At 49.7% G+C, this 142,196-nt stretch overlaps 4 protein-coding genes and 1 long non-coding RNA gene across 7 annotated transcripts in view; 1 reads left to right on the top strand and 4 right to left on the bottom strand.

Annotated features, from left to right (window-relative positions):
* Positions 1–3,588: 3,588 nt before the first annotated feature.
* EPHX3 (epoxide hydrolase 3) lies at positions 3,589–6,941 on the bottom strand. Its single transcript, XM_032412290.1, has 7 exons — positions 6,699–6,941; positions 6,386–6,471; positions 5,863–6,020; positions 5,628–5,756; positions 4,654–4,757; positions 4,424–4,560; positions 3,589–4,332 (listed from the first exon to the last, which is right to left on the bottom strand). The coding sequence occupies exons 1-7, from the start codon at positions 6,939–6,941 to the stop codon at positions 4,107–4,109; spliced, it is 1,083 nt and encodes a 360-aa protein (XP_032268181.1). The 3' UTR covers positions 3,589–4,106.
* A 2,253-nt stretch (positions 6,942–9,194) lies between these two features.
* Positions 9,195–100,429, bottom strand: BRD4 (bromodomain containing 4). The gene is given in 21 exon segments (XM_032412291.1): positions 9,195–11,919; positions 12,245–12,482; positions 12,577–12,782; positions 12,918–13,048; positions 13,168–13,330; positions 13,430–13,542; positions 16,520–16,716; positions 16,718–17,021; positions 17,624–18,005; positions 18,118–18,170; positions 27,737–27,847; positions 28,921–29,216; positions 29,573–29,772; positions 30,676–30,885; positions 36,036–36,164; positions 37,261–37,623; positions 38,311–38,600; positions 40,041–40,176; positions 41,491–41,628; positions 45,586–45,904; positions 100,338–100,429. Coding segments are annotated over 20 exon segments (4,014 nt in total). The 5' UTR covers positions 45,871–45,904; positions 100,338–100,429; the 3' UTR covers positions 9,195–11,850.
* A 745-nt stretch (positions 100,430–101,174) lies between these two features.
* Positions 101,175–109,553, top strand: LOC116637093. Its single transcript, XR_004300414.1, has 3 exons — positions 101,175–101,412; positions 103,652–103,709; positions 108,851–109,553. It is a non-coding gene; the product is annotated as an uncharacterized LOC116637093 (long non-coding RNA).
* Positions 109,554–116,162: 6,609 nt separating this feature from the next.
* Positions 116,163–133,301, bottom strand: AKAP8 (A-kinase anchoring protein 8). 2 transcript variants are annotated; one of them, XM_032412293.1, is made up of 14 exons: positions 133,186–133,301; positions 130,724–130,762; positions 129,254–129,286; positions 128,495–128,771; positions 127,568–128,057; positions 126,939–127,068; positions 126,710–126,756; positions 125,591–125,624; positions 123,571–123,658; positions 121,473–121,614; positions 121,096–121,189; positions 120,509–120,639; positions 119,292–119,387; positions 116,163–117,354 (listed from the first exon to the last, which is right to left on the bottom strand). In XM_032412293.1, exons 1-14 carry the CDS (start codon positions 133,202–133,204, stop codon positions 116,893–116,895), a joined length of 2,082 nt encoding a protein of 693 aa, XP_032268184.1. In that variant the 5' UTR covers positions 133,205–133,301; the 3' UTR covers positions 116,163–116,892. The 2 variants fall into 2 exon arrangements, with proteins under 2 accessions (XP_032268184.1, XP_032268183.1); XM_032412292.1 differs by lacking the exon at positions 133,186–133,301 and adding an exon at positions 132,582–132,968.
* A 266-nt stretch (positions 133,302–133,567) lies between these two features.
* The window catches only part of AKAP8L (A-kinase anchoring protein 8 like), a 27,224-nt gene continuing 18,595 nt past the window's right edge, over positions 133,568–142,196 (bottom strand). Inside the window, exons 14-15 of one of the 2 annotated variants that reach the window (XM_032412295.1) lie at positions 134,046–134,141; positions 133,568–133,969 (exon numbers count right to left, since the gene is read on the bottom strand). In XM_032412295.1, the coding sequence (XP_032268186.1) occupies positions 133,655–133,969; positions 134,046–134,141 (411 nt within the window). In that variant the 3' untranslated portion in view covers positions 133,568–133,654. The remainder of the gene's footprint in view (positions 133,970–134,045; positions 134,142–142,196) is intronic. The other variant, XM_032412294.1, reaches the window with a different exon arrangement.

Below are 142,196 nucleotides of genomic sequence, written 5' to 3' on the forward strand. Positions count from 1 at the left end.
AAGGGGAGGCCACCCCCCCATGCCTTCTGGAGATGGTGGTTTCCCTGTCTTAGGACCCTCCATTGGGTGGGACATCCACTGGCTGTCTTGGCCTCACAGACCCTGGGCTCAGACCACTCTGATCTTCCATGTCCCTGACCTTACCCCAGACCCCATCTCCTGCTCAGGTCTGAACCATGATGCTCTGATGTCCCCGGCCTGTCCTTAGCCCCCTAGCCCTTGAAGCTTGTCCTCTTTCCTGTAGGTGTGGCACCTGTCCTCCTCCTCCCTAGTCCCCAGGGCTTTTCATTACCTCTTCCCTTGCCCTTAAGTTGAGGTCTCTTCCATGATAAAGTGAAGTTCACAGGAATCCACAGCAAATACTCATCTCACATCCCCCCAACCCCCGCCCCCTCTCTCCCCTGCTTCTCTGCACATGCCTGCTTCATTCTTCCCCTTCTCCACTCCACTCCGTGCCCCCAGAGGCTGACCTCTACAGACTGCATCAATGGACGGCCTTGTCCTCTGGCTTCCAGGTGGGTTTGGCCAATAGGAGGCCCTGGCAGAAGATGAAGCCAAAGGAGAGAATGGGACATTAATCCTCCTGCATCCCTTCCCATAGGGTCACCTCAGCTGGGTGTGTCCCTTGACCAAAGGCCCTGTGCACATAAATCTACCCCTGGGTTCTAACGTTCTTCTTTCCCCTTGTCTGGTCAGGGGGACCAGGAGATGGTAATGGCTCTCCACGGGTGCTCGCCCCTTTGGTTTCCCCAAACCCTGCCCACTGTATACGGTTCCTGTAGCAAACCTGCCTCAAATTACTCCACTTGAATGTGCCACTTATTTCCCCTAGGCCCCCAGCTGGGGTCCCCATGCTTCCCTCCTCACTCCTGCTTCCGGGTGCTCAGAACATCCAGGTCCTGTGTCCTCAGGCTCCGCTCTCAGATTCCCTCCCTCAGGATGTGTGTGGCTCAGTCCTCTCAATCTGTCAGCAGCTTGTGACACCATGGGCTGTGCCCCTCCTCCTTGACACCCCCCCACCACCACCACCACCGCTGCTGGGCACCACGCTTGCCTGCTTCCCCTCCTAACTCTGGGGTTTCTCTGCTCGGCCTGTCCCTTAGATGTTGGGGCCCCAAGGGCTAGTCTCCAGTCTTGTTGTCTGCTCTGTTCTGGGGCGACTTCATCCTCTCCCAGCTTCGGCATCACTCTGCTGACATCCCACACAGACACGGTCGCTTGGCCATCTTTGTCTTTAATCCACAGATGTGTCTAGGTCCTTGCCCCAGGGATTCAGGCCCCTTGGACTGAACATGACTCAAACTGGCTTCTGGCCTTCCCTTCGTATCTGCTCCTCACCCAGAGCCTGGATTTGGGCCTCATCCTTTATTGCCCGAAACATGCCCATCCTCCTTCCAGGCCTCCCGACCCTCAGTCTTCCGCCTCTGGTCCTTCCCCCTCACCAGCCCCCAAGTAAGATTCCAAACACACAGATCTGTCCGGAACCCTCCCCTGCTGGCCCGCATCCTCTGGGAATCAAGCTCCCCGCCTGATGTTTGAAGTCCTTTGCAATCCCACGTCTTCCCATCCCAAAAGTTCCCCCCAGTCTCGCGGAACACAATCAGCCGTGCATGGAGGCTTGTGTGGGTTGGAGCACGTCCTTGTAGGGTTTAGCTCCAAGGCTGCCTCCTCCAGGGAGCCTTCCCTCCCACTCCTCAAGTAAGCGCCCTCTTCCTTATTCCCCTTGAGCCCGGCTCCGTCTCCCCCGCCCCTCTGGTGCGCGGCCAAAGGCTTAGAGCTGGTAGTAGGGACAGATGAACGAGTGAATGACCGACTGACTGACTGGAATGAATGAGTGAATGAATGGAATGAATGAATGAATGAATGGTGAAAGGTGATTCGGAGGCAGGAGCTCAGAGCAGGGAGAGGGAGCTGCCGGGCCTGGGAGGGGCCTCAGCCGAAGCCGCCCCCACTCCGAGCCCTCCAGGTCCCATCTCCCGCTCAAAGGGATGCGCGCGCCGAGCCCCTCGGCCCGGAGAAAGGCGCGCCCGGATTGGCTCAGGCTGGGAGAGGCGGGCTTCGGCCGAGCCACGAGTCTCTATTGGCTCACTAGCCAGGACTCTGTCCAATCACCGCGATTAATTACCCCCCCACCCCCCAGACTCTGACTCCCTCCAGCCTGCGGCAGAGGAGGCGGAAGACGGCGCCTTCTAGTTGCCTGGCAACCGTCAGCGGACCCGTCGCCCCGGCAACTGTCCGAGGCCTCCCGTCAGCCTTCCCTGGGCCCCTTCAATCACCCAGACAACCGCTACCCGTTCCGGTCAACCATCAGCCCTTTCCCCGTCACCCTGGCAACCGTCGCCAGACCCACCGCCCCCTGGACACACCGCCCTCGTCCTGCCCGCAGGCCTCCTCGCCCCAGGCTCCGAGATGGCGGGGTCCCCTTCCCCTCCGGCCCATCTCATCGACCCTAGGGGGACACTGCTCCTACCCTGGCAGGGGTGGTGGGGGGCTTCCCGGGGTGGGTCGGGCGCTGGGGGTCCCGGCTCCCGTCGGGCCTAACAGGCCGCCCTGTGCTGAGGCTGTGCATAGCCCCCCGCCTGTCTCCCCGCTCGCTCTCTCGCGTGGGACTGTCCAGCCACAACAGGGAGCTTTTCAAAATGCAAGCCATGTCCCTCCCCTGCTGAAAACCGTCCCCAGGCTCCCCTTGGGAATCGAATCCAAACTCCGCACAGCCCCTGGCGGTCCGACTGTGTGGCCTCTTCTTCTCCTCCCTCACTCTGCCCGAGCAGCCGCTAGTCCCCACATTGTTACCCCAGGAGCCTAAGCTTATTTCTGCCTCTGACCGAAGTGCGTCCCCCAGCTAGGGAAGCCTTTCCCGAGCCATCATACACTCATACAGCCCTCCATGCCTGTTCTCTGCTAACTCCACAAGGGCCTAGATCAGTGCCTGACACACATGATGAGTTGAAGGATGTTCTGTTGGGGACAAGAGAGGACAGAGGGGGATGACTAGCAGGCTGGCCCACCCCAGGAATAAGAGAATGTATTTCTGAGGTTGCAGGGCCCCAGAGAGATTCATCATGCAGCAGGTCATGACACTGTCCCCCAAGGCCAGGCAAAGGCTGGGGAGATAGAAGTGCTGTCACCAGCCAGGGGCTGGATGGTTCACCCTCTACTTGTACCACCCTCATCTGGAGGCTGGAGCCAGAGGACCCCAGAAAGAATCAGCAGAAACTGTGGTTCATTTGGAGAAATTCCAGGAGCTGGAGAGGCAGGCCTCAGACCTCAGATGATCATTCAGGGAGCTGGTCCCCTCCTGGGCCAGTCCAGAATCTCACACATCCATCCTACCGGAGCCTAGAGCTGTTTTTCCATGGATCGGAGATAGGGGTCCCAGGGATCTTTCCCAGGCTGCAGCAAGAGAACTTGAGCTTAAAAGGCCTGGAGTCAAGACTGGAGGGAAGATTGTCGGAGCTGCTCAGGGCCCGAACAGACGGGAGTCTAGACACCCAGCTGCTTGCACATGAGGGTCCTCCCTTGGGGAGCTGGTCGGGAGCCCGGTGTGGATACCCCTATTCTAGGAGTACCCTTCTCAGCACTGTCCAATTGAATGCTTTATACTGCTGTGGCAATTGAGCCCTTGAAGTATGGCCAGAGTGACTGAGGAACTGAATTTTTAATTGATTTTCTTCTCATTACTTTGCATGTAAATTGAAGCAGCCCGATGTGGCTGCCGGTACCCTATTGGACACAGCAGCATTTAGCTGAAGACTCGGATTGCAGAGGAAAGCCAGGGACAGGAAGGTCAGAGTCTGTGGTTGGTGCTGCTCTGGGGTCTGACATTGGCAAGAAGAGTAAGGCCCCAGGGGAGGGGAGAGGTAAGACGCTCTGAATCTAGCTCCACAGAGAGCTGTACCTGGCTCTCGAGGATTGAAGTGCTTGTTCACCCACACCCACACACACGCACACCTGTGTGTGAGCCTATGGGCTGGTGCGCCTGAGGGCACCCACAGACTCCCTTCTGTGCAGCCTAGAGTTCCGCGCCTGTGTAAGATCCGGGAGTCCACCCTTGTACGTACGCCGTGCGGCCTCCCAGGTGCACACAGGCCAGCGAGCGAGGGCCGCTAGTCCAGCAGGTCCTGCAAGAAGGCCCACATGTACTCGTGCATCTCCCTGGGGTTGCTCTGTGGGATCCAGTGCCCCACGCCCGGCAGGATGTGGGCCTCCAGCCGGCCCGGCACAAAGCGATTGCTGATGGCTCCCACCAGCCCCTGCTCGAAGTAGGTGTCCTTCGCTCCCCACAGCAGGAGTGTGGGTGTGGCCAGCTCCTGGGGCTCCAGGGGGAAGTTCCTATGGCCAAGACAGAGACAGACAGAAGAATCACTGCCCCAAATCCCTGCCCCCACAAGTCTCCTGCGCTTTCAGGCGGGTCTGGTCTCACCTGAAGAGGTTTCGGTAATAGTTGAGGGGCCCAGTGAGACCACCAGGCTGTGAGAAGTCATAAAGGAAGGCCTCGAGCTCGTTGGGGGTTAAGTGTGGGATGCCTCTCTTGCGGTGTGTGAGGGTGGTCTTCAGGATCTGGGTACACAACAGGACTGTGGCTTCAGTGCCCAGGCTGCCCAGGCCCAACCCACTACCCTCCACCTACCACCAGCCTTTGCCTCACTGCACCTGGAAGTCAGACATGGACAGTAATTTCTCAGGCAGCCAGGGAAGCTGGAACAGGAAAATGTAGTTGGAGCGGAAGAACTGGCCGATGTGACGTATAGAGTAGTCTGGCGGCAGGGGAAAGGCAGATGTGAGGCCTGGGCCTGGGGTGGCCCCACACCCCGGTACCCCTATAGGCACCCGGATGCTCCAACACTCAGGAACGTCATCGCTGTCTGCCTGAGCCCGTGAGGACACTCGTCACTCCTCCTGGCCCGGGTACCATCTTCCCTCCCTGCCGAGTCGTCACTGTACCCAACAGAATGGGGGCATCTCTCTCCGCAGCTCCCAGGAGCCCCCAAGAGCCACTGGTGTGATTCCCCTGCCCAGGCCTGGATGCATTTCAATATTTACTGAGCACCTACTGGATGCCAGGACCTGTTTAAAACCCTGGAGACACAGCAGTAAATGGAACAGCCAAAACTCCCTTGCCCCTGGGGAGCTGACAGTCTAGACACAGAGAGAGACGAGAAAAAACAGCAAAGAGGGAGGGAGAGAGGGAGAGAGAGAAAAAAGATAAGAGAGGCCATGTCACTGTGTCACTTCGACTATGATACTGGGAATTAGAATCAGGTGAGGTGACAGGCATCTCATGCTATTGTAGTTGCTTAGTTATCTATACCTTTCTTGCCAGAAGAAAGGCATTTAACCTCTCTTGCCTCAGTTTCCCCCAACTGGACCACGAAGATAATAACACTTTCATATGCTCGGGAGGCTTGTGTAGGTTACTGTATGCAAGCTCCTTGTCAGAGCAATGGTTACCTGTAGGTGCTCAAAACATGTGAGTCACTCCTAAGTGTACTGTCATTGACTGTAGACTGGGTGTGTCATGTGTGTCCCCAGCCCCTCGAGTGTTGACTGGTGGACAGGGAAGCGTAGACACAGACACATGCTCCTTCACACAGGCCTATCCCAGCACCCTGGACTCCCCAACACACCTTGGTACACAGACATGGGGGCAGCGCTGACAATTACCATCCGCTCGACCAGGGATGGGTAGTAGATGGAGAAATTCCAGGCGAGGAGCGCACCCCAGTCATGGGCTACCAGGATGCACTTGGAATAACCTGGGCGGGGGCGGGGGGGAGGGGCAGAGGAACAGGTGTAAGTGAGATGCCAGGGAGAGGTGAGGCAGGGTGAGGGAGGCCAGGCCTGGGATGGGGGTATCCCCACCCAGGCCCAGGATGACATCCTGGATGTCCGTCATCAGCAGGTCCATGGTGTAACAGTCTACATCCTGAGGGGCGTTTGAGGAGCCATATCCCCGTAGGTCCACAGCCACCACGTGGAAGCGGCTCTGGAACTCCCAAAGCTGGTAGCGCCAGGAGAACCTGTCAGGCGGGTGGGGAGGGAGGCTGTCAGGGTCCCCAGGCTGCACCTCCACCCTATGCCCAGCAGGGGCCTTCCCCGGCCCCACCTTCCTGCTGCCCTGGGCTTCCCAGAAAGGAAGATGGGGGAACCCCAGGCTGAGGGCAAGGTCAGCTGTGCTCTGGATCCAAGACCTCTTTGTCCCATATCCCTTCAGGCCCTCCTCCTGTAGACAGCACCCCTGTCCTCTAGCACCCCATCTGGATGCTTTGTGCCCCCAGTCTACCCAGCCCGCGTGCCTGCCTCCTGGATGCCCTGGTGGTCCGAGCTCCACCTCCAGCTTCACCTCCAGCCTTGTGTGCCCCAGGACCCTGGGCTTCAGACCTACCAGTTCTCTGGGAAGCCGTGCAGAAACAGCATGAGGGGCCCATTGCCACGTCCGGCGGAGACATAGTGCAGGCGCAGGCCCGAGCTCTGGGGGAGGGCACAGTCCGAGACCTGGGGAACCCTTCCTCGCTAGGCTTGAACACCCCAGCCACGTGCAGACCCAGATTTGGATTCAACCATTTGCTGTCTGCACACCCCGCCCGCCCCAGCCCTACAGGGCCCGACCTCCGGGGCTGCTCGACGCCCCCCCACCCCCACCAAGCCCCGACGGCCACACACCCCTCCTCCCTGCCCCGGGGCGCGCGCGCGCTCACCTTCAGGGTCAGGAAGCAGTGTTCGCCCAGGGTGGGGTCGCTCAAACAGGCGGGTGGGGTGCTCCGGGGGCGCCCGCAGCAGCCGCGCCGGGGCCGGCACAGCACGTGTGTGAACGCGATGCAGCCATAGACGGCGGCGGCCACCAGCGCGGCGGAGAACACGAGGCTCCACATGAAGGCGCGCAGCAGCTTCAGAGTGAGGCGCGACGGCGCCAGTAGCGCTGTCACCACCAGCTCGGGCATGTCGCCGCGACCCGGGACGACTTCGACGCTGCCTTTGGGGGTGTGGGCGGGGGGCGCAGGCAGCCGCACCGAGGCGGGACCCGGGCTGGGGAGCCCACCGCCTTTGGTCCGGGGCCCCTCCGTGCCTTCGAGGCTTGAGGAACGCTCCGAGAGAAGAGGCGGGAGGCTTAGACCGAAACCGCCACCGCAGACGACTCACCTAAGTACCAGGTAAACACCTGGGCGCGACGGCGACAGCGAACAGGATGGGGTGAGGGGATGGAGCCTGTGAGGACCGGGCTTCGGTGCCTGGGGAGGAGCCTTGGGGAGAAGGGATGCGAATTGCGGGCGGGGCCTAGGCAGGCTTGGGCGGGGCTTAATAAGGGGCGGGGTCTAGTAGGACTCCCGCCCGCGGTGGGTAGGGATCTGAAGTGTAGGGGGAGATTGATATGTGTACCAACGTCGGGGCCGGAGGGGTACCTGGGCGAAATGGGCGGAGCCTGAAGCGAAGGGGCGGAGCAATGCAGGTTAGGTGCGGCCTATGAGCCAGAAACTTAGACCCAACTTGGCCTAGAGGCGTTAGAGGACTGGGGCGTGGCTTAAAGGGTGGGCGGGGAGAGGGTGGAGCCCAGGTGGGGCGGGGCCTGAAGTTGGGCGGGAGAAGGTCCTAAGGCTGGCCGGGAGGGTTTGGGTGCGAGGGCTGGGCCAATAAGCTGGGGATCGGCCTGGGTCCGGGCCAATGAGACGGGGCGGCGGGGCCGGAACCTAATATGGCGGGGAAGGCGGGCCCGGAAGCGGAAGGAGGGGGACAGGTAGTGCTTTGGCTGGGATTAGGAGGGAGTCGCGGGCGGTCGCCGCAAGCCGAGGAGGCCTCGGCGGGGGGGGGGCCCTGCCGCCGCCCTCCGAGAGCTCCCCTTCCTGGAGCGCGCGACCCTGTCCTTGGCCTGGCTGGGAGAGACCTAGCAGCACCCTCACCCAGGCCTGGTTCTAACGGCGCGTCCAATGGCCTCGACCCCGCGCGGGCCTCGTTAGTCCAGCGGGCCCGTCGTCGGCCCGCCCCTACACGGCTGTGATTGGAGGGCGGTGGTTATTTACGTGCTGGCGACAGGTCTCGCCCGGCAGCCAATCGGCGAGTGTTGAGGCCCGGGCTCCGCCGGTGCCGACCAATGAAGACCGGGAGACTCTTGGACTTCTAGAAGGCAGGCCCGGCCCGGGAGCCGGAGGACCGGGCCGGTTGAGCCACTGGAGCTCTGTCTGAAAGAGGAAGTGGGGCAAGGTCGGGCGAGAGGCCCGACCCGGCCAGCTTCCTCCTCCTGTTTTGCAACCTTCCCCGAAGATCCTGAACGTTTCAGGGTCACTCATCGTTTAACCCGTATAACACCCCCATTAAGTGTAGGTACTATTATCACATCCCTGTATTACAGACCACGAACCCGAAATTCGGGGATTAAGTCATTTGCCTAAAGCTACACAGCTTGCTGAACAGGACTTACAGAAAAAAGCAACAATCTCGGGCTCCACCTCTCCTTCCGCCCGGAGGCGGCCATCGGAATGCTTTTAGCTTTCTTCTGGTCGTTATCCAGGTATCTCGCAACGCGCTCGTGTGGCTATTTCCTGATGACCAATTTGGGGCATTAAGTATTGCATCGACTGTCATCACCATTGGACAGGCCCTACCCGTTTTTAGTGTTCCTATTGGTTTCCTTTAACTTTAAGCACTCCATTGTTTTCGTCACCTCCCATTGCTAATCTTACCTTTGTATTGTTCCGGCTGCTAAACATTACACTGTCCTGGGACCATAATTAAGTCTGTGGGTTCCTAGTAAAGGGGAATGGTGGTTTATGTGGTTCCGCCTCAGTAAACAATGTATATCTCAGCGTCGGGTAGACGCTATGATTACACGACCAGCATTGTACTAAGGTTTGTTCTCCCTGTACTTAGTACCTTTCTTTTCTTGCACGATTAGCCTGTAACATAGCTTTGGTTTCGTTTACACTTTCCATCAAATCAGTTTTCCAACCACTGGATGATCGCGGTATCCCTCCCAAGTCCTCTAATCTGGCTGCGTGGCTAGGGAGTGTCTGGGGATCTCCCTTCTTCCTCTGCTACGCAAAACTGACTCTCACCATCCCCCTACCCCCAGCTCTACCCTCAAAACAAAAAGCGGCAGTCACAGGATGGTAATTTTATATTCAGTACAAATGTTTATTTTTGCAATGAGAACTGCACAAAAAAAAAAAAAAAAACTTTAGTATATAAGTGAAAAGTCTACGAATTCCCTTCTACAAATGTCTAAAGTGTTTAATACAAGTCTCAGATTCACTGACATAATTATTGGCCAAGCGATCCGTGCATACAGTACACTGGGGGCTTGTACACACCTCTTACTCTTGTATAGGACTAAGATTTCTAGTTCTGTGGGAGGGAGTGGGAAATGGCCAGAGAATTAAATAGATCCAAGGTCTAATTACAACCCAGTTAGAGAAACACCCATCAGGAAGGTGTGGAGAGGGCCATGGCAGAGTTAAATCTTTAGAAGGTGCAGACAAAAACCATTTCTCCAGCTAAACAGTCGGACCTGGCCTGGGGAAGTTACCAAACAAAACACGGAACAGAAATGAGGGGGCGGGACAAGATGGAAGAAACCCCAAAGAACCAAAATGTAAGTCCCACTTGAACCAGCACAGTGGCACATGAGGAAGTGCCTGCTGGGGCGTGGGGGCAGGGGGAGGGAGGCATCTGGGGGCCTCTGGCTGGATGCCTGAACTACACCCTTGCCAGGTTTCCCAGATCCCAAACACAAGATGATACAAGGGCTTTTCTGGCTGAAAAACAAAGGGGAATAAGGGTTAATAAACAGTGCTAGAAATGTTTCAGTTTGTGTCTGTGCGCACATAAATGATACACTTTCATCTTACATCCTAGGGACCACTCGAGTGCCGCCCTTACCTTGTGGCACGCTGGTGGGCACACGGGCAGCCACATGGTGGGCTCTCTTGGAAGGGAATGTGTGGGTGCGTGTCTACATGCGTGGGAGGTGAGGATCCTGGTTGGGGGGGGTGTACACTTATCTAAGAACATCTGGTTAACCCTGAGCTTAAATGAAAGGAGTAGTTAAGGTAGAGGCAGGTGAGGTGGGAGAAGCGGCCCAAGTCCTCTGGTGAGTGGGGGACCAGGATGGAGAAGGGCGAGGGGGAAGAATACTGTCTGGAGTTTGGCCAGGTTCTGCTGGAGCACATCACCCACCTAGAAGGCCAGGGTCCACAGGAAGAATGGGTACCTGGGCTCCCTGTCACAGCTTCAGCTTGGTCATGGAAGATGGGCAAGGTGGCCCCTGATGGTAGTTCTTGTACAAAGGTGGTTGGGGATCCCAGGGGGTCCCCTGGGCCTAGCCTAGGCAACAGGTGGTTCACAAAGAAATGTCAGGAAGACGCCAGCATTAAAAAAGAGAGATGTGTTTATTCCATGATCAGTACAGACCAAATGCATATTCACCGTATGAAAGTCAAACCAGTCAGTGACTCCAGAGTTTGGCCAACACTGAGGCACCAGCGTCGTGGTGTAGAGTGGGATCTCATGGCACACGTAACCTCACCAAGGGCTCCAATTATAAAATTAAAAAAAAAAGGGGTGGGGGTGGGGGAAGGGGCAGCCGGCTGGTCAGGCTGGGTGGGGAGCCTCTACCTCAGGGGTCTGTGGCCCCCCAGCCCCCGGTGCCTGCCTCGTCCCCTGGCCCTTCCTTTCCTGGTTAAAAAAAAAAAAAAACAAACACAACTCAAACAGATTTGACATTAAAAACAAACAGGGGTGGGGAGGGAAAAGAAAACATGGCTTTATAATTAAAAACTGACTAATAAAGTTTGAAACTGAGTAAAATATAGGCAGTTTTTTTTGTGTTTTGTGTGTTTTGTTTTTTGTGGGTTTTTTTTTTTTGAGTTTTTTTACACCAGTTTGGTGGAGTCACCAACAAACTTCAAACAAAGATATGCCAACTATGTTCACTACACAGTACAGCCACGGTCACACACTACCCACAGCGCGGTGGCAGCCGCCGCTCAATGAGGAGACGATCACACCATTTCGGAGATAAGCAGTGCCATTGTGTCTGGAGGAGAAGAGAGAATTAAAAATAAAATAGAATCCAACAAAAAATATATATATAGAAAAAAAAAAAAAAAACCCAGAAACACAGGTGGGAAGGAACTGACTTTGGTTGGTGGCCTCACTCACTGGGCGAGGCCGGCCCACACACGCGCGTGTGACAGTCACCTTGCTCCAAATTGCCATGGACACACACACACCTCCACGGCACTATTCCCTTTTGCACAAGCGAACACTTACAGAGAGCGGCTCTCGATTAAAGGCTTGTGGGGGGAGGGGAGGGGTGGGGTCTGTTCAAGGCAAAGTCAGTGCCAGCAAGGGGGTGGGCCGGCGCCCTCGCCCGCCTCCAGCTCGCTCGGGCCTGCCCTGGCCTCCTGGGAGCGGGCGGTGGTGGCTGGGGTGTGGGGGAAGGACTCCTGGTGGGCAGGACGTCACGAACGTCACGTTCTCGGGGACAGAAAACCAGTCACGGTGGCGGCAGCAACAATGTCCTGTGTATACTGTGTAGACATTTGGCGGAGAGCAGGACCTCTGCCCCGCACGCGGGGACGCGCGGCTTGGATCTGGCCGGCACTTGCTCGTGGAGAGGCGTGCTCTGAGCCGACGTCCTGTGAGGGGGTGGTGGGTGGCGGGACATCCGGCTGGCTGTAAGGCAGACAGGCTCTGCGATCCTCAGCTGCCCGTCAGGCCTGCCCCGGGCACAGCATGCAGGAGGGCCAGGCCCGGAGCCACCCCCTTGCCGCTGCTACCGCCTCCACTGCCGCCCCTAACACTATGGAGAGTCAACGTTTCGCCAGAAAATCAAAGTCAGAAGTCACCTAGGTGCTCTCAGAAAAGATTTTCTTCAAATATTGACAATAGATCACTCTGGAAATTCATGTCAATGGTAGCTGCCATCTGGAGGGGAGAGGAGGGAGGGAGGGAGGGAGGGAGTGAGACTAGGTGCCCTACCCTTACTGCAGCTTCCAAGCTCCCCCCCCCAACCCCAGCACTGGCCAGGCCCTCGGGGCCCACACCCAGGAACCTCCCAACACTGATTGTGTGAGCCTGAGCCACCTGTGAGAGCCCGAGGCCAGCACAGTGCAGGCCAGCGGGAGCCCCCCGCCCGGGAGCCCCCCGCTCACCCCGCCTCTCAGAGAGTGACTGCCTTCACCCTGAGGTTCCCGGTCCCCTTTCCAAGCCCCTCCAACGCTGGACCCCCACCCAGAGGTCCCCGACTCACCGCCTCCCGGCGCCTCCGCTCCTGCTCCCGCTTTCGGGCCAACTCCCTCTGCTGGTCCAGCATGGACTGGGGCTGGGAGCTCTGGGCCTGGGGGGCGGCGGCAGCGGCCACGGCGGCGGCCTGCTGCTGCTGCTGCTGCTGCTGCTCCTGCCGCTGCTGCTGCTGCTGCTCCTGGCGGCGCCGCGCCTCCTCGTGGGCCCGCCGGGCCTGCTCCAGCGCATCCTCATCCTCTCGGCTCCTGGGCGCGGCAGAGCAGGGCAGAGCTGCCGGTCAGCACAGGGGGCGGGGGGGGCGGCCCCAGGGGCCCCAGGCTGCCCGCGACCCCAGCCCACCTCATGCGCTCCTGCCGAAGCCGCTCCTTCTCCTTCTCGGCGTGCTCGGCCTGCGCCTTCAGGGCCTTCTCGCGCTCCTCCTTCTCCCTGGCTGCTCGGCGGAACTGCTCGAAGCTGTCGCTCGAGGACTTGGCTGTGGAGGACGGGGTGGTGGGATGCTTCTGCACCAAGCTAGCCCAAGAGCCCATGTTCTTGATTTTCAAGTCCTGCCAGGCAGAGAAACCACAGGGTGGGTGGGGAGTCGGGCTGCACCGAGAAGCCCACAGCCTGAGGGCACCCCCACCCCGCCCCCCCAAGGTGCCTCCCTGGCATGGGGACACTTGTGGACTCACTGTTCCTACCTTTTTGGGTGCAACTGGCGTCTTCGGCTCTTGTTTCTGTTTGTCCTTGTCGGGGGCCCCTGGTGGGGGTGCGTTCTGCTCAGGGGGCCGGATCACAGGCCTCCCGACGTCCACAGGCTTCATCTCAGGCCCTGGAACACAAACTGCTGTGGGCCTGGGCCGGGGCCCATTCCCCCCTGCCCCCAAGCCCAGCAGGGCGGAGTCAACCAGCCCACAGAAAGCTCCCGTCCAGTGCACTGAGGGCACTCACGTTGGGGCAGGTGAACGGGTGCCTTGATGCTCTCTGGGTGTTTAGGGGGTTCTGGCCGCAGTGAGGGGCTGAAAGGCTCGCTGCGAATGATGGGTGAGTGGATCTTCTCCTCCTTCACCACCACCAGGGGCTGGGGCTGGACCACAGAGGCCGCACGCAGCTCCTGGGACGGCACAGGCACAGTGGCCGGTGAGGCAGGTGGGTGCCTCTGGCACCGGCCCGCACCTGGCCCTGAGGGCTGTGGCCCAGCCCTGCCCTTTACCTGCTTCTTAGGCTGAACGTTTTGCTGGGGTGGCGACTGGTGGGTTAGGCTCTGGAACGGTGGCATCTGGGGGGAATGTATCATAAGCGGGGAGGGGGCTTCGCGGAGGTGACCTAGGAGAGGGGACAAGGAGCATGTGAGCAGAACTCGTGTGGACACCACTGGCCTGGGCCCAGCCAGGTGACCCCCTAAGCTGGGGGGAGACCCACACTGGCTGAGCCCCAAGCACATCAGGCCCCTAGCTCAGTGTACAGAAGGGCTTCATGGAGCCATGAGCTCAGTCCTAGCATCTGATGCCCCTGTGTGTCAGAATCATTGGGAATCTTTGAGAAGAGCAGATCCTGACATAGTTGATCACAGGTAAGGTCTGGGCCTGAGTACTTTTTAAAAGTTCTCCAAATGGCTCCATGGCATAGCCTAGGTTAAATATAAGGGACATCAACAGGACGCCTGGGTGGCTCAGTGGGTTAAGCATCTACCTTCGACTCAGGTCATGAGCTCAGGGTCCTGATACCCTTTTTTTTTTTTTTTTTTTAAAGATTTTATTTATTTATTTGACAGACAGAGAGAGCACAAAGCAGGGGGAGTGGCAGGCAGAGGGAGAAGCAGGCTCCCTGATGAGCAAGGAGCCCGATGCAGGACTCGATCCCAGGACCCAGATCATGACCTGACCCAAAGGCAGAAGCCCAACCCACTGAGCCACCCAGGTGTCCCATAAAAAAATAAACTTAAAAAAAAAAAAAAGGGACATCAATAACCTTACAACCTTACAGAACAGACAGCCTGAGCTCCCAGCTGTCCGTATATATGGCTTAACCTGCCTGCATGGATGAACACTTTGGGACTAGGACCGGATCCCCAGGAGACCCTCCCCACACAACTCAGCCTGCAAGCCCCACACAAGGGGGATGCTGGAACTAGCCTGCACCACGGCAGAGTCGGTAGAACATGTTCTCGGCTTGTGGTTCTTACAGGAATTGGGCCAGCCCACCCACCTTCCTCAAACCAAAGGCGGGTGGGTGGGAGAGTGGAGATTCAGGGAACCACAAGGTCCAAGTACCTGGCACAAGGCAGGAGCCTGTAAAGCGCCATCAAAGCACTTAAGTCTGACACCTCAGCTTCACCGGTGAGAAAACAGCTTTAGGTCACAGTCACCAAGTTCTGCCTTTGACTCCTCTACCTACTCTAGCATGGAAACACCCTCCTGCTTGAATCCCTGACATGTCTTGGCCAGCTCCAGCATGGGACAAGCCACACTTGTCCACAAAACAAAGCCACCTCTCTGCAGTACACTTGCTCCTGGTCCTGCCTTGTGCCTCACAATGAATAACCTAACCCAAGCTCTGCATACAGGCCCTTCCACTGACCTCCCCCAGGCCAGATTCCAGCTGCCATGTGCCCGCAGAGATACCCACACCTCTGGCCCTCCACCAGCCCCCTGGGCCCAGCACAGACCACAATGCCTCATGTATGGTTGGACCCTCCCTGCCCATCTCTCTGAAGCCAGAACTTGCTCCTAACCCCAGAGAGGCAAAACAGCTGCTCAGAGACAACATGGTGGTGAAGGCCAGCCCACACCTCCACCTTGGTCCCCAGCCCCATGTGGCTGGTTTCGCCAGCCTTGGTGTTGGGGGCCCCAGTCCAGGCCTAGGGATCTGCAGGCACACGACTGTGACAGTCTCTCATCTGGGATGGCTCCCTCAGCAGCACCTGCCGAGGCTTGACCTGGGTGGTGGCAGGCAGATGCTTGGATCTATGACTTGTAGGTATCACCTGCCTGCCATGGCTTCATCCACCAGCAGCTGGAGGGGAGGCCCAGGGGCTCAGGGGTGCAAGCTGGCCAGGTGCCCTGCCCAGGGATGCACCTCCTTGGGACTCCAACTTGGCCTCTGGCCCGAAGTCCCCAGCTGCGCTCCAACCCACGTTGCTCCCTGTGACCCACCCCAGGCCACAGGAGCTCAGGGGAGGTGGGCCTGGGGACTCAGAGCATAGGATGTCAGAGAGAACTTGCCCACTGCAAGAACTAGCTCTACTGAAGGCATCTCATCTCCTGCTCATCACTGCCCCCCACAGGGAAGCCTGGCCTTCCTTAAGGGTGAAAACAGGCACAGCCGCACAGCTGCGGGGACCAGGACCAGCACCAGCCTTTCGCAGGGACGACAGCCGGCTGTTCTCGGCTCAGGGAGTCCAACCATCACCTGGCACCTGGCAGCTTCTGTAGGTGTCGGAGCAGTCGCAGCCTAAGCTCAACAGCCTTGCTGTTCAATCTGCAGGCGGCACCTGCACTCCCTAGCCAGGCTACGTGGTCTGCGCTGCCAAGTCCAGGGGCCTTAATCCCGACCCTCATGTGCCACCACGCCATGAGGCACTGCCTGGAACAATTCCCTTGCCGAGGCTGGCCAGCACATTTTGGTCACAGACACTTAGAAAACAAGTGCCAGGAAAAGCGAGAGGGCGTGGCCTGATCAACACTGTCGACAGAAAAAGGACAGCCTGGATCAGTGTGCAGATAGGAAGCAGGAACAGGAAACGGCTGCCGGGTACAGCGTTAGCCCAATTCTCTCTCACGAGGTCCTGACTCCCACCAGGTGAGCCTCGCTGAGAGCAGAGCACCTATTCCTACAGGTTCCCGAGCAGCCCCCAGCTGCCCAGGCCTGCCCCTAGCTCTGCCTGGACCTCACTCCGCACTGTTAAATTAGCTCTGGCTCACCCTCTGATCTCCTCCTTCAGGAAGCCTGCCCTGACTTCCAGAAATGGATCAGGTGCCTCCCCGGGCTCCTGGCTTCCCCACCTAGCAGGATCACGATGCACTGTAATGCTCTTGACTGTGAGTTCCAAGAGAAGGGCCAGTGGGGACCTTGTTCCCAGTCATCGGGTTGCAAGCCAAGACAGACCCCAGGTAAAAACGCTACATGAAGCACCAACGCCCCCTTTCAGCCACCTCTGCAAACCAACCCAGAACCTTTAAAGTGGGGCTCTGAGCCCACCTCAGCCTGAAGCATGAGCTGACCGACCAGTCTGGCTTCCCAAAGACCAACTTCTGGGCCCAGCACCAGCCTACCCAGAGCCCAGGGGCAAAAGCCAACTTACCAGTTGAATAGGGGTCCGACTTGTGGTGCCGGGGTGAAGGGTGATGCTGGATGACCTGCTGAGGCTTGGCGGGCTGTGGTGGCGGCGGCTGCTGACCGGGGGGCGGGTGTGGGGGCTGCTGGCCCGGGGGTGGCGGGGGCTGCTGGATGTGGGGAGGGAACTGCATGGGCTGCATGTGCACGGGGGGGGGGGGGGGGGGGGGGGGGAAGGGGGGGTGGGGGCTGGGACTGCACCTTCACGGAAGGGAGTAGTGGTGTGGGGGGCTGCACCTTCTGCAGCTGCTGCAGGTAGAGCTGCATCTGCATGGAGGTGAGGGGCGGGGCGGGCGGCTCTTCGTCCTCCTGCAACAGCACTTGGGGGGGCTGAGCCATGGGGGGCTGTGGGAGAAGGGGTGGCTGGGCCAGGGCCGGCGACACGGCCGGGGGCCGGGCAGGCTTGGGGGGCAGGGCGGCGGCTCGGTTGCTGGGCCGCGATGGCTGCTGGGGCAGCGCGTTGTGCAAAGCTGGAAGGACACGAGCGCATGGCAGTGAGGCTCACAGCTTCTGCACCCCGTGGCCCCAGCCCAGCTTCTCTGCTCCACTGGTTTCCCTCCAACTAGTCACCTCTCTCCACCCTCCTGGGCTTCCCACAAACTCCAGGATAAGAACAGTTTCTAGAGCGGTCTACAGGACTGGGCTCACCACCACCATTCTGCCCTGCGCTCTGCACCCGACCTTCCTCCCTTCCTTTCAGCTGCTCCCTATTTTCACACTTGCCCTTCAGGTCTCAGAGGAGGCCTTCCCTGAATCCCCCAGGTGTGTGTGTGTGTGTGTGTGTCCCAGCACCTCTGTCCTCAACTGGGAGCTGGGGCGGTGGCGGGCCGCACACGTATCTTCTTTCCACCTCACACAATGCTTGGCCCAGCAGAAGAAACGAGTCCGTATCTTCCATGGGGAGGCACTAACTATGCAGAGCCTGTGACTCGGTGGCTCGCGATTTCCTTAACAGCTCACTCGGGAGAGCCACCAACCTCCCCTTGGAGGCAAGACAACTACAGCTGAGGCGGGGGTCCCACAGGTCGCCCAGGGAGCCTCCCAACCCTCGGTGGCTGTGGCTGCAGCTCACCTGGAGGAGAGACCACCGAGTGCTGGTTGAGATGAGGTGGAGTGCTGTGCTCGGGCGGCTGGGGCAGGTGGGGGGGCAGCTCAGGCTGCGGCAGGTGCAGGATGGGCTGGGTGAAGTGGCCGATGGGGTCGAAGACGCTGCCTGGGAGCTGGGGCTCCAGGACGGGCACCTGGGCAGCGATGAAGGGCGGAGGCGAGGACTTCATCGTGGGGGCCGCCTGTGGCGGCATGGAGGGCGGGGGCGGCGGGGGTGGGGGCTGCTGCTGCTGCGGAGGAGGAGGAGGAGGAGGTGGAGGCGGCGGGGGCTGCTGGGGAGGCGGCGGGGGCTGCTGGGGCCCGGGGGCCGGGGCCTGCTGCATCTGCTGGTGGTGGTGGTGATGGTGCTGCAGACAGACAGGCTGACGTCAGGCAGGCGGCACACGCCTGGGTACCCTCAGGGCCCACGAGGGCAGGCGGCCGCTGCTCGCCTGCTGGAGGACACCCGAGACCACGTACCTTCTTCTGCTCCCTCCCGGGGTGCCCCTTCTTTTTTGACTTCGGAGCCATCTCTGCAGAGGGAAAGAGAAGGTGGTGAGGCTCTGGGGGAGAGGACTGTGAGCTGGCCTCCGAGGCAGAGCAAGGAGAAAACAGAGGGTCAGTTCAGGAGGAGGGCCAGTGACGGTGAGGGAGGGTAGGTGGGTTCTGTCTGGGATGGGAGTCGGTCACGGGAAAGGGAAAGACGTGTGGGGTGTTACCTACCCATTTGCCTGCCGCTTTTCCTAGTGGGGACCATATCTGAAAAGCCTCCCTGACAATTTCCAGACCGTCAGCTGGCTCCATTAAAGGATGACACCCAGGTACACCGGGAGCTGAGCTACGGACACCTCCCTGCCCGTGTCTCCCCCTACTTGCTGGTCAGACGCCACTATGGTGACCCAAGTGTCTGGACCCCAACCTGCTTTGCTTTGGAACAATTGTGACATTAGAAACCATCACATCCATTTGATGGATTAGCCAAGTGAGACTCAGAGAGACTAAGGGACTGGCCCCGTGTCACACAGCTACAGTAACAACATGGTGGCCTCCAACTGCATTGCCCTCCATGCTGGCTCCTCCCCAGCGTCCCAGGGGAAGCAGAGATGCACAACTGGGGGAGAGCGTGCACGGAGGTGTCGGCCCATGCCTGGCCGCGGAGTGAGCACTTTAGGGGAGGGTAGGAGGGAAGCAAACAGGCTGGCCTCCCGGGAATGACCAGGAGGAAACAGGGAAGGTGTTCACTACCACTGGCCAGCAAAGAGAGGCCACCAACCAGCACTCCCTTCCTCATGGGAGACCGGCCTCAGAGACGTCCCCGTGCTGGGACACGGCCAATGTGCTGCAGGGCCTCTCCCTGCTGTGTGTCCCCGGATACCTCAGGGGCCGACGGCTGGTTGCTGCTGTTGTGTGGACTCGTCCAGGGTGGGCCTGCCCCTGCGAGGAACGTGCGGGAGCCAGTGCACACACCCACCTCTGCACCCACTCCACAGATTTATGCTAAGGATCCTTCGACAGCCGTTTGCCCCTCACCAATAATCGCTGGTGTGCAAACCCCAGAGAGGGAGAGGAGAACCAGTCAGTAGTACTCATGGGCTAGGAAATGATGAAGTCACCAACCAGGTGGGAGGTGGGACCCATGGTGCCTTTCGAATTCCTGTCACCAAGAGACACCTCATGGCTTTGCCTGGCATCCCCTAAGCTCCTTGCCAGGGTGCTGGCTCTTGCTGGTGTTGGAGGACAACATGCTTTGCTACCTCCACTCGCAGCTGCTTCATGGAGGGCCGTGCTAAGCTTCTGGGAGGTGCACGGCCACAGGGTACAGCGCGCTACCAAATGGGATGAGAAGGGACCTCGTGCCCTGCGAGAGCTCACCACTCCATGCAAGAGACAAGACAGTGTGACACAGACCTCAGCAGCTAGACACAGGTCCTTACACAAACGGCAGCAACCAGGGACATCTGGAACACGGGAACCATATGCCCAGCCTCAAACCTGGACACTGGAGATGCCAGGATAGAGTTCAGGGCTCTTTGGGTCACAGCAGGAAACCAGGTGAGAGGAACACTCTTGTGGATGGGACATACAAAAGGGGACAGTTTGAGTGACTTGCAGGATTAGGGCCACGAGGCTGGCAGCTGCGGGGTAAAGGAGGCACACTGAACTAGAGAGGTGGGAGGCCCAGGACCAAAGGAACCCTACACGCGCTAGGGGAAAGCATGGTATACAGAGGCCACTGAGCCGAAGGGAGCAGGAGGAAGGGGCTGAGGGTCCCTCCAGGATGAGCACCTCTCCCAGCAGATTCCAGTAACATGCACTGAAGCTCGAGGGAGGCTGGAACAGCTGCTCACACTGGGCAGGCCTTTGGGAGGCTGGGGGATCAGAAACTGGGGTAAGAAAGGGGCCAATGGGTAAAGTCTGACCAAGAGAAGACAGCGTATTGTGGGGAGAGGCTGGGGTGGCCTGTCATCCCATGGCCCCAGGGGAAGCACTGTTTTTTCCACCATAAAGGAGGGATGGTGGCTCTGAGCCTTCACTATCTCCCCCCCGCGGGTGAGTAGAGAGGCCCACAGGAGCACTCATGAGGACAAAATGCAGTGGGGTCCCAGGAGTTCCAAACAGCGGGTCTTGGCTGCCTTGGGAAGTGTCCCAGGTCCAGGTCTCCGTGAGGAAGTGCTGGTGGGGAGGGGCAGGCCTAGAGTGGGAGAACCAGTGGGAGGTGTACAGAGGACCTCCAGGACCAGAGGACACTAAAGGGGCCGGCGGCAGGGACCAAGGGCTGCTGGAGCCTGCTTGGGACAGCTGCATCTGGCTCACATGGCCTGAGCCTCCTGTCCGAGTTACTGGTAGGAAGACAAGACAGGAAGTGCACAGCTTCACAACACACCAGCCCCAAGACACCCCACACAAAACTCTCTAAAAAGGGTTACATGAAGATGGCCTCGAGTACTGTGTGATCTTTATTCCATGAAAATCTTGAACTCAACACAAATTTCATCTTTACATAGGATGGTAATTGTACAAAGAATTAAAACGTTTTTTTTTTTTTTTGTAAAATCTGATTAAAACACTGATTCCTCCCGCCCCCCACCCCCACTCAAGGGAAGGAGACAGGATTGAGGGTAAGGGCAGGGCAGAGGCACAGAGCCCAACTCAATTCAACTGACTGGGGAGCCTCGGCACTAGCAGAGGCCCAGGCCACCCACCCCTTCTACAGCAACTCCTTAGGCCCCGCGCAGGCCGGCTGGTGTGTCAAGGCCCAGTTGGCATTTCCCCTGCCCGCACACAGGAGGCTGCCAGTAAGGAGTGGGTACTGCTCTCTATGCTCTATTCCTGGGGCACTGGGCACAGGTGACAGCTTGAGTCTCAAGATCAAGTTCTCTGACAGATGGAAGCCCCATGGGCAAGGAGGCCAGGATCCACAGACAGAAAGGGTGCGAAGACCCTGCAGGAGAGCTGGCCTGTGGCTAGAACTGGTATGCACCAGTGTGGGAAGGGGCGGGGCGGGGCAGCACACAGGCCGACAATGTGGGAATCCAGGCTGCCATTTGTTCCAAGACGGCAGAATCTTCCCAGAAAGACAATGCCAACAGCTTCCCAACTGTCCTGTGGGAATCTCCGGGCATGAAGCCCCCTGGCTCCAGCCAGGCCGAGCTGCACTGGGAACACATCAGGCACAGGCCAAAGGGCAGCTCAAAATAGTCTGTTTGGCAAATGGAGCTTGACTGGAAATCGACTGGCCAGAGGATCAGGGAGCAGCCTAGGAACTTGCAAGCATCACTGCAGGGCCCTGGAGGCTCTGGAGGGGCTGGATCTAGAACACAAAGCCCAGAGGAAGGATCCCAGGGTTTCCGCACAGGAGGTGGCCAGTGCCCAAGGGCCTGCTGATGGTGAACTACACCTCCTCAAACTTGCTTCCAGCTCCAGAAGGCAGGCGCCAAGATGCCAGGAAACTGCTATAGGCCTTGAAGAAGTACACACAAACTACATTTTAAAAAGGAAGGAAAAAAAAAAGCACTCCCTGAAACACAGATGCTGTTCCTTAGGGGACTTTTCATCAGGCAGTTTTCTGCTGAAATGCTGGATTCATGACCAAAAAAGGGCCGATATTTATTTTTAGAGCAAAAAATCCTATTCAGTGCCTCTCAGAGGCCTTGGATGATGCGGTCACCCTGGACTGCCCCACCCCCGGAGGCTGTCATTATTCTAGGGCACTGAAGAATGGGAGGGTGTTGGCAACACCCCTCAGAGATGTGCACGGAGCAGGCCCCGAGGGCTCGGATGGCCTCACGATGGACTGGTCCAGTGCTCTGGATCTGAGAGCCCTTTCTCGTCCACTAGCCCAGTGCCTCACCCCACTGGGGACAGGAATCCTGGACTCCAGGGGCTAGGTCAGCTGCCTGCATGGCTGTTTCTCCTCGAGTGCCCCTCAGCAGCGACCTTCCTAATCACTGCAGCCTGCTTCTAATTACTTAGTGGGGGGGCGGAGGGGGGGACGACAGGGAGGCAGCCCAAGAGGTACTTTCCCCTCTTGTGACTTTAGGCAAAGAGGCCAAAAAAGTTGGGAAAATGCCCAACAGGCAACAATGGGGACAATGAAAACAGAAGGAAGACTCCTGGGGCCTGGGAGTCAGCTGTAGCTGGTGGCAGCCTCCAGCTGACGGGGCCTCACAAGCCACCAGAGAGAGGGCATGCGGAGGGACAGCTCCGCGAGCCTGCAGGCCCAACTAGGCTTGCCCCTAAGGCCCCTGTCCCTCACGGGGGAAAACTCTAGATATTAAGAGTGTTCTTCCTTAGACTGAATGAGACCTTCCCTGGGCTAACGTCATTTTAAGGTCCAGGAGGAAAGCAGTTAGGATCCAGACAAAGAGGGAGGGATGAAGAGAGAAAACATACTTGTGATGGGGCCTTGCACACGGAGCAGCACCACGTTATGTGTGTGCAGGGGGGATTGTCATCACCCACTGGGAGGTGCCACCTGCCCAGAAGACCCCAGATGACCAGGGAGGCTGGGCAGGACAGCCAGGCAGTCTTTACACAGGAGGCCTGGGGGGCCAGCCAAGCAGGCAGCCTTCCCGGAGGCGGGACTAGGCGTGTACTGCTGGACATGACTAATCCACCCCAGGGGACACGCCCAGGGCTCTGAGGAATTCCATAACTTGATGGAGTCCTGTCCCTTTCACAGAAGAAAATGGACTTAAGCTATAGCTTGCTGGGAAGGAATCTGGAACTGAAGACCGTTTTATTAAGAGTCCGTGTCCAATGATTAGGCAGGACCTACATAGAGGGAGAGAGAAACCAGTGTGAGAGAAATGGTGTGGAATGTACCGTTCAAGTCACAAGAACAGAAGAACCACAGACCGAGCCAGCCTCCTGTGCCCTGCCCGCTTGACAGGGCACGAGAGAACGGCGCCGGAGTCTAGGAGCCCTGCCCCCTGCCTGGCCAGCCACGGGCAGCGACGGACCCACCTTCCCTTTACAAGGGGCAACAGTCCCTGCACACATGGACGTCTCCAAAACCACCCAGAGCCCTGTTTATGCTTCTACACAGAACAGCTGCTTCCAGTAACAAGTTCCATGTGCACCGTGAGCGCAGGCCGGCATTCCCTTTATTGAAGGTCTTTGAATGTGAGAGGCGCCCTTGCCTGCCCTACTTGCCATCATTCCTGAAGACCAGCCAGGTGTGCCACACCCATCAGGCACCCCCGACTCTAAGCTTGTCCCCTCTGGATCTGCTTTTCTGCACACTGTCTACCTCACGGAGGTGATGCCAGCCCTTCCTCAGGGCCTGGGCAGAGATAAGAAAATCCTCCAGAAAGGGGCTCTAGAGTGCAGGACCTCTAGCAAACAGCCTCGTTTCTGCATTCCTACAAACCCCAAGAAACAACCACCACCACCACCAAATAACCACACACACACACAAAAAACAAAAACAAAAAACAGAAAACAAATATAAAACACCCAAATTATAAAAAGAGGAAGCAATTACACACACTGTCAAGGAGGTGGGGGGGGGGATAAAATGAAAACAGGCTGAGGAGTAAAGCTGTCCTTCTTTTCCCAGGGCATCGAGTGTGTTTCCCCTTGACCGGAGAGGGGCGTGGGGCACGTTCCCACTCACACAGCAGAGCGGATGCCTCTGTTGGAGTCACGGATGCAACTGACACCACACTCCCATGGTCTTCAAGTGTGCGCGTGGGAAAAACCCACCCACCGGCCAGCCTATCGTTCAGGGCACATTCCACAAGGCTCACCCTCGCCCATGAAGCCTCAGAATCCCTCCAGCTGCGACCCTTGCGTGGGTGTAGGAGGGGTCACCTGACAGTACATGCAGACCAGCTACAGTCCCATCCTCCAGGTCTTTTCCTATCCCCACCCCACCCCCACCCTTACCAGGGGCCTCTCCCTTTTCCCAAGAGCAAACGTCATACCCTTGGAGCGGGCAGCAGCAGGCCCCAAGATGGGACTGGAACCCAGTCCCTCAAAGACCCCAGGGGTCGGAAGCTGAGGCTGGTTGTCTGGGAAGAACGCCCCATGGCCTCTGTCTGCACTTTCCGGCTCAAATCTTTCCAAAACATCAAGCATTCCTTTTTCCCCTGGAGCTATTAAGAAACACCCACATGCTCCAATCCTGGGAAAAGGAAACAAGGAGACTAAAATAGCTGGAGTGTGCTCCCACTGCAACTAGAAGACCAGGCCCAAATCCAAGAGCATTGCCCCACACCTCCCCGAACCCGTCCCAGCCCAGGTAGCTGGGGTAGGAGGATGTGCTCCTAAGAGGGACATGAGCTGTGTGTCCACCCTGCCCAGAAAGACTTGTGGATGGCATGTGGAAAGAGTCCATCATCAGCAATGTGACTGGGTGGAAGACTGGAAAAAAAGAGTCCTAGGACATCCCTCCTGGCCCCATGAGCCAGGCAGACATGATCCCAGCACGGGTGACAGGGAGGCCACAGCTCTGCCCATAGCCCACCTGGGATGGCCATGGAAAAGGAGCATTTGTATCCCCTATCCTGTCCCAGTACTGAACCCTGAAGCAGATTCAGTCATGAGCCAGAACTGCAGCTCAACAAAAGACCACAACCCAAGTAATAGCTGGGTTTGGAGGATGTGGGGGGACTGGCCAACAGCGTGCTTCTGGGCAGGCAGGCGGGCAGGCGGTGGGGAGGGGGGGGGGCGCAGGAGGCAGACAGGACACAGGGTGGCCTGGGAACGGAGCTAGGAAAGTCCAACCCACCTCCCCATCCCCCGATTCCCATCTGTGGGGGCACCCCCTCCCTGAACTAAAGCTTGGCCCCACAGATCTGCCCCGTGCCTTGAGCAGCCCACAGCATCCTTATCTATGGAGAGTGGCCAACAGGGGTCTATGCAACCCCCCCACCCCATCAAGCCCCAATTTCGTGCCTCTGTTTGGTTTCTTTTGGTGATTCATGTCTCGGGCCCTGTCAGCAGAAATGACCCTTAGTACAAGTGACAAAAATAGGCCCTTTCAGGAATTTCGGCTCTGGTCCAAATGGAAACACAAGAACAAGGAGGGCAAAACAATTAAGCCCCAAAGGACCAAAGGAAATACCTTCAGCGCCCCCCACCCTGCCCTAGCCCCACTAACTGGTCACAGAAATTGGGGCTGCCTAGCTCCAGGGACCCAGCCTGAGCAGCTGCTGGAGGAGCTGCCCTGGAAGTGCGTGCGGTTTCCTGTGTGGGATGGGGTGGGGGATGGCTGCATTGAGTGGTGCAGGGGTGCAAGCTCCCACTTTGGAGCTGACAGTGTCTGAGCCCCAGGGCACAAACCCACAGGGTGGAAGCGCCCAGTCGACCCACAACAGAGCTCTCCAGTGCACACAGATGAAAAAGGAAAAGCCAGAACTTAGAAGACAAATGGGAGCCTCCCAAGACGAGGTAGGGAGGATGCCTGGAAAGAGGGATGAGCCGGAAGCAGCCCAGCAAGCCACGGGGGCCGAACTGCTGGAGCCTGGGAGCCTGAAGGCCGGCGGCTCGGAGACTGTAAATCTCACCCTCCTTCCCGCCCAGACAGCTGTTCCCAGGACTCTCAGATTACTTGTTGCACAATCTTTCCATTTCTTTCAAAGGGGGAACAAAAAGGGAAAAAAATAACCTCAGCAGTCAAGAGCTGCCGGAGACGCCGTCACAGCTACCCCACAGCACACGGCAGGAGGTGGGTGCAGGGCACTCAGGAGCCCAGGAGAACTTCCTCCAGCAAACACGCCCCAAAGAAGAGCTCGGGGATCAGGGACAAAGGCCACAGTTATAGACTCGCAATCAGGACCTGACGGTCGGGTGCCACGTCGGGGCAGTCTGCCCTTGGCCAAACACTGTTTTAAGAATCAGGTCTCCTGCCAATTCCAACCTCTGGAGTTTTCTTTTGGTCACTCAGATCCTTAGGAGAAAAGGCTGTGAAACCCCTAGTAGGAGCAGCCTGCTAGGAACCGCAGAAGTGCAAAAGCCCAGAGCAAAAGGCAAACCCGAGAGGTGGCTGGCACCGAAAGTGAGAAGTCAGTGGCCACCAGGAATGCTAATTGGGCCCAAGAATATGGCCATTCATCCTACTGAGTGCAGTGGGCCCTGGCTTGGGGCCAGCCCTTCCTGGCAGGCATGGGGTGTGGCGCCCCCTGCTGGTTGATAGATTAAAAAGCCACGGGGGGGGGGGGGGGCTTGCTGCTTAGGAAGAAAAGGACAAGATGGAGACAGGAGGGCAGCAAACTGCCAGCAATCTCTGCATACACTGGAGCTCAATAAATACAGAATATAGCTTAATCAGTCTCATTTGAGCCCACTGGAAATGAGGTAGTCCACAGAACGGAGTCCTGTAGAAGCCCTTAGCCCATCCCAAGGCAAGCCTCCAACCCACTAGGAAAGTCTGGTACCCTTTACCATAAAAGCGGAGAGGAAGAGTGAGAAGGCCCAGAAGCCCTCCCACCTCCACTGCCCCAAACAGAGGCAGGCTGAGCCCACACAAGGACCTGTGTGAGCACACGCCTTGGAGTGGGATCACCGAGCGGCTGTGAGCAATCCTCACACTTCCTTGGCATGATCAGATCACATTATGTTCATGAACTGATTAAGTGGGGCTTACTGTTTATCTCCAGTAAGAATAAAATGCCAGAGAGGGAACATATCTATAAAAGAAAACACCAGGGGTCTTTGTTGCCCAAACACGTTTCCCACTGTGCATACGCGTACCACAGGCTGCCTCTGGAGGGGCATGCCGAAGGCCCCAGAGCTGGCTCTCTGGTGGTCTGCAGATTGTCTGCTCAGCTGATGGAGCTAGACCTGCCCAGGGGCAACCACGCGCACCCAGACACACATGGCCAGCTCCACCTCACAGTACAGGCTGGTTGCCAGGCTTCTTCTTCTCTAGCCTCTCCTCCTGGCCAGTGGGAGCACCTGCCTGCTCCCTGAGAGCAACCAGGAAAGCACACATCTGGAGGAAAAGCTCCTCTCCCTACCACCATGCAGCTCTCAGCATCTCCGCCTGCCCTCACTTGCTCCCATCCTCCCCCCCACACTGAAGCTGCTGCTCAGGTGGGTGGTGGGCTCTGCCAGGGCACCAGGGGGCACACGCGCAGGCCCATGAAACATGGAGAGAGAACTGTTAGAGGCTGTAGGACACACTGGTCCAAATGCGTGCACAGTTAGGAGTAGCCAATGCAGCTGTGAGCACTCTGGGGAGAACAGCAATGCCCTGAGCCTGGGTGACAGCAGAGCTGAGAGCAGACTGCTCCACACCTGCAAAAGCACATCACCTGAAACAGCCATGCTGCATGCGACTGTGACATCGGGAAGACCATAAGACTGGGCAGGGTCACCCTAAGGTCAGTGCCACCACCTGGGCCCCAACACCCAAAGTCCTCACCAGCCCCCCCCCCCACCAAACACCCCACAGTGTCAATACCCTCAGCAACTTCTCCTCAGGGTACAGGGTCACCCACTGCCCCAGGGAGAGGGTTACCATGGCAGCCCTCTAAGATGGGAGAGCCCAGAAAGTTCTTAGGACCACCATCTCTGGTCTCTAGCAGCCTGGACACATGACTAAGCCCGACACAGGCAGGAATGCGACGAGATAGGAAGGAAGATGCCTAACCTGTCTCAGAGTCTTCGCTGTCAGAGGAGCTGGACTCGCTGGTGCTCTCCGACTCCGAAGATGAGAAGCCCTTCATCTTGGAGGAGCCAGCAATCACATCAACTTTCTCAGCTGTAAGAAAGCAACAGAGACTGAGTCACGCAGGGCCCCGACCTAGGAGGCTGCCACTGGCCAAGGGCACACCCCAACAGCCTGCAAGAATGGCCAGCAGGGAGTCGGTGCCTTGTGAGCCAGAGGGCTGCTGCTAAGAGGCCCTGCCAGTCCCACATTTCCCAGTGGTAAGCTGCCAGCCTACTGCACGTCAGCCAAAACTTGGCTTAATACCAGAATTTCAAAGCCCCTCCGACCCCACAGAATACCCTGTGCTGGGTTCCTCAAAGAGTACAAGACAAGGCAGGAGGGGATTCCCTAACACGAGGAACTGCCGGGCTGGGGCTCCCGCAGCTACTTCTCGGGCAGTGGGTGAAGGGGACCTAAAGGGGACATGACAGGAGAGACAAAGCAAGACATGAAAGAGCCCCAAGAGTCTCCCAGCACCACGGCATGTAGACCGAGGGCAGAATGTCACTGTGTAGTGCCCCAGGGAGGGGCCTGAGAACCCCAGGAGGCAGTCCAGGCTGGGCGAGAGGCTACGCATCACACGCTGACGTGGATCCTAAGTCCTACTGGTCTCAAGACTAAAGCTGTGAGCTAAGACAAGGCATTTCTAACAGGAAAGAGCTGCTTGGCAGACTGCGTGGGGGGGGGGGGCGATGTGGAACTAGAGAAGAACAGCAGGCAGCAACAATGCTGACCCACCACCTCTCCTCCTGGCCCCTGCTCCCCACCCCCACGCCTGTTACAAAGAGGCGGTGGCAGGGTGGGAGTGGCTGGCTTTGGGGGAGGCTCAGTGGCAAGAGTGAGAGCAGCGATGCTCGGAGCAGGGCTGAGGCCGCTGAGGTGCAGGCAGGCCCCAGATGGGTACCAGCCAGGAGACCGAGAATGGCACACCCAAAGCCCAGGGTTGACTGCGATGTCACCACCGCCCAGAGGCTTCTTTGCCTAGGACACAGCTTTTATAATTGGAAAAACAGCCTGCACAGGGAGAGGGCCACGTCTGGAAGGCAAAGTGAACCGCGGATGGGATGGCCAGGACTGAGAACCACCCTGCCCGGGGGGGGGGGGGGGGCGCGTGCCAAGGGCACCTTGAGGTTTCCTTTTCTTCCGCAAACAAGAGGTTACATAGCGCTCCAGTTCTCGCAGGGTGGACGGCTTCAGAGTCTCAAAGTCGATCTCGATCTCATCAGGGTTGGAGTTCTTGAGGGAGGGCTCCCGAGACTGGATGATGTGCACCACACGGCCCAGCTTCTCGCCAGGGAGCTTGTTGATGTCCAGGCTGAGTTGCCGCTTCTCCTCATACGACATGGGCTTGCACTTGTCCTCCTCCTCTGACTCGTACGCAGGAGGGGGCTTGCTCTTCATGGGCGCTGGCTCCTTCTTGCTATGAAGGGGCGATGCAGACACTGTGAGGAACGAGTGTCCTGGGAAAGCCAGGCACCCATTCCTCCATTTGGGGCTTGGTGGATGGCTTCCACACCCCCACCCAGATGGCCTTCAAGGGAAATGGGGGAGGCTGGCAAGCCCTTATTGGGAGCACCCACTGCAGACAGACTGCAAACCATGCTCTGTCCTCGCCTTCCACTCCATGCTCCCTATCCCCCCTCCCTTCCCAAACACAGTGGGCACCAAAGATCCATCCCAGAGGAAAGGGCACAGATGCAGCCTCCCTACCCATCATGGCGGGCAGGGGTCGTCCCCCCTACCCCCCCACCCCGGGCAGACTGGGGAGGCACCGACCTCACATTGCTGTTGCCGCTGTTATTTTTCTTGGTCTTTTTGGGAGGAAGTTCCTTGGCTTTGCTCTTCTTATTCTCCTCCACTTCCTCTTTCTTTTTGTGCTTTTCCTTTTTCTTTTCTTTTTTGTCTTTCTCCTTTTTCTTTGGTTTGTTCTGCTGGGGCTGGGAGAGGGCTGCAAGCTGCTCGTGCACGGCTTTGAGCTGTGGAGCAGACAAGCAAGACACACACACCCATCATCCTAGTCTGTGTGTGGACCCCCAGGCGTCAGGGGGCAGGGGAGGAGGGAAGCACAGGGAGGGGGCTTGGCCCTCAGCCTTGTGACCTGTTGCCTCACCAGATTTTCGAAGTGCCCATGCCCACCCGGGCCACAGACTCGGATCCGAGGGTGGCCAGTGTCCTTCCTTGCTAGAGGAGCTGCCCAAGCTGGCAGACACTGAGCTCCACGGCCATCCAGGAGCAGGGTCCCTAGGAGGCTGGGTACTAAGGCCCTGATGGCTGGCTTGTAGGGCCCCAGGAGAGATAGATATGCTGGCTCAGGCTCCTCCTTCCAGATACTGGAAGATCTAGAAGCCTCACCTCTGCCCACAGAACAGCCACATTTCCCCAACAAAACATCCACGTATGTACAATTGACTCTTTAGGTTTTAACTGTGTAGGTCAACTTACACGTAGTTTTTTTTTTTTCCCCACTCAATACAGTACTATAAGTGTGTCTTCTATTGCTTACAATTTTTTTTTCACTTTATTAACAACTTACTTCATTGTTAAGAATATAGTACATAATGTGTGTAACCTATAAAACATACATTAATTGACTATGTTATAGGTAAGGCTTCTGGTCAAGAGTAGATTATCGGTTAAATTTTCTGGGGGAGTAGATTTTCAGCTGCACAGGAGGCCAGCACCCCGAAACCCCACACTGCTCAAGGGTCAGCTCTGTGTTTACAACACATGTGCACCTGGCACAGGTGGACCAGCGGGAATTCTGCTCCTGCGGAACTCGGAACTGGAACTCCGCATGCCATGGTGACCCCTGGAGAGACTGCCCGGTCCGTGGATGCTGGGATGCTGGGGACCGGGCACGGGGCTGCGGGCACCCTCACCTGCTCCTGGAGCTCTGCCAGCCGCTGGGCTCGCTCCTCTTCAGAGTCATCGGTGGAGCTGTCACTGTCGGAGGAGCTGTCACTGCTGCTGTCGCTGGACGAGGGTGGGGCCACCACTTTGGTGGGGGGTGGCACCGCCGGGGAGGACACGGCCACCACAGGCTCCTCTGGCTCATCTGGCATCTTGGCAAAGCGCATCTCGAACACATCCTGGTGGGGGAGAAGCCGTGCCCGTGAGGGCTCCCAGGTGCCCGGGCATGTGTGGCAGGGGGCTGCCTGGGCTGTGGCTCAGCATCACCACAGCCTCCCTGGCTGCCGGGATTGACTCAAGAGAAAGCAAGCAGGAGGGTCAAAGAGGGCTGGGCTGATGGTGACCCCCCCAACCCTGCCCACTAAGGCAAGGGGTGGGCCAAGGCCCCATGCCAGCTCTTCCAACACTCCTCACAAATTCACTTTGAAAAGAAATATGTTCCTGCCACGGCCTGGCACCCACTCCCCAGGAGATACAGCCCTGGTATGTACATGTGACCCAGGTCACAGGAGGCCACTGGCCCACTGAGGATGTCTGCTTAGGGACTGAAGATAGATGGCAGGTCAAGGGAAGGACCCACAAAGAGTGCCCTAAGGCTCTCGTCAGGTCAGTGCTTACTCAGCACTTCCTGAGGGAGCCTTCTGGATGCCAGGGCCGGGCACCAAGAAACAGCAGTGAACAGAACAGGAGCCTCTGCCCACCTCAGGTTCACACTCCTACAGGAGGTGGGTGCATTCTGCAGTTTTAGAGAGCATTCCAGGCAAAGGAAACAGCACGTGCAAAGGCCCAGCCCTGCAGTAAATGTGCCTGGCACAGAGCCCATGGCCAGTGAGGCAACTGAGCCTCTGCTACAGTGGGCACATGTCTGCATCTGCCTCCCCACTCCTCAGATCACCTCTGGGGCATGTAACTGAGCAAAGCCATGCCACTGGCTGAGGTATCTCCAGGGCATGCCCGGCAAGGTGCGAGAGGCATAGGCTCCTGCACGGAGGCAGAGGGCAGGTTAGAGGAGTGCGCCTGATGTGTCTGGATCCCACCAAGGGAGGGGGGTGGCAGGCACAGCCAAGTACTCAGTGTTGCTGAGAGATGAGCCTTTACCAGGTGGGAGCTGCCTCGTGCCCCCTATCTGCGCACCCAGCCTCTCCTGCCAGCTGCCAGACAGCACTACCCTTGCCACAAGGACATCCCTACTCCTCCCCAACAGGCTGTGGCTATTGTGGAAATGGAGGCGGGGGGGGGGGGGGGGCGCAGGACTCACCCTGAGGCCTCTTTCCACTCCCAGGGTACTCTAGGGCCCTGCCATCCCAAGACCATAAACAGCGAAGAGCGCAAGATAGAAGGCCAGGTGGGCTGGCTGGGAAAGCACCACAGGGCCTGCAAGCTGGGGCTTCTGGCTTCCTGGCCATGCCCAGCTGCAAGACCTGTCCTCCTCCCATCTGCTCTGGCCCCAGTGGGGGACATCCTGGGAAATGTACTTGGGCCTGAGTGTCAGTGAGCCAGAGGCTACTGCAGAAGAACCTTCCCAAGTGGCTGAGATAGGCTGGCACCTGCTGGGGCCTGTTGTATGGTAATAGTTGTAAAGTGCTGTAAGTGTTAAGGTGGAAACAGAAAGGGGGTGGTAGAGAGCCTGTGGGAAACCTGAAAGCTAAGGATGAGCAGGAGACATGACGCCAAGAGCTACAGAGATCCAGCAAGGATGGCTCTAAGAAGAGAAAGGTGTGACTCATGAATCCAGGTGCTCATTCTGGTGGCCAGGTGGAGAATGGGTGGAAAGGGTGTGGGGCCAGGCAAGAGGATGCCCAAACCAAATGAGATGCACCTAGGTTGAAGGTCTTGTGAGGGAGGACAGTGATGGCGAGGAACAGTGAATACCAACAACCAGCATTCTCTAGGGGGACAGGGGCTCAGCCTCCCACACTAGGACTGGCAGTGCCTCCAGGTGGACCCAGCTCTTCCACCTATGCCATCACCTCCACCCACACTGCAACTCTAAGCATCAATCAGCAAAGCACACTGTTTCAGAGCATGCGTCTCCTCTTGCTAGAATGTTCACTGGTCACCTACTTTGGGCTACATCAGATTCATGGGGAAGCACACCCCCCACCCCCTCTAGTTAAAGCAGCTGCTGGAGCGCCGAGAAGTCAAGCATGGCCGAGTATGGATATGGCTGTGGGGCGTGGCCATACCTGGGCATACCAGGGCCCAGAGGATGGGGGTGGTGGTGGGGAACAGAATGCAGGCAGTGGCAGGCCACTAGGTGCCAGGTGCTGGAGATGCAGCCATGAGTGGACACACAGACACACACATTTACACACACCTCAAAAGCTTCCTGCCTCTGGGATCTAATGCAGGATATCCCAATGCAATTTTCATTTTTCCTTGCTGTAAAAATAATTGCATACCACCTTGAATTTGCACTTTTTCTTGAAAAAGAACTCTGGTAATCTACATGGGTACCAAATTTCCTAAATGACTCCTCACTTCATGACAGAGTACAGGACAGTACCACCAGCAGCTCTGGGCCTACCAGGTAGGCTGGCAGGCCTTAGCCCAAGCCACCCTTGGGCTGAGGAAACCCTGAACCCAGACACTCCTGGCTGTCTTTGTGACCATGGCTGCCAGGTGGTGGGATGTGAGTTTTCTAAATGCCTGGACTTCAGAGACCAGAAGAGGAAAACACAGTGGATCCTTTTCCATATAACTTTTCGGGTAAATCCCAGTCCTTGGGCATAGTCAACTTAAGAGGAGACAGGTCTAATACCTTCTAAAAAGGCAAACAAGGACTGGAACTTTGTTGCTCCTCCCTCATTCTGGACAATCTAGCCATCTAAACCATGCTCATCCAGGAAAGCTTAGAGAGGAAGAGGAAAGAGCTTGAAATGCCACAAGCACAGCAACTACCTTCCAGACAAGAAGCCCTCCACATCGACTCTGCACCTGAAGCAGATACCTCCACCTGCCTCGTGGCAATGGAGAAGTGACACTGTTTTCAGTAACACTGCAACCCACCCTGAGGTGGGCAAAGCAGGCTAGGGGCAGAGGCAGCCCTGTACCAAATGGCTCACCCAGGCACTGCCCCTGCCTGAAATGGACCCTCTTTCAGGGCAAGGACCTCACCTAGTCCAGCCTGGTATCTGGAACAAAAATGTTTAGGAAGAGGCTACTGTGTGGAAAATAGCTCAGCGCTCTTGCTATGGGTAAACCCCATGTTTGGGCTATGTTCATGCCACTCACAGGAGAGAAATGAAGAAAAACCAAAACCAAAACACTTAAAACAGGCAGAGAAATTAGAGAATGTTAGACTCTATTAGAGGATTCTTTCTCTTTTCTGTTCTTTTTACAGTAAAGTAGCTCAGAATAGCAATCTTCGTGCTGACAGAGAACTTGTTCTGGTTTAGCTGTTTGCAGGAGGGCAAGTAAAGGGTATGTGTATTAATTTGGGTAAAAGTACCCCCCTTTCCCAGTCCTCACGAGAGGGGGTTGGAAACACAGATCAGAGAGCACCACTGCCACCTGGTGGCCATGTATGAGAATTGCCATAAAATTATAAAGTCTGAGCTCCTTTAAGAATGAGAAATGCAGAAGAACCACAGTGAAAGGGCAGCTTTGTGAAGAAATCAGAGAGCCCCAAATTAAAAGCCACCCCCCCCAAAAAAAAACCTCAGCAAAAATAAGACCAAAAAACAAACAGTAGAAACTGTAAGAACGTTGGAGGCTGAGTGTGCCATTTAAATAACAACAGCCAGGTTCACATTAGCAGTAAGTTTTTTTAAATCTACCCTAAGAGCTTCAGGACACGTCCTTTGAACCAAAGGCGGCCCAAAACCCAGACCAGGGGCCAAGTGAAGAACAGGAGAGTCCACGCTTTGGCTCCAGCGTGAGGAGGTAGGAGATACTCTGATAGTGGGTCTGGGACAATGTGTGGCGCTACCAGAACTAGGAGGCAGATGAGCAACAGGACTCAGGCGGCCTCTGAGCAGAACAGACCCACAGACTGCCAAAGGCAAGTCCTCACTTCGGCTCTGGAAGCACTCCACAGATGGCTAGGAAAGCCAGGTGTGAGGAACCACCCCCCCCAACCCACCCCCCACCCAGCCACCAGGTGGGAGTGGGACAGGAGATGTGCAAATTGGCACTGGGCTCCAACCAGACTGCCTGTCCCTTGTGATGACAGGTGACCCAGCCCAGGGCCTGCTCTGAGAGCAGAAGCAACCCAGGGTCTTGGGGAGAAGAGAAAAGGCCAGAAATGTTTATATGTGTAATTCTAAAAAAAAAAAAACCAAAAACATTATAAAAGTACTATAGACTTTGTTCTCCATATTTTTAAGTTTTTTGTGGTTTTTTTGTTTGTTTTAAATCTCTACACCCAATGAAGGGCTTAAACTCATGACCCTAAGATCAAGAGTGGCAGGCTCCACCGACTGAGCCAGGCAGGTGCCCCAATTCTCCATAATTTTTAACCCCTAATTTTTTTTTTAAAGATTTTATTTATTTGACAGAGAGACACAGTGAGAGAGGGAACACTAGCAGGGGGAGTGGGAGAGGGAGAAGCAGGCTTCCCGCTGAGCAGGGAGCCCGATGCGGGGCTCCATCCCAGGACGCTGGGATCATGACCTAAGCCGAAGGCAGACGCTTAATGACTGAGCCACCCAGGCGCCCCAACCCCTAATCTTTCTACCCAAAGACAACCACTACTGAAATTTGAGTACATTTTTCCTTCTTTAAATAAAGCAAAGTGAAGTTAGTTCATATATTATGTGGTCACCTGCCCGCCTCCCACCCACCCACACTTGCTTGACAGTGTGCACCGCCCAGATCAACCTGAAGGGGCCACAATCCCCAACGGAATCCATGAGGGAGATGTGGCCTCACAGAATGCCTAGAAGCAACTACCCAGAAGCTAGAAGGCAAAAGATTTCAAGGCTCTGGTGAACAAATGCCCACAGGCAAACAGTTACTTCAGCTCACAACTGTGTCAAAGTATCTGCTTTACAACAGCGTCATCCACCAACGTGAGACAGGTCTGTTTTGGAGAAGAGACTGGGCCATCCACAGCACATGCACTCTTCTTGGCCAATGGCAACCAAATGCAGTTACTGGGCAGGGGGCTTTCAGTGGGATCCCCCAGAACAAAACCCCAAATACCCAAGACCCAAACTAACCACTCTCCTTTAATTATAATGAAATAATCTCAATGTAAAATGGCACGTTATCCTGACTTGAGCCCATCTTCAAAACAACACAGCATCATACCAAAGAGGCCTGGCCCACCCAGGACCCCAGCCTGCCTACCACAGATGTTGTGCTCAGAGCTTCCCCAGCACCTCACCTGGAGCTTGCGGGCCATGGCCACCACCTCATGGTCAGGAGGGTTGTACTTGTAGCAGTTGGAGAACATCAATCGGACATCAGCACCAAATTCCTGAGCATCACGGTACTCACGGGCCTCCAGTTTAGACTGAAAAGACAAGACAGGTCCTTGTTGGTTATGCCTGCCCCTGCTCCAATGGGGATGTGACAGCCAGGAGGGCTGCCTGTAGGAACAAGTTGGCTTCTCAGTGGAACAGAGGAGAGGTCATCATCACCTTAGTTCTTCTCAAGAACTTGTCAAGTGGACAAGGAGACACTCAAAAGCAAGTCTCAGGGCCGGGAAATACCCTGCTACCATGCCAAACCCACCCACTCTGGTCACTGTGATGGGCTATGGGGCAAGAGGACACAGAATAAACAGAGGCAGAGCTTAAGCCAGACTGTAAAGAGAGGGATGGGACCAGTTCTGACCTGACATACACTTGTCTTGGTGACACAGGGCAAGACACTGGTCAAAAGGAACACCAGTGGGGGCCTCTGGGTGGTGCAGTTGGTTAAGCGTCCAACTCTTGGTTTCACCATAGGTCATGAGATCAAGCCCCAAGTTGGGCTCCACGCTCAGGGCGGAGGCTACTAAAGTTTCCTTCTCCCCCTCTCCCCCCTCTCCTTCTGCCCCTCCCCACACTTGCTCACGTGCTCTCTCTAAAATGAATAAATCTTAAAAAAAAGGGGGGGGGGTACACAAGCACTGTCCCATGTCTGGGCAGGCTTACTCCAGTCCCAAACAAAAATGCAACGCAGCTTAAAATAAACATAATCGAAAGGCCTCAAAATACTACAATGAAAATGCCAGCACTGTGTGCCTCCTACGGAGATGTGACATCAAGGCCCTCTGAATGACAGAGCCTAGCAAAGTCACCAACCCTCAACCTGTCCTGGAGCATCTACTGTGCAAGGTGCCTGTGGCTAGTGGGGCCCAAGACCACAGAGGGCTTGTCCCTAGATGAGGGGGCAGCAGTGCTATCTGAGAAGAAAATGCCCAAGCACGTGGTCTTGGAGGTTGTCCCCATGATTCCCAGCAGGGGGCGCTGGGCTTCTTTGAGCTGGTGAGAAAAGAAGCTACTAGGGCACAGTTCACCAGAGCCCAAGGCCTGGGCCCTCCTCTTGGACTAGCCTAGGAGGTTCTGACCTTCTTTGTCCCAGGAAGCCCCAGCCCCAGCTCTGGGGAGGGGGCATCTGCTCACCTTGATTGTGCTCATGTCCATGGGGTGCTTGATGATGTCACAGTAGTCGTGCAGACCCAGCGCCTCCACATCCACGGGCTTGTAGAACGGCCAGGCATAGGCTGCGTGCTTCTTGGCAAACATCTCCTTGAGAATACCACTGCAGCACTTCAGCTGCTCCGAGACCTTGCTGCTCTTATCCGGCACAGGGTGCTGCTGTGAGTCGGGCACATCCTTTTTGGGGGGCTTCACAGGCCGGCTACTCTCCCGCCGGGGGCCCAGCTTGGTGGTCTTAGGCTCCGGGGGTAGTGATGGTGGTTCATGAATGGGGTCGATGGTGGTGGGGGTGGTGGTATCCGCTTTCCTCTTAACTCCCTTCTTTGTCTGCCGAGAGCACACGTGCAACAAGCGCGGTCAGAGGTGGCGGCTGGCACAGCTGGCCCCCAGGTCACTCCTGAAGCTAGGTCCTTTCTAGGGTTCCAACATTCTCGGGGATGGGGCTCAAACGTAACTCCACGTGTGAAGACCGAGGCAAGGAAAGACCCTGTCCCACCATCTGCTCTGCAGCTGGGACAGGACCCCCGCCCGTGGCAGGAGGAAGCACACACCCGAGTGCAGGAATCTGCTCACTGGAGCTCAAAGAAACCTCCGGAAGCAGCTTCCTACTTAATGTCAGGGAAGTCGCTCAGAGGCAAGCCTCATCACACCGGCCCCCCACGGGAGGCATGTTTTAGAAACTATTTAGGCAGCATCTGCAAATACGCACAGTCTACATGAGAAATACGGGAGAGATCAGCAAGCCCCTGGAAGGTGGGTCTCAACTATGGAATCTGTGGGCCAGCAGGGCAGCAGGTTCTAGGCCGTGACGTAAACACTGCACAATCCCCCTGGAAAACACCCACAAGTGCCTCAAGAGCCAGGCCAGGCTCTGCATGAAGCACTGGCAGGGACAACTGACTGTCTCCTGCCAGCCTCATTGCTACGGAGCAGAAGATGAGAGGGGGTGCTAGCTGAGGTGGTAGGAGCCCGCCAGCGGCTGGGCCGGGCCACACACACGCACAGGATGCTCACCTTCACAGGCTGTGGGGTGGCCGCGATGATGGGCGGGTGGCTCTGCACAGGCTGGGGGTTTGGCGCGGGTGGGGGTGGTGGCTGCGGGGGCACCGGTGGGGGTGTCTGCAGTGGCTGGGGAGGCACCACTGTCATGACGGGGGTCTGGACGATGAGGTCGGGGGTGACGGCGGGGAAGGGGTGAGGTGTGGCCTGCACGGGTGGAGGGTTCTGCTGGGGGGTCTGGGTCTGCGGAGGAGTCGATGCCTGCGTTGTGTTTGGTACCGTAGAGATGCCAGGTTTTGCCGTCCCTATCAATCATAAAAGGGACAGGTGGTTAGATGCCGAGCCCGACACATGCTGGCTGACCTTACGGGGACGCTGTCACATGTGGTGAGCACACATCTGCGTGGGCATGGCACACACTGTCACAGTAACTACTCGCCTTAGAGACAGAACAACCTGAACACCCCAGACCTTGGCCAAATTGGTCCACCTGCCCTCGGGTTCTCTGAGAGCAGCGGCACGCTGCATTCCACACTTCCTGAGGCGTCCTGGCTTCAAGTCCCAAATCGGGCACAAAGATGCCTTCATGAGAATGGAGGCCTGGGCCAAAGGAGCAGGAAACACACGCTGAGAGTTAGCACCAGGATGGTAGCTGGAGAGCGGAAAAATGTTCCTTGGCACTTCTGGACAGAGCTGTCCTCATTCCCAGAAGCTCTGCCTTCTGAGTAAGCAATTCTGGCAGGGGGCCGGCATCGGCAGCCCTGGCCAAGGTTTCTGGAAATTGGCAAGCTTCCACCTCCCTGAGCCACAGGAGGAGGCTGGACGGCTACTGCCCTTTGTGACCAGCTCAGACTGCCTCCTTGCAGCTGTGCGGGTGAGCCCAAACACACAACACCCCGCGTCTGTCCCATGTGCAGACCAAACTCCTGGTCCCAGGCTACTTCTGGTCCCAGGACTCCTGGATGTTAAGGATACAGGACACCTCTTGGCAGGGTCCACGGCTAAGGCGTGACTGTCAGGACTACCTCTCCTTGGCTACCCCTCAACACTGCCTGGGATCCAGCCAACCCCCTTTGCTCCCGTGAAGCCACCACTTCTGAGCAGGGTGGGAAGCTAGGTGAAAGCCCTCTCTGTAGAGAAGCAAACAACTCACAGCATGGGCCATCTCAGCACAGAGCTGAGGATGGCAAGATGCAGAAGGCAGCTGTTAGAGCTTTTCCTAGACAGAAACATTTCATTGTTTCCCCTCCCTCCCCACCAGCTGGCCTTTGGAATCCTGTGTCAGCCTAAGAGACAGGGGCAAGGAGTGGAGGGCTTCACTTCGACTTCAGCAGCATCATAAACCAGGCCTGGCTCTGACATAAGCATCTTAAGATAATTCAAATAACCAACCTTGAGGTTCCAGGATAGGGATTATTAGTTAAAACTGCCCTTGGCCGGGTTAATTTCTTTTCTCTAAATGGGGTGAAGAATTCAAATAACTTAAAAATGCTTTGAAAAACTTACACTTTCTTTTTAACCAAAGTCCATTAAAAAAGGCAGGGCCCAATTATTTCTACTTTGTGGGAGGTCACCCAGTCATGTGTCCCTCTGGGGCACATCCACCACTAAGCCTGCCTGCCCCCCGACCCCTGGTCCTCCACTGAACCAGGAGAAGGGGAGCAAAGACTGGGGAGAAGGAAAGCCAATGTCCTTGCTGTTTCAGTGTGAGGCTAACATGGCTGGGCACACTGGAGGTAACCTACCTGCTTCTTTCCTCCCACGTCCTCTTCCTTTTGCCTGGACTATCATGATCTCGGTTTCTTCAGTGGGCAGTTCATTGATTTTCTGCAAGAAGAGCTTCTCCAGAGCTTCTGCCATTAAGACTATGTCATCTCCAGGCTGGAAAAGGAGACACAGGGGTGAGGGTCAGAAAGCCCTCACCACCTCTCCAGACGGAGCAAGCACTCCCCACCCTGTGCCACCCACTCCCTGCTCCAAAGCATCAAGTATCATAGTCAGGGTCCTTCCTGATCTGAACCCTAAAGGGCCACAACAGTTATACCACCAGATATCACCAAGGCTCGTGTGCCTGAACCAGCACCCGTCGCCTGCACCTCCCTCTCGTCTTTTAAGCTCTGGCCTGAGAAGCCATCCTAATGCCTTAAGTATCTAACAAGCCCTGCCAATCACTGACAGAAGCCTTCCTTTGACACAATTCAACTTCACTACAAATACTTGAATTACACAGGATTTCTTGCCACAGACCGTAGCAGGGCTCTGATAATGCTCCCCAGTGTACCCTCAAGGCAGCTCTTTGGGGCTCGGGGCAATGCCTATCTTGAACTGCATTATGGGTCCCCACTCTGTTGCCTCATCTACAACATGCTGTTCCCACTCAGCTCTAACCCGAGAACCTCATCTGTGCACATGTCACTTAAACCTAGCGGTGGGAGCTAAGACTTTTTAAAAAAACACAGTAAACTTCAAGAAACTCACCTACCCATCTCTTCTGGGCAATTTTACCCACTACACCAGCAGAGGCCAAAAGCTGAGTTCTGTATAGGGTCTCCCTCCAGAGCCGTTCTATATGAAAGGGTTGGTTTTAATCACATCTGTGGTCTGAACTGTAAACAAATGATCTGGCTTCATGGCACAGCCGAGCCGAAAGGTTTGGCTAATGGGGTTAAGAAGTGACCTTCAGGTCTACATGTAACTTCAGGGGACATTCAATTCTGTGGCCACAAGTTGTCAATGGTCATGTCCACAGTTCCAGATGCAGTGGGCCCCATCACACCCTCTCTTACATTGAGGTTTCTGTTTGAGCAAACCTTTGCACAACTACATTTTAGTAGGCTCCTTCCTGACCATTTACATCACCCAAATGGACTTTTTAATGAGTCGTCACTGTCCTCCTCACACCTTCTCTAGACATGCTCAAGAACCAAAATCCCAAGGGCACCGGAAGCACATGCTTCAAACTAACAAGGACGGCTTGGAAGTCAAACAAGGCCAGCACCCTCCTCCCCGAAAAAGAAACACCCAGTCACAGGCAAAACCACGGGTCCCATTATTTCTGCCTCCAAATGGTCTCCTCCCATTAGACTAATCCCACCTGCTCCCAAGCACCCCTGCCCAAAGACTCGATATGCCAGCCTCCTTCTCCACCCCTCCCCTCCCTGCAGGGCAGCTGGACATCTGCCACCACCATCTCACCTTGTTGTAGATGTAACAATTTGTAAACATAGTGTTGAAGTCCTGGATACATTCCTGAGCATTCCAGTAATAGTTGTTTTCCAAGCGCTTCTTTATTGTTCCCATATCCATAGGTGTTTTAATGATTTTATAGTAATCCTAGAGAGCAAAGAGAGCAAAAGGCCAGTGTCACCTCCCCGGCCATGCAGCACTCATGGTGGGCCTGTGGATCTTACTCCAGGAGCACAGATGAGAGCCACAGCACAGACTGAAGCTCTTCCATGGTCTCAGCAAGCAATCTCAAGGGGGAACCCCATGATAAAGTGAATCAGGGAATAATTCTTAAATGTGGGGTGGCAATCTGGAGGGAAAATGTGCAAGTCTGTCAACTGCTGGTCTGGGAACAGGTTGTATTTACGGAGATCTATGTTTTCTATTTTTTGTTGTTGGTGGTGGTAGTGGTGGTGGTGATGTTAAAATCCTTTAATTTTTAATAAATAATGGGGAAAACATATAGCCTTCTTAAAAGCACTTATCTAATAAAACAACCCATGACAAGTTCTACTTTTCCTCTACCATTTGAAATGTTACCGGCCCAGAAAATGCAAAATCCTATGGAGCCAGCATTAAAGCCTACCTGGAACAACTGGACTCCTTGCTTCTGGGCACACTGAAGAACCAAGTTCATCGCACTTCCATTTCTTTTACTAGCACACAGTCTTTCTAAGGATCCATTAGTAGTACCTGGATATAGTTGAACAACTAACCAGGTTTATGAGGAATCTGGACAACCTGTACAATCCTCAGTTCAAAATAGAAAATCCAAAGACCCCACTTCTCAAAGCTTCAGATCTTACTCCACAAGTGCCAAACAGAAGGAGCCAAACAGCAGGTGTAGAGCTTCAAATCAGACTCTACTATTGTCAGCTTTTCTGTAAATCTAAACCTATCCTAAAACCTCCATGGTCATAATGGAAAGCGTGCGTGCGCACAAACATAAAAATAAATGTTTATTTTTAAGAACAACCACGGGAGGTGTCTTGGGGCAGAACAGGCAACACACCAGGTTTCTAGGTAGAAGGATCAAACAGAGCCAAGGCAGGGGGACCTGTGTCATCTAGCCCACTCCAAGGTCCACAATCTCAGACGCTCCCATAATTGGGCATTAGTGGGGTTTCAGAACCAAGTCCAAGTAGGAACCGATGGCAGAAAGACAGGCCTATCCTTTAGCAAGTACCAAGGTCCTGCCTGAAAATGGTGGACAGTACTGAAAAGGTGAGCACAGGGTGTGAGGTTTTAGGTTGCTCTGACACCCTCGAGAAAGGAACAACAACAAGCTTACACATAACGAGTGGCAGAGATCACGTCTCTGACCGGACGAGGGCTGCACATGCATGCCTGGATACCCTGGCCAGGAGGCCACGAGGACAGACTACACCAGACTTTCTATGCTATACTATGCTATGGCTCTGACTGCCTTTCCCGAGAGAACCACGAAGGCCAAATATATGGGCCCCAGTGGAAACATACTTTATTCTATGGCTGAGAATGGCATCAAGTGCTTGAATTGCCCATGTCCTGTCAAGTGGCTCAAGGGCAAACAGGACAGTGGTTGAGGGCAAAGCATGCTGACAAGTGGGCAGTGGGCTTGGGGGAATACCAATCCAACTATACACATTTACTGAACAAAAAGAGGCTGGCATTCTAGTGAAAAGTCCAGCAGGGATCAGAGGCCAAAACGCAGGTCAAGATTCCTGGAAGATGTCAGAAAAGAGAAAAAGAAGGATCCCTTCTTTTGGTGGTTGTATTAACCTTTCCCCAAGGAGGGGGAGGGGTCCCCATAAAACCGGGCTTTAAGAATGACATGGCTCCCAGCTGACCGGCCCTGCCCTGCTTCTCTGGGCCAGCCCCTTGCTCTCCCACCTCCCTAAAGATACCAGATCAGTGGCACCTTCCAGTGGCCTCTTCTTCCTAGTCAGAGCTGCTGAGGGCGACGTCCAACAGTTACAGAGACCGGGATTCACCTTGTGATCCCTGGGGAGCCTGGCCTCCACTCCACAGTGAATGACCTCCAATTCCCCAACCACTGGGCCTTACAGACCACCCATACCCATGTCTGTCCCGCTGGCTGGGATGCTGCCTCCTTGGGGTCTCAGGTCCCCCAGTGCCCCCCTTTTCCTCTGTCTTCACCCTCTCAGCCCTCTGTGTCTTCCTGTGACAAACCAACCCCTCCTCCACTCTGGCCCTGCCGCGCTTTCCCTTCAAAGCCAAATTTCTTGAAATGATGGCTTCGCATCCTCACCTTCTCATTCACACCGTCGGGTTTCTACTTCTGCGTCACATCTTCCTAAGGTCACCAATGCCCTCCTAAAGGCCAACAGGAGGGTCAGGTCGGAATCCTCATCTCTTTGACCTCCCTGTAGCCTCTGATATGGGAACGGGGGCGGGGGGGGGGGGCTGCTCTCTGTTGGTGCTTCCCCTGACTCTTCTGTAGGCCTCCCACCGCCCTCTGGTGCTGTCAAAGCCTCAGCTCCCCTGGATTCCGCCCCCCTCCAGCTCCTTCTGTCCCCATTCTTTGCATTTGCTGTGGGAAGGTCACCCTCACCTGTGGACCCTGCATGGCTTGGCCCAGCCCAGCCCACTAGCCCAGCCCAAGGTTATGCTGTAGCCACCTCTCCCAAGAACCGCCCCCCCACAGTGACAGGCTGTCTGCCTCTATTCCTTCTTGTGGTCAACAGCAAGAGTAGCCTCTGAAGCCCAGATCTGGTAAAGACGCTCTTTTGCCTCCAACCCCTTTCTTGACCAATTCATGATCCAGACCTGCAGTGTCTCCTCCTGACTTGCTCTTCCCAAATGCGTAGGACACCTATTCAGCAGACAGAGATAACTGGACAGCTGCCACAGACACAGTGGCTTTCCAGACAGGAGGGTCACACTACTGTATCCATCTTTCTTGAAACTGGATGCCTGGCAGAAGCTGAGGTTCCTACACTGGTGCAGTTCTAACACTCACAGACCCCTGCCTGGGTCTATGGCAATAATCACCTGATTCCTCATCTGGGGATGTGTGGGACTTAGTAATAAACAGGAGGGGTTACTTTTTTTTTTTTTAAGATTTATTTATTTATTTGACAGAGAGAGACACAGCGAGAAAGGGAACAGAAGCAGGGGGAGTGGGAGTGGAAGAGGGAGAAGCCGGCTTCCTGCTGATCAGGGAGCCTGATGTGGGGCTCAATCCCAGGACCCTGGGATCATGACATGAGCCGAAGGCAGCCGCTTAACCGACTGAGCCACCCAGGCGCCCCAGCAGGGGTTAACTTAAAGACAATCAGTCCTTGATGTTTTGAAGAAAAGAAAAAAAAAAGCATTATCCTGTTTCTTCCCTGAGATACAAACTGGTTTCCAGAACCATCTGCTAGGGATGTGGGCAAAAGGAAAACTCTCTAGGGGAAGAGAAGAGCAGGGGTACAAAAGAACCAGAGCAAGTGCACTGTGGCTCTGACACAGCAGGTGGAGGCACACGCACAGGTCGCTGAGGGCACCGCTGCACCCACACCTCCACTCTCCAACCAGGCCCCCTGCACGTGCTTGCTCCCTGGGAGTATCCCACTACCTTTTCCCGCCCTGTGCTCTGGGTGATGACGATGATGATGATGATGCCGGTACCAGAGAAGATAATTGCAGCAAACCAGTCCCCCCTCCACAGTGTGACCAACCACGTCCACTAATCCTGGGCTGGCCCACCATGTCTGAGAAGTAGGAGGCCTGGACCACTGATTGCTCCCACTTCAGCTCCCCTATGGAACCAGAAGGAAAGCTGCAAACACTCCTTCACCCCTATCTCAACCTCCCTACACAGTATCTCCTGGATCCTAACATCTAAGAGCCAGTTACTGTGTTGAGTCAGCACGTTCTCTTCCCCTTTCCTATTTCCAACCATCAGGACAAGTAAAACCACTCACTCAAGGGCCTCATGAGTATTGGGTTTCAGAGCTGGGCCCCAAAGATATCTCTGCCCTGCCACCCTCCGGCCCCGACCTTGAGCCCACCCTCACAGTACCAACATGGAAAGAGACCTGGAGGACTGCAGCCCTGGGCCCTGCCCAAGTTACTCACAGGGAGGTTTAGCTTGACGGCATCCACAGGCTGCTGGAAAGGCCACGCAAACTGGTGTTTCCATAGTGTCTTGAGCACCACTTTGAGCAGATATTGCAGTTGGTTCGTCTGCCTCTTGGGCTTGTTGGGGTTGGAGGTCTCTGGGGGCGGGGGGTTGGTGCTGGCTGCGTTGGCTTGCTGGGGTTGGGCCTGGGCCTGCGTTGTAGACATTTGGGTAGTTTCTAGTCCATCCCCCATTACTGGCAGATTTCTCAATCTCGTCCCAGGGCCGCTCTCCGCAGACATGCTACTGATCCCATCACATTCTTCACTGGGCACTCTACATGGGAAGAGAAAAGCCATCATCAGAAACCAGGCAGCAGATGGGTACCACTCAGAGAAACACGTGGCTGTGGGCTCCAAGGGCCGAGCTCCTCTGGTGCAAAGTGGTCAGGCTGACCAGAGAGCCACTCCATGCACTGACTAAAAGGGCCCTGGTGTCTGCTCTCCTCAAAGATGTATCCTACAGCAGGGAAGAGGGATCAAGCACCAACAGCGAGGGGCATGAGGGACACAGGGCTCAGAGAGAAGAGCTGACCAGGAGCAGGCAAGGGCTGTGGACATGACTGAATCCACGCAGAAAGGGGCAGAATAAGCAACAAACCAGATTTTCATGACATCTGAGAGTTTTTAAGGGACACTGCCTGTGTGGGAGAGGGGAGGATTTGCAAGCCCCCAAATACATATTTTACATTAAAATTCTTTGCACCTGCGGCTCATGAAACATCGAGCCAAGTCAGTAATTGTGTTTGGTGATTGGGGACAGGAAGGAAGAGTGGCCCACGTAGTCCACTGCTGAGTGCTCAGGGTAAAGCCTCACACTCACTGAGAACACTTCCCGTGGTAACTGAAAATAATGTATGTTTGCTGATTCAAGAAATCCTACAGAGTAACTGCTAATAACCTAAAAATGAATCCATACTCAACCTACCACCTTATTAACCTTTTCAAAGTTTTCAAAGCTTATTAAGAGAGAGATAAAAAGGGCACCTCTTGTGACCTGCACAGGGGGTGCGAGACCCCCAGCTCAATGCCTGTATGAGCACCCCCTCCTGCGCACTCCCCTCACCTGAACAACCCCTGCTTTGGGCCATGCCAACAACACAAATCCTGCCACGAGCATCCTTGCAATAGCAACTCTGTGCACCTGGTCCAGTTATTCTAACAAAACCACAGATCCCGGGGACATGTTGTTACTGCCAAACTGCCCTCCAGAAACACACTAACCCACCCCTTAACTTGCAATGCTGAGAGCTCCCACACACTATTAATGAGAAGAAACATCTGTTCAAATGTGTACTATTTGGCATTCTTTCTGTGTACCGTGTTTCTGACACTTTCCTACCGGCAAGAAAAAGGAAGGATCACCTTTAAACCCAGTCCCCACAATAAGAAAGACTTTGTAATCTAGGAGCTGCCCGCATCTAATGAGCATCTCCAGTAATAAACCTAGGAGTTCAGTGGGGGTAAAAAAAACCTCTCTGGCTGAGGAAGTCAGGCAAGGGCTGAGGAAAAAAGGGCAGATTTTACAACCACACTCTGGTAGGCAGAGGGGATGAAAAAGGACAGGACAAGTTATCTGGCTCTGTCACAGCTTTCTTTCTGGAACACACCACATACTAGGCACTCTGGCTGCTAAAGAATTCCTTTATAATTCAATCCAAGTATAATTTTAAACCAAAGTCCCCACAAAGTTTTTTGTAAAATGCAGTTCTGGCAAGTTACCAAATTTGAAAAGCACCAGGGGGAAAGCTTGCTGTATAAATGCAACTCAGTGCTGAGTCTGTCCTAGGGGGCTGTGGAGAGCTGGAACTCCTGGCCTGAGGCTGACCACCGCCCCCACACATACGTCCTAGTTGCGGCGTGAGCCCAAGAACTGACAAAACTGACCTGGTCAAGGAGACAGCATTCCTTCCACGGTACTCTGGCTGACTGCAGGCCTAGCTGTCAACTGGCTAGTGACCACGTGGAGAGGACACTGCTACAAGGAGAAGGCTGCTGCAGAGAGGAGACACAGGTGGGAACAGCCCAAAGCCATCACAGAGTCTTACAGACTGTTCCATATTTGCTTTAAGAGGGGAAGACTGTTCTTTATCCTTTTTCACCGACCAAGTAAGAGATCTATGAGTGTCTTCTGCCTTTTCACAGATGGGATGACAAGCACTCAAAACCCAGAACTGCATAATTCACTAATCACTTAGCACACAGGAGGGACGACACTGTGGAGAGGAACACCAGTGCTCCTATCCAAGGCACTGGAGGGCGGGTATGTTACAGCACTGCAACTTGGAGGAGTCTACATGTGGCCTTTAGCATCCAAAGCTAAACTTAAGTATTTAATGAGGCCCAACTGTGTCCAAGACACCAGGTGAGTATTTACAGTCTGTGCCCTCTCAGGGTCCTCCTGAGACTCGAGAAGGGGAGGGAAGCTCCTATGGCAACCTCTAAGATGGGTGTGCTCTACTGGGAGAACACTGGCCCAGAAGAACACTTACAGGAAGGGAGAGTAGGGGGGCTTTGCAGGTGTGAAGCCATTTCTTGGTACCTCTCGCATGGTGCTGAAGATGGGGAAGGAGCACCAAGAGCTGAAACCAGTCATTTGGCATCAGAGCCTAAAGGGGGACTGGAGGTGGGGAACTGGGCAGCAGCCTGCAGAGCACCTCACAAGACAAGAGCAGTGCTCCAGGAGTTCAGGACCACAGAGGGGCATTTCCCCAAATCAACTTCATTTGAAGATGGGAACAGTGAGAATATCGTGCACTACAACAGTTTCCAAAGGCAGATGTGACTGGAGAGGCCTGCTCCAGGCTTTGGTGACATAAGACACTTCCCCTCTCCCCTCAGGGGTACTTCTGGTACAAGTTTGGCCAGAACTAATGGCCATGTGGTCCTGGAAGGAAGTGCCTGGGGCACTTCCCCAAGGCAGGACAGCAGGGATGGAGGCACTACCAGTGGGAGGGAGGCACATGAGGGTTGCAAGGAGGAGCCCAGCTGGGAGCTAAGAAAGGACAGGGTGGGCCCCAGAGGCAAATGCACGCCAATGGGAGCAGGAAGGAGGCCACATACAGATCCAGGGAGGGGAAGCACCCAAAGGGTGGGATAAGGTGTAGAACCATCAGAAAGAGCTTGCTCAGAGGAGAGAACAGAGGGAAGAGAGACCAAGGGGCCAGGCTGAATCACACGTCATTGAGTAGGACATGGGGAGAAGAGGAAGCATCCCAGAAGCTGCATTCAGCCATGCATGGAAGCCTTCAAAAAGTGTGCCTTCACTGCTGAGGTGACAGGGTTTCTCCAAGCTCTGAGCTTTAATCAATAAAGAGTGGGACCTCCATCTCAGAGAAGCAAGGTCTACAGCCACCTGAGAGCGACATGCCAGGGCTCAGGTGGGGCTGTGGGAGGGTTCACAGGGCAGCTTTAGGTGGATGGCATTTAATCACCTGCTGTGTGTTCCCCTGTTCTCATTTCACTCATTCCAGCGTTAACAAGGAAAGTCCCTGTCTGGTGCCAGCGTAAAAGGTTGTACACAGAGATGCACAGTATGATCATCCACGCAGAATTTGACAATGCTGTTCTGTTCTCACGATACTTAATTTTACTGATACCCATGTGTGGCTTTTTAGTTTCCTTTCAAAATAAAGGTACTATAAACAAAGCAGTAAACTGATTAAAAAAAAAAAAAAACCCGAACACCTTCTCTGGAGGGGAGCCAGCCAAGGCGGACTACAGGCTCCAGGTGGAGAAGCCAGTGGGTCAGGAGAGGCTGTGCACAGGACTGTAGAGACTTTGGAGCACTCCCTCAAAAACCCTCCACAGCTAAGTGGATGGGAGTAATCATTTATTGGGCAACTACAAAAACTGGAGTGGGGCCAATGAGGGAGGAGGGGGAGACAGAGGGAAGAATGACATGGACAATGTGCCGGCTGGCCAGGATCCTTTGGCGCGGTGGCCATGCACCAGGCACAGAGAGATACAGGACATGCTGAGTGCTTGGATTACAAGTACCAACAGGGAGGCAGAATCACATAGAAGGAAATACGTCAGTGGGGTTGTTAAGGAGTCCTGGAGTCAGCTAGGAGAGGGTCTCCACACAGCAGGGCCAAAATGTCCAAAGGAATAAAAGGGAACTAGTGTAAATGTGGCCCCTCATGAAGGGAGGCCGGATGCACTGAAGTGAGCCCAGGAGGGAGGGTGGCATTAAGTGAGGATAAAGAATGATGTGCAGTTTGGTTTCCACTATTCAATTTCTCCTAGAAAGCAACTTGAGAATTACACAGCCAAGCACATGGCAGGTAAGCTGCAGCAGGCCAAGGGACAGGGGCAGCCCCATCCTGGACCCAGGGCAGCGGAGGAGCCCTGTCAGCCACAAGGACACAGAATGTCAGGGGGCCAACTGCATCCACTGGGAGGAAGCAGTCCCATACGTTTTCCATTAAGCAATGACATTCTGGAAATCTCCAAGCAATGTGTCCCGGAGGCAAGATGAAGTCAAGGTAACTGACTTCTGGAACTTCTGGGCTGGGCTAGCCTTTTTTTTTCTTTCCAAATGGACTCTCAGTGAGGCTAAGGGACAGAGGACTCTGGACATAACCACTTTTCTTCACCTTCAAGCCAGGCCCAGATGGGCCCTTGAGCCAAGAAAGCTGCATTTTTCATTCACCAAATGAACAGAGCTTTTTCTACAGAAAGCCTGACCCTAAACTTTGCCTCATCTTTCAGGGGCGCCTGGGTGGCTCAGTCGTTAAGCGTCTGCCTTCGGCTCAGGTCATGATCTCAGGATCCTGGGATCGAGCCCCGCATCGGGCTCCCTGCTCGGCAGGAAGCCTGCTTCTCCCTTTCCCGCTCCCCCTGCTTGTGTTCCCTCTATCACTGTGTCTCTCTTTGTCAAATAAATAAATAAAATCTTTAAAACAAACAAACAAAAAAACCCCACTACCTTCACCACAAAAACCAAAACACCCTTCCCTAGCCAGCCCTCTCACATTTGATACACAGTAACATTTAAATCCTCAAAACAGGGGCACCTGAGTGGCTCAGTCGTTAAGCGTCTGCCTTCAGCTCAGGTCATAATCCCAGGGTCCTGGGATCAAGCCCCACATCAGGCTCCCTGCTGGGCGGGAAGCCTGCTTCTCCCTCTCTCACTGCCCCCTGCTTGTGTTCCCTCTCTCGCTGTGTCTCTGTCAAATAAATAAAATAAAATCTTTAAAAAAAAAAAAAAATAAATCCTCAAAACAACTCTGGGATTGCTTCTGGTCTTACCCCATTTTAAAGATGAAGAAACTGAGGCACAGAAAAATAACTTAACCAGGAAGTAGAAATATCAGGCCTAAACAGCCACAGTGGCCCAGAGTCTAACACAACTCCTGGGACGTTTCAGTTGGACTTGGAACCAAGGAAGTCCCCAGTTAGGAGATGAACATGCAACCCCAGAAGGGTCCAGTGCAAATGGTCAGGACAGGCAGGCCCATCTCAAGTAACATGAAAAACTAAGCACGTTAAGACCCACACACTTTTAACGATCGAGGTCAATTTCATAAGGAAAGAAACTGCTAGAGTGCAAATGGAAGGCATGATACAGTTTAACAGATCAGATGGACCTGGGAGACACAAGCACCTGAAAGTTTCTTTGAGGAGGCTGTGAGGACAACCAATGACAGGTGAATCCATGGCCCCGATGTGAGATATCACCATGAGGTGCCCGGGATGTCCTGTTCTGCACTCACTCAAGCTCCTCAAGAGTAACACCTTGAGAGGCCATGCCCAGACACCTGCACCTTGCAGCTCAGTCCTCAAAGAACTGCAGGCAAGTAAAATCCTTATGAAACTTCCAGAAGACACTCACCTGCATGGCAGCAAAGAACAGGAGGGAAACCAACAAGAATCTGATCTGCTGTGGGCCAAGAAAAAGAGGCGCTGGCAAGCAGCTCTACGTGAGAGACAGGGTGACTTCTCTGACACACAGATCCAACTAGGCTGCCACCTTAAATTCTTCTCACAGCAGTCATCCCCACGCTGCGCTGCACTGCACTGCCCCCAGACCAAAGCATCAACACTCTCAACACAGCAGCCACAGTGGGCCCCCTTCCCTGTGACCTTCAGGCCTTTCATTTGCTGCACCTGGTGCTTCCCTGATCGTCTACAGTGGCTCTGCCGGTTGGCCCCACATGCGCGCGCACACACAAGCCCAAGGGCAGGGCCATCTTTATGTCATTCTTGTCCTCCTAATACAAAGCAAGTGCGGGGCGCCTGGGTGGCTCAGTCGTTAAGTGTCTGCCTTCGGCTCAGGTCATGATCCCAGGGTCCCAGGATCGAGCCCCGCATCGGGCTGCCTGCTCCGCAGGAAGCCTGCTTCTCCCTCTCACACTCCCCTTGCTTGTGTTCCCTCTCTCGCTGCCTCTCTGTCAAATAAATAAATAAAATCTTAAAAAAAAAAAAAAAAAATACAAAGCAAGTGCTCAGTGAAAGATTCAGGTACAGAAGACACCTTACACTGACCACATACGAACATCACCCTGGGGATTCTATTAATACTAGATCAATCTTGAAGCTTTGGAAAAGGAAAGTAGCTCGCACTCTCACACAGAAAAACGTGGTGACTGCCAGACTCTCACTTTGCTCAGCCAATGCATCCCGTGTCAACTACGTGCCAGGCCCAGGACTCCACGGTCAACATGACATTCTTCCAGTGATTAAGCAATACTTGGGCAAGTACCGTAAGGAAAAGGGCTGGGCTGCTCTGGCCAAGGACAGGGAGGGTGTGCGCTCCTGTGGTGGGTGAGGCAGAGAGCGACAGAAAGGGACCAGGCCTGTAAAAGAAGGCAGGACCAATGCAGTAACACAGACACAGGTCTGGAGGCAGGGGAGATACCAAAGCATTTGAGGAGTGGGGGGGGGGGGGGGGAGAGAAGCACAGGGGGTCATGTGACCATACTCACATGACCTTTGTCCTTCATGTGTCCTTGACTCAGAGTAGAGAATACAGTGGGAGGAGCAAAGGCGGGGTTGTGCTTGGATGGGGCATGAGGGACAGATTCCAGGGTCATTCAAAATACATAGATAAAATAGAAGAATCCCATTCCTGCCTGATGTTTCATTTTCAACTACACTTACACCAGTGCAGTTTACAGATGCAAAAGACAGAGAACCCAAGAGGGGATGCACAGGGACAGGGTAAATCAATGGCTCAGCACCAAGGCTAAATGGGGGAGACACAAACTGAAAGCTCAGAAACTCATAAACCTCCCTGCGCATGTTAAGAATGGAGGATTCCTATGATACGGTAGACATCATCTTCAAGCAAAGTTTTAAGTCTAAAAGATACTAAAATGGTTTGTCTGTTTTCATACTGACCTGTGGCCAAGAGGCAGGAGCCACCATTCACTGTGTTGAGTTAGTTGAAGGACAAGGGACAGGAAGAGAATTCCACCTATTGTTTCCAACCCAAAGTCTGCATGATTCAACTGGGTGTCCTATTCCTGGATCTATTCCCAACAGATATCCTACAACAATTTCCCAATTTAAGGAAAAAGAAAAAGATGAAGAGAGATTAGACGGTTAGTGCCCTGGTCCCCAGACTGAGTGCCAAGGGTATGGTACCTCAGAGGGGTACCTACAGAATTATAGGTCCAAGGCAATCGATAATTTCAACATCAGATTGCATTATATGCCTTCTGACAATGTTACATCTTGCAAAGCTTGGCATTCGGCAAATGCTGTAACGAAAAGCAAATACCACAGGGGCGCCTGGGTGATGCAGTCGGTTAAGCGTCAGACTCTTGATTCAGGCTCAGGTCGTGATCTCAGGGTTGTGGGATCAAGCCCCACGTTGGGCTCTGCACTCAGCCCAGAGTCTGCTTAAGACTCTCTCTGCCCCTCCCCACCACTGTTTCTCTAAAAGGAAATAAAATCTTTTTTAAAAAGCAAATACTACATAAAACCCAGTATAGAAGAGCAGGTATCGGACCTGACTCTAAGGTACTCTAAGGTATTCTAAGGTACTACCATTAGGGAGTACTTGGGATTATGAAAGGGTGTAATATTTTCCCTTTCAATTTATGCGTTTTATGTCTTCAAAACAGCTGTACAGTTGTTGGGACATTAGTACTTCTTCACAATTGTTTGTATCTAAACTACCTGTTAGGTATTTCCTTTGGCCTGGGAACATCATGAAAAATAGAGATGCTGAGAATGCTGTGAACCAGAAAGTTTGGGAACCTCTGAGTCAATGAACGTAAAAATGCAAATTCTTTTCCTAAGTAGACCCCTGATTAAACATTCCTGCTTTCAGAGCTATTGTCTGCTAACATCCCAACCCCTCTAAAAGATCTGAGAAAATTTTAAGGACAGACAGTATTTGGCAAACAACACAACTATAACGTTTTTCAAATTAACAGAAAGCAAGTTTTGTTTCCTGGAGATTAGGAGGCAAGACAGAGAGAAACAGACATGGGTAGGCTTGGTTCTGGGACTTGGAGGACAAGCAAGAGAAGAGAAAGGCCATAAACAAGTGCCCAGAAATAAGCTGATTTCTGGATATCTGGCCCTAGTTCTGACCATCGCAAGAGGCTGAGTAAACCTAGTGGGTTGTGGCCAAACAGACTGTGTACTTGTAGCTCCAACTGAAGTCCTGGACGGGCCCCCACCTCCACTTTGTCATGTTCACCCTCATGTGACACAACAGCAAGACACCAGGGAAAACAGGATCAGTGCAGGTTAACTGAAGGCCTTATGAATTCTCCAATGAAATACTGTGACCAACTTTGCGCAAGCCATCACCACACTCACCTGCGCCAGGGCCTAGGCAAGCTCGTCAGTACGTACCTGCCACATCCTGGGCCAGTGCTCTCTTGGGCACTTGAGCCATACCTGCGTAGCTAATTCTCACAGCAACCCTACAAGGCAACTGGCAATATCATCTTCATCCCTGTGATAACACAGGAGAGTGGATGGTGGCCTGGTCAGTCAGCTGGAGGTCACCAGGGCTGCATGTATCTCAAGTACTCTGCTCCACAGCTGCCTCTGCTCACTAAGCACAGAGGCAGAGGCCCAGCCAACTAGCACTGCTGGGCCTGGTAGGACTGGTTTGCCCAAGGGCACCCTACTTCCATATTCTAGCATGTATTAATCAGCAGGCCTGCCCTACCCTCTCTGCAGAAGCAGCTGAATGCCATGTGACCCTCAAGCTGGGTCTCAAGTCAGATTTCCAGAAGTGGTGTTTCCAAAGAATTTCACCCCCAGAAACAAATCAGAGCCAAGATAACTCTCACAGCACCTGGCCATCTGTTTGTCTGTTTATAGTGTGACTCGGCCCACATCCTAGGTGAAATCTGAAACATACTTCCCTGCTGATGCCATGGGGACAGATTTGTGGGGAACAGAGTCCAAGTTATTATTTATGTTTCCCACACAGTAAGCGCCACAAAGAGCTGTGCCTTGAACCTGTTTCATGCCAAGCAAAATGCTAGCCAATGCCAGCTGACCCTGGCCCCTCATGAAATTACAAGTTCACAGTTACACACAACCTTCAAAGGAAGACACCTCCCCACCACTGCAAGGTTCTCCTATAGAGAATCACTTGGGGGAAGTGCAAGATTCTACCCAGAGATAAAAAGAAGGGTTTGGAGGATCCTGACTTTGGTAAAAATTTGGCAATTTCTCAGTACCAGTCAATTTGCAGCAAATCTTATCCTGTCCTAGGAACCTCTTTCTTGAAATGGTTACGCTAGTTATGGAACACTAGTATCAGAAGGTCCATTCCCTCTTGGTCCCAGAGCAGAAGCTATTACCATTCATGGCCACAGCCCATTTCACTGTGCATCTGTGTCAGTGGGGAAGCACAAACAGGATTACTTTTCCATCTGACCGGCTCAGGCAGCTGGTGAGAACAGCACTCGTGTCATCAGCCAGACCGCACGGTCTGGAGCCTGGCCAGTGGCTGTGCGCTGAGGCAGCTCTCAGAAGACTTAATCCTCCTTCTGGCGGCTTGTAAGAGCCCTGACTCCCGCCCCTCAGACCTGCCAAGCAGGGGCCCATTACCTCAGACTCGGCCTTGCAGCCTGCCTCAAGCCAGGGGACCCAAGGTGGAGATGAGCCACCTTCCTGCTAGGGGAGTATAGACACACTCAAATTCTCTGTTTCCCGGGGGGGGGCACCAGGCCCACATGGACCTCGAAGCCAGGAGGACTGGGAGCCAGGCCCAGCAGATCACAACACTGCCAATCAGAATTCCTGTCCTTTTGCTTTAGAAACCAATCAGCAGGCCCATTAAATTAGGGGCACTGAGAATTCTGCACCATCTTTTCCTACAAAAGCTGCCAGAAGCTGGAGGGATGACCAACTCAGGCACAGTAAAAAGTTCCATTGTTACATACGGTTTACATCATGGTGCTGATGGTTAGAAGTGGGTGGATGGACTTGTGAATTTGAAATGTTCCTGTGGGGGTGCCTGGGCAGCTCAGTTAGGCATCCATCTCTTGGTTTCGGCTCAGATCATGACCTCAGGGTCGTGAGATCAAGCCCCACACTGGGCTCTGCACTGAGCATGGAGCCTGCTTAAGATTCTCTCTCTCCCTCTCCCTCTGCACCTAGCCCCCCCAATCAATCAATCAATCCATCAAATCTTTTTTAAAAAATAAAACGTTCCTGTGAGGGGCGCCTGGGTGGCTCAGTAGGTTAAGCATCTGCCTTGGGCCCGGGGCATGATCCCAGGGTCCTGGGATCCAGCCCCGCATCTGGCTCCTTGCTTCTCCCTCTCCCTCTGCGTGCCGCTCCCCCTGCTTGAGCTCTCTGTCAAATAAATGAATGAAATCTTAAAAAAAAAAAAAAAAAAGTTCCTGTGATGGGCATGCAGTAAAAACAAAACTCTGATGTGGACAAGATCAAAACTGCTAGGCTAAAACATATTCCAGCAGCGGCAGGCTGATTTTTCCTATAAAGGGCCAGAGATTAAGTACAGTCAGCTGTGTAAGACATACAGTCTATTGCAATACTCCATTCCACTGCTGCTGTACTGTGAAAGCAGCCCACTGACAATCCTTGACAACTGAGTGTGGCAGTGTGCCAATAAAACTCAGACTGACCCACAGGCTATAGTTTTGTTCCAAAGATTTCTAGGTTTTAAGTCAAGGGAAGGGAAACATATGTGACAAAATGTTATGTTAGAGGGGCACTTGGGTGGCTCAGTTCGTTAAGCATCTGCCTTTGGCTCAGGTCATGATCCCAGGGTCCTGGGATGGAGCCCCCCATCGGGCTCCCTGCCCCACGGGGAGCCTGTTTCTCCTTCTCCCTCTGCCTGCTGCTCCCCTTGCTTGTTTTCTCTGTCGAATAAAAAAAGATCTTAAAAAAAAAAAAAAAAAGCTATTACTCCACAACTTCTCTACCTGACTTCACTTTTACACCTTTCATCCCCCCAGTTATTTGCTTTTCCGAAAGAGCTGATGTGCCGTATGTGGCACTGAGGTTAACCCACACTGTAATATGGAATACAAAAGGGCTGTTAATTCACGTAGAAAAGTCCTGCTTTGAGAGATGAACTCTGAGATGGCCACAAAGCCATGCAGACTGCAAAGCTGAAGTAGAGAGTGAGGCTGGGTACTTCTTCTTTCACTTAGATGAGGGTTTTCCAGTAGGAAGGACACACAGACACTGGGAAAACAGAAGAATCTGCAAGGCACCAACAGTGGGAGTCAATGTTCACTTCTCACAGGACAGTGAAACTACTGAAGTGAGGGAAAAGTCCAAGAGTGAGAAACTAGGATTAGTCCTAACTAGGCTGATAATACACAGTCTTGGGCTGCCCTGGTGTAGACCAGAAAGCTTCTGAGGATGACATCACACGGTATCCTCTGGAACCCTCTCATTTCCAACAAAAGGACAAAAATCAAGTTCATGATTCTCATGAACAAAACTTAAAACTATTAAAAAAAGAAAAAAAAAAAGACAATTAACTACGGTGCTTCCAGCACATCAAACGCCAGGGAAACAGGGCAGTGTCGACCTCCAAGCAAGTGACCAATGTCAAGCTCCTTGGGAATCTGGGAGGCCGAGGAGGAGGAGGTGAGTGAAGTGCAGGTGGTGAACAACCTGCACAGCCCGTGGCTAGCACCACACAGGGGAGAGGTGGTCCACTGCCTGTGGCTGAAACGTTCCAGAACATGCCAGCTCAGCACACAGTTAGGTCTGCCGTATGTAAGTGGAAAACATTCAACGTGTTAACAGACCCATGAGCGGGAAAGGCAACATAATCAACCTTCCTACAATTTCATATCCTGGGAAGCAGAGGTAAAAGAGGGTGGGGTGGGATAGATTTCCCAAGAGCACATCCTGCCTCTAACCTTCTCTTCAAATCAGTAGCATGGTGGCTGAGAGCAAGACTCAGGTGTCCCTGGGACCCACCTATGCTCACTGGGACAAAAGGGGATCAGGAACAGGGCCAGCAAAAGTGTTTCCAGAGATGCCATGACCACTGAGAGCCCTCACAGAGAGGAAAGGTCAAACCAGGCCTTCAATGGCCAAGAGGACACACAGAGACATAAGACGTTCCGGGAGCCAGAAACAGTGAATCTCTGAAGGACAAGGGCACATGCAGACTCTGGGCTTAGAGCTGCAGGAGCTTAGTTACGTTGATGAAGAGCTGATGCCTAGTGAGTAACCTTTACCTCAGCAGTATTACCCTCTGACACTCACTGTGAAGCTGAATTTAAAAAAAATAACAGGGCGCCTGGGTGGCTCAGTTGGTTAAGCGACTGCCTTCAGCTCAGGTCATGATCCCGGAGTCCTGGGATCGAGTCCCACATCGGGCTCCCGGCTCAGCGGGGAGCCTGCTTCTCCCTCTGACCCTATCCCCTCTCATGCTGTTTCTCTCTCTCTCTCTCAAATAAATAAATAAAATCTTTAAAAAAAATAAATAAATAAATAACAATAATCTGTGAAAAAGATTACATCTGTCCGTATCAGGCACTCTCAGGAAATGACTCTAAGAAAGATGACTTCTCTTCTTTGAAAAGGCCTTGCACCATGCCTCAGTTTTCATTAGGTACAGAACCCAAATAATATGGGTGAGGGTGGGAGAGAACATCACTTTTCCCAAAGGAATGAGAACACAGAAAGTGACAAAGTTAACATCAGAACTGGAAAGACCCGAAGTCCCCAGCTGCCAAAGCAGGAACTGAAAGACTGACCCAAGGCCTAAAGACTGAAATCAGTCATGAGAGCTGACAGCATTAAAACTAGAGATACTACCTGGAGAGTATATAGCAAAGGCTGGTCCTCTGAGAGTCAAGCAGCACCAGGGAAACAGGCCAAGGGGCCCACCCTCCACACGGCCCTGACTCCCTGTCAGGCACCTCTTCTATCAGGTAAAGTATAAGCTTACCACTCCTTTGTCTGTTGGGAGGCCTCAGCCCTCAAGCAAACATTCAGTGTCTACTTCTGCCCTGACAACCTGTGTTAGTTTGAGATGGATTTATAAAATCTTTTTTTTTTTTAAGATTTTATTTATTTATTTGACAGAGAGCGACACAGCGAGAGAGGGAATACAAGCAGGGGGAGTGGGAGAGGGAGAAGCAGGCCTCCCACCGAGCAGGGAGCCCGATGCGGGGCCCTATCCCAGGACTCTGGGATCATGACCCGAGCCAAAGGCAGACGCCCAACGACTGAGCCACCCAGGTGCCCCAGTTTGAGATGGATTTAAATAAACCAACCTCCTCTCGACCTCAGTAACTTTCAGAGTGCAAAGGAGCTGAGCAGGGACAAAACTCACATCATTTCAGAAGAGAACAGCTAAAGAAGCAAAAGAACTTGAAGGGATCTGTTGTTTTGTGAGAATTAGTGCTCTTATTGCCATTAATTCCACCTAACTTCCCCTGAAGTAAATGACCCAGAGAGGTTAAGTGCCCCAACTCTGACACTGACAGGAGGGGGGATGCAGATACCACAGAGAAAAGGGACACATGACACAAAGCATATCTGATCTCCTTGCAGGACCCACCTGCCGTCCCCCTCCTCCTGTCTCCAGCCCGCCGCTCTCCCCCGGGCAGCATGGGCCTTGACGGCAGACAGTGATCCCTGCCCCAGGAGAGCCTCGGCTGCAGCCAAGCCAGCATCTCAGACTCAGATTCTGTCGCACAGCCCAAGCTTACTCCCTGGCAGACACAGTCAGCTTGTCCTTAGTGTCCACTTAGGAATAAGAGCCGCTCACCCGTCAGGAGCTTTCACCTCCTCAAAAACCAAACCACCTGCCCCCTGTACCATCACTCAATGAACTTGCAGCATTCCCCACAACTCCGCACTACCTTTGTATTAAAACTGAAAAATATTTAAGGAAGTGGAACTAACATTTGTCACGTATGAAGCTTCAAACTAGGGTCTAGCATACATAATGACTGAATAAACAAAATAAACAATAAATAAAAATGTGCACACATGCATGTTCCTCAGTGAAAATGGCCCCGCACTGGGTTTAGTTAAGTGGTTTTTGAGCTGTGCACAGGGAAAGATGGAGACCCACATACTGGGCAGCTTCAGGCCCAAGCCCCTCCCAGCTCTCCACCCTGGGCCTGTATCACCTGGGAATAGAGCTGAGCTAAGCTAGTGCCCCCTCTATCCACTTCGGGGTCCCAATGCCCTCCTACACCTCTGCTGAGGACCTGGGGCAAAGAGCTAGACTGAGGAGGAACAGAGGGGTCTTCCCCACGTAGCCAGGAACACAGATCAGACCTCATGTTCCTCCCCCCCCCCCCCCCCGCCAGCAAACCCTGCACAGGTGAGAGATGTAGCAGAGCCCCTTCCACTAAGACTAACACTAAGAAGAGGAGCACAGGTGTGCCTAGGGCTCATATACTCACAGGCCTGAGGCCTTGTTAAGACAGGAAGGACTGAGCAAGTGGAAGAGACTCCAGTGAGAATTCACCAAAAGCCAACAGGGCCTAAAATCTTCAGTAGCCCAGAAAGGGAAGTAAGAGGAGGACCTGGAGGAGGGCGGTAGTGGGAGGTGCTGCACAGAGAAAGCAGATATTGTATACTTGCAACATATCTACATGTGTCTGGCAGAAATATGGCCAACTCAATTCAAAATTTTCTAGTAGCCACATTAATATAAAAAGGTGGAAGTTAACCGTACATTTCATTGAATGTATAATAGCATTATTTCACTGAAACCAATATAACCCAAGTACCATCTCAACTTATAATCACTAAAAAAAGCTGGGAGGGGCGCCTGGGTGGTTCATTCTGTTGAGCATCTGCCTTCCTGGGGGTCCTGGGATCGGCTATGCCTGTGTTGGCTCCCTCCTCAGCGGGGAGTTGTCTTCTCCCTCTCCCTCCGCCCTTCCATCCTGCTTGTACTGTCTCTATCACATGCACTCTCAAATAAATAAAATCGTTAAAAAAAAAAAAGCTGGGACATTTTACATTTCTTTTCCTACTAAATGTCTGAGATCCAAGTGTGTACTCCATGCTTACAGCACACCTCAATGTAGGAACTAAATTTTTTCATAAAGTATTCCCAAAAAATATATATAGTTTTAAAGATTTTATTTATTTGACAGTGAGAGATACAGTGAGAGAGGGAACACAAGCAGGGGGAGTGGGAGAGGAAGAAGCAGGCTTCCCAAGGAGCAGGGAGCCCGATGCGGGGCTCGATCCCAGGACCCTGGGATCATGACCCAAGCCGAAGGCAGACGCCCAACGACTGAGCCACCCAGGCGCCCCCCCCAAAATATTTTTTTTTTTTTTTTAAAGATTTTATTTATTTATTTGAGAGAGAGAGAGAATGAGAGACAGAGCATGAGAGGGGGGAGGGTCAGAGGGAGAAGCAGACTCCCTGCCAAGCAGGGAGCCCGATGCGGGACTCGATCCCGGGACTCCAGGATCATGACCTGAGCCGAAGGCAGTCGCTTAACCAACTGAGCCACCCAGGCGCCCTCCCCCAAAATATTTTATCTGCATTTAGATTCTATAAAGTTTACAGCTGAAAAAGTAGATTCACAAACCCAAAGTATTCCAAACATACTTAAAAGTTCTCCAATATTTAAGCAACAGTAAAATTTTAAAATTCAGTTCCTCAGGCACACAAGCCACATTTTGATGCTCAAGAGCCCTAAGACATTAGCGCTATCTTACCACATAAACACCTGGAAGATTCCTCTTCTAGAAAGGAAGCCAGGGATGCATTTCAGGAACTTGGCTCCAGGGCCGCAAGGACCCACACCACTACACATTCAGGGTTGGTTGGACCCTAGTCAGTTCCAGACCTACCAACTTCATCACCCAAATATCCACGTGTGCTTCAAATCAACTTGCTTTTGGGGCGCCTGGGTGGTTCAGTCAGTTGAGCGTGTGGCTTCTGATTTCAGCTCAGGTCATGATCTCGGGGTCGTGGGATCAGGCCCCGAGTCCGGCTCCACGCTCAGCGCAGTCTGCTTGTCCCTTTCCCTCTGCTCCTCCCCCCACTCTTTTGCACACGCACATGCGTGTGCTCTCTCTCTCTCAAATAAATAAATAAAATCTGGGGCGCCTGGGTGGCTCAATCGGTTAAGCGTCTTGTCTGCCTTTGGCTCAGGTCATGATCTCGGGATCCTGGGATTGAGCCCCATGTTGGGCTCTCTGTTCAGCAGGGGAGTCTGCTTCCCCATCTCCCTCTCCCTCTGTGCTCTCCCCCCCAAAATAAATAAATAAATAAAATCTTAAAAAATAATAAATAATACACAGTATCTTTTTAAAAGTATACTTGCTTTTTACAAACTTAAATTTATTTAAAAGAAAACATTAAAAAAAACATTAACAGGGCGCCTGGGTGGCTCAGTCGTTAGGCGTCTGCCTTCGGCTCAGGTCATGATCCCAGGGTCCTGGGATCGAGCCCCACATTGGGTTCCCTGCTCAGCAGGGAGTCTGCTTCTCCCTCTCCCTGCCGCTCTGCCTACTTGTTGCTCTCTCTTTCTCTGTCAAATAAATAAAATCTTTTTAAAAAAATCTTTTCATTATCGTAAAACAGCCTTTTCATAAAATTTACCATTTTATCCATTTTTAAATGTACAGCTCAGTGGCACTAAGTACATTCACACTGGTGTGCAACCATCACTATCATCCATCTTCAGAACTTTTTTATCTTGCAAAACCAAAACTGTTACGTTAAACACTAACTCTCCATTCCCTCCTTTCACCTGGCACCCACCATTCTACTGTGTCTCCATGAATCAGACTACTCTAAGTACCTCATGTAAGTGGAATCATTCAGTCTGTCCTTTTTTGACTGGCTTCTTTCACTTTGCGAAATGTCCTCAAAGCTCATCCATGTTGTAACCTGTGTGGGAATTTCCTTCCTTTTTAAGGTTGAATAAATATTCCTTTGTATGGCTAGGCCACATTTGTTTTATCTATTCATCCATCCATGAACAGTTGGGTTGCTTCTACCTTTTTGGCCATTTTGACTGATGCTGCTACGAACATGGACATATAGTCCCTGCTTTCCAAGAAAATGCCCTTATTCTTAAAGGGATGTTTGCCAAAGTACATGAGGTAAAATCACATCTGCAATTTACTTTCAAAAGATTTACCAAAACAAACAAAAAACATGTGCACTGATAAACATATGAAATTAAAAGAAAAAAAAAAGTCACTAACTTAAAAACCAACACCAGCTGCTATGAAGAGAAAGCCAGTGTAAAAATAAGTACAATGACAATAACATCACTGGAGTGGCTGCTGGCCCGAGTCTGAGCTGTGCTCAATTTGCACCAAGGGATATTAGCACGTGGTGAGACTTTCTCCTCAGTGTGAGCAGGACTGCAAGAAACTGAAGGGCAAAGTGTGCCCTCCTCCCATGGGGAATGCCAGTCCCTGGTCTAGCTAGTCACCTAACTTAGGCATCCCACAATTTGGGAACATTACGGGGAGGGGGGGGAATGTGGAGAGCAAGTTTAACATGGAGGCTATTTATTGTAGGAGCAAAACAAGACCAAAAAAAGAGCAGAGGATGGGGTCAGACTCAGAGACAATTAAAGAGGCTGAATCCCAATTGTTGAGGTCAAGGGAGAATCCAGGAGTAACCTCAACTGCCAAACCATCACAAGACAAATTGTCTCTGGTAAAAAGCTTGTTTGCCAGGGAATAGGAGCACAGCAGAGTAGCAGGTGAGTAACAGGGCTGAGTGAGACCACTCCGGAAATTTTGTGTCCAGAGAGTACCCAGAAGAATGTCAACTGAAGTCCCTGCTGGGGAGGGAGGGAGAAGGGGGAACTCTGCAGCCTCTTGGATGGGGACACTGCAAGGCAAGTTAGAGACAAGGCGTGGGTCATGTGGTCTCAGGCACCACCGCTGCTCCTGAGATTTTCAATCAGGCTGCAGGCAACTTAACCAGAGGACTGGGAGAAATGTGTTTGTCCTCTGAAAGTTGAATAGTAATATGAAAGGGGAGGAAGTGGAAACCATCCTAGAAAAAACAGATCCTATAGGAGAGTTTTAGACCAAGGTAAACAAAAAAAAGGGAGAGGCGAGATGTGAAAGTAACGTCCAAAGGTTTTAGAGCCTGGGCAAAACGTGATCCTGGGCCCCCAGGCTCCTCATAACGAGGAGGGGACTGGCATGCAGGATCCAGCCATAAACTTAGCTCCTTCCCAGAAGCTGTTTTGTGAGACACAATGCAGAATTCAGCCTGGACTACTGACACTGCCCTTAGCACCCCCCCCCAAAAAAACTCAGGTGGCTCCTCTTGCTGGCGTAGAAGCAAAGAGAGACTCTGCATTTCCCTTGTTCAGATTTGGCCGCTAAGCAGCTGATGCTACCCAGGACAGTGCCCGGCATCGGGCCAATGTGAGGAAGTCAACACATGAGGGCGGCCTCCAAGCTGGGTGGCGGGTCCTGTCCCCAGCAGATGGAGGAGGGCAGAGCTCTGAGTCCACCCTCAGTGAATGGCATGAATGAGCTCTTTCATTGGCAAAGGAGAACACGCAACAGTACCATCTGCTGGGGGGAGAGAAAGGTCAGAGGAACAGGCACCAGAGTCCTCAGCCCTCCACACTCTGGCAAAAACAACTGCCCAGGTCCCTATCATTCAAGGTGGCTGGAACAGACAAGGCCTAAACATGAGAAGCTAAACAGAAGCTACAGTCTCTCTGTCCTCAACAACTGGGGGAAACCAAAGTGCAGAACCACACCAGAATTTCTCCCTTTCTTCTACCTCTGGCTGCCCTTGTTCAGCTCCCCCACATCCCTACCCAGCCCCCCAACCCCCGGCTTCCAGGTTCAGACACAAGTGCCTGGAGCCAGTGAGGATTGAGACGCTTCATCCCAAAGGTCTCTAAACCACTCCAGTGGAAAGCTTAGGCTTCTTACTGAGTTAAAATCAGAAAATAGGTGGGTATCATTTCCCCAACCCCAAACCACTATCAGGAGAGCTCAATCTGATGAAACCAAGAGCTTGGAAGCAAAGAAAGGTGTGGCTCACGAGCAATGGGAGCTAAGTGTGCTCGTTGGGGCACTGGACCACCCCACTCCCAACAGGAGGTCACCCACTACTAGCTCCTTGCCCTCCCAGCAGACAGAAAGGTACAGGGCACTACCTCCCAGGGGGCCACTGGCACCTCAGAGCAAGGGGCTCAAGTCAGGGAAGGATTCCTGAGGAAGTGATCTTTCTCAGGTCCACAGCCGAGGAGTTCACTTTTTTGTTTTATTTTGTCTCTAGGAGAGATCTGGTTTAAAGGCAGGGGAGACAAGTAAAAACAAAACAAAACAAAACAAAACACCTGACCTGCAGGCTCAGGTTGGGGGAGGGTGTCACATACTTGAACACAAGGCATGTGAACAAGGTGCTTTTGAAACCTTGAGAGTAGAGCTCCTTTAACACTTTTTTTTTTTTTATAAAGATTTTATTTATTTATTTGACAGAGAGATAGCACAAATAGGCAGAGAGGCAGGCAGAGGGAGAGGGAGAAGCAGGCTCTCCGCTGAGCAAGGAGCCGGATGCGGGGCTTGATCCCAGGACCCTGGGATCATGACCTGAGCCGAAGGCAGCCATTTAACCGACTGAACCACCCAGGCGCCCGAGCTCCTTAAGACTTTACTGAGGACCCATTTGGGATTAAAAATAAGCTCCCATCAATCCCCTCCCAACCCTACAAAACCTAATGACATTTAAAACAGAGACTAAGGTGAGTGACATGCAGATTATTACAAGTGTATTCAAATGGAGTTAATGTTAAAAATTTAGTACTGGACCACTTCAATTCTCTTCAAAATGCAGCACTGACTTATAATGGAATTTTCTATGTGCCTTCACTAATCCTGTTACCATGTTAGAGCACAAAAATAGAATTTGTTCCCTTGGAGTTCACCAGTTGCTATAGAAATGGCATCAAAATGCATTATACTTTTGGGTGAAGAAATGCACCATGGGTGCTGAAGAAAAATCCCCATCAAATCCAGTTCAAACTCAAATCCCTTTAATAATAAAAGGGTGCAAGTACCTCAAGTATACCTAGACCACCACCCAAACAGATGTGCTGCAGGCCTGGCAGAGAAAGGAATTTCACTCATTCACACAACACAAACATAAAACATCAGCCCTAGGCAAGATCCTGGAGGCAAACACAACTGACCTGGCCAGGCTGCCCTCCCACTGAGACGCACCGTAACTCTACCCCCACCCTAGCACACCCCAGAGGTGATCAAGCTCAAAGCGCGCACGCGCGCACGCACACACACGCGCCTCCTTCCGGCTGCAGGTCCACAGCTGTCATGTTTCTGATTTGTTCCATTTTCATACTGACCCATATTTATGAAAATGTAAGCTCCACTCACCCTCAATAGACACAAGGTCCCTCGTGGATCAGGTTCACTATCTCTAGATTTGATTTCAACCCAAGGTATGATCTGAGAGGTTTTAAAAAGTGTTCTTTATAAATGAAAAAGAAAAAAAGTCTTACTGCATTACAGAAGTAACAGTCCCACAGCAAGACCTAGATGGAAAGATGTAGGCGTAAAGGCACTTTGGACCCTGCAAAACCCCAAATCAAGCGGTTCTGGTAAGGGCTCCTTCTGTTAGCTTTGCTCCTGTAATCTGAATATTTTTCCTCCTCTCATAAACAGTACCTACTTGGCCTGCTCTGCTTCTGACTTTTGCTGCCCCCCTTTGCTGATACATGCTAATATGTATCTGTTTATGTGCTAGTATGTATGTTTTGGCACGGGTCTATAAACGGGTCTATAAGGAGATGGGTGTTGAGGTGAACAGGCTGAAAACCAACTCCTGGCTGGCCAAGAAACAGGACCCTGGGAATGAGTGGGTATACCCCATCATTTGTCGGTTTAGGTAAAAACTGTGGATTTCTGATTCAGCCATTCAACAAACTATGTATCTTGCAACACTGAACGCTCTTGGGATTCAGCAAAGACACCTGCAGTCATGGGTTCACATTTCAGCCCACGGGTGGGGGGATGGGGACAATCAAGAATGAAAATGACAACTAAAATTATGTGGTATACTACAGAAAAAGAAGAGCAGGGGGCACATGAGATTGGGGCTTTTTAAAAAATTTTAAGTTTTTAAAGGAATCTCTTGGGACTTTCACAAGCGAGGTTCTGTGGTTTCTGATCTCATTTCCTCCGTATTATGCATTAAATGGGATACCAGTCCACCCAGAAAACAAACTTAAAAAAAAAAAAAATACTACTTATTTATTTTTAAAGATTTTATTTATTTATTAGAGAGAGAGCGAGTGACTATGAGCAGAGGGAAGGGCAGAGGAAGGAGAAGGGATGTGAGCAAGGAGTGGGACGTGGGGCTTGATCCCAGGATCCCAGGACCATGACCTGAGCTGAAGGCAGACACTTAACCGACTGAGCCACCCAGGTGCCCCGAAAACAAACTTTCTCCACGGAAACCTCTTTCATGTGTAAAACACTCTAAAGCCGGTTCCCCAGATATACGTATCTGCTATATACACAGGGGCCTGTGGCTTACTTAAAATTGCAGCTTCCATTCAGTGATACCATCTTTACACTATCATCTTTAAAGACAATGAAAAAGGACAGAATTTATTTACCTTTGATAATTTACATACAAGACAACACAGCTCATTAAGCCAGTTCTGTATCACAATTTTACTTTTAGCCTAGACATTGATCATAACCAGTATAGACACATTTTGTTGCAGAGTCAAGTGTCAGTCAGGTGGTCCTTAGATTTTACACCTCAGGCAGGTTACAGTGACAGCAAACCCTAGGTTTACATTGTTACAGTTGGAAAGATGCTAATTCCTTTCAGTACACCAGTTATTTTACTGGTAGTTACTAAATGATTCCCTAAATAAATAAATGCCACAATTGTAAGCTGAATGACAGCTCTTCAGCTGACCAAGTCCTGATTTTTCATTTCATAAATATGCTCCATCTTTAACTTAGGAAAGCAGGCCAAAAAAGGGTCCCCTAGTTATTATTATTATTATTTTTTTTAAGATTTTATTTGTGAGAGAGAGAGCAGAGCACAAGCGCACAAGCAGGGAGAGCGGCAGGCGGAGGGAAAGGGAGAAGCAGGCTTCTCGCTGAGCAGGGAGCCTGACTTGGAAGTCATCCTGGGATCATGGCCTGAGCCGAAGGCAGACGCTTAACTGACTGAGCCACCAAGGCGCCGAAGAGTCCCCTAGTTATGACAACAAGCCACTTAATGACCTGGTCTTCTCTCTATCCCAGAATCCTCAGAGGTTTCACAGTTCCTATGTGTTGAAGGCAAAAGAGCTTCACATCACAACTATCTGGGGAGATGCCTTCACGACCCCCACCCTTCACTGCAGACTCTGGTGACTTCTCTATACACCAAGGGTCTCTCTCTGCTGCTGGAACCCTGGCCCCAGAAGCCCTTGGCATTATTTGGATTACACAATGGACTATGTGGAAAGCTGTTTGCCTAATAAGGCACCGTGAGCACATGAGAAAACAGATGTTTTCTCAAAAGCCCAGACACCCCAAACTGAAAGCATCTTAAGTCCCAGGTTTCACAGTTTCAGGTCCAAGCAGATTCCAGCAAAGGAAGGAGAGGTGCTCTCTGCTCAGCACTGGGAAGGCAGGAGAAGGAGCACCTCCTCTTGATGTTCAGTGCCCTTGGAAAGGCTGGCTCATGTCAGACCACTATGCCCAGTGCACACCCAGGCATCCGTTCAACAGCCATCTACAATTGATGCCAACAGCTTAAGGGGGCCAATGGAAGCACCACTCAAAACAGTGACTTTGCGACAGAAAAACCAATGAATAACAAACTCCTCTTTAACTCAAAACAAAATTAGCTGAACTCTGGATACCAATGTAAAAACTGAAGCTAAAAAATAAACCTGATCATGTCTTCTGCCCATTTCTTGACTGGATCATTTGTTCTTTGGGTGTTGAGTTTGACAAGTTCTTTATAGATTTTGGATACTAGCCCTTTATCTGAAATGTCATTTGCCAGTATCTTCTCCCATTCTGTCCGTTGTCTTTTGGTTTTGTGGACTGTTTCTTTTGCTATGCAAAAGCTTTTTATCTTGAGGTACCACCAATAGTTCATTTTTGCCCTTGCTTCCCTTGCCTTTGGCCATGTTTCTAGGAAGAACTTGCTGCGGCTGAGGTCAAAGAAGACATCCAAATGGCCAACGGACACATGAAAAAGTGCTCAACATCACTCAGCATCAGGGAAATCCAAATCAAAACCTCAATGAGATACCACCTCACACCAGTCAGAATGGCTAAAATTAACAAGTCAGGAAACGACAGATGTTGGCGGGGAGGTAGAGAAAGGGGAACCCTCCTACACTGTTGGTGGGAATGCAAGCTGGTGCAGCCACTCTGGAAAACAGTATGGAGGTTCCTCAAAAAGTTGAAAATAGAGCTACCCTATGACCCAGCAATTACGCCACTGGGTATTTACCCAAAAGATACAAATGTAGGGATCTGAAGGGATACGTGCACCCCGATGTTTATAGCAGCAATGTCCACAATAGCCAAACTATGGAAAGAGCCAAGATGTCCATCGACAGATGAATGAATAAAGATGTGGTATATATATACAATGGAATATCATGCAGCCATCAAAAGGAATGAGATCTTGCCATTTGCAAAGACGTGGATGGAACTGGAGGGTATTATGCTGAGCGAAATAAGTCAATCTGAGAAAGACATGTATCATATGATCTCATTGATATGAGAAATTCTTTTTTTTTTTTTTTTAAAGATTTTATTTATTTATTTATTTGAGAGAGAGAATGAAAGAGAGCACATGAGAGGGGGGAGGGTCAGAGGGAGAAGCAGACTCCCTGCCGAGCAGGGAGCCCGATGTGGGACTCGATCCAGGGACTCCAGGATCATGACCTGAGCCGAAGGCAGTCGCTTAACCAACTGAGCCACCCAGGCGCCCGATATGAGAAATTCTTAATCTCAGGAAATAAACTGAGGGTTGCTGGAGTGGTGGTGGGTGGGAGGGATGGGGTGGCTGGGTGATAGACACTAGGGACGGTATGTGCTCTGGTAAGCGCTGTGAATTGTGTAAGATTGTTGAATCACAGACCTGTACCTCTGAAACAAATAAAACATTATATGTTATTAAAAAAAAAAAAGAAGATAGTAGGAAGGGAAAAATGAAGGGGGGGAAATCAGAGGGGGAGACGAACCATGAGAGACTATGGACTCTGAGAAACAAACTGAGGGCTCTAGAGGGGAGAGGGGTGGGAGGATGGGTTAGCCTGGTGATGGGTATTAAAGAGGGCATGTTCTGCATGGAGCACTGGGTGTTATATGCAAACAATGAATCATGGGACACTACAGCAAAAACTAATGATGTAATGTACGGTGATTAACATAATAATAAAAAAAATAAACCTGAAACTCAACAGTTTAGCTCTACCAGAATGGTTGATGAGAGGGGTTCCTGGACACTTGAAGTCCTAGGAGAGTGGCACTGGGTAGGGCCACCACAAAGCCTCATACCACTGGGAAGGCAGGCTTATCTCTGTTCCCAGAACACCAGATGAGAGGCAGCCCGCTGAAAGGGGAGGGAGCAGTTGAAGGCACAGGAGAAGGAAGCACCAGCGGCAATGTGATAGCAGGCAAGGAGACAACTATGCCGTTTTACCAAAAGAAAAACAGTGAACAACTTAACTGCCACGGCAGAGGGCAACAGCCTTAGGCAACCTGTGCAGGCGCCACTCATTATTCTGTGCTGAATAAGATCAAAACTCAGTGAGGGGGGGCCCCAGCTATCTACCTGGAAGAGGCAAGACCCACTCATTTAAAAAAATTGTGTGTGTGTGTGGTTAAATATACACAACATAAAATTTACCGTTTTAACTATTTTTAAGTGTACAGCTCAGTGGCATTAAGTATATTCATACTGTTGTGCAACCATCAACACTACCCTCCAGAACTTTTCCATCATCCCAAACCAAAACTCTGCCTTAAATAACTACCACTCCTCCTCCCCCACCCCTGGCACCCACTATTCCATTTTCTGTCTCTAGGAATTTGACTATTTTATAAGGTATCCCATGTAAGTGGGATCATACAGTATTTGTCCTTTTGTATCTGGTTTATTTCACTTGGCATGATGTCTTCAAGGTTCATCCATGTTGTGGCATGTGCCAGAATTTCCTTCCTTTTTCAAGTGACTAATAGTCCATTATACAACTATGCCATACTTTATCCATTCGTCTGTCAGGAGATGTTTGGGTTGCTTCTACCTTTTGGCTTCTGTGGAGAGTGCTGTTATGAACATTGCTGAAGCCACACCCCTTTTTACCCCAGGGCAAAGATTCATTTCAGAAAGTTTTCCATCTCAAATGAACAGCAGAAATAGCTTCAGCACTTAAGTCAGGGCCCCACTTCCCAGATTTCAGCAGGCCCCAAATGTAGCCAAAACAGTCAACTGGGTCTTAATAAACCAGACCACCATTCCCTCAAGTCCCCAGACTAAGAAGATGGCGCTCAGCAGTGAAGATAGCAAAGGAAAAATCCAGGGGTGGAAATAAATAAGCCAAGCATTCCCAGAAGAGCCTGCAACTTGCCCAGTATTATGTCTCTCCTCATGACACTGTGGCCCTTCTGTATGCTCTACGTTCAGCACCTGACCACGGTGAAATCGGGTACGAACAGCAGTTTACAGAAGTGTATAGCTGGCAGCATTCAGGAAACCTTAAAAAATATTGACTCCTGGGCCCCTTCCCACAGAGATGCCAATGAAAAGAATCCTGGGTTGGGGCCAAGTATTAGGATTTTCAAACACTCCCCAGGTGATTCTAATATCCAAGCCAAGATTGTGAACCACTGTACAATCAAGATCAAGAAATGGGGCACCATGCCAGGACATACCAGGAATCCGTGAGTTTTCACAAATGTGATTCGTGCCAATGTGCTCATAATCTGAAGCTAAACATTTGTGTTGAGTAAAATATAAATGAAAACACCAAAATGGAATGTTCTCCTTCGCCTGTATTTCTGCAGCTGTAACTGGTACTGGTCTGGATGTGCAATTCACAGTGGAGACACCCTGACCTCTATGTACACATCTAACAGAGAAGGCACCAGGCACTCCACTGTGATCTCCACCAGCTTAGATGGAAACACGCTCATGTAGAGATTTCCTGGGTCCATTCATTTCCTCTTCAGTCCAGAAGCCAAGGGGATGGAAAGAGGAATGGTGGGACAGGATTCTGCCACTAGCATTGAATAGGACTAAAAGTTGGCTATTAATTCCAGGGCTAATTTCTGGGTGTGGAAATTTCCCCTTTCCCATTGTTCTTGCAGAAAAGTCTTCTTAACATACCATGGGCAACCAGCAACCTAGGACAGGCTCATGTTCCAAAGGTACATCAAGCCAGGTCCTGGGACTTTTCTCTGCTGGATTCCCAGGGAAGAATGTTGTAAATGATGGCTGGGTGCCAGGGCTAATCCAAAATGAACAGAATCCCTGATCTCCTCGGAGCCTGGAGCTCTAGGGCCTGGCTGACATCCAAGATTCCTAGGATGCAGAGAGCCAGTGTGGGGCAAGGCCTAGAGTTTGGGGCCCTGTGTGGTAAAGTAGCACAGCAGTCAAGGAGAGTGAACAGTGTGGGGCAAGCTATCCTAGACCCCGGAGGCCATTCAGAGAACAAAGAATTAACATGTCTACCTTCAAAAAGGGAAGAGATAAAACTATTCTTTAGCTGTGATTGTTTCCGCAATTGCCTCAACATTCAACACCATAACACTACCTGTGCTGTGTAGATTCTCCAAGTCAGCCACCAATCACAGGGGCCATGAAGGGGGACACTGGTCCAAGGAACAAGCGATACAGTTGAAGCTCAACCTTGGTAGACCCTGCCCACCCCAGAGAACCAGCCTGCTAAAGGAAGCTGTGCCACATCTGAACTCAGACTGCAGCCTGGGGGTGGTCTGGTAGCTACGCAAAATGTGTCCCTGCCACCTCAGGGCACCTGGCACATGATAGGAGCCCAAGGATTCTAGTCAGGTTCCCCTTCTCTCTCACAGATATGCTCATTGTACCCTTTTTAAAAAAAGATTTTATTTATTGAGAGATTGAGCGTGCACACATGCGGCGGGAGGGGAGGGAGGGGGGAGAGTAGCAGAGGGAGAGGGACAAGCAGACCCCATGCTGAGTTCGGAGCCCAACACAGGGCTCAGATATTGCAACGCTGAGATCATGACCTGAGCCAAAATCAAGAGTTGGACACTTAACTAACTGAGGCACCCAGGCACCCCCTGACACTCTTGATTTCTTACTTTGAATATACTAGACCTTCCCTGTCTGGAATACCATGTCCTCCACAGCACCGCATCCTGGCAAACGTCTCTCCTTCAAAAAGCCTTCCCTGAATCCCTACCCCTACCCACCCCCCCACACACAAACCAAGTCCGCCTTACATGGTCTTCTCAAGGATTCCTGTGGCCAGATTTTGTCTCATCACAATCACAGGATCTACTCAATGCTGAGTTTGAAACTCAATGCTTTCCCCCTAAGATCTGGACCAAGGCAAGAGTGTCCTTTTTTACCACCCCTTTTCAACATTGTCCTGGAAGTCCTAATGAATTAAGAAAAGGAAATGAAAGAGATTCAGACTAGAAAGGAAGGAATAAAACTTTTATTTGCAGATGACAGAATTGTCTATATAAAGAATCCCAAAGAATTAAAAACCGCCTGGAACTAAGAAGCAATTATAGCAAGGTTGCAAGATACAAAGCTGATATGCAAAAAGCTAACTTTCCTATATACCAGCAATGAAAAACTGGAATTTGAAATTGGAAGCAACCACAGCATCCACCAAACTATGATGGTGCCTGCTCCTTTTCTTCCAAGTTCATATTGCTATGAATAGCATCAAGTCAGCACCTAGCAGGTTGAAAGGTCCCAATAAATGTTTGAAGAAAGCCAGAAACCAACTACAAATGCCAGTTACATAAAACCTAAAGCCTAGGACAGAGACCCCCTAACCCCAGAAAGAAGGCAGGATGCCTGCAGATGAGCCAATGTGTCTTTAGACAGCAGTAATGCAGAGTATGTCATGGCTGCTAAAGTCAATAGGGAGCCCAGGGAATCAGCACAGGAGTGAGGTGGCACCCCAATGCACAGTCTACTGACCTCTCAACTGCACCGAGCTCTGGCTCCTGAAGCAGCACTCTGCTCAACCTCAGGCTTTAAATTTAAGATTTGAAAATCCACGGGAATAAAGGAAGACAGACTAACTTACTCTCAAATCCTCTGAAAATCCATTTAACAAAGGAGGTGTATTGACAGAGGCTTCTCTAATCTAGAGAACAACTGATTGCTCTCCGGTTCTCTAAAGACATGACCCCTTTTGCCTCCCTTTCACGGGGAGTGGTCTCTGATGGTGGTCGACACTTCCCCTTACCCTGGTGAAACATGTACTTCAGATCCAGCAAGACCTTGGTTCAGATCCTGTCCAGATGACCCTGGGCAGGCACCTCAGCCCAAGGCCCTTCTTCTTGTAGGATTTTTAAATATCTACCTTGTGTTTTTGCAAGGACTTAAAAAAAAAAGCAGTTGGCACAGCTTCTAGCAAATGATTAAAAAAAAAAAAAAAAATCAGCTCCCTCCCTTCCCACATACAAATAGGTAATGTCAAGATTTAAAACAGTAACAGCCCTGGGTTACATTCTCACAATCTTGACAAAGGACACAGCATGGCTACCAGTATGGCACTTTCACAGGTCAGAAAGTCCAAGGAAACCTGTCACCCTCCTGTGACCAGGCCGCAGAGGCTATGAGACCTTCCCAAGTTGTGCTTTAGGCAGTTCTAAATGTACTGAGAGCATTACCCTTTTCTGTTGCTAAGCATATATTTGAATATATCACTCCCTCATCTTCATGCATGAACAACACAGAGAAGCATTTAGAGCCCCTCAACTATGCCTTCACAAAATTTGTAAATAGCCTTGTGGGGGGCTTCCTTTGCTTAAGTTTTTACTCATCAAAACCTGACACACAACCACACCACCTTCCTTTGTTTCTTTTTTTTTTTTTTTTTCCCCCACCTTCCTTTGTTTTGTCTGCCGGACAAGTATAAGAAACTTTCTATTTGCATAGTCAGTAGGTCTCTTTCAGAGCATGTTGACTTTTCATCTGCTTTTTGATCTCTGCCTTTGCACGTGGTTCAGGTCTAGGGGGAAATGCCCCACCTGCTGACAAAGGAATACAGATGTGGGCTCCCACTAGGAGTGTCCTCATTTCCTCTGTCTGAGGCTTGCCCTCATCACAGGGGATGATGTAAGAGGCAGAAAGCAGCCGTTTCAGTTGGAAATCAAAGATGGAATGGTAACAGCAGAATAGAAGGGCCCGGCTCAAACCAAACACCCTGGACTCCCAAGGGACCAGCAGCAGGGAAAAAGGGGTGCTGTCTACACGTCTCCTTCCCCAATCAGGCCTTTCTGCAATCTCATCTTTAAGACGAAGGTGAAGCACAATAGGAAGTTCTGTTACAACCAGTGTTGCTAGTTGGGAGAATCACCACGAGCCACAACACGACAGGCGGCCAGACACCTGGTTACTCGGCAGCCAAAAACTAATGAATGTTTCTTTCTGTCTGCCCTACACAGGCAGCAGAGCACAGGTACCCCAGGCAGGCCAACATACAACCCAGTTAATTTGAACTTCATTATTAAGCACTAGTTTATTGATGGGCTCTACAAAACACACAAACACAGGACACAGGCAGAAGTCCACAAACAGAAAGTATCTACTGTAAGCACTGCTGAAGTATTTGGTTCATTTCTGCCTGAATCTTGGCTAACTCTGTAACAAGACTGTGGTTAACTCAAAGGGCTGTCAAAAACAAACAAACCTGCAAAATGCTTTCCTAGCATTCTTAACGTAAAAGCCTGTGGTCACATCACTCCTCTCCCTACTCCCCACCCCTCACTCCCTGAAAAAGGAATGAAAGAACACTTTTTTTAAGATTTTATTTATTTATTTGTCAGAGAGAGAGAGCACAAGCAGGTGGAGCAGAAGAGGGAGAAGCAGGCTCCCTGCTGAGCAGGGAGCCTGATGCGGGGCTCGATCCCAGGACCCTAGGATGATGATCTGAGCCAAAGGCAGACGCTTTACCGACTGAGCCACCCAGGCGTCCCGAAAGTGCTCTTGTATGCAGCTTCCCTAACAGTTGTGAACTAAACCAAAATTATAACAATCTATTTCCTACAACCAGAAAATCAGCTTAACAGAAAGAACGCCGCCAAATCAGTCATCCCTAGTTAAATACACAATCCAACTCCACCCAAGGTCTTAGCAAAGAAAATAGGTCCCACGCTGCTAAGAGATCCCTTAAGCAGTCCAGGTTAATGTCCTACGACCCCAGCACTTGGGTAGCTGCTGGCACATCACTATGTCACCTTTATGGGCCGTGCCTTGAGCAGTGTAGCAACAGCCTTCTCTGCTGGCACAGAACTGTTCCTTGTCACAGGGCACAACAAACACTTGCAGACACAGACATCTGGGGAGCAAATGTGCTCAGCTACCACAGCTACCTGCATGAATACCCGAGGCTCTAGCCTGACACTGCTCACTTGTGATCCACATGCCTATCTTATAGCAGAAGGTCCCACCATCTTATTAGAAGGTGATTATGCAGGCGCCTGGGTGGCTCAGTCGTTAAGCATCTGCCTTCTCTGATTGATCGATCCAGCCCAGCGGGCTCCCTGCTCAGCGGGAAGCCTGCTTCTCCCTCTCCCACTCCCCCTGCTTGTGTTCGCTCTCTCGCTGTGTCTCTGTCAAATAAATAAAATCTTAAATAAAAAAAGGTGATTATGCACGAATGAGCAGTGCCCCCCCCCCCAATTTTTAAAAGAATCTTCCCCTTAGAGAGTTCTGCAACTTTCTCTAAGTCACACAATTCTTTTGCAGTGATATATGTGCTCAGTCAGCAGAGTAATCAACTCAAGAGTTCCTTGGTAGAAGTGGGGGATGGGAGGGTGATGGGAAACCTGGGGCATCCAGGTTTGGCCAATCCTAGCTAAAAAAGAAGCAATTTGGGGATTCCCTATAAAAGATGCCCTAACCTCAGGCAGAATTCCCAATATGGACAAGATGTAGAGAGGCAAATTAACAGGGACACATTTCCAGGGCTCCTTTGGTGGCCCAACATGAGTGCACTCCGTGGCATGCCGTCAATGCTTCCTCCTTCCTGCAGCAACAGGCTGCCAGCAGGCAGCCACCACTCCAGAGCAGGTCCCAACCTTCTGGTGCTACCTGTGTTTAAAGCAAGTGGCCACCCACTTCTGCGTCTCATCCACCAAGGATCGTAAGCAAAAAATGACTACTGCTCTGCAAAGAGCTTGTAAGGTGGTAGCTCTCATTTCTGGCTGCAAAGAGAATTTTGGGGGGAGCTTGTTTTAAAAATCCATGTGTGGAGCTGGGAATGGGAGGAGGAGCTGACTACAAAGAGGCCCAAGGAGAATTAGGGGGGGGATGCTAAAAATATTGTTTCTGTCTCTGGTAGTGCATTTGTCAAAGTGAGTTTTATAGCAAAGTTAAGAAAATGAATAAACAAATAAACCAAGAGTGGGCTCCCCCCGACTCAGCCCTGCTGCCATGCAAGGAGTGCAGACACAGACCTGCAAGTGCTAAAGAGGAGTAGCCTGGTCTGAACACCAAGCTCCAGAGCTGAGCTGGGAGACACAGGCCACTGTTAGGCTCATGACTCCTTATCTGTGAACCGTGCTTCACAGGACCGACCCTCAGTGCTGTCCCACGGATTAGCAGGCTTACAAAGGGTGCCTGCCATATGTCAAGTGTTCAGTGTTGTTCAATCACAGTTATTAAGGGCAAGGGGGAGGGAACCCAAATATTCTATTTTCTGAAATAGAAATCCACCTGTGTAGCTCAGACTCCTACAAGATCAGAGCTACTGGAACACTGCTGAACAACTAAATGTTAAAAAGTACTTTTCTGAAAGGAAAACTCTAGTTGAAGGTAAAGAATGGGTTCTGTGACTTGTGGTTTGTACTTAAGACAGCAAAACAGCAAGACTAACAATCTTAAAAGAGTAACAAAAATCCCTGTGGGCTGTATGACCACAGCATTTCCTGCACTCACATCAAAGGAGGAAGAGAACTACTCCTAAACTCAGAGCAGGGGGAAAATTGATACTCAAGCTTTTCCAGAGTGATTAAAGTACAGTTCGTTAACCTTTTGAGACAACTAACTTATCGTGATACACAAAGCTACTGGGTAGAATAATTTTTCAAACTAAATGCTTCCTAGAGGGCCTTGGCTCAATTTTAAAGTTTTGACTGAATCTCAAAACTAGTAAAGGGAGGGGCAGGGGTGGATGAGGTGGCTCCTAGACAATGAAGTGTCAGAGAAGCAAGCAATTCCCTCCTGGCCAAGAGCAGAACACCTTCAGGTTCAGAGGGAACAAGCAGCAGGACATTTTTACCTGTGGAATGAGGTCTTCTGATTAAAACATTTCACTGTCCTTACAATAAAAATGCAAAAAAGCCACAAGTAGGGAAAAGGTCACCCCACATCATAACACCTATTTTCAGGCACCTGGGTGGCTCAGTCAGTTAAGCGTCTGCCTTCAGCTCAGGTCATGATCTCCGGGTCCTGGAATCAAGTCCCACGTTGGGCTCCCTGCTCAGCGAGGAGTCTGCTTCTCCTCTACCCTTCCCCCCTGCTCATGATCTCTCTAAAAGTAAATAAAATCTTAAAAAGAAAAACCAAAAAAACACCTATTTTCATGTGTAGAAGCACACAGGGTCACCCACAATCAATATTCTCCTCACATCCTGTGTCCTAGTGTTGATGGGATGTGTATACAGACCTGTCACCTTTAACAGCAAAGTGACGGCCACTGCTACCCATCACAAAGAAAGGCCAAAGCTCGGGCACCTGGGTGGCTCAGTCGTTAAGCGTCTGCCTTCGGTTCAGGTCGTGATCTCAGGGTCCTGGGATCGAGCCCCACATTGGGCTCCCTGCTCCGCAGGGAAGCCTGCTTCTCCCCCTCCCACTCCCCCTGCTTGTGTTCCCTCTCTCGCTATGTCTCTCTCTGTCAAATAAATAAATAAAATCTTTAAAAAAAAAAAAAAAAAAGAAAGGCCAAAGCTCACAAACCACACCCAGCTATTTTATGTTGAAATATTTCCAGTTTTCCAATGTGGACATTACAGGGTTGAGAGGGATCAAGAAACATTTGATGGTTGATTATTACATGCCCAGCTCAGTGGTCCCTTCTGTAAAAGGTGTATGACAAAGCCCCTGGTCAAAATGCCAGCAAGAACACTGGGAGAACCTAACTGGAAAAGGCTCACAGAGAGGATACTATCCACCGCAACAAATTCCATGAGCAGGGGTTGGCATCAATGCCTTTTGGTCTCCCAAAGCCCTCATTTTGACATCTGACCTCCCAGAGCACACAAAGGTATGTCCGTGTCTGCACAGGTACTCAATGTCAGTTACTAAACAAGCTCCACTCAAGGCCCGAAGCTCCTGGTTAGGAGAGTATCTTGGAACCAAGCTTGTGACTGCACTAGGGACCTAGGAAGCAGCCATTTCTAGAATGCATCAGATATCACACCAATTAGCTCTGGTACTGACTTGAGCACCTGCCTGAATCAGGGAAGCTTTGCATACAGCTGAACATTCTCCAAGCTAGCCAGTGCCCTGCCAGAGGATTTGCTGAGCAGCCAAACCCAGCCTGGCCACGATGCCTGTAGTGGTTGGCAGGCGATGTATAAGAAACAACTTTCCCAGTGAAGTGCCAACTTTCCCTGAGTGTCCACATGCTTAGGGAATGCAGTTGGACTCAGACCAATGAGCAATTACTGAATGCTTACTGAGGCTCAGGCCCAGCGTGCTAGGATTCTGTACCCCACACCCCCCGCCCCATGAGAACCTTGCACAGGTAGGGACTAAGATCTCAGTTTCATGGACAAGGATGCTGATGCTAGAAATGTCATTCATTCATCTGAGGTCACAAAGCCTGCACAACTTCTCACCCTATACCCAAAAATAATTTCCTGATGAATTAAGGGCATACATTTGAAAGGCAAAACCTTACAACTTTTAGAAAACAATACAGAGTATTTTTCAGGTAGTGTTCTTCCCACTAACTGTAAAACAAAGATTCATATATTCACCACGTTAATATTAACATCTCTTGTTTGTCAAGACTATGGGGGGGGGTGGCACTAAACTAGGGAAAAATATTTGCAAAAAATCTATTACCCACAGAGATCTGATACTCAGTCTATAAACAACTTCTGCAAATCAATTAAAAAAGATAAACAAGCTAGGGGCACCTGCTGGCTCAATTGGTTAAGCATGGGACTCTTGATTTCGGCTCAGGTCAGGATTTCACGGTTGTGAGATCAAGCCCCAAGTCGGGCTCCACACTGGGCATGGAGCCTGGAGCCTGCTTAGGATTCTGTCTTCCTCCCTCTGCCCCTCCCCTACCTGCCCAGCTAGTGCATGCACATATTCGCTCCAAAAAAAAAAAAAAAAAGATGATAAACAAGCTAAAAGAAAATGAACAAAAATCAGAAACAGGCATTTCAACAACACTGAATACACACAAGAAAATGTTCAGTCTTAAAATTAACAAGTCAGGAAACAACAAATGTTGGCGAGGATGTAGAGAAAGGGGAACCCTCTTACGCTGCTGGTGGAAATGCAAACTGGTCCAGCCACTCTGGGAAACAGTATGGAGGCTCCTCAAAAAGTTAAAAATAGAGCTACCCCAGAATCCAGCAATTACATTACTAGGTATTTACCCAAAGGATACAAACATAGTGATCCCAAAGGCCACCTGCCCCCCAATGTTTATAGCAGAAATGACCACAACAGCCAAACTATGGAAAGAGCCCAGCTGTCACTGGACAGATAAATAGATAAAGATGTGGTGTGTACACACACACACACACACACAAAATGGAATACTACTTAACCATCAAAAAGAATGAAATCTCGCCATTTACAACTATGTGGATCATTGCATCTAGAGGGTATTATGCTAAGCAAAATAAGTCCATCAGAGAAAGAATTATCATATGATTTCACTCATATGTGGAATATAAGAAACAAAACAGGATCATAGGGGAAGGGAGGGAAAAATAAAATAACATGAAATCAGAGAGGGAGACAAACCTTAAGAGACTCTTAACTCTAGGAAACGAACTGAGGGTTGCTGGAGGGGAGGTGGGTGGGGGGATGGGGTAACTAGGTGATGGGCATTAAGGAGGGCAGGTGATGTGATGAGCACTGGGTGTGATATGCAACTGAAAAATCACTGAACTCTAACACTGAAACTAGTAATACACTATGTTAATTAACCAAATTTAAATTAAGTTAAATTAAAAAAAAAAAAAGATGATGCTCAGCCAGAAATTAATCTTCATTTCCCTGATAACTGAAGTCACAATGACATTCTGTATCCATCAAGACTGGTAAAATATAAGCAGTCCATTAATGCCAATATTTGTGAAAATGTGGTCCAACATTTTAGGATGTGGGCAGGTAAACTGATGGGACTGTTTCCGAAAATCATTTGGTATGAAGGCATCCCTCATGATCCAGTAATTCCACTCCTGGCACTTACTGAAACACTTGTATACAGGCTCATAGCAACAATGCTTTCTAATGACACCAATTCCACCCTCCCTTCCCCCTTCAATAAAAATAAATCTAAAGGGGGTGCCTGCCCTGGCTCAGTTGGTAGAGCATGCAACTCTTGATCATGGGGTTCTGAGTTTGAACCCCATGTTGGGGGTGAAATTGCTTAAAAACAAAATCTTTTTTTTTTTTTTTTTTAAGATTTTATTTATTTATTTGAGAGAGAGAATGAGAGAGTGAGAGAGAGCACATGAGAGGGGGGAGGGTCAGAGGGAAAAGCAGACTCCCTGCTGAGCAGGGAGCCCGATGCGGGACTCGATCCGGAGACTCCAGGATCATGACCTGAGCCGAAGGCAGTCGCTTAACCAACTGAGCCACCCAGGCGCCCTTAAAAACAAAATCTTAAAATCAACATGAGAACCAATCGTGATACATTCACACTCTGGTGAAAATGAATGAGGTATAGCTACAACATGCATGAACTTAAATGAGGAGGTGGCAGAAGTCTGCAAATAATGTGTTGGCATGGGTAATAAAGCTGAAAAACAGTAAGACTAAACAATGTACTCTTTAAAGGTATATGCAACTGAGACCAGAGTAAAAAAGGATGGTGACTTCAAAATTCAGGATGGGCAAGGAAATGAGGTAGGAAAAGAAGTATACACAAAGCAGAGGTGACTGAACTGGTCATGCCAGGTCTCCTTCAAGCTGGAAGACAGAAATTAGAATCACTCAGATTTTTTTTTTTTTTTTTAAGATTTTATTTATTTATTTGACAGAGACAGACACAGTGAGAGAGGGAACACAAGCAGTGGGAGTGAGAGAGGGAGAAGCAGGCTTCCTGCAGAGCATGGAGCCCGATGTGGGGCTCGATCCCAGGACCCTGGGATCATGACCTGAGCTGAAGGCAGACGCTTAATGACTGAGCCACCCAGGCACCCCATCACTCAGATTTAAAGTGCAAATCACTGCACCTTTAATCATGTATGACTGAATCCATAGCATCTTCTGTGATATCAGAGCATGTTCCCTCTGCTGTGCCCGACAGCAGCAGCTTGTTACTAACACTAGAGCTACTTGATCCCAGACAGATCTTCAGAAACTTGAGGGAGGTGGGGTTTTTGTTACCCCATTTTACTGATAGGGAAACAGAGGCTCAGAGGTTAAGCAGACTGTCCCAGATCACTACCCATTTCTCCAAATGCCAGTGAGTGTCCATTTTCAGCTTTAATACCACTAGTCACAGTTCATCTGTTTACCTCCTTACGTGGTTCATTCCATTTTCAGCATGCTCTATTGGCCAACGTAAAACGCAGCAGAGGTAAAGAGAACCTCTGCTAAGCATGAAACAAACCGCTGAGTGACTAGACCTGCCAAGACCAGGACAAGAGAATGCCAATTGCTGTTTAAACAGTAAAAAGAGTGACTGCAAAGTTATGGCTGGTTTCAAAACCTGGGAGGCACAGTCTGCTTAAGATCCTTAATGAATCAAGCCCTCATCCTCTGCCCTGGACCAGAAGCTGTTTCACCAACAAGCATAAAGAGTAAGATGGGTTCTGAGATAAATCTTTAGCCTCAGGTACACATGCACACCTGTGAGTAAAAAATTGGAAGGGAGAATGTGGACTGGAACCCTCACCTGAAGACATCAACACTGTATTACCTAAAAGATGAATTAAGACATCACTAGAAAAAAAGTTCACAGAAATAAGTCCCATGATACAACTTAAAATTCAACCTCTTGAAAATATGATGCATTCAGATCTGCATACAATGTCTTGTAACTGGCATGTCATATGACAAGACTCATCTGGGCAGAAGTATCCTACAATTGCTGCTTATCCGGAAGATCAAAAGGGAGAAAGTAAGAAGTAAAAGCTGAAACTACTTCAATTCTGCTAGGCTGAAAAGGAATTTGTTACAATCAGAAAGACAGATAACAACAAGTGCTGACAGGGATGGAGGGAAACTGGAACCTTCATGCATTGCTGACAGGAATGTAAAAATAGGGCAGCAACTTTGGAAAGCAGTCCGTAGTTCCTGGAAAGATTAAGCATAGTTACCATATAAGGAGGAAGTCTCACCCCAAGCTATATACTCAAAGGAAAGGAAAACACATCTACACAAAAACTTGCATGTGAAACTTCAGAGTAGCGTTTTTCCTAAGAACCGAAAAGCAGAAACTGACATGTCCATGAACTGATGAATGGATGGTCCCGTTTATAAGAATGTGACCAGATTTTCTGAAAAAGTAAAAATCAAAATCTGGGGCGCCTGGGTGGCTCAGTCGTTAAGCATCTTGCCTTCAGCTCAGGTCATGATCCCAGGGTCCCAGGAGCGAGCCCTGCGCCGGGCTCCTTGCTCAGCGGGAAGCCTGCTTCTCCCTCTCCCACTCGCCCTGCCTGTGTTCCCTCTCTCCATGTCTCTCTGTCAAATGAATGAATAAAAATCTTAAAAAAAAAAAATCTAAGCTGCTTCCTTTTGGGGGAGCAAGCTGTCTAGTTTATTTATCCTAAGGCTCTATGCTCGCCTTCCAAGGACAGGTGGCATTTGGTGGTGCTTGCACAGGACGGGAGGGAGGATGAAGCAATCCAAGTTGTCCAGGCCTAAGTCACAGGACACAGAAGGCAGGGAAAGGCAGAGCCTGCCAAGACTGATGCTGGAAGCACCTCTCACCTCTGCTACATCTATCTGATCATGAGTTGGGTAAGGGCCATCCCACTTAAAGGATTTCAAACGTTAAGCTGCTCTGGTCGTATTCGGAGGCAATGCACAGAGAAATGTTAAGTTACAGTGATTCTGTGAGCCTTTTCAGGATTACACTAGCTGAAATGAAAACATAAGTCAAGCTACTTGCCCTGGAAAATGTCGTTAGTGGGTTAGGTTAAGAAGCCAAGGCTGTGGGGTAACTGACAGGGTAAGATCCTAGGAATTGGTGGAGTCCACTGCATTTGCAACCAGTCACATATTTTCTTTTTAGGCTGCCTTGAAAAACACCTGGCTGGACAGGGGACTCCCGGCTGAACCATCTCCCTCCTTGTACCCTTGTGTCCACTTTTCACAGCTAACTAATAAAAATCCCAGATCAGTTTCAGCATGCAAACAGGACATGGGAATTTTGTAGCAGGCTTCTGCATCCAAGTTCTAAATTGAAACTTGCGTTCAGGGATGCCTGGGTGGCTTAGTCAGTTAAGCGCCTGCCTTCAGCTCAGGTCATGATCCTAGGGTGCTGGGATGGAGTCCTGAGTTGGGCTCCCCGCCCAACGGGGAGCCTGCTTCTCCCTCTCCCTCTGCCCTGCTGCTCCGTCTCTGACAAACAAACAAATCTTAAAAAAAAAATCTGACAAATAAATAAATCTTAAAAAAAAAAAAAAGAAAAGAAACCTGTGTTCAAAAGTAGGCAAGTAGCTATTTGCAAACCCACGTTCATTTCATTGCAGCACTATTCATAAAAGCTAAGAAGGGGAAGCAATCCCAATGTCCATCAACATATGACTGGATTAAGAAAATGTGGTAACTATGTACAACAGAGGGCGCCTGGGTGGCTCAGTTGGTTACGCAACTGCCTTCAGCTCGAGTCTTGATTCTGGAGTCCCAGGATTGAGTCCCACATCGGGCTCCCCACTCAGCGGGGAGTCTGCTTCTCCCTCTGACCCTCCCCCATCTCATGTTCTCTCTCCCTCAAATAAAATCTTTAAAAAAAAAAAAAAAGTATGTACGGTAAGATATTTTTTTTTTTTTTAAAGAGTTTATTTATTTGACAGAGAGATACACAGCGAGAGAGGGAACACAAGCAGGGGGAGTGGGAGAGGGAGAAGCAGGCTTCCCGTGGAGCAGGGAGCCCAATGCGGGGCTCGATCCCAGGACCCTGGCATCATGACCTGAGCCGAAGGCAGACGCTTAAAGACTGAGCCACCCAGGCACCCCAACAATAGGATATTTTCTGCCTTAAAAAAGGAAATCCTCTCATATGTGACAACGTGGAAGACATTGCTAAGTGAAATAGGCTTGTGACAAAAGACAAATACTGCATGATTCCATTTATGTGGGGTATCTAAAATAGTCAAACTTTTGGAAACAGAAAGTAGTTGTGGTTGCCAAGGGGCTGGAGGGAAGGGGAAAGAGAGTTGTTAAATGGAGTTTCAGTTTTGCAAGATGAAAAAGTTCTAGAGATCTATTGCAAAACAACGTGCACACACTTAAAAACATTAGGATGATAAACTTTTATGTTTTTTTTTGGGGGGGGGGAGGCAGATGGCTTCACCACAGATTCCTCAACTTAGAAATGGAGATAAGACTGTCCCTCACAGGGCTGGTGTAAGTGTCAAATGGGATGCAACAGAAAGTAAGTGCTCAATAAACTCTATTAATCATACTATTCATAAGTTATGATTTGGTATTAACTTTGCACATTTCATAATGTAATCACAGAGTAAACCCAATGGGCCTTGAGGTCTGGTCTGCAGTGCACTAACACAAGCTCTGCGGGCAGGCTTCATCCACCTGGTTCAGCTGACTCAATTCAGACAGACCCACCACTGGCACTTTCTATAACCACAGCTCAGGCTTCTGTCCCTGCTTCAGGCTTTGTTCACATTCTCCACACCCAAAGATAATGGGCCAAATGCACCAGCCCTCCCCCAAAGCTCTGCTCACAAAATGGGGAAGGAGGGAGATATATGGAATGAATGAAATGAAAGCTGTTAGATAAAGCAAATTCCAAGGAGGTGCAGGGAATTTTCTAGGCCATAAAAACAGAAGGGCAGAGATTGGAGAATACCATACTTACCTAGGTAACTGGAGTTCACTCCACAATGGATAGTTTTCAAAGGAAAAGCCCTTTCCCTGAGCTGATGAAGGTTAATTCTCCACCTGAGTTCTTAGGCTATGCAGGCTTGGCTTTCTCTAGCCTGGAACCTTGCTGGGACTCCATTTCCAACCTCCTGTGGGAATGGGAGCAAGGTACTTGCCCTTCTCCACAAATCAGGATTCAGCTCCTGACTGTCCTCTCACTCTACATGTAGCCCCGGGCCCCTCCCTCTTCTCTCTCCACACAGTCCCAGAAGACCTCGCCCACCCTCCCGGCAATGCCCAAAGTCCCCACTTCTGGCCTAGGTCTGCCCCTGCATTCCAGAACTGCACTCCACCTGCCTACAAGGCAGTTTCAACCACAAGCACCAGGGGACTAAAATAAGCCTATCTTCTCTAAAACCTGTCAAGTCAGGCACACTTTTCACATGGTAATAGTGGCTACAGTGCTGGATGGATAACTCAGCAACTCAAGATTTTCCAGTATTGCAGGAAGTTCCACAGGACAGCACTGCTTTAAAAACTGCATAGGTCACAGGGCACCTGGCTGGCTCAGTCGGAAGAGCATGTGACTTTTGATCTTAGGGTCGTGAGTTCAAGCCCCACTGGGTAGGTCACTGTAAAATAAGATCCAAACTGGACCGTGAAAGATGGGAGGGGGGTGTCTAGAAAAAGCAAAGAATCAAAGACATGGGACAGCAGTCTGTCACAGAAGCTAGGGCCCAGAGTACCACAGGATGGGAGTTTGGGTTTTAGCCTATATGCAGTGGGGTTTTAGAGCAGCAGGAGAATTTTGCTGCAATAAATCTAGTGCATTTTTTTTTTTAATTTTTTTTATTGTTATGTTAATCCCCGTACATTACATCATTAGTTTTAGATATAGTGTTCCATGATTCATTGTTTGTGCATAACACCCAGTGCTCCATGCAGAACGTGCCCTCCTCAATACCCATCACCAGGCTAACCCATCCTCCCACCCCCCTCCCCTCTAGAACCCTCAGTTTGTTTTTCAGAGTCCATCGTCTCTCATGGTTCTTCAATCTAGTGCATTTTGATCATATTCCAACCAGCTTACTAGTCTAGTTTTTAGCTTTGCATGAAGCCTGTTTAACCACTTGTACCATTTTCTCTTGACTGGATTTTTCTCACAGCTACTCAGAGCCAAACTCTTACTCAATGAGATCATTTGTCATCTTACAAAGTCAAAGAAAGGTTTTAAAAGTAAAATGATCTGTTTCTTCAGAGCACTCTTATTAAATAAATTACCACCTTTCTAGCACTGAGCCACTGCCCACCACTGGACATATTAGGACCCCTTAAACACTTGCCTCACTCTGCCCCAGTCATTAATTGTACATGCACTTTTAATTGTACATGGCATACAGACATGGAAAATACCTTTATTCACCACTGAATCTTCACTGCACACACAGAATATAGATAGCACAGTGCCTGATTACCTAGTAAGTCCTACACACACCCTGGCAGAATTTGGCCTGTTTGCTTCAGGCAGGAAATTCCCTTTAAACAAGAGTCCGTAAGTGGGAAATAAGCACCCATGAGCTGGAACTCAATTGCACCCTATAATAAGCGGCACTTTGAGACACAGAGACTCACCATAATCCTAAGAGATCGTCCAGTTCATGCCCCTGCTTTAACAAGCCTGGGGCACACGGGCTAAAGATGAAGTTTACTCCAGCTTACTGACTGCCCAAACTCCATCTTCTGTATTCAGACTTTCACTGGAGTAGCAAGGAAAAAATGGAGGTGAAACCAAATCAAGGCAGGTGAAGTTTAATTCTACTCATGTAAATTTCTTCATGAGACTCCTCAGGAGAGTAGCACTGCATTTAATGACCAGATGCCCAGATGAAAAGGGGATCTGCCCAGCCAGAGTAATGACCCTCCTCTGACCATTCCCTACCCCAGTTGAGTGCCTCCAAGGGACAGGTGCTTGCTTGCAGAACAGTCCAGACCTCCACCCAGGCCTCAGCTGTCCTCAGATGGACCAGCCAAAATGCCAGCTCCTTTCCTGTGCTCACAGCTGCAAGGTCTCTCTTCCTTCAGAGTGGCCGGCCTATACCTCTCAGAAAGCACTCCTGCAGTCTACCTTGTGCACATTATGTACCATCTTAACCATCGACACGTGGCAGATTCCCTCCTTCCGTAGCTTGTAGAACAGAAGTCAAGAGCATGTGGGAGGTGCCTGGCTGGCTCATTCGGTGGAACATGCAACTCTTGATCTCGGGGTTGTAAATTCAAGCTCCACGTTGGGTGTAGAGATTACTTAAAAATAAAATCTTGGAAAAAAAGAGAGAGCACGTGGACTCTGGAGCCAGGTGCTGCCTTGCATCCCTGCTCAAGTGACTGAGCTCTCTGGGTGTCAGCTTCCTTTTCCAAAATGGAGATGATACTAGTACCCAGTTAGTAAGGGTGTTTTCTTAAGACTTAAGGAAAACATAGGAGCCTTTCTTAGAAATCTAGCACCTGGGTCACAGTAACCACTCAAATACTCACTAAAACAGAGTGCTCATAAACATATGCTCAAGCTTCCCGTCTGGGGAAACAGTGAGAAAGAAGAGACCCACACTGCAGCTCCATACATTAAGGACGACAGCCAGGTGACTCATGTTCGACTTCACGATTTCAAAATAGGCAAGCAATAACAGAGGAAAAAACCCATACATTCAGAAAAGATAGTTCTACCCTTTACAGGAAACCTTTTCACAAACAGTCATGGATCAAAAATAAGCACTGCCTCAAGGTGAACAAAGGGAATATGGGGGTCTGGAAAGCAAGCGGAAAGAGCCACAGGCCAGGGAGGGCATTCAGCCCTCACAAGCACAAGGGAAGGATGCTCACACAGGGTTCCCAAAGCAAACAGGCCTGGAGATGTCCTGAGAGAGGACCCTGAAGACAGGCCAACTAAACTACAGGCTGCATGTGCTGCAACTCAAAAGGGCTCCAACACTGGTAACTCAAAACTGCATTCCTGGGATTACAAAGATGCGTGTTATGATTCTGAAATAGATGAACAAAAGGTGGTATTATTTCAGACAGCTAATCTGTCAGCTCAATTGTTTCCTAGTGTCAAAAGGAAAACAAATGAAGACACATACACATGACTTTCTTACTTAGCAGCTTTTTATAACTGAAAGCACTTGAGCACCAAGTAATTTTCAACAAAGATTATAAATGAAAACAACCTACACATGGATGGCACCACCTTTTACAAAACTCTTCCATGTGCCCTATCTTGCTTGTTTCTCTTAATTACAGAATAGAAAGGGGAAACTGCTCAAGTAACAAAAATCATGCCTGTACAGTAAGACTGTAATTCAACTGAGCAGAGCAATGGGATTAATTAAAGCCAACACCAACAGTAAATGAGTGAAATATCCATCAGCACATAACAAGTTTAATCTTCGAACTTCAGAGATTAACGAGGAGAAAGGGAATTTTTAATATAAACTATTCTTAGAAGTAACAGGATCTTTTCCATCCTCCAACTCTGCCCCAATTACAGAAGTATGAATTATTCAAGTTTATGGTATTGTGTTTCCTATTCTTTCCACCACACAGGCATGTGGGGAGAGACAGCAGAGTGGCATCATGCTCCACACATGGAGTAGCATGTTCATATTCCTAAGCATTAACATTATGCTGAAGAATGATACTTTGCCATCCCACAAGTTCTATCTCCCTCAGCGTGTAGTTCTAGTGTATGCATGAAGAGCAGGCACTAAATCACAATAGGGACCTACAGCCATAATCCTAAATCTACCCACATCCAACACCACCAAATGACAGGCTAGCTAATGGCCCACTGGGTTACCTTCTGCAGCAAAAGCTCCAGGCCGACACCAAATCCTGGAGACAGTTTTACGAACAGTGGCAACTTCAGTGAACAAAAACCTCTCTTCCTCTGCAGCCACTGATAGGCCCATTCTGACATTCCTCATGCCCAGGAAAGAAAACAAGCTGGAAAAGAGGGGGTGCCTTGGGCAGGTTTGTACCACTGCTGACGCTCACAGTAACAGCTCTATAAACCCCTCTGGAGGATTTTACAAGGACAAACCAAAATGGGTGCTCCACACTGTTTCCATGTCATAAGTTTGTAAATGTCTGTCTGCAAAAGCAGGCTACCTGCAAAAAGGAAAGTCTTCAAAACCACCAAGAGCTTCTCGAAGTAAAATTCAGGAAATTCATTTTAGTACATGCTCCTTGGATGGGCTCTGGTTCATGAGAACCATCCTCCGCAACTGTTCGACATTCACGCATATGCATTTTTTTCTGGAGAAAGGACCCATAGCATTCGTCACATTCTCAAGATGACCTCTGACATCCCATCAAGAACTGATGCTCTAGTGAGAAGCAGGGCTGGTCTCATCCTTGGCCACTGGATCCTCAATTACTCCAAGCTCTTTAAAGGACTGAATAAATCCAACAGCAAGAACTGTAGGAAAATGATTACTCTAGCAGTGCTTAACACTTGTTTTTGATTATGGAAATAAATCTGAGTAGGCTTTCTGTAATACTAGAGGAATGTCAAGCAGCAGACTTTACAAGAACTTAAGTACAGAAACAGCTTAGCAAATGGCAAAATTACAACTGTAGTTTTCACAGGCATGGACAAAAGATGAACCCAGTCTACCGAAATGTTCTCCATTACAATTTCATTCATACAGGCGTTCACTGGTCTCCTTTCCAAGTCTTGCCCTGTGCTTCCTCGATGTTAGAAGCCCATCTCACCCCTGTGCTTCCTGAGGGCTGTTTTTCTGGCCAAACTGGACCCTATCATCACTGGTGACCTGAGTCCTCTCGCTCCACCAAAAGAGACCCTGAGACTTGGCTTAACCCCTCTTCTCACAGCTCCCCACAGTGGCTCCCTCTGTACCCAGCACCTGGTAAAATAAACCATTTAATCCTCTACCAAAGGACTGGGAATACATAATTCTTAACCATCTTCACTTTACCCTTTTCTTGAGTTACTCACTCTAAGCTGATTTTAATTCTGGTTTATGACTTAGTATGGAAAATTAGCTTCCCTTTCAGTCATCCAAAATTTCTTGCTTCCACTCAAGGGGCCCACTACTTCTAGTGAAAAGACAGACTGCTCAACCAAAGTAAATTCACCTAGCATGCCTCATAATGAATGAACAAGATGCTGCTGGAGCTCTTATTTGGGTTGAGCTGGAGCTCTTATTTGGGTTGAGCAAGTGGAAAGCAGAGATGGGCTACAGGTCCCATGTTTGAGGCAAGGTGGTTTGGCATTCCCATTCTGTACAAGCTTAGTGATGGGCAATGATCCAAGTCAGAGTCTTCTGCCATCAGACAGCATTACCTGGGAAGACTCAATCTTGACCTTGACATCAGTATATCAGAGATAGGTAACAAGCTCTGAGGTCCCTGTTTGAGACCCACTCGACTTCTTGTCACATCAGCCAACAGAGTTCCCTTTTAACAGTTTTACATTAGTTTTTTATATCAGGAAGACCTAACCAATAAAACTATTTCCAGAGAGAGAGAGAGAGAGAGAGATCTTAATTAGAAAAGTTGGAAGGACAGTTCCTGAGAATAAAGGACAGGTAGTTTGCCTCACACACCTGAAGAGATAAAAGGCCCCAAATGGAATCACTTGTGCTAAGCCCCACAGTCACCAAACTGAGACTTAATACCAAATTATGGTTTCAACTTCTCCCAGGAGTGGAATTTTAAACCAGTCAATCTGGAATTACCTGGTCAGCACTAGTGAGGTAATCTGCCCAACAGACCCCAGCCCCTAAAGGAAGGTGACCTTGCCTAAAACAATCTGCTCTTCACTGTAACTTCCTCATCCTGCCCCCTTCTGTCTGTAAAAACCTTTCATTTTATACAGCTCTTTGGAGCTCCTTTCTACTTACTAGGTGAGATGCTGCCCAATTCATGAATCATTGAATAAAGTCAACTAAGATCTTTAAAATTTACTCGGTTGATTTTTTTTAACACACACACACAACACCCTTTATATACTTGTTTTGCCCGTTGCAGACTGACAACCTTCACCAATACAGGCTTCCTCAATTCCCCCACCCATTCCAGCCCCTACAGAGAGGGCTCAGCAAGCAGTGGGTACAAGGAAGAAAAAGAGCAATGCAATTCACCTGCTACTAGAAAGCATATACAGGAGTCACCCTCGGACAAGTGCGGAAGAAACAGATTGCAATAAGGCTAAGAGAAAACTACCATCAAGGTACCTACAGTTACGAGTGAGTATCTAAAACAATGTTATTTCACAGTGTTCTGACAGGGCCCACAGTAAGATACACGTTTTATCATATACACAGCAATACATAAAGTCCAAGTAAAGGTTTTATGAAATACTCTTCAATGTGCGACACTCTTTGACCTTTTGTCCCCTTAAACATGATTGCAACCCTTAAGTTCATGTCATTATCCTCACTTTAAAAAAAAAAAAAAAAGATAAAACAACAACGACTTTCTTTTAAAAAAATCTAGATTCTGGTCCAAGTTCTCTGGAGCCTAAACCTATTACCCCATTTTACATGAGAAACTGAGACTTGAGAGGGTATGTGACTGGTCCAACGCAAGTACAGTGTGCCCCTGTACCCAGTTCTCGTGCATACACATGCACACACGTGTGTACGTACGTATTTATGTACGTACAGACACACACACACACACACACACACGCAGTGCTGGCAGGTTCCACACTCCATGCAGTTCTCCTGTTTCAACCCTCACATTAACAATCTGCTCCCACCAAATATAGGTTTCCTCAAAAACAATGGAAAATGTTTCAAGTGTAAAATCCCCAAACTGATCTCACGCTCTTCCTTTTTCTTTATTCTTAAAACACAAAACAATCTCAAAGGTCCATTTGCCCACAGATGTGTATGTGTTATTGCCCGGGTAGGACAAGTGAGGACCTTAGCCACCTACAAGGACACAGGAATTACTAATTCCTGTCTCTGGAAATTGCATAATACCAGCCCAACACCTCTCCCTGGCACTGCTTCCAGTGTGCCAGTGCCTCCTGACTTGACAGCAACAAGGAACAAATACGGACTTTCAGCCTTAAATGGAACCAAGACAAGGAAGGTGACCACATGCAAAGTAGAGTCTGGACAGCTTTTCTCAAAGCCCTTCAGGCAGAGCAAAGCAAGCACTCCCTTCAGACCCTACTAATCCAAATACAATACAGATGTGAGCCCTCCCTCCCCTGCACCTTCTGGCCACCTGCCAATGCTCAGGTATACATATTCCACTTCACAAATAAGGAAACTGAGGTCTACAGAGATTATGTAAATCACCTGAGGTCAAGACCAGAAGGGGGCAGGGCTTGAACCCTTAGAGTGGACTCCACAGTTCTCCCTTTCCAGTGACACAGCTTCAATCAAGCCTGCTCTCCACAGCCCAAAGACCTAGAACTTCCTACACTGGGTAGAACAGGCCAATACTTGTCAAGGGAAAGATCACAGAATTGCCCATACTTAGGACGAACTAAAAAAAAGTCTTTGTAAGTATGTCACAGATCAAAAAGAAGAAATGGCATATTCATTTTAAGATTTTATTTGTCAGAGAGAGAGGAGAGACAGACAGAGAGTAAGCACAAGCAGGGGGAGCGGCAGGTAGAGGGAGAAGCAGACTCCCCACGGAGCAAGGAGCCGGATGCGGAACTCGATCCCAGGACCCTGGGATGATGATCTGAGCCGAAGGCAGCTGCTTAACTGAGACTGAGCCACCCAGACATCCCAAAATGGCATATTCATTCGAACACTTTTTTTTTAAGATTTTATTTATTTATTTAATTGACACGGAGAGAGAGAGAGACAGCATGAGAGGGAACACAAGCAGGGGGAGAGGGAGGGGAAGAAGCAGGCTTCCAGCTGAGCAGGGAGCCCGATGCGGGGCTCGATCCCAGAACCCTGGGATCATGACCTGAGCTGAAGGCAGTCGCTTAACCAACTGAGCCACCCAGGCGCCCCCATTCGAACACTTAATTTGCAGTTAAATGCTCAGATCTGGCTGATCTCCGAAAGTTATTCTCCAATTGGGTTTAACACAAACAAAAAACACCCCATATGGCAATGGATCCTGATGGTCCCTAGTAATGGTGACTGACATCAACTGGTTCGTCTGGTCAACAAGGCCCAAAGTCCATTAGTAGGACCTCAGCCTCCCAACGAGGAACTTCACTTTCCTGGCCCATCCAGCTGCCTGTCTCTCTTCCAGGGAGAGGCTGATTTGTGACACAAACCTTCCTGGAGATCAGAATCGTTCTGTCATGCCCAGATGTCAACACAATTCATATTAGGGCCAAAGAAGGTAGGGAAAGATGCTGTGCTTGTGCTCTGGAAAAACTTTAGTCCACCAGCGACTTCTGGCACCATGGCCATTGCCTTTATTCATATTACCAAGTTTTAATGAAATAGGAAACTTACATTTTAGGCCCGAAAATACACCAGGCTACATTTCCCTGCTGGATCATTTCCCCAAATTCTGCAGCCAACATCCCAGAGTGGATGCCCCCAAACCACTGAATTTCCTCTAATCCCATCAGCATCTCTTTTAATCTCAATATCAGATAAAAACAAATCCTCACTTAAAAAAAAAAATCCCTAATCCCCACTTTAAATCACCTCCTCCCCTTGTCTCCATGCACCGTTTACTTGGGAGGAAGACAAGACATAGAGGGGATGTCTTCTTAGAAGGCACCTGGCTGACCTTGGTGTCACCTGGTAACATGATTTCTAGGAGTACCAGCTAGTGCACCTTCTTAGCCTTCAGGAGCTCTACTCATACCTGGCTACCTCTTCCCACTTCATTTTTTTTTTCACCCTGGGCAATGATAGCAAGTAAGTAGCTAACCTTGAGAGGGCACCACCTCATTTTACCCTCAGATGAAAAAAATGTGAAATTTGCAGGAGGTTGAGAGACAAGCTGAAGGCCACACAGGTGGCAGCAGGGCCAGGACTCAAACTGGGGTCTGTGTCACGCTGGTGGTATCAGTCTTTGGAGCAGGCTAGCAAATATGAGACAGGATCAGATGCCAAGATGCTGCACAAGCCCTCCCCAGTACCCTTCCCCAGAGCATTCAGTTAACACTGGGTTCCTATCACAGGATCAGGAATTCTGAGACTTGATTTCAGGAAACAAAGTCCAACTCTGGCAGGAGAGAGTAGAAAGGTCAAAGAGCAAGATGTCGAGACACATTTGCTTCTCAGAAGCCTTCAGAACACACTCAAGAGGACATTTTGTTTTTACCCAATTGCTTTTTATGGGGAAAAAAAATGTTACAAGACACTGTCAAGCTATAATTGTGGAGAAATGGACATTCATGGAATTTTTCTGGAAAACTAATTTTTTTTTTTTTAAGATTTTATTTACTTGAGAGAGAGAGCAAGAGCAGGAACACAAGCAGGGGGAGTGGGAGAGAGAATAGCAGGCTTCCCGCAGAGCAGGGAGCCCGATGTGGGGCTTGATCCCAGGACCCTGGCATCATGACCTGAGCCAAAGGCAGATGCTTAACAACTGAGCCACGCAGGCGCCCCTGGAAAACTAATTTGTATCAAGGTTTAAAAAATGCACACCCCTTGATCTAGTGATTCCCTCCCTAGACATGAAAAAAGAAAACTTGAAAATCATGTCCAAAAACAGCAAAATTATGGTACATTCATATGGTAGAATATTAGACAACTATTTAAATAGAGCATCTTGGAAGTGATTGCATATTTTTTTGAAAATTTAAGAGTATAATTAATTTTATTACTCATAAATAGAAAAAATTGCAATACAAATGAGATTAAGGGATAGTTTTTGACAACATTATGTTAACATTGTTATTTTTCAAATCATTTCAAATGACCACAAACTACTTTTGTTTAGGAAAGGAAAAAAAAAAACAACTTACAATCTCATTTTCAAATGATGGTGGACCAATCAGTGCTATTCCCCCCCTTCAGGGTTGTCAAGACTGCGACAGATGGCTGTTTGCCCTAACTTTGACACTGGACTTTATCTATTTCTTTAGAATGGAACATATCCCATGATTTAAGGTGGGATGTGTGGATTCAGTTTAATGAGTTGTAGCCTGTTTAGACTGAAAAAGAAAATTAAGGGTTTTTAACAACTACCCTTTACAACAGAAGTGTGGAGTGCATCTTCCAGATGGGTTTCTGTGCCTCACCAGCATTTCAAACTGTTCTCTAGGAATGTACAATTTTTAAAAACTAAGTTGGGATCAAACCACGCAGACTGTACTACATGCAACATGCTGACATCCTTGTACTTCCATTTCCTCATTTTTTTAAATGGGTACACCCACAGCTCAGCAAGCTTTTCTTTTAACCCCTTGTGAAAGCACTAGAAAATCAAGGCAGTTAAAAAGTCATTGCACATCATCAAATAGTTATCATGACCCAGCAATTCCACTCCTAAATATCTACCCACAAAAAAATGTCTGCACAAAAACTTGTACATGAATGTTCACAGCGGCCAAAGTGGAAACAGCCCAAATATCCACCAACTAATGAATGGATAAATAAAATGTGGCATGGGTTCACATAATGGAATATCATTCAGTTATAAAAAGAATGAAGTACTGATTCATACTATACAGTACAAACCTTGAAAACATTATACTGAAAGAGATCTGACACGAATGGCTATATATTTTATGATTCCTGAAATATCCAGAAGAAACAAATTTATAGAGATAGAGAACAGATTAGTGGTTGCCAGGCGTTGAGGGACTGGGCGGGGATGGAGAGCTGCTGCTAATGTATAGGGATTTCTTTCTGGAGGGATGTAAGTGTCTTAACATTCGTTATGGTGATGGCTGCACAACTCTGAATATACTAAAAACTACTGAATTGTACATTTTAAATTGGGGAACTGTACTGTGTGTGAATTGTATCTCGATAAAGCTGTTATTTCTTTAAAGAAGCGTATCTGGTGGGATTTTATTACAGTAACAGTGTAATGATCAAGTTATACACAATTTATATTCAGTAAACGTTTAGAAATAAATATGTTAATAAAGAACAAACCCATCAAAGAAAACTCACGTGCAAATATCTTTTTGTCTTCCTTTGCACATAGTAAGAGCTCAGGAACTAATCGCTGAAATTGATTGGGCAATCACGTCCACATGAAACCCGAATATTAAAAAGAAAGTGCTTAATGTTTAAAAAAAAAAAAAAGATCAAGTTTTTATTGACAACATGAGATTCACATTAAAGAAATGCTACCCATACATGTTTATTACTCACTTCATCTCCCTCTTAAAATACTTTTCCCAGGCCAGTGTTGAACCACAGCCCAAACCCACTCACCACATTTCAAACTAAGTGGGAAATGTACAGTAGACAGTGCACAGAAGCAACTGCATGTCACAGTGCCCGGACTATAAATAAGTACATTGCAATTTCTGGACCTTACCATCCTACTTAAAAGTCACATTACTTCTAAATCACTACTAACCAATTATATCCCCTCCTAATATTAATTTAAGAGGAATTATTTGCATTTGCTATGCCAAATTCTTGCTCAGTTATCTTTCCAGTTTGTTCAAAGAATATTTTAGGTGCTCTTCTAGGTGCTGAAGATACAACAGAGAATTAAAATAGGCAAAACCAAGCAAACATAACCCTGCCTGCATGGAACTTACATTCCAGTAAAACAAAACAAAAAAATGTAAAATTTTATTTTTTCACAAACTCATGTCTTATGAATTAAAAATGAACTGTCAGCATTTGCAAAGAATCCCCACACTTCTCACCTTGCAGACATGCAGTCCTGGCTAAACACAAAAGTCACAAAGATTTATGAAATACTGGTAGCAGTTTCCAATGACAAGCTTTTCTTTCCTTTTTATACACTTGCCGGGAGCATAAAGACAAACATGATCTATTTTACAAGTTTATTCAAAATCAGAAATCTAAATACTTTACAATTGTGACAGATGACAGTGGTTGTCAAAAGATTTAACAGCTCAGAGTCTTCAAATCATTGAAGTGCCAAATAGTTTTTGCTTTAAATTAAGTACAAGGATTCCAATCTCCTTCTAGATCTGTAAATCTCAAGTCATTCAATAACCTGAATTGTGTAACAGAAAAATACCGCATCCTCCCAACCTCCAAAAACAAAAGTGCAATTTAGTACAAAGATCACAACAACTGGTTCAAAAGGGTAACTTTTGGAAACAAAGTCTAAATTCCTTTAAACAATTCAATAATTTAATGGAAAATTTACAAAGTGGCCAGTAATTCTCTTGCAATTCTTAGGTAATTTTTTTTCTCATCACCATCCAAGCTAGGGAAGCTAGTCATATGGGCGAACAGTCAACCTATCCGGAAAATGTAGCCACTTTCAAGTTCCGACTTTCATCTGTAGGCAGAACTCCTTATCTTCAGCAAATTGGCTGGGGCTGAATTCTAGCTAGATGTACACAGGTGAGCTCATCTCCTTCCAGTTATGACCAACTAAAGTGATCTTATTAAGAGATTTACTCCACAGCTTAAGCCCTTAGATACGATGTTTTTTCTACTATGGAAAGGGGTATGGTGCATAACAGGGAAGCAATGCTTGCTTGCTTGATTACGAATCATACTTTTCCTTCTAGATTTAGTCAACGGAAACCATCTGAGAGGTTTATCTTCCCCAGGATGAAGTTCTGGGGGGAGAAAGGCTTGGTTATCTATAACACCTTGAAGAAAAGATAATCCCCATCCAAATTAAACCAAAAGGAATGTTTTATTACTGGCAAGATCATAAAACAGATTTTACCATCCAAAACCTACTTGGAATTGAAAACACATTCATAAATCCTGTTGAATATAGCTTTCTTTACCACTTCCAGACTACAAATTCTAAGGACTAACAATTTACGAAACTTGACAGCCCCATTCATAAAAATCTCCCAACCATTATTACAGCAGCAAAGAACCACTGCCTTAGAGCTACACTGAGACTTAGTTTTTGTAAATACGGACAGATAGAGCCTTCTCAAAGGAAATCAAAGACACTTCAATTCTCACGAAAGACTCCCAAGAGGTCACTTCTTGCATCCAACACACACATAAAAATGAACCCAAAGACCAAGACCATAAACCTCACCAGGCTGCAGAAAACATCAAATGAGTAAACAAATAAAAATAACATTTCAAAAAACAATGCGTGGTCTTGAGTAAATGGGAGGTCAGCCACTCAGCAAAAGCACATGACTCACCCACGGGCCTGAATATAAGTCTTTTCACTGTCCACTACACCAAAGTGGGATTTCCCATTCTCATCCAAGGCCAGGCCTTGGGGGCAGCTCAGTCGGGTAAAGTTGTGCTGCTTCCGTAGGGGCGGGGCGGGGGTGTCATTTTATTTCGCTGAATCACAACTCCCCCACATCCCCACCCCAAACCACCACCCCGCACCACACAGCGAACAGACCAGGCCGTGGCAAGGACGCCAGCGAACACCGACCGAGCAAAACAAAGCGCCAAGCGCAGGGCTGCCAGGCTGGGAGTGGGTGGGTAAAGGGGGTCAGGTTCGCCCCACACAGCACCTCTCCCACCCACGGGGGTGTCTCCAGGCAGGTGTGCAGCGGCAGCCTCCTCCCTCCACTTGGGGACCAGCCCCATTCTCCGCAGAGCTCCCGGGACCGCCAGGAAGGCGAGAAAATGGGGGCGGGGGCGCGCTGCCCCAGCCCGGGCAGGAGGACCCAGTCGCCGAGGTAGAGCGCGCTGAGCCCGGCCCACGTGAGCGCCGGGGCCGGGGCCGCCCCGGGGACCGCGGTCGGGAACAGCGGCGCCCGCGGCCACCACGCCAGGCCCGGACTTACCGGGGCCGGGCGCGCCGCGGACCCCGCGACGGCCGCTTCCTCCTCCTCCTCCTCCTCACTTGACAAAATGGCGGCGGCAGGAAGTGCCGGGCGCCTCGGCCCGCCCCCCGCCCGCCCCCGGCCACCCGCCCCGCCGCGGCGCCCGCGCCCCCCGCCCGCGCCCCCGCCCCGCCAGCCGGCCCAAGCCGGGGGACGGCGGCGCCAACGGCCGGGGAGCCGCGAGCGGCCCGGCCACTCCGACGCCAACGGCGCAGGCCGCCCCGGCCCGGCGCAAGCGGCACCGCGCGCGGACGCGGGAGGCCCGCAGGCCCGAGCCCGCGTCGCCCCGGCCTCCCCGCCCCCGCGCCGCGCCGATGGCGTAGGTGCTGGCGCACCGGCCCCATTACGCAATGCAGGTTACGCGGGCCGCGCCGCGGGTCCCGGCCGGCCGCCCCGCGCCGCCCGCCGCCCCGAAGGGCACCGGTCCTCACCTGAGACGCTAGGCCGCACGCCGCCCCCGCCGGCCGCCGGCCGCCGCCGCCCCCTCCTCTTCGGGCTGCCTGCGCGGCGCCGGGGCCCGCCCGCCGCGCCCGCCGCTCCGCCGCGCTCACAGGCCCCGCTCGCCTGCGGGCACTGCCAGCAGCCGCCGCCGCCGCAGCCACCGCTTCGGCTCCTAGGCTGCGGGAGAGCAGAACAAACAGCCCTGCCGCCGCCGCCGCCGCCGCCGCCGCCGCCAGCGCACTGACGTCACCACGTACGCTGCGCGCGCGGCCCCGCGCCGCCGCCCGGCGTGCGCGCCCCCGCGACCGCGCCCGGCGCTGGCGAGCTCTGCAGAGCTAGCAGGCGCGAGGTGAGTTGGGGAGGCGGGCGCGCGGGCTTGGGGGGAACCCCTCAGAGGGAGGGCGCAGAGATCTGGCCGACCCAGAGGGGGCACCCCCGCGGACGGAGGAGCGTGACCCTGCGGACCAAGGGAGAGGACCGAGGGGAGACCTATCAGACTGAAAGCTGGGACTGAGGGAAGAGATGTGAAGGCAAAGGGAGACGTCCAAAATTTAAGAAGGGTCGACTGATGAGACCCTCAGCGAGAAGGAGGAAGGTGAGGAGAGACCCCAGAGGCTGACGGCAGAGGCCGAGGAGGGCCCCCGGGTGGGAAGGCGGAAGGGTGTTGAAGGAGGCTGGGACGCTTGGGCCCGTGAGTCGCGACGGGGCGCAGGGAGAGGGCCGAGGCGACTGTGCGCAGGGCCGCGGCGGCTTCTGTTCCGGCCGGCGTCCGTCCCGGCCCGCAGCTGCGGGGATGCGAAGGCTGCAAGTGCTGGGCCCGGCCCGCGGGGCTGTCCCTCCAGCTGTCCCCCGGCCGTCCCTCAGCCTTGAGCCTCGAAGACAAGTCAGCTCCACAGAACGAAGGGGTTAAGGCTTAGATCGCTTGCAGTTTAAAATGAAGATCCTGGGGGCGCCTGGCTGGCTCAGTGGGAAGACCCCGCGACTCTTGACCCCACACGGAGCTGAGAGCTTACTTTAAAAAATTAAAATAAAAAAAAAAAATAAAATGATTCTGTTAAACTTTTCAAATGGGGAAGCAAAAACTTCTTTCCTCTTTGCTCTTATCCTCACTCTTTTAGAACTTTTATTTTTTAAAGATTTTATTTATTATTTTGAGAGAGAGAATCCCAAGCAGACGCCCCACCGAGCCCAGAGCCCCATGCAGGGCTCCATCTCACAACCCTGAGATCATCACCGAGCCGAAATCAGAAGTCCCACGCTCAACCAACTGAGCCACCCAGGTGCCCCACTTTTAGTACTTTCAGTTCCATCTTTTAGAAATCACAAATTCCATTCCTCTAAAAAGTCTAGGTAATTAAAAAATTCCCTGATGGCCCCTTCTTCCAAAATATATCAGTACACTAGCATAGCAGTCAAACAGTTTTGTCATGGTGTTTGCTCACGCTTCGAGGGCAATCATAAATCACTCATGGGTCCTGAGGAAAGGAAAGACTTAAATTTATCTGTTATTTTAGCAAAGCATGAGATAACAAATAATCAAGTGCAAGAAATAAAGGAAGTGATTGTAACTGGATTATTAGTCAACTTCCTTCTAATCACCTGAAATTTGTGACTGTCTTTTGGCTCCTTGTTTTGCATGCTCAACAATTTGTGGAAGATGATGGGAAGTGGAAAAAGAATAGGAAAGTACCCAGGGCTATGTGAATATGAAGTAACAACTTTTTTTCTTTTTAAGGAAACTAGAACGTATCCATTTTAAGCTGTTCTTTCCATGGTTGTCTTCTTGCATTATCTACTTAATTTATTGTTGTTGCTGATAATGTTTTTGGAAATAATTTGGAGCTTACAGTTTGCAAGTCACATAAAATCTTTCATTTTACTTGAGTCACACTTCATTTAAACAAAACTGTAACATCTAGCTTGATTTACTGGACCAAACTGGAGGGCTTTGGGCTGTTGCTAGAAGTCGATTCCAGCCTGAAAAGAAAATGCAAACTGTAGAGGCAGTTCCAAAAACTGTTTCCAAAAATCTTTTAGGACAATAATGTCCCATTCTTTTTGTCTTCCATAGTGCAGACCCTAACTCCTTACAGCTTAAACTCAGAAAATGTTTATCCGGTTGAATCAGTTTCATAAAAAGTTTTGTTTTTTGGGGCGCCTGGGTGGCTCAGTCATTAAGCATCTGCCTTCGGCTCAGGTCATGATCCCAGGGTCCTGGGATCAAGCCCCGCATCGGGCTCCCTGCTCCGCGGGAAGCCTGCTTCTCCCTCTCCCACTCCCCTTGCTTGTGTTCCCTCTCTCACTGTCTCTCTCTCTGTCAGATAAATAAATAAAATCTTTAAAAAAAAAAAAAAGTTTTGTTTTTTAATGGTTCACATAATAAGCCCTTTTTCTCTTGTTATTACTGTGTTTGCAATACTAAAAACCAGAAGAGATTTATAAAAATATTAAGGAATGAGGGCGCCTGGGTGGCTCAGATGGTTAAGCGTCTGCCTTCGGCTCAGGTCATGATCTCAGGGTCCTGGGATCGAGTCCCGCATAGGGCTCCCTGCTCCTTGGGAGCCTGCCTCTCCCTCTGCCTCTCTCTCTCTCTGTCTCTCATGAATAAATAAATAAAATCTTTAAAAAAAAAAAAATTAAGGAATGAGACATGAAGTACATACTATAATTCTGAATGGTTTTAAATGTGCATTATTCATTTTAAATAAAATAATACATGAAACCATTTTAACTGAACAATGCAAAAGACTATAGAGGAAAAAATTAAGTATCCCTCTTTATGTCTTCCCCTCCCTCACCAGAGTAACCACTGTTATCACTTCTATGTGTTTTAGACCTGTGCTGTCTGATGGGACCATACGTGGCTATTGAGTGCCCAAATTGAGATGTGCTGTAAGTGTAAAATACACATTACATTTCAAAGATTTAATAGGAAAAAACATGTAAAATATCTTATTATTTTTTGTATTGACTACATGTTGAAATAATGTTTTATATATTGGATTAAATAGAATATATTATTAAATTTAATTTTACCTGTTTCTTTTTAGTTACTTATTTATTTAAAAATTTTATTTATTTGTCAGAGAAAGAGAGAGAACACAAGCAGGGGGAGTGGCAGGCAGAGAGAGAAGCAGGCTCCCTGCTGAGCAAGGAGCCCGATTTGGGGCTCCATCCGAGGACCCTGGGATCATGACCTGAGCCGAAGGCAGACGCTTAACAACTGAGCCACCCAGGCGCCCCTAGACTTTTTTTTTTAATTTGTGACAACATTTTATTTATTTTTTTAAGTAAGCTCTGTGCCCAACATGGGGCTGTAACTCACTACCACAAGATCAAGAGTTGTATGCTCTACTAATTGAGCCAGCCAGGGGTCCCTTCGTCTTTTTTTGTTGTTGTTAAAGTATAGTTGACACACAATGTTACATTAGTTTCAGGTGTACAACATAGTTCCACAACTCTATACACTGTCTAGACTTTTCTATGCATCAGTATGTATCCATAGAAATAGTTGTATTGGTATGAAACAAAAGGGAGCATTCTGTACTTGTTAATTTGTAGCATGCTTTTTTTCATTTAATATATCTTAGAAGCCATTCCACATGAGTTCTGCCTAATTGGGAGATAACTCTGAGATGACATACAGTATGTTATCTGGTAGCGGTAGATCATAATTTATTTAACTGTTCCCCCATTTTGAACATTTAATTCATTTTTAGTTTTTCCGTCATAATAGTATTACAATGAACATCCTATACATTTACCATTTTCCTTTCATACTTGCCAGCATTTTCCCAGATTAAAAAAATCTGGGATGCCTTGATGGCTCAGTTGGTGGAGCATGCGACTCTTGATCTCGGGTGTGGGTTCAAGCCCTACATTGTGTATAGAGAGCACGTAAAAAATTTTAAAAATCTTTAAAAATGTATTCGTGTTTTCTTAAAAGCAAGGATAAATTTCTAAACCAGATCAGTTTGGGAAGAGCTGGAGGTGTTTGATTTGTTATGACCTGGATCCATGCCCACTTTGAATGAGAACTTGCCCATGGAGTTACATTCTGAAATTAGGGCCTAGAGATGGTGAGCGGCTCACCCAAGATCACATATTTACACAGTTTAGAAGTGAAATCTCCAGACTCCATGAAAACTACCTGCATTTTTCTCTAGCTCCAGAGTTGACAGTTTTTTTCAATATTTGGAAAAAAAAACGGTCGTCAATATGTTGTTTTGTGGGCCAATCTATAACATTGCCAATCTTGGCCGCTCTGCCATTGTAGCACAAAACACAGCTGTAATTAATATGTAAATGAACGGGTGTGGCTATGTCCCAATAAAATGTTATGTATACTGAAATTAGAACTTCATGCCAATTTCAGGAATCACAGAATATATTCTTTTGATTTTTTTCTTTTTTGAAGATTTTATTTGTATGTATTTATATAAATTATTGTTATTTATATATTATACATAACTATATAATAAATTGTATAGACCATATATACCATTCCTTGCTGGAAGACTGTACATATACAGACAGCAGTCTAGATTTGTCCCATAGACAGTAGTTTCCGGCTGCCTGCTCTAGACTCTGAAGTCTAGAAAATGGAAATTTCTTTACATTCTACAGAAGCTATTCTGCTTGCATTTTTTTGTTAATTCTTTTGTTTTTAGCAGTTTTACGTTTACGTTAAAATTGAGTGGAAAGTACAGAGTTCCCATATACTCCCTTACTTCCCCTCTCCACTTCCCCCATTATTAATATGCATAGTGTGGTACATTTGTTACAGTTGATGAGCCAATATAGATATGTGATTATTAACTGAAGTCCATAGTTTACATTAGGGGTCACTCTTTGTATTGTATGTTCTAGGAGTTGTTTTTTTAAAGATTTATTTGAGAGAGAAAGAGCCAGCACAAGTGGGCGGGCAGAGGGAGAGGGAGAAGCAGAAACAGACTCCCTACTGAGCAGGGAGCCCGATGTGGGGCTCAATCCCAGGACTCAGATCATGACCTGAGCCGAAGGCAGATGCTTAACCATCTGAGCCACCCAGGTGCCCCTATTCTATGAATTTTGACAAATGTGTAATGACATGTATGCACCATTATGCTTGCCAAATTTTAACTCATAAACTAGCTAGGAACAAAAATAAGCTTCAGAGTAGAACACTGCAATTCTGTCAGCCACAAACAGGTGCATGATAGCCCTAAGGGTAATTTTTAGTCTCCACTACTTCGTTATTTTGTGTTTTGCTGTGTTTTTGCTTAGTTTTGAAGTGTTTGACAAACATCATTCACTGCCACACTCAAAATAATGAGATACTGGAAGACCTAGTATGGAGTGCCATATAATTGCAATTAAAAAAAAAAAAAAGGAAGTGATTAAAAAAAAGTTTAAAAGTGGAAAGAAAATGCAAATGTTGCACATGGAATAAAACCACTCAAGAAGAGGGAATCTGGAGGTCAACGAATGATAGCAGGAGCACTCATATACTGCTCATCATTTGGTTCAGTCCCATTTTAGAAAATCTGGTGAAGTTGAAGCTCTGCATACTCTGGCCCACTGATTCCAATCCCTTGGAAACTTGCTGATAAGCTGAAGAAGGTTCGGAACAGCTGTGTTCTGAAGGTCCCACCCTGAAGACAAGCCAAATGTTCACCCACGGCAGGATGAATAGATTGTAATACGAAGATGAACTAACCACAACCACTTGGGACAACATGGATGAATCTTGCAAACATAATGGGAAATCAAAGAAGCAAGGCCCATGTGTATATGTGATGATTCCATTGCTATGTTGATTTTTAAAGCAGAAAAATAGACTGAAGTTTTGGGGGAATTAAAACTATAAGGAAAAACAGTCACCAGTGGTTGCCAGAGAGGGTGACCAGGAAGGGATGAGGGGGTGGGTGGGCATGGCCAGTATTTGAATGTGGTAAAAAAACAGAGGAAAAAAAGCATGAGATCTACGCTCTTACTTTTTTTTTTTAGATTTTATTTATTTATTTGACAGAGACACACTGAGAGAGGGAACACAAGCAGGGGGAGTGGGAGAGGGAGAAGCAGGCTCCCCGCTGAGCGGGGAGCCCGACGCGGGGCTCGATCCCAGGACCCTGGGATCATGACCTGAGCTGAAGGCAGATGCTTAACGACTGAGCCACCCAGGCGCCCCTACCCTCTTACTTTTTTAAGTGTATGCTATAGTGAACTATAAGCACAATGTTGTATAGCAGGTCTGTAGAGCTTTTTCATCTTACATGAATGAAGAGTGTTCCACTTCTTGACTGTGCATTAGCTTTGTAATTCCACTATAGCTATGTTTGATGCATATTTTGTGTTTCAATTTATTTGTTTTTTTTTGTTTCAATTTTTTTAAAGATTTAGAGAGAGAAAGCACGCATGCACACTAGTGGGGGGAGGGGCAGAGGGAGAAGGAGAGAGAGAATCTTAAGCAGACTGCACCGAGCATGGACCCCAACACAGGGCTCGATCCCACAATCCCGAGATCATGACCTGAGCAGAAACCAAGAGTCAAGATGCTTAACCGACTGAGCCACCCAGGTGCCCCTGTGTTTCCATTTTTTAAGGAAAGAATGAATGACATATGTAAAGAAAACTGCCTGAGCAAGAAAAGTAAACAGAAAAGGCAAATGAGGGCACCTGGGCAGCTTAATCATTAAGCGTCTGCCTTTGGCTCCGGTCATGATCCCAGGGTCCTAAGATCGAGCCCCGCATTGGGCTCCCTGCTCAGCAGGAAGCCTGCTTCTCCCTCTCCTACTCCCCCTGCTTGTGTTCCCTCTCTCGTTGTGTCTCTCTCTGTCAAATAAATAAATAAACTCTTTAAAAAAAAAAAGGAGGGGCGCCTGGGTGGCTCAGTCGTTAAGCGTCTGCCTTCGGCTCAGGTCGTGATTCCAGGTCCTGGGATCGAGCCCCACATCGGGCTCCCTGCTCAGCGGGAAGCCTGCTTCTCCCTCTCCCATTCCCCCTGCTTGTATTCCCTTTCTCGCTGTGTCTCTCTCTATCAAATAAATAAATAAAATCTTTAAAAAAAAAAAAAATAAAAATAAATAAAAAAAATAAAAAAAAAAAGGAAAAAAGAAAAGGCAAATGATGCAGTTGCAATGTACAAACTTCTGAATGTGTGGCCAGGAAATGAGCTGCATTGTAAGACACCCTCTAGTTTAAGACTCACACAGGAGGCTTGTGATTCCAAAGCTTGGAGGCTGCTAAAAGTGTTGCTGATAAAATTTTGGTCATGAGCCCCTGACGGCCTCATGAGTTCAAGGCCTTGTGGAATCATGGCATCAGAATGAGTGGCAGCGAGCCAAGTGAGGCTGCTCCAGCTGCTAAAAACATTCTCTTTGGCATTTGCTGAGTAAGGAAGGTTTCTTGCCTTGACCTATTTTCACCAACGTAGAAAACAGGCTATTGTGGGGAAGGATGCCTGATAAAACTTATTTTAGCAGAGACTCCATGAGTAGGCCTGTTTTTAAAGCTTTGTACGAATAACCTGCTCTCATCAGTCTAAGTACATGTCAGGACTGAAAGCCTACATTTCTTTTGTTCCTTTCATCTTCAAAATAAATGGGCTGATGAAGCAGGCACTTGGAATTTAATATAAGAAGAGCATCTATAGGGGCACCTGGGTGACTCAGTTGGTTAAGTGTCTGCCTTCGGCTCAGGTCATGATCTCAGGGTCCTGGGATTAAGCCCCGTGTCTGGCTCTCTGCTGAGCGGAGACCCTGCTTCTCTGTGTGTGTGTCAAATGAATGAATGAAATCTTAAAAAAAAAAAAAAAAAGCATCTATATCTGGAATTGTACTAGTATTATGTGATAGCAACTTTCAAAGATGCCTCCCAATGATTCCCCACCTTCTGGTATTCACACCCTTATGTGATCTCCTCTTGAGTGTGGGCTGGATCTAGGGATTTGCTGGTAATGAAGAGATTCTGTCAGAAGTCATGGGATGTCACTTTCATGATTAGGTTACAGAAGATTGGCTTTCATCTAGCTGGACTCTCTTTTGCCTTTTCAGCTTGCACATTTTGATGAAGCAAGCTGCCGTATAGGAGAGGCCCATGTGGCAAGGGGCTGAGGGTAGCTTCTGGTCAATAGCCAGCAAAGGAGCCAAAGCCCTCAGTCCAACAGCTACAAGGAACTTAGCTCTGCTAACCACCACATGGACAAGACTTCACACGAGACCACAGCCTTGGCCAACACTTTGCAGCCCTATAATTCCAACTAAGGACTCAGCTAAGCCACACCTAGATTCCTGACTCCCAGAAATTGTGAAATAATAAACACTTTTAATTTTAAGCCAACAACTTTTGGAGTAATTTGTTATGCAGCAATAGATCACTCATACATCCTGGGGCCAAATCTCCCCTTTCCTTAGAGAAGATACACTTCAGCCTTAGCAGGATTGATGAATATTGGCAAGAAAATTCTTCCTTCTCCCAGAATATTCCCTTAGCTTCATCTGTTTTTGCCATTATTGAGCTAGACCAAGTATATTTCAAACATGGGAAAATTGTTGTGGTTTTAGCTCTTTTGAGACAACCAATACTGTCATTTTCATTGTCCTCCAATGGGAAGGAATTAGGGACTTGTTGTCTCTAAGGAGGCTACAGTTTTTCTCCTGGGGACCATTGTAGTAGACACTTCATTCTGAAGTTAATCCTTGGCCCTTGGGGGTTGTCTAAAGAAGAATTCTTTTAGAGATAATTTTGTGGCAGCAAATAAAGGGAAATTTGTGATGCATTTGTGAGCTCCCTATCTTCACTATTTAATGAGATGTTCCCAAATCTTTGTAGTCATCTGAGAAGCTAAAATCCCTGGGCATTTCCGATGGGGAAGTTTGACGATTTGTTCTCATAGATATCTTTGGGCAGGTTACTGAACAAAATCTTGGTATTTGCACCCACAATCCTGGGCCAGGCAGGCACTAAAATACCCACCTTGTTGACCTGTGACTCATGAACTTAGATTCCCAAAGGAAATATAATATCCTTTATGTTCTTTATTCAAAGAATCCAACTTAAATGGATTGGCTGGAATTAGAATTCTATTTGCAGGAATTCACAGTTTGGAGAAAGATTATTGAGGATATAAACAACTTTAAAAAGAAATGTTATAAGGATACCAACATTGTCCTGGAAGTTCTAGCCAGAGTAATCAGGAAAGAAAAAGATAGAAAAGGCATCCATATACAAAGGAAGAAGTAAAACAATCTCTATTCTATTCACAGATGACATGATCTTATATGTGGAAAATCCTAAAGAATCTACCATAAACAAATTCAGCAAAGTTTCAGGATACAAGATCACACAAAAATCAGTTGTATTCCTACCTTCCTTCCTTCCCTCCCTCCTTCCTTCCTTCCTTCCTTTCCTTCTCCTCTTTCTCCTCCTCCTCCTCCTCCTTCTCCTTCTTCTTCTCCTTCTTCTAGAAAGATGGAGGGGCAGAGAGAGAGAATCTCAAGCAGGCTCCATGCCCAGCACAGACCCCAACTCGGGTCTCAATTCCACGACCTTGCGATCATGACCTGAACCAAAGTCAAGATTTGGGTGCTTAACTGACTACACCAGCCAGACTGACTAAGCCACTCAGGCGCCCCCAAAATCAGTTGTATTTCTATATACTAGCAATGAATAATCCAAAAATGGAATTAAGAAACCACTCCATTGAGCACCTGGGTGGCTCAGTTGGTTAAGCGGCTGCCTTCGGCTCAGGTCATGATCCTGCAGGCCTGGGATCGAGTCCCACATCTGGGCTCCCTGCTCAGTGGGGAGTCTGCTTCTCCCTCTGCTCCTCTCCCTGTTTTCTCTCTCTTTCTCTCATTCTCATGTGCACACGCACACAAATTAATTAATTAATTAAAATCTTAAAACCCACTCCATTTACAATAGCATCAAGGAATAAAATACTTAGGAATATATTTAACCAAAGAAAGGTAGAGGGAGCCTAGGTGGCTCAGTCAGTCTGGGTGGCATAGTCAGTTAAGCATCCAAATCTGTCTTCGGCTCAGGTCATGATCCTGGAGTCCTGGGATCGAGCCCCGCATTGGGCTCCCTACTCCGCGGGGAGTCTGCTTCTCCCTCTCCCTCTGCTGCTCTCTCTCTCTCTCTCTGTCAAATAAATAAAATATTTTTTTAAAAAAAAGGTAGAAGTTATACACTGAGAACTACTAAACACTACTTACAGAAATTAAAGTAGATCTAAATAAGTGGAAAAACATCAGTGTTCATGAATTGGAAAACTTACTAGTGTAAAGATGGCAGTATTCCCCAAAGTGATCTATAGATTCAATGTAATTCCTATCAGAATACAGCTGGCTTCTTTGTAGAAATTGATAAGCTGACTCTTAAATGAATATGGAAACTCAAGGGACCCAGAATAACCAAAACAATCTTGAAAAAAAGGAAGAAAGTTGGAGGATTCACAGTTCCTGATTCCGAATCATCATACAAAGCTCCAGTGTGAAACTGGCATAAGGATAGATATATAGAATAATAGAATCAAATTGAGTGGCCAGAAATAAACCCACGTAGCTATAGTCAACTGACCTTTGACAAGGGTGCCAAGACCATTCAGCAGAAAGAATGGCGTCTTTAACAAATGGTGCTGGGACAACCAGATATTCACATGGAGTACAATGAAGTTGGACCCTTATGTCAGAGGGAGAAGGAGAAGCAGGCTCCCCACGGAGCAGGGAGCCCGATGTGGGGCTTGATCCCAGGACCCCCAGATCATGACCTGAGCCAAAGGCAGACGCTTAACTGACTGAGCCACCCAGATGCCCCTAAAAACCATAGAACTCTTAGAAGAAAATGTAGGGGTGCATCCTAGTGGCCTTAGATTTGGCAATGATTTCTTACATAAGATGCCCTTAAGTGTCTGCCTTCAGCTCAGGTCATGATCCCAGGGTACTGGGATCAAGCCCCGCATCAGGCTCCCTGCCCAGTAGGGAGTCTACTTCTCCCTCTCCCTCTGCTGCTCCCCCTGCTTGTGCTCTATCTCTGTCAAATAAATAAAATCTTAAAAAAAAAAAATACCAAAAGTACAGGCAATAAAAGAAAAAATATATATAAATTGGACTCGATGAGAAAGAAAACAACTTTTGCATCCAAGGACACTACTAAGAGAATGAAGAGTCCAGAATGGAAAAAATATATATATTTGCAAATCATATCTGATAGGTGTCTAGTGTCCAGAATATATAAAGAACTCCTACAACTTAACAAAAAGACAACTCAATTAAAAAATATGCAAAGAGGGGCCCATGAGTGGCTCTGTCCATTAAGCGTCCCACTCTTGAATTCAGCTCAGGTCATGATCTCAGGGTCCTGGGATCAAGCTCTGTGTCAGGCTCCATGCTGGGTGTGGAGCCTGCTTGGGTTTCTCTTTCTCCCTTTCCCTCTGCCCCTCCCCACAAGGCTCTCTCTCTCTCAAAAAAAAAAAAAAAAAAAAAAAAGAACAGGCAAAGAACTTGAATAGACATTTCTCCAAATGTAAACAAATGGCCAACAAGCACATGAAGGAATGTCCACCATCAGGAGTCATCAGGGAAACGTAAATCAAAACTACAATGAGATACCACTTCACACCTGCTAGGGTGGCCAGAATTGGAAAAAAAAAAAAAATGGAAGTCTCAGTAAGGATGTGAAAAAATTGGAACTCTTGTACATTTCTGATGGCAATGTAAAATGGTGTAGCTATTGTGGGGGAAGAAATGTGGTGGTTCCTCGAAAAATTAACCATAGAATTACCATGTGACATAATTCCACTCCTAGGTGTGTATATCCCAAAGAATTAAAAACAGGTACTCAGATACTTGTTCAAGAATGTTCCTAGCAGCACTATTCACAATAGTCAAAACGTGGGAACTCAAATATCTCTTATTGGATGACTGGATGAACAGATGTGGTACATACACATGCAGTGAAGTAGTGTTCAGCCATAAAATAGGATGATGTAGGGATTCAGGCTCCTGCATGGAGGAACCTCAAAAACATGCTTCGTGAAAGAAGCCATAGTGAAAAGGTCACGTATTGTACGGTTCCCTGAACATGAAGCACATCCAGACCAAATAAATCCAGAGATGGAAAGCAGATTACTGGTCGTCAGGGGATGGGGGAGGGAGGAATGGGGTTAGTGCCAGTGAGGAGGCAGTTTCCTTTAAGGGCGAGGAAAATGTCTGGGAACGAGTTGTAGGTACAGGTTGTACAACATTGTGAGTGTCCCCGATGCCACTGCATTGTCCACTTTAAAATGGCTAATGGAGGGGTGCCTGGCTGGCTCAGTCCATGAAGTACGGGACTCTTGATCTTGGGGTTGTCAGTTCAATCCCCACTTTGGGTGTAGAGATTACTTAAAAGCTTTAAAAAATTAAAAAAATAAAGTGAATGGCTCATTTTGTTACGTGAATTTTACCTCTAAAGAAAAAATGTTGGGGCGCCTGGTGGCTCAGTCGTTAAGCGTCTGCCTTCGGCTCGGGTCATGATCCCGGGGTCCTGGGATCGAGTCCCGCATCGGGCTCCTGGCTCAGCGGGGAGCCTGTTTCTCCCTCTCCCACTCCCCCTGCTTGTGTTCCCTCTCTCCCTGTCTCTCTGTCTGTCAAATAAATAAATAAAATCTTGAAAAAAGGAAAAAAAAAATGTTGACCTCATCAAACCACTTTGTCAACAGTGCCGAACGTTTACGATCTCATTCAGTTCTGACAACCAACCCGGTGAGAGTGGATTGCCCCCTCCCCACCGTATTGTCCTCCAAGCTGAATTCTAATTCATCTATATAAATTATACCTGCACCAGATAGTGTTTTGAGAGGAGGCAGGAGGTACCTAGACCGTAAGTCTGTTTGTTGAAAACCAACCTCATTGGTCTCAGTGTCCTTGTAAAAGATAAAGGAAGTGACCCAGTAATTTTTCCTTTTTTTAAAAATATTTTATTTATTGATTTGACAGAGAGAGAGTGTGCACAGGCGCCCGTGCGCATGAGCAGGGGAGCTGCAGGCAGAGGGAGAGGGAGAAGCAGGCTTCCCGCCGCGCAGGGAGCCCGACGTGGGGCTCGAGCCCAGGACCCTGGCACCATGACCTGAACCGAAGGCAGACACTTACCTGAGCCACCCAGGCGCCCCCCCAATACTTTCGCAATGGTCCAAGAGCTATCGGTATTAAATCAGTGTAAAGCCACACCGTGGATTTCCCATTCCCATCTGTTTACGAAATGCTCCAAGGAGACTACTTCCAAAAAATGCTAAAAGGCTTATCTGTTGGTTCTGAAGTTCTACTTGAACTTCACTGTGCCTGTCTAATCACTACTGGCCACACTTCTAGTGAGCAAGGACCACTTTCGGCCAGGTTGTTGGGCAGTGGAAATGGTTTTTTTATGATCCAAAATTTAATTGGAGAGGACTTATAATACTGACTGTGCACTTTTTTTCTTGAGAGGGGGAGGGGCAGAGGGAGAGAGAGAGAGAATCCCAAGCAGGCTCCACTCCCAGTGAGGAGCCCAAGGCCAGGCTCAGTCTCACGACCCTGGGATCATGACCTGAGCCGAAATCAAGAGTCGGACACTTAAGTGACTAAGCCACCCAGGCATCCCAGACTATGCACTCTTTTACTTTTAGTAATCTCTACATATAATGAATGTGGGCCTTGAACTTACAACCCTGAGATCAAGAGTCACCTGTTCTCCCAACTGAGCCAGCCAGGTGCCCCTGATGTACTCCTGAACGAGCACTTTGCTCATTACACTGTGGTGTTTACCCTTTAGCAACTGTATTAATTTCATAAAAACCCCAATGAAATCACACAGGCCCACAGCAGGATTACATGAAGCTGACATCAGGCTGCCATTCCTAAGATCTTTCTGCTTGGGAGTAGCAGCGATTGCCAAATTCTGTAAACCGTTTCATTTATTTTTTTGAAGATTTTTATTTGAGAGAGTGCAAGCAGGAGGGGGGAGAGGGAAAGGCAGACTCGATGCAGGACCTGATCAGGACCTGATCATGACCTGAGCTGAAGGCAGCTGCTTAACCAACTGAGCCACCCAGGTGCCCCTAAACTTTTTTTTTTTTTTTTTTTTAAGATCTTTTAGTTATTTGAGAGAGAGCACAAGCAAGGGAAGCGGCAGAGGGAGAGGGAGCAGACTCCCCACTGAGCAGGGAGCCCCCTGGGATCATGACCTGAGCTGAAGGCAGACGCTTAACCCACTGAGCCACACAGGCACCCCAACCCCCAAACCTTTTTAAATAAAGGTGCTCTATATAAAGTTCATGGCCATCGGTGTCTTACAGATCTGTGTATTGATTTGGGTTATCTTTGATAGATGACCCTAGAAGTTACTGAACCTTCCCCTCTGGTTTCTCCTCTGCAAGTGGGAAATGACAGAAGTGAGACAGCTTGCAGTTTATTCCTGTCCCCTCAGGAGGCAGAAGGGCATCCCTTTGTGCAAGCCAAGGAGTTACGCCCATCTTGGGGAATGAGGGCCTGGTTTAAGCCAAGTTGAGAAGTAAAATGATTCGTGTCGTTTCACATTGGGTGAGGGGGAAGAAACCGCCATGAAATTTAGATCGGTTTAAGGATAGGCCTTGGATTACATTTACAAGAGAGACAAACCAGAGCAGTTTCATAGTTCTGTTATCCTTTTTGAGACTACGGATGTTCAATGCCACCAGCCTTTTTGCCTCAAGAGAAGAAGCTTCAAAAGGCACGCACAACCGGTGACTAAGGCCCATCTATGTAACAGCAGTGACGACGGGCGCAAACAATTCAGAGACACCATTTTCTTGCTTACTGAGCAATTTATTGGTTTCTAATTCTTATATTGACTTTTCATAAATACTCATCTCACATCTCTAATAAAGGTCCTTGAGAGCAGGGCCCATCTCTTACTTTTATCATGAATTAGCACCTGGTACACAGTAGATGCTCATTGAGTCTTTTACCATCTAGTAAATTCCCTCTGGCCAATGCTTCCCCCCAGTGAGACGGTTCAAGGGTTTGCAGGGAAAACAGACCCAGCAGTATCATTTCAAGAGGGAAGTTATCTTCCACTTCTTTGGATTATATGAAAGTGTAACTGTTGCTTGCTACCCTTTAACACATGCTAGCTTTCCTTGCCCACAGATTTAGAAACCTCCAAAGGAATAGTATTCATCTGAAATGTGTTTATTTCACTATATTCATTTCTTACAGATAACATCTATCTATAGCAATTTATATATCTTCCATTCATGGGAGTGACACCAAGTTGTTTTTGTGTTTGTTTTTTTTTTTTTTATATATTTAAGGAGTAGTAACTCAAATTAAAGGAAAAACAAAAACAAAAAACCCTGAAGTAACAGAGGTGGAACACAAATGAGGTTAAAAAAAAAAAAAAGACCAACACAAAAAAACTCCAAACAAACTATAAAGGTGATTCACCAAAGACTAAAGATTGGGAAAATAATGCCCTAGGCAAAATGTCCTCATTCTTGAGGGGTCAGTGGGAGGGCGTCCAAGGGTGCAGGCCTATCAGATTCACGAGGCCTTGGAGCACAGTCCACAGATGCGACAGAAACAACGTCGCGTTCACAAGATTCTGCTACATCTTGTGAGGACCACACACCATACGCAGTGTGCTACCAAAGCAGGTCAAAAACTGAAGCCAAAGCCAATTCTTAAAACTTAAAAAAAAAAAAAAAATCCTGTATAAAGCAAGATATATCCCAGTATTAAGCTGCTCTCAGAAAAAAAAATAAAAATAAAAAGGGCATTCAGCCACTTGCTGTATTTAACAAGCAAAGTATCATCAAAATCTAATTAGCCAACTTTTATTATTTCATCTGCAGTGTAGAGACTTCACAGCCACTTGGGGGAATGTACAACTTCTGCAGCCTGCGAACCAAGGCAGAAAAAGCCATACAACTCTAGAAGACAAGCCCACGAGGTACACTTTGTTGAAGCAAATGGCTGGGTCTCTTCACCGAAGTTTCCAGCATGTTCCAGTAACACACACCCTAGTTCTGCTTACAAACAAAAGGAGAAAAAGAGCAATGCGTTATGAAACCCATCCCTTGCAACAGGGAGGAGGATCATTCCGTGGGAAGGACATCTTTGGGTTCTGCATCAGTCTGTTCTGCTTTGGCTTCGGTGACAGCCGGGGCCGGGGCCGCGACCCTCACAGTGCCTTCTGCCTCTGCTGCAGCCGCTCGCACTTCCCCTCCGGCCTCCGCGGCTTCCCCTCCGGCCTCCGCTTCGGTGCTGCCCTTCTCGGAGGCCATGCCACCTGGTGTCTCCACTTGCAGCGGCTGTTCAGAGTGGGGACCGCGAGGGGCCTGGGCCGCGTCCACAGGGCCTTCCCCTTCGGCCAGCATGTCACTGTCTTCCGGAGCCGGCGCTCCTTCCCCATCTACCGCTCTCACTGCTGCCGTAATGACCTCGGCCAACACCTCCGCGGCCACCTCCTCGGGTGTCTCCTCCTTCTCCTCGCCTCCTAAATTGTCATCCCCTTCGATTTCTGGATCGACAGCTTCACTGGTGAAAGGGTCTTCACCCTGGCCAAGAGCAACATGTCAGCGCAAAGGGGAGACTGAAGGGGGCCCAGGCTGCCGGGAATCCGTGTTTTTAGGCTGAAGAGCCAACGAGAAACACATCCCACTACAGGTGAGTGCGTCCCACGGGCGCTCAGCGCCTTCAGATTCAGAAAAGGTTCTCAGAAAAGCCTCACCGCAACCGTTTTCGCACCTTTTGCCTTTTAGCTTTTATTTTCTTACTTACTTAGCTAGGACCTAGAGCAGAATGGGGAAAGCAGAATCAGGGGCTATTCTTGTTTTTAATACTAGTAATTTTGATATTCGCAATGGGTTTTTGAAAAATGTACTTCTCCCCCCTCATTCAAAGGCTTTTATTTTTGAATGAAGTATTTACAAATATTTATTATTTATTTTAAAGATTTTTAGTTATTTATTTGAGAAAGAGAGAGAGGGATGCCTGGGTGGCTTAGTCGATTAAGAGTCTGCCTTCGGCTCAGGTCAGGCTCCCTGCTCAGTGGGGAGCCTGCTTCTCCCTCTGCTGCAGCTCCCCCTGCTTGTGCTCTCTCTCTCTTTCTGACAAATAAATAATATAATCTTAAAAAAGAGAGAGAGCGAGAGAGCGAGCATGGAGGGGAGAGGCAGAGGGAGAAGCAGACTCCCCGCCAAACAAGGAGCCCGATGCGGGACTCAATCCCAGGACCCTGGGATCATGACCTGAGCCGAAGGCAGACGCTTAAGCGACTGAGCCACCCAGCCGCCCGATTTACAAATATTTAATACAACTGCCCCCGTTTTGCACTTTTTATTCAAGCATATAATAGTGAAGAAAAGTTCAAAAAGACCTAGGATTTCTTAACCCAATTGAAACAAAAAAGCCTCGTAACAGGAAGTTAAGACTATTTTAAATTTTAGTTTCATTTAAGCACAGCCCTGGTTATAAGGGTGCCCCATTTTGCAGATAAGGAAAGGAGACTCAGCAAGTTGCCCAAGGCCACACAACTGTTGAACACCAGTCAGGAGGAATCCAAGTCTGACTCTCAGAAGCCAAACTTAGGCTAAAAACTGTCTCTAGTTTAGAAAATGTAAACATTATCATCGGCAGATTAAGAAATAGGTTTTAAAATACAGTATTTAGGGGGCACTTGGCTGGCTCAGTCAGGGGAGTGCACGACTCTTGATCTCAGGGTCATGAGTTCGAGCCCCACATTAGGTGTAGAGATTACTTAAGAAAAAAAATATCTTTAAAATAAAAAAAATGAAAACAAAACACTGACCAGTCACGGTTCTTAAATTGGTTATTCAGAGTCTATGCCTTTAACTGGCTGGCAGGAAGTGTCAAGTACTGGAGGGTTTAGTAACTGAGAGGTGGGCAAACGGGTCCTCGTAGTAGGGCCGTGCCGGCGCTTAACTACACGCTCCCCACGTGGAAGTCTGGGGCTGAGCGTTTAGCACGTGGGGCTTCCCCAGGAGGACCCAGGGGCTCTCCCAGCTGGACTTCTCTCCAGGGTGCCCTCTTTGGGACTCTCTCGTACTCTGCTCCCACCACTAAGGCTCAGTAGCTGCTGTACCGCCGGCTCTTCCTCCCCCTCACGTTCTTGGCTCATGGCTACTGGTCTCTGCCAGCAAAACCTCTTTTTGGCTTCTTTCCTGGACAACCATTATCTAACCTGGATCTCCCTGTAAGCACCTCAGCATCACTTCCTCAGTATTTTGTGGGTATTCGAGGTTTCTCATGGTGAGCTTGCACCAGCACACAGACCAATCAAGCAGGACCACGTCCCAGAGCCCGGGCGAGCAGGGAGGCGCAGGAAACCCACCCCGATACATTCCTGCACCCCGTCCATTCTTCTTAAGACTCAGAAATGCTAAATACTGCACTCTGCATGCAACTCCACACTCGCAGAGTTCATCCTGCATTCCAGAACCTTTTCCCGTCTGCTGCACTCCTAAGCACAAACCTTGAGGTATTTTTCCAGCATCTTCACTATGTGTCTGTTGTTCAAAACACTCTTAGCCACATGGAGACTGGTCTTCTTGAACTGTTCAGCAGCCAACTGCAAAGGGAACCAAAGGGACTTTTACACATGGGATGCACAGAGGAGCAAGAACACCAACTAGCCAGGCTCCACTGAGTTGCCCTGGGATCAGCCCAAGACAGAACAAGGACTACCATCTCTCTCCACTGTGGCAAATCCCGAGATGCCAGACTCCAATAAGGAGAGAAAGAAGGCCCTGGAGGGATACCGGAACTGAGACCGTGAGGCAGTGTAGGAAAGTCTGATAAAAGATAAAAAGCACAGGCATGCCACGGACGTCCGGGTCCCGTGTGCATGAGCAAGGACGGAACAAGAACACTTACAGATGACGGGTGCTGTGTGGGCTGGGTATGGCAGAAGGGCAAGTTTTTTCTTTTCAGTTTTCAGAGTTATAGTGACCTTACAAGTAAATTCAGCCGCAGAAGTAGGAATGCTGCAACCATTTGGCTCTTTTAGAGCTTGACCCATTCAAACGGTAATCCCTTGTCGGTATAGTGCTCTTCGGATGATCTTTCATAAGCTAGCAGGTGCGCGGGCAGGACTAAGGATAGGCGCTGAATCAGGGCTCAGCCTACGGGCCAAATGCGGCCACGCGCATGCTTTCTATGTGGACTCCACTGCCTCTGCCCACCAGCAGCGGACTTGAGGTGGTAGAGACCCCATGGCCTGCAAAGCCAAAAACGTTTGTGATTTGACCCTTTATAAAAAAAAAAAAAAAAAATCTGCCCATACCCTGAGCTACACACCTGGCCTCGGGTCCCATCAGCTAATTAGGACCAAATCAGTTCTTAACTCTGGGTCCCCTAGGCCACTGTGTTCTGAATGGCCCTCAGCCTCCGCTCCCAGAAAATCCAGTTTGTCAGCAACTGGGAAACTTACCTGTGTGGTTTACCAAGGAACGTTCTCAACCAGGAGAATTTCAGCTACTCTATTTAAGTCAACCCTAAGCAACACATTTTTTCACCTTTTAGTAGAAACTGGGATCCCTTTTACAACCCACTGATGAAATCACAGACTCGGTGGACTCTGTCAAGAGCTTCTAAAGATGCTAGCATTCCCCACAAGACACAGAAGGCTCTAGGCCCCACTGCTGGCCGCCTGCAGGTGCTTGCCCGGCCCGGCCCAAGGAGGGGACTCACCCTGCGGTTGTGATTGTGGTCCACCGAGTGCAGGTGCCGCTGGAGGAGCTGATGCTGTGCGGGGATCAGCATGTCACAAGCCAGGCAGTGAGCGGCCTCTATCTTCTTGAAAAAGTGCTCCTGGCCAATCCCTGTAGACACAACCCAAGTCTGGTGCGATCTGGGGCAGCAGGCCAAGGGATGCTCTCCTCCTGCCCCCCAACAGGGCCCCAATTTTCTGCCGGTAGTCCCGCAGGACCAAGTTAAGACAGAATCTGTGGGGGCCATCACCTGCCCTCCAGCAGGAGCGTGCAGACAGAAGCACCTCTACACCTGGGCATCTGACTCTTCAACTTTTTTCATCCTTCTGGTCATTTTTCTTCACACAAGGGAGGAAAAAACACCAGAAGGCTTCATGTCAGTCCAATATGCTGCCAGCAGAGCTGTGACATTCATTAGGCCACGCTCACGGGCTTCTTTCCATGGCCAGGCAGCCTGCCTGAGGATCTTCCTGTCCCATTCTCAGCAGCCCTGCGCCGGGCTGGCTTTGCACCCAGCTGCACGCCTTGGCAGCACGTGGAATAGTGTGCCCCAAGATCACAACTCACCTTTGAAAGGATCTGGCTTGGGTTTCGTGCTTTCCTTCTCCATCAACTCCTGACGCCGCTTCTCAATTTTCTTGTTCCTGTTTACGATGTATTCCTAGAGGAGATGGCACTGAATGAAACGAGGACAGCGTGGTGCGTGGGCCTACCTCTCAGCTGCCCCAAGGAAGGGAACACGGCTCTCAGAGCAGCTCTGTGGGCGGAACTCATGGGGACTGCAATGGCCGGAGCACTAGGCTCTCCCTCTGACCTGGGACTTGTTCGCTGTTATTCTGCAAAGTCCAGGCCTCTTATTTCCCTTCCCTTTCCCTTCTCTGTGAGGGATCCAATTCCTGCACGACCATCAGGAAACACTGTGATTGAGGACGAGGGTGCTTTACCTGGAGGAACTCCACCGTCTTGTCAGGGAGTTTGGTACTGATAAACCTCAGCGTCTCTTTGTGAAATTTGCTTTGTAGATGCTTCTGGATTTCTTCATCTTCAAAGCTACGAAACTTGCACACAGAACAGGCGAACTGAATCCTGGAAAAGGAAGACGGAAAGAATGATGACATAGGAATAACCAGCTCATCTCTGGTTGGAACAGAAATGGAAACAGGAAGCAATTTCTGTACCAAGACTTCTGACTTTGAGTGGGACATCAGAGTAGCAGATGCCCCAGGTCCCCCCATCCTGAGAATGGGGGTGCAATCTTGAAAGTGTTTTAGGAAAACGATTCATGTACCACACCAGTCTTTTTGGCCCAAAGGCCCACAAGAGAACACCCTAAGGTGGAGACTTTCCAAACTGTGGACTCCCTAAAGGCCCCCAGACCACTGCTCTGGGGGGGCGTAGTACCTAACTCTGTAACTTCTTTCTGTAGCCACCAAGATAACACATGGGAGCCTCATTTTAATGTGAGGGAGAAATTCCTGAAGACCTTCCACGATCTAAAACTCACAAAACCCAAGATCAATTTTCACACGGGACTCAACATTAAGACCCGTCATATCAAATTCTATGGCTAAAAACTGATGTCTTTGTTGCATACTTTCAAAACCTCATAAATGCAATCATGCTGTAAGGCAAGGGGAGAGCAGCCCGCAGAGCCTTATGCCCCCAGAGTGGGGCGCTGCTTCCCCCGGCTCTGCCCAGGAGGCTTTGGTGTATCTGGGCTAACAACATGGGTCCCGTGACACTCAGGATTCCTCATCTACCAACTCAGACTTCTGCCAGCTCCCAGTGCCTGGCTTCTGACCTCTGGACAAGGCACCACAAAACACCTGCTTTTGCATATACCCTCAACAAAGGAGTGAAAAGAAAAGCTCTGGGGCCCTATATGTATGAATGGGTATCAGGAAGCTACCAAAGAAATGCAGGGTTCGTGCTTCCTGCTGCATCTTTACCTCCCCTGTGACAGTCTCTCCAAGTCTCTCTGAGGGCCCTCTGTCCCTAGGGTGGAGTCTAAAGACTCCTTCCGGGAAAAAGTCATCTCAGTTCTCCTGGGGCATGAAAATAATCTGATCTAGCCATCATGTATTCATCTGTTTGAAAACAAGCGTTTTGATGAATTTCTGTTTAGCACTTGGAAGCTCCTACCTTCTAATTCCTGGCTTTCTTGCTCTACTGTTGGCTTTTTTGCTAACATATCTTTTTTTTTTTTTTTTTAAAGATTTTTACTTATTTATTTGACAGAGAGAGCGAGAGAGGAGGAGCAGTAGAAGGAGAGGGAGAAGGAGGCTCTGCGCCGAGCAGGGAGCCCAATGCGGGGCTCAGATCCCAGCACCCTGGGATCATGACCTGAGCCAAAGGCAGACGCCCAACCATCTGAGCCACCCAGGCGCCTCAGTTTCTTTTGCATTTCTTTGCGCAGAAAAAGCACCACCCCATTTGAGCCTTAAGGGCAAGGATTCCCCCTTAAGTCAGGAGAGCCTGTGTGTAGAGAAAAACCACATGTGGTCAAGGCCTGAGCAACCAAGGGCTCCTGTGGCCACCAGTGGTTTACATTTCTAGTCAGCAGTCACCTGATCACCGGAAAGACAGAGAGGCACATGGTGTGGTCACACCAACATCCTTTGCGCTTTTGCAATTCTTTTTCTATTTAGAGACAAAATCTGTAAAATAACATCCACGCGTACATAATTGCCATGTTGAACTCTAGAGGTGGTCTGGGTTTGGGTAAGGCACCCAAAGCACCTTCTTAGCAGCTTTGCTGAATGAAGTTCACTTGTCTGGGGTGACAGATCCAAGCCAGGGACAAGGAAACTCCCCACGGGGGAGGAGAGCAAGAGAGCCCCCTGCTGGACACACGTGGGCCACGGAGACCCACTGGCAAGAACAGATGCCATCTGGGTTTCCCAGGTTTTGTCTCCTCACGACCTGACTCGATTTCCTGACAGACTCCAGAGGCAGATCAAACCAGGCTGCTCCTGCATTGTGGAGTGAAAACGGATGAGCTCTGGAGAACCCTGACACTTCCCACCTTGCCTGCCTCCTCACCTGTCAGCTGCTCGGTCTCGCATCCGGTCTCTCCTCCTTTGCTTTTCTCTTCTCTTCTTTACTTCATCATCCTCATCGTCCTTCTCCCCTGCAACAGAGAAGTTCCTTCGAGATGCCCTGAGGAGCCCGCAGAGGAGCTGAGCACCAGGGCCTTGATGGGGGGGCCACAGCTCGGCCACCACACCCCGTACCTGCTGCTGCCTCCGCACGGCAGGGTCAGGACACCCTGAGGCACCAACAGTCTGTCAAAGGCTCCCAACAGGGATGGGCCTTTGATGAGAACCCTTGGGAGTTCCCAGGGAGTCACCTTACTTCCCCCCCATGGCCTGATAAGGCTGGGATGGGCCAGGGACCCAGCCCGCCCATCCCGCTCACACCATGGCCCACCTGCTCTCTGTCCTTTCCTATCCTGCTTTTCCAATCCAGTGCCCTATCATTGGGTCTTCTCCCAAAGTCACTTAAGGAGAGAGAAGCAGTTCTTCCCAGATAAAGAGGCAGCAGCTGGAAGGCCTCAGAAAATAAAGCAAGCCACTCTACCGCCCTCCGTCCCACCTCCGGGTGGACCATGACGACTGTCCCGTCAGCCTCCTCTGAACTAGGGCCTCAGCAGGTCTGACAGTCCTTGCTGGCCCAAACTCTATCTTCCACTCACAAAAACCGTCCATCTAGGGTCTTCCCAGGGCTACGAGGGAAGCAGTCCTAGAAACAAAAGTGGGAAGAGACCAACTGGTCCTCCGTCGCCCCCTGGGGCCAGCGCAGGAGCTCCTCCGAGAGCCGTGCAGCCCAGCGTCCCAGCGTGAGGCCAGACACTGAGGAAAGGTTGGATAAGCATCTGAACTGTAACCCCTACCCCTGATGCCAGTCACGAGACTGTCCCACGAAGATGGCGACCGGCGTGCGCTGCTCAGAAGCCTCTCAAAAGGGCGTGTGGGGTTTTTGGCAAGAGGTCACTGCCTGAAACTATTACTGCTGTTTAATAGCAAAGTCATCCCGGGTAGGCAGCAGGACCTGTGCGCAATAAACATGTCACCTTTGCTTTAGCATTTGCCCTGCTGCACGAGCTGCTAAATGCTCTGTGTGGTCCCAAGCTACAGGCATAACTGCTTCAGTATTGAGGTGGGAGGACCTCGGCAGGTGGCTGAACACATGGGAGAAGGAGCATCTAAGCCAGGGGCCTGCAGATTTACGGGGGCAGAGCCACAATGGAGTTGGCCTGTGATTCCTGGGGAAGACCAGCTATGGGACAGACCCATGGGAACAGGAAAAGAAACAAATGGTTTTTGGGTGAGCTCAAGGCCACGCTGTCTCATGCTACTTCTCCATGGCCCCTCGAAAAGGTTTAAATTTGCTCTGCTCTTGCTGCTTACTTTGGACTCTTAGGTCCCCTGGAAGGGCACTGGTGAGCCCTGCTGAGCAAGGATAGTCTCTGGAGGATCCCGGGCTTGGGTGTACCTGACAGGTCTCCCCTCCCCCCACCCCCAGCTCCCAACCGGGGCAGGTGTCTGAACTCCGTCCCACACAGCAGGGAGCACTGCCGCTGCCGGCATTCCCACCACAGAGGCTGAGGGCACAAGCCTGGGCTGGTAACCGAGGGAACTGCGAAAAGAAAGAAGCCCAGGAGAAGACAGTACAGGGACCTGCGCTGGCCAGTAGGTAACAGAGAAGACGGGCTGAAGGGTGCCTTTTCTTTTCTTTCTTGCATTTCTGAGACTCTCCCTTCCCTATCACTGCAAGCTCTTGCAGACACTCAGAAATGAGGTGTTCCCCCCCCCCGCGCCCCCCCCCCCAGCCTGCCATCAAGTGAGGCAAACAGACCTGTTTCCAGCAAGTGCCGGTCTAAGCATTGGAGTAAAGCCTCAAGGTGACCACCATGGCCAAGGCCCACCCTGTGGCCATGGCCCCTCTTCTGCCCTGAGCTATCAGTCCCCTCCATCCAGGCCCCAGGCTTGCTCAGAAGGCCAGCCAGGCTGGGAGCTGAGCAGACACAGGAAAGCTCAAAGGGACACCAAACAATGCCTACCTCTCTGCCTCCCAGGGTCGAAGAACTCATCCTCCTGAAAAAGGGAACACACAAAGTCGGGACTATGAGGTGGAGTTTCCAGAACTCTCCACAAACGACCCAGCACCCTGCCACCACCTGGTCACAATGTGTCAGGACAAGTCCCAGGACAGTGAGAAAGGCTGAGTGTGTCCTGTCACTGCTCCTGGTTGCCTTCTGAGATTCTGTAACGACCGACGTGCTTTTTAATTAAAGTCACTGGCCCTTTCCCAGTTCTTTCTACAGCTAAAGAATTGCCCTTGGCAAATGTGCACCTGCACAGTTCTGCAGGTGAGAGTGCCAACAGCCCATCCATCAGCTCTAGGTCAAGAAACCCTGACCGGTAGGATGCGAAAAGGGGCTTTACCTCATTCCCCAGCCATCCTTACACATTTACCAAAGGCTGTAACAAAACAGGTGTAGATTAAAAAATGCATCTAACTGAAAATCAGAACACAGCCCATTTCTTAGGCATTGAGCTCAAGATTAAATAAGTCACCAGCAGAGACACAGAAGATACCCAGACTCAAGATCTAAGCAAATCAAATAGGGAGCGAGTGAGACCCTCCCCCTCCCCCACTTGACTATCAGAAGCACTTGGTCGAAGCCTTCATACACCCAGGTCTCCAGGCCCTACCCCAGACATGGATCAGAATGTGCAGGGGCGGCAAAGGCTCACCACCTAGTGCTCGTGCATGGTCGTGGCTCAGAGCTGGCCTTTTAACACCCGTTTCCCGTGACTGGCCGTAAGGGCTGAGTGACGCGGAGCACCAGAGCACCAGCACAGAGCCGGCAGGACCGGAATCCTCAGTGCGTATTCGACAGCCCCCGCCCACACAGCCCACTGCACTTGCCACGCGTGTGGCTATGCACGTCACTGAGGACTCGGGAATGGCTGGGGCTATTTTCAAGAAGAGAAGGATTGTCATGAGTGCTAAACTCTTAGAAAACTAGCTATAAGGCAGGCTACTAAATCCACTCGCAAAGCAGTCAAGTCTACCACAGAAGCTGCTCCTGCCTCTTTGGGAGAAAGAGGCTAAAGTAAAGAAGAAATCCCACACCAGAGAAACAAAGAAGGGTGACCAGCGAAGACGGACTTACACCCCTGAACTCTTCATCTCCTGACCGGAAGTCAGCAGCTCCATCATCTACCAGACACAAAGAAGAGGGAAAGTCAGCCCCTTGGGAGTTGGCCCACTCTGTTTCACCCTCCCAGGCTCACTGTCCAGAGTGACCGCGCTTGTCCTGACTGCAGTGGGGGCCGAGGGAGCACGGGCAGGCAGAGCACCAAGCAGGAAACAGATTCATCTTACACCCACCCAGGGCCTACCATTTTCAGAAAAATCTCCTTCGCTGTCAGCCCTGGCCAGTTTGGCATCCGGCTCATCGTAGATCTGCAACTGCTTCCGTTTCCTGCCCATGCCGTCTGGGCCACAGCGGTCAAACCCTCTCCGCCTGGGCTACGGACACAAGCACATCTGATGTACCGCTTACCCGGACCATTTAGACAGCCCAGAGAAACAAGAAGAGCGGAGAGGTTGCAAGATCAGAGAACAGAGGCAGAAAAGATCTTTTCAGAAAATAAACGGAGATGACATAGTTGAACCCTGCCCGCTCCCCCAGTTTCATGCCGAGCAGAAGTCAGACACAAAAGGCCACGTGTTATACGATTACATTCGTATGAAAGGTCTGGGAGAGGCAACTCTACAAAGACAGAAAGCAGATTAGCGCTTGCCAAGGCTGGAGGCGAGGATGGGGAGTGACTGCTAATGGCAGAGGTTTGTGTCTTTTCCAGTTGGTGGAAATGTTGTAAAATTAGATGGTGGTGAAGGCTGCACAATTCTGTACATTTTTTCTAAAATTCGATTGTGCACTTAAAAATGAGCAAATCTTACAGGATACAAATTTGCCTCTATTCAGCTGTTTGAAAAAGCAGATTAGAACTTCCTGAAGGCTTACCCGATCCCTCATCCGGGTCTGTGACCGGCCACATCCATAGGGCACCGAGTTGTCATAACCGCCAGCCCCCTGCATGCCCATCACACCGAAGTCAGGGGCCATGGACTGGGAGAACAGGGAAGGAGGTGGCCGGCTGGGGGAGGGGCCTCCCAGGCCCCGCCCACCCACATAGTTCAGCTCAGTCCAGGAAGCAGACAGGGGCTCGGAGGAGGCTGCAGGTGGCATGTAAGGGTCGCTGCGCATGAAGGTGCTGGGAGTGCTCCGGTCCTGGAAGCGGCCCTGGCCCTGGCCCCGGCCCCGCATGAAGCCATCAAGGGAGCCCCGCTCACGGGCTGGGTCCCGGCAGTCGCTGTACTGACTGCTAAAGCCACCATTTCGGTCAGGCCCCAGATCAAAGTCATAATCGTAGCTATAGCTGGGGCGATAGGAATGGTGCTCGGGGAGGCAAGACCTGGAGTCATAGGACTCGAACGACTGGAAGCGGAAGGAGCTGCAAAGGAAGCATAACTGTCACTACAATCCAGGCACAAGCCCAAGTGTCCTGCAAAGCTGGGTTCCCTACGTTCAGAACAGCACACACCACCACACAGCCCTCCTCAATGCTTGGAAGGCACAACAGACAAACCCCCTTGAATGCTGCTGAATGAGGTACATGGAGCCTTGGCCACAAGAACGAGAGGGTCTACAGGGACCTGATGCAGAAATGAGAAGTCTAGCGCTAGCACAGTTTAGCTAAGCCCCACCACCCCGGACACCAACTAGTCCCATTACAATGCCTCTGCCCCAGTAACTGCCCGACTCATCTACTCCACACTCAAGAGGGAGCTGGGGAAAAGCCCTCCCTGGAAGAGGGGCTGCCCACTGCCAACTGCACAAAGCCGGGGCGTTGGGGGGGATCCCCAGGGAAGGGTTCAGGTCCATAATCACCTCTCCCGGTCCTGCATGCCCTCCCCACCGCCGCTGCTCCCGCCCCTGCCTCCTTCCTTGGACATCATGTCCAAACGCTGGTTGATCTTGGCAATGAGGGAGTCGGAATTGCTGGTGCACGGCTCTGGGCCATAAGAAGCCATGTGCACAGCAGGGCCCCCAGCTCCCAGGCCATCGCTGGCCTTGGTGGCCTCCCACGAGGCTGGGCCATAGCTGTAGGTCGCTCCTGTGGTGACGCTGGTGTTCTGGGCGCCATAATAATTGTAGTTTTCATAACCTGCCGTAGGGAGGAAGAGCCAAATCAGATCTCAGTAGCCACAAGGTCAGTCTATGGCAGCCACGTCTGGGGAGAAGCACCCACTACCCATACAGAACGAAGAGTGTCAAGGAATCCAGTGTCGCTGGCATCACCCCACATCGTGCACATCACCTGCCAAAAGGCAGCAAGAGAAGGGCAGGTGCGCAGCCTCAGCAGTGAGCCGCAGGCTTTCCGTGCCAGATCCAAAGTCTTGTTCCCACCCAAAGCCAGAGGAGGCTGAGAGCCCACGAGTGGCAGTGGGGGCTGCCGCTCCAAGAACACAAGCACAACCCCCAGCCTCCAGCAAGTTCTCCTTGGGGATGCCCGGACCTCCAAGCCTTCAGGAGAGCTAGGGGCACAGCTAGAATGGGAGATGGGTATGGGCAGTCCCTGCATCCCAGCCCTTCTGGGTGGCTGACCGGAGGAACGTCTTGCCCACCCACAGACACCCAGAGGCCTACCTTGCCAGCTGGCCACACCGGTTCCGTAGGCACCTTAGAGGGAACAAAAACACACAAGAGCTTTGTATACAGAGTGAAGGTACCTGAGATAGCCCCTGCCAATCGTCACCTCCGCTATCTGCAGGGCCAGGACCGCGGGCGGCTGTGGCACTGCTGGGGGAGGCACCCCCGGTTGTCCATTGAGGCCAGGAATGGCTGGGCCCACTAGCTGTAAAACTCATTTCCTACGGTGTACTCGGCTAAGCATGACCAAGATTCTCTCATAGACAAGCCTCATCTCCCCAGCAGGACAAGCAGAAAGGACGCTGCAGCGTCCCCAGGAAGTGTCCAGTGTGGGCCACCAGCCAAGAGGCCAGATCCCCTGGCAGAGCCCTTCAAAGTGCCAGTCCTCACCAGTAGCCAGAGCTCAGGCACCACTAACACAGACAATACATCAGTGGAAAATCATGTCCCCAACTCAACTGAACAAGGGGACATTATGTACCCTAGTGACATGGAAGGCCTCCTCCTGGAAAACTTGGTGATGGGTGAAAAAGTGACCCCACCACCCACAGTGGTGCTAAGGGCAAGTTCCAGGCTCAGAAAACAAAGAGAGCCCTCATCCCATGCCCTGGAACAAACGCTGGCAAAAAGCAGAAAACCTCACCACCAGGGAGGACATTCTGGTCCTTCAAACATACAGAGCATCGTGATCTAGATTCCAGAGCAGGGGCAGCAATCAGGCCCCCATGCCAAATCTAGCCCATTGACTGTTTTTGTACAGCCAACAAGCTAAAAATGGGTTTTACTTTTTTAAATGGTTGGGAGATTAAAAAAAAAAAAAAGAATATTTCATGACATGAAATGCATTCTTTGCGTCATCCTTTATATACTTGTCAAAACTCACAAAACTGCGCAACCAATGACTATTAACTGTGAATCATAACTAACAACAGAGTATCGACACTGACTTGTTACTGACAATAAATGTATCCCACTAACGGAAGATATTAATAATAAGGGAAACTCCTGCGGTGAAAAGTAGAGGGGGCGTATGGAATCCTGTACTAGCTGCTCAATCCCACAAGTCTAAAACTATTAAAAAATAAAGTCTATCAATCATAAAAATCTTCCATTATACCCTCGGCTATTTACTTAGAATAACCCAAATTCCTCAAATAAAGACTATCACATATGAAAATTATATGGTATACAAATTTCAGTGCTCTCAAGTAAGTATCACCGGCACACAACCACATCTATCTCTTTATAAACATCTGTGACTTTTGCATTGCAGAGAATATGTAGCTCCCAAAGCCAAAAAAATTTTACTATGTAGCCCTTTACAGAAAAGGTCTCCGGATCCCCCGGCTAGTCCCAGTCCTCCTGTCAGCCTCTCCAGGTCACAGTTCACCATCCCTAGGTTTGTCATGGTAGTACCTCAGATCACACCTCTGGGGGTGGAATCCGTGCCTCCCCATACGGTCTCACCTTGGGTGTTGGTGGGTCCAGCACTCCACGCCCCATAGCCTGTGAAGAGAAGAACTGTGAGTTAGGATCCTATTTGTCACACTAGACAACAGGTGCTTCTGAGATGTTCCGAGGAGTCAAAAGTGAGCCCCTTGAAGGAGAGTTCGTGCCGGTCTCACAAGGCAGCAGAACGACAATGTCCCTCTAAAAGTCCTTCACAGTTGGTTGACTGCATTACCATACTCCATCTGCCTGAGGTCCAAGCAGAAAAGAGCTGGAGGGACTTGGCTTTGAGGGACCTTGGCCTAAAGTCTCAACCCACAACTCAGGAGAACGCAGGACAAACCGACAGCTGGCCCAGTAGTAGGACACAGTTGTGTCCGCACCCCTGGGCAGTTTGGCTCACCAAGCAGCCTTAAGTCCCCCATAACCAAAAAACAAAGTTCAGAATTTGGAGACAACAGTGTCTTTGTAAGCCTCATTTCTTTGTGTTTTGGACCCTCCAAAGCTCCCCTGGGCCTTCAAGTCCCAGGGCTTCAGCCTTCTCTCTGTGGTGGCTTCCCTTGCCCCTGCGGACTCCCATGACAGCATGTCTGGGCCCTCTTCATCTCTGTGTCCCTGGAACCTCAAAACAGAGCTGGGCACAGGCAGCTATCCACACCTGTCAACAATCCCCAACATTACAGAAATAGGAACACACCCTGTCTCTCCTACCAGAACCCAAGCCACTAGCTAAATGTCCAGGGTGTGCCAACACACAACAGGCACTGAGCACACGGTAGTGTCCCTGAATGCCATTTAGAGATGAGAGAGCTAACGCTTAAAGGTTAGGGGACTTGATCCAAAGACACGCTGCTGCTGTTTGCCCTCTGCAGGCCAGTCTCCCCATGCCACACAGCCTACTACGTGTGTGAGGTAGAAAGACGGAGCAGCGATTCTATCAGCAAAAGACCAACTACAGGGCACTAGTCTAAGTAGCATATGTTAATCACATAACCTCACAACGCCCCTTTAGATGGGTAATATTTACCCTGTTGTACCCAGAGGCTCAAGTAGCTAGTTGTCACTTGCCCATGATCATGAAGCTGGAGAATGGAACTGGAACGTGAACTCAGATCTAGGTGCCTCCTACAGCCAGAGAACAACTGTCAAGGCTCAGCAAGTCCTGAGAAATAACCCTAGGTGGCAAAGCTACAGAAGGATTCAGGGAGGCCCAACCATCTAAACTGAGTCTGAAGGGTTTTGGCAAACAGGAAGGGAGGGGAATAAAACCTCTTCATGCTCAGGGTGTGCGGGGGGGCAGGATTACTGTCTGAAAGATCTGGGGGGAAGTTGGCAAAGAATTGTGAGACCCGGTCAGACTGCAGACCGGAAAAGGCAGGGTGCGGTACCCCAGGACCCTGGAGACACCCAAGCACACTGTGCACCTCAGGACCTCTCGCAATTCCTGCTGCTGGATCCTAATACTGCCACCTTTCAAGATCTGTGCCCTCTCCAGCTGTTACAGCCAAGATCAGACTGCTTGCTTCCCCAACCTCATATACTTGGATAAGGACTGCACCTGGTCAAGCCCTACCCCACGTATTCCAAAGTTCGAGTGCTCCCTGCGGGCAAACCTGGCTTCCAGCACAGAGTAAAAGCCTCCTAGGAATCTCTGATTCTGGACTCTGAGACCGGGTCGCTCGAGAAGATCCGTCCTGCCGCAGGCCCCCGAGGCCCAAGGAGCACATTCCCTTTTTCACAGCCCTCAGCCCCCTCCACGCCCCGCGCACATCAGGTTTCCAACTTTGCGCAGAAAGATACCCAACACCTGACCCCCGAAGTCTTGTCCCTAGGCCATCACGAGTCATGCACAGGGCAGGAGCCCGCCGAGACTGACCCCTGCAGAGGCCGCGCTCAACACCGCTGCGCTGCATGGCGGGGCTGGAGATGAGCGGTCCGGCCCCGCGCGGCCTGGACGGCTTCCGGGACCGGCGCGACGGACCACGTGCACCGCGCGCAGGCCCCCGCCAAGCCCCACAGCCCGGAGACAGGCAGCCGAACTCCCTCGGCCTCCAACCGCGGACCCCGGGCCCCACGAGCTCTCGCTGTGGCTCCGCCCCCGGGCGCCGCCATTTTGTGGTCTTCCGAAGGGGAAGGCGGGCCTCCGAGCGGCGGGGTCGACCGGCCCAGCCTCGCCGGGGCTGAGGGGCAGAAACGGCCAGGACAGCCCAAGGCGCCCCCCGAAGCCCGCCGCAGCGTCTGCCCGCCAAACCCCGCCCGCCTCCTCAAGCCTCGCCGGCCAATCCGCATGCAGCGCCCCGGGAGCGACGGCTCCGAGGTCCAATGAGCAGCGCGCGCGCCCAGGCCTCCTCTCCGCTGGGTCGGGTTGGAGTAACCGCGCTCTGGCGTAGGCCCGGGCCCGCGGCCCTCTACGCAGCAGGGGCTGCGTTGCCCAGGCAGCGCCCGTCCGCCCCACCCCGCATTGAACCACCCAAACGAACCTCCGTAGCCCTGCTCCATGTCTTCAGCTCGGCCCGCCAGCAGCCCCTTTTTCTAGGCTGCCACAGAACGCATGCGCTCAACACACCTTCCGCCGTCCGCTACTGGAAGACCAGGAGCATACGTCACTCTTTCCGCACACCACCATTGGCTGGCTTTCACTGCGCCCCCGCCCCTGTCGCCCCAGCGGGCCTTCCGGTTGCTTGGGCTCGGCTTCCACAGCATCTTGGGAGTTTTGGTGCGGCCACGGAGTCTTACTGCGCGCAGGCGCTCCCGTCTTCCTTCCCGCCGCCAGTGCGCAGGCGCACTCCCACCCTTTCCTGGGTCCCGCGCCGAGGCGCATGTCGCTCCTTCCTACGCTTACCGTGCTGCATACCAACAAACTAACGAGAAATAAGTGGGATGGGAAGAGCTTTATTAGGCTCGGCTTCCAGATTTGGCCACGCGGGTCCTGCCCGCCCGGAGCCCGGGTTACGGTGCGCCCCCGCCACCCTCCTCGTCGTCGTCGGCCTCCACATCGAGGCCCGGGATACCGCGGATCTGGCGCTGAAGCGCCCCGCCCAGCAGGGGCACGGCCTCCTCCTCTTCCTCCTCCGGGGGCGGCGGTGGTGGTGGGGACGCGGCCCCGGGGGCCGGCTCCGGGGGCACTGGGGGCTGCGCCGGCGCGCCCTCTGCACCCTCCGCGCCCCCTGCCGCTTCGACCAGCGCCCCCTCGTCCAGGGCGCCGCCCTCGGCCTCCTCCTGTTCCTTCTCCTCCTCGGGGCTATCGGTGAACGGGTTCTCACCCTGTGGGGAAGGAGGCGAACACTGAAGGGAGGGAAGGACCCGCGGGGGCCGGAGGCCAGGGGCCGGCGCGCCTCACCTTCAGGTAGCGCTCCAGCTTCTTGCTGATGATTTTGTTGTTGAGGATGCTGCGGGCCACCATGAGCGAGGACTTCTTGGACTGCTCCATCATGAGCTGCAGGCAAGGCAGGTAGGGCTGGAGAGGCCGGTCTGGGCGCCAGAAAGCCCCCCTCCCCCACCCCACTAGATCTGCGGAGCCCTCCCAAACCCCCCTGCCCCGAGCTCAGCACAGCCAAGCACTCTAACCACGTGGTGAAAGTGTACAAGTGTACCTTGGGTGCAAGCGTAGGGCCACTCTACAAGCACGGAGCCAAGACCTGATCTGATCTTTGCTCGAATGCTCCATTCTTCCACACCATACGTACTGTGTGTAATTGATTAAAGACATACGTCTTTACAGCTGTACAGCAGAAATCTGATGTGCTTACGTAAAAACTACAAACAGTGAACAAATTAGGAAACCTAAAAGCCAGAGGTGCAACCCATAACAAGAAGCCAACTGCCCATATGCAAGGAACTCTTTAGGATCAACAGGGAGGATATAAGAGCAGGAATACAAATGCCAAACAGTACATTTAAGTGATGTACCTCCTTTTAACCCATAGAATTCCCAGGATGAAGAATTATACCCCAAATGGCAAAAGTGAAGAGAGACCGTTCTACCCTGACGGTGACAGGGTCAACTGTTTACTTACTTTCTGGGAAGCAGTCTGATAAAATGTATCAAAAGTAAAAGTGTCTCAAAAATTTGTCTCAGTAATTCTTTACAAGACTCTAGCCTAAGTTTAAGACTTGGAAACATTCATGCACATAGTTGAAGTAGTGAAAAACTGGAAAGCACCTAAAAGTTCTGTGAAGTAGTTAAATAAAACATTCAAAAGAACACCATGCAAATAGGGCTCATCTCTGGGGCTAAATCGGTTAGACGACTGACTTTTCAGTTCAAGTCATGATCTCACAGGGTCTGGTCCTAGGATCAAGCCCCGTGTGGAGTTCTGCACTCAGCGGGGAGTCTCCCTCTCCCTCTGCCCCTCCCCACCGCTTGTGTGCCCTCTCTCTCTCTCAAATAAATAAAATCTTATAAAAAAAATAGGGCTCATCTCCTCCTGTGTGCTGAGAAAGGTGTGTGATGGGCCAGTTTGCATAACATGCCAGAGCCTTTTTGTCTGGAAGGATTTACATGGAAATGCTAAGTGGTTTCCTCAATGGTTTAAGTACAGGCAAATCTCACTTTCATCATTATGAAGATAATGTATGTGTAAAGCCATAAGCTGAAAGAAGATGATAAAAGCCATTTTTGTTGGCATGGGGGAACCCACCCCCAGGAACCCTACTGCTGCACCCCAGCCAACTCTTTACACCATCCCTCACTTGCTGTTTCGATTCCCTTTTCCCACATTCACCTTTCTTTCTTTACTCATTTTCTCTACTATTTGGGGAAAATATGGATAGCCCTCATGCATGATCAAAATCAAACAAGTTAAAGATGCACAATTAGGATGCTAGGTCAGACCATTTCCTCTGCACCTCCTTACTTGCCAACACATGATCCTCCTCCCTTGTAGGCATAGAGATGGACACACAACTCCCAAGGGAAGCCCACTTACATGGTTTCAAGATTTTTGCTACAAGGACCAAACACCACCAGAATAAACTTAAATACTTCCATGTTGGTGCTACCCAACAGGTTCCCCAAAGTGATGGTACCTCAGTACTCTGCAAAAAAGTTGTATTAAGTTATAGTACCTCGGCTTCCTGCACCTGTATTAAAACAATGTACTTATCCTTTTGCCTCCTCAGCAGCATCAGGTGTTACTACTGTTGGATACTTTTATGGTTGAAGGAAAGAAAAAAGAAGGATGAGGCCTCTTGTGGCATTTCCCGCCCACCAGTGAATGTGAGTGATCTAATACACACATGGGGCCACCTGCCCAGCATTCTAGGAGGTCATCTTCTCCACGACCTCTGGGTTTCCTGGCTTGCTCAGGAAGGCTTTCTGTAACCTTAAGGTAAACAATCTTCTAAATTTTGCTCTTTTATTTTTCACATTATTTCTGGAATTTAATACATGGTGGGAGGTTAGGGGTCCAGCTTTTTGTCCCAGAAATTAATGAGATAAACAATTGTTTCTCCATTAAATTGACATATGGGTCTATAATAATCCCTTCTCCACAAATCTGAAATCCAGAGGAAGAGTTTTCTCCTAAGCTCCATTGTGTATGTATGTATATACGTATGTATATATTTGTAAGATTTTATTTACTTATTGGTCAGAGAGAGAGCGAGCACAAGCAGAGGGAGAAGCAGGCTCCCCGCTGAGCAAGGAGCCTGATGTGGGACTCGATCCCGGGACCTTGGGATCATAACCTGAGCCGAAGGCAGCCACTTAACCGACTGAGCCACCCACGCGTCCCTCCATTGTGTTTTTATACCATCTTTATTTATCCCACTTACATAAGTCATTTGAGGCATTATTGATGGCTCAACTACAAGTCATTTTCCCAGGTCCCACTAGGGATGTTAGTGATCATTACCATGTAGCTGTTCTGAAATCCAAAAACTAATTTGAAAACATCTGGCCCTAGAGTTTCAGATAAGGAACCTGTACTGACTTTGACAATTACTAAGTTCCAAAACATACTGGCATCTTTCATTAGACTCTATTCTGGTTCCACTGCTTTATTACTATGCCAGTATCATTTTTTGTTTTTAATTGCAGTGGCTTTGAAAAAATTTATATCTGCTAAACCAACTCCCTGAACTCAATTACCACCGTTTCTATAATTTTCTTGACTGTTGGGGCGCCTGGGTGGCTCAGTTGGTTAAGCAGATATCTGCCTTCGGCTCAGGTCATGATCCCAGGGTCCTGGGATCGAGCCCCACATCAGGCTCCCTGCTCAGTGGGAAGCCTGCTTCTCCCTCTCCCACTCTCCCTGCTTGTGTTCCCTCTCTCGCTGTGTCTCTCTCTGTCAAATAAATAAGTACAATCTTAAAAAAAATTTTTTTCTTGGCTGTTGTTAGACTTAATTCTACAACATAAACTTTAAACCAATTTCATCCAGTCCCCCTCACCAGAATATGACTGGAATCCCATGAACTGTCCACATTAATATGGGGCGATGTAGTGTTTGTTTTGTTCTGCTATTAAACCTCCTATGAAGAACACCATTATTCCTCTATTCATTGAATTCTTATTTCCTATCCTTGGCGTTTCTTCTTAAATCTACATTCTTAGTTATTTTATACACTTTGTGGTTACTGTGAGTAGATTTTTCCCCATTTTCATTTTTAACTGGGTATTACCAGAATGGAGAAAGGCTATTACTTTCTGGTATTATCTTGAATTCCACTCCTTTATTACATTCTGTTAATTCAAAGACCATTTTGTTGGAATCATTCAGCTTTTCTAAGAATATAATCACGTTATTTGCATATAAAGTTTTCATTTCCAGCATTTCATACTGATACTGTTGCTAATTTCTTACTGAACCATCCTTGTATTCCAGAAACAAACTTTACTTATAGTGTAGTACACAGTTGAATCACTACCAGATTGGTAATTACTAATATTATACTTAACACTTTTATTCTTTAATAATAAACTAATCTACAGTTTCATTTTGGCATTATCCTTATCAGATTTTTGGAATTAGGTTTAAAAATCTTGCTAAAAACACATCAGAGATAGACTTCCAGCATGACAACTTGAGAATCTACGTGAACCTACTCCCTAGTGAAACCGATGAAGACTATAGAACAACACAACCCTTTAAAGTCAAAGGAAAAGGTCCTAAGGACATACAGCAAATGAAGAAACACTGAGTAATGAAAAGCTACCAGGCCCAGGTTTTACCAAGGGACAGGCCTTAAAACAGTGAGCTCCCAAATCTCTTCCCAAAGGAACTTACTTTATTCACAAGTGTGTAAGGAAGTTCAAGACAGAGGGCTCTCTCAAAACAGTGGAGGGTGTGGGGAAAAGCAATTAAAAGGAGACCGGTAGATTTGATACTAATATAAGCTAAACCATCAGCTGTCCCCGTTACCAGAGAGAACCAATAAAACAGCTAAGAAGAGCCTCCAGGGCTCAGAACTCTCAATGACCTCAAAAATAATCGGTATAAAAGAGCCTGGATTTATTTAATTGGATCAGATTGGAGAGCAATTTAATGCCTCAAGGCATTGCTGAAAACAACACAGCAATCAACCAACAATTTGTGTAGTTTATAATAGTTAAGTTTAGTCTGGGAAAGAAAAAAAGAGAACCCTGCCAGTCAAAAACCACTGTTATCCCAGGGTGGCTGTGCACTTGCCCACGGCTTCCTCCTCCAAGGCACCCTAGCAAAGGCTTCACATTGTGGGGATGAGAGAGCCTTCAAAAAATAATTTGACTAGACAAATAAGTACAATAACTGAAATGAAAAATTCACTAGATGGGCTTAATGGTAGATTTGAACTGGCAGAAGAATTAGAGAATCTATAGATTGGTAGAGCTATGATCTGAAAAACAGAGAACAAAGGAAGAAATATATTCTCAGACAACCTTGGGACACCAGTAGATGAACCAACACATGCATAATGGAAACACCGGAAGAAGAGGAACAAGAAGCAGAAAAAAATATATGAAGAAAAAAATGCACGCAAACTTGATAAATCTGGTGAAAAACTTTAATCTAGACATCCAACAAGCTCATCAAACTCCAAGTAGAATAAATACAAAGAGATCCACAAGAAGAGTCATCATAATAAAAATGCTGAAAGCTGAAGACAAGGGAAAAATGTTGAAAGCAGCAAAAGAAAAATGAATTATCACTTAAAAGGGAAACCCAATAAGGTTAAAGGTTGGCTTCTCATGAGAAACAATGCCAGAAAGCAGCAAAATAACGTATTTAAAATGTTCAAAGAAAAAAAGTGTCAACCAAGACTCCTATGCCCAGCAAAGCTATCTTTTCAAAAATAAAGGTGAAATAAAGACATTCCACAATCAAGAACACCTGAGAGAGTCTGCTGCCATCAGACCTTGTAAGAAATACCAAAGGAAGTTCATCAGGCTGAAAGCAAGTGACTCCAGACAGTAATGCGAATCCACGTGAAAGACCAATAAAAATAATTATAAAAGAAACTATAAACGTGTAATTCTTTGCTTGTCTTCTCAACTGACTGAAAAGAAGTACAAAGCAATATATACACACACAGAGACACACAGACACACTTGTACTGTCTGGCCTATAACATATAGAAATATAACAAGTTTAACAATAATGGCACAAAGAAAGTGGGGGGACTAAAGCTGTATTGAACTAATAAGGAAGTGACTACAGATGGTAACTTAAATCCACAGGTAAAACTCAAATGAAGAGAACCAAAAATGAGAAATAAGAAGGCTAATATAACAAAAACTAGAAATGTGTAATTGCTCTCATTTCTTCTGTAAGCTTCCTTAAAAGACATAAAATTACATAAAGTAGTCATGATACTGTATTATACTATTGCCTTTGTGTTACTGGGATTATAACATACAGATAAAATACTACGTACAACAGTAATAACACAACAACCTTCTATGTAGAGAGAACTATATAGGAGTAACTCAATCCCACTGAAATTAAGTTATTATATCTGAAAAAGATTCTGAGAAGTTAATATGTATAAGGCCTAGAGAAACCACTCAGAAAATGATGCCCCCCCCAAAGAATGTAGCACACAAAAAAAATCATTAAGGAAATTAAAATGTTACACTAAAAAATAAAAAAAAACAAAAAACCAGTAAAGGGGGAATAGAACAAGAGATGTAAATCTGATAATCTCAGTAGTAACATTAAATGTGAATGGATTAAGCAATCTAATCAAAAGATAGTCAAACTGGATTAAAAAAGAGATGGAATCAAAAGATCCAAATTAAAAGAGCTAAAACTTATAAAATTCTTATGAGAAACACAAGGATAAATCTTTGTGACCCTGGATTTAACAATGGATTCTTAGCCATGACACCCCAAGCACAAGCCAACAAAATAAATAACTGGTCTTCGTCAAAATGAAACTTTTGTGCTATAGACACATCAAGGTGAGAAATCAACCCACAGATTGGGAGAAAATGTTTGTAAAGTGTAGGTCTGATAAAGGATTTGTATCTAGAATATATAAAAAAACCTCTTTTTTAAAGATTTTATTTATTTATTTATTTATTTATTTAAGAGAGCACAGGAGTGAGAGTGGGGGAGAGGGGGAAGAGAAAGAGGGATAGGGAGAGAATCTCAAGCCGACTCGCACTGAGTGCGGAGCCCAACATGGGGGGGGCTTGATCTCATGACCCTGAGATCATGACCTGAGCTGAAACCAGACCAGGAGTCGGACATTTAACCAAGTGAGCCAGCCAGGCGCCCCTAGAATATATAAAAAACTCTTTAACTCAAGAAGACCATACAATTAATAAACACAGGATCTGAATAGACATTCTCCAACTTCCAAGGACATAGACAAATGGCCAACAAACCCATTAAAAGATGCTCAACATCACTGTCATTAGGGAAATCCAAATAAAAAATAGGGGTGCCTGGGTGGCTCAGTTCGTTAAGCATCTGCCTTCAGTTCGGGTCGTGATCCCAGAGTCCTGGAATCAAGCCCCACATCGGGTTTCCTGCTAGGTGGGGAGTCTGCTTCTCTCTCTCCTCTGCCCCTCCCCACCGCTCATTCTCTCTTTCAAATAAATAAGATCTTTAAAAAATAAATAAATAAACAGTGGATACCACTTCACACCCACTAGGAGGGTTAGAATCAGAAAGTCCTATAATCAGTGCTAGAGAGGTGTGGAGAAATCAGAACCTGCACACTACTGCTGATGGGAATATAAAATGGTGCAGCCACTCTGGAAAACATCCAGCTGTTCCTCAAGAAGTTAAAGAGTTACTATTGGACCTAGACATTCTGCTCTTAGATATGTACCCAAGAGAAATAAAAACATATGCCCACACAAAAACCTGTACACAAATGTTCAAATGCTTGTAATAGCATAATTCATAATAGCCAAAAGGTGAAAACAATCCAAATGCCCAAATTAATGAATTGATAGACCAAATGTGGTATATCTATGCAAGAGAATATGATTAGGCCATACGAAGGAATGAAGTTCTGACACATGCTACCTGGATACACCCTGAAAACATTATGTTGAGTGGAAGAAGCTGATCACAGAAGACCACGTATTACATGACTCCATATACGTGAAATGCCCAGAATGAGCAAATATACAGAGACAGACAATAGGTTAGTGGTTGCTTAAGGCCAGGGAAACATGGCAGGGGGGTTAGGGAGCGATAGCTAAAAGGCACATGATAAATTTATCTTTTCTTTCTGAGGTGATAAAAATGTTCTATAACTGGGCGCCTGGGTGGCTCAGTCGTTAAACGTCTGCCTTCGGCTCAGGTCATGATCCCGGGGTCCTGGGATCGAGGCCCGCATCGGGCTCCCTGCTCAGCAGGAAGCCTGCTTCTCCCTCTCCCACTCCCCCTGCTTGTGTTCCTTCTCTCGCTGTGTCTCTCTCTGTCAAATAAATAAATAAAATCTTTAAAAAAAAAAAAATGTTTTATAACTGATTGTGCTGATGGCTGCACAACTGTAATATACTAAAAACCACTGCACTATGGAGCTTAAATGGGTGAATTGTATGCTATATGAATTATATCTCAATAAAGCTGTGACCAAAAATAATAATTAGAAGCTTTCCATTCATTCCTACAGTCTGGAATCTCTAAAAATACAGTATTTAAATTATACTCAAATCTCTATAAATCAACAATGTCTAGTGCTAATTTCTAAGTATCTTCCGTCTTTCCCCACCCTTCTGTACCCCTTTATTAGCAGCTATGGCTTTTTCTTTTTTTTAAACTTCTAAGATCAATTTGAGTTTATGTTTTACTGGCTATCACTCATTTCACCTAGATTTCCCACATTTTAATATCATGCACTGCAGTCTGCTCTCTTCCAACAGCCTTATCAGATCCCAGTTCCAGAACCTGGTGTTGGCAAGATCCCCACAGGATCTCCTCCACCACCTACCCCCATCCTACTGTTGAGAATCAGTGCAGCAAGAAAGACCAGAGATGAATTTGATGGCCGTGGAAAAACGTTGAGAAATGCTATTTCCTATGCTCCCCCTGGCTGCCATCATATGTAC

This window comes from Phoca vitulina, unplaced genomic scaffold (assembly GCF_004348235.1).
Source record: "Phoca vitulina isolate PV1807 unplaced genomic scaffold, GSC_HSeal_1.0 scaffold13, whole genome shotgun sequence".
In the NCBI taxonomy this organism is placed as follows: Eukaryota; Metazoa; Chordata; class Mammalia; order Carnivora; family Phocidae; genus Phoca; species Phoca vitulina.

What these genes read in the sequence shown, in the direction of transcription:
- EPHX3 (XM_032412290.1), bottom strand. Translation starts at nt 6,941, where the DNA reads ATGCCCGAGCTGGTGGTGACAGCGCTACTGGCGCCGTCGCGCCTCACT. An exon ending in GGATGTCATCCTGGGCCTGG is followed by an intron (nt 5,757 to 5,862) that starts GTGGGGATACCC and finishes GCCCCCGCCCAG; the next exon opens with GTTATTCCAAGTGCATCCTG. An exon ending in TATTACCGAAACCTCTTCAG is followed by an intron (nt 4,333 to 4,423) that starts GTGAGACCAGAC and finishes TCTTGGCCATAG; the next exon opens with GAACTTCCCCCTGGAGCCCC.
- AKAP8 (XM_032412292.1), bottom strand. Translation starts at nt 132,618, where the DNA reads ATGCAGCGCAGCGGTGTTGAGCGCGGCCTCTGCAGGG. An exon ending in CGGTGTGGCCAGCTGGCAAG is followed by an intron (nt 128,772 to 129,253) that starts GTAGGCCTCTGG and finishes TCCCTACGGCAG; the next exon opens with GTTATGAAAACTACAATTAT. An exon ending in CGACCCTGGGAGGCAGAGAG is followed by an intron (nt 123,659 to 125,590) that starts GTAGGCATTGTT and finishes TCTCTGTTGCAG; the next exon opens with GGGAGAAGGACGATGAGGAT.